Here is a 122,564-nt window from a genome sequence, read left to right on the forward strand (position 1 = left end):
TTTTGCTATGTTGGTAAGGTTGCTCTTGAACTCCTGACCTCAAATGATCCGCCTACCTCGGCATCCCAAAGTGCTGGGATTCCAGGCATGAGCCACTGCGCCTGGCCTATATGCCACATTTTTTAATCCATTAATTCACTGATGAGCACTTAGGTTGATCCCATATTTTGGCTATTGTGAATAGTGCTGCAGATATCTCTTCGACATACTGATTTCATTTCCTTTGGATAAATATCCTGTAGTGGGATTGTTGGATCATTTTTAATTTTTTGAGGCACCTCCATATTGTTTTCCATAGTGACTGAACTAATTTACATCTCCACCAACAGTGTTTAAGAGTTCCCACTTTTCTACATCCATGCCAAGGCAGCATTTTTTTTTTCTCTTTTTCATAATAATCATTCTAATAGGCATGAAGTGATAACTCACTGTGGTTTTGATTTGCATTTCCCTCATGATTACTAATGTTGAGCGTTTATGCATATACCTATTCCCATTTGTTTGTCGTCTTTTGAGAGATGCCTATTCAGATCTTTTGTCCATTTTTTAATTGAGTTGTTTGAGTTTCTTATATATTTTGGATATTAACCCCTTCTCAGATGCATAGTTTGTAAGTATTTTCTCCCATTCTGCATGTTGTCTCTTCACTCTTGATTATTTGATTTGCCGTGCAGAAGCTTTTCTGATGTATTCCCACTCGTCTACTTTTGCTTTTGTTGCCTGTGCTCTCAAAGTCTTAACCAAAAAATCATTGCCCAGACCAATATTATGATACATTTCCACTGTGTTTTCTTCTAGTAGTTTTGGACTTACCTTTTAGACTTTAATCCATTTTGAGTTGATTTAAGTATATGGTGAAAGGTGAGGATCTAGTTTCATTGTGCACGTGGATATAAAATTTTCCCAGCACCATTTATTGAGGAGACAGTCCCTTCTCCAATGTGTGTTCTCAGTGCCTTTGTTGAAGATCAGTTGGCTGTAAGTCTGTGGATTTATTTCTGTGTTCTTCATTCTGTTCCATTAGTCTGTGTGTCTATTTTTATGCTACCATGCTGTTTTGGTTACTATAACTTTGTGGTATACTTTGAAATTAGGTAATGTCTTTTTGCTCAAGATTTCTACTATGGGCAGGAGGCCAGTGGGCACATAGATGGAGGCTCAGCATCACTGAACATTAGGGAGATGGGAATCAGAGTCACCACAGATAACTATCCAATCACAAGGTAAACAAGAGACAAAGAAAGGACCAAATAATCTATAAAACAACCAGAAAGGAATAATAGAATGCTAATGCATGGTGGGCTTAATACCTAGGTCATGGGTAGATAGGTGCAGTAAACCACCATGGCACATGTTTACCTATGTAACAAACCTGCACATCCTGCACATGAACCCCAGAACTTAGAAAATAAAAATAATAGAATGTCAGGACTAAATCCTCATCTATCAATAATAACCCTGAATGTAAATATATTAAGTTCTCCAATTAAAAGATATAGAGTGCTAAATTGATTTTTTAAAGAATGACCTAACTTTATGCTTCCTGCAAGTACTTCGCCTGTAAGAGAAGCACTTCACCTGTAAGAGAAGCACTTCACCTGTAAGGACACAACAGACTGGAAGTAAAAGGATGAAAATGATATCCCAAGTAGAGACCAAATGAAGACAGGAGCAGCTGTATTTGTATCAGTTAACTAGGCTATAATTGAAAAACTCTAAAAAGAGACAAAAATGGTCATTATGTAATTATAAAGAGGTCAATTCAGCAAGAGGATATAACAATTATATAAATACAGCTGGCCCTCTGCATTCATGAGTTCTACATCCATAGACTCAACCAACTACAGAACGAAAATATTTTTTAAAAAATATCCAATCTGTACTGAATATATATAGAGTTTTTATTATTGTCATTATTCCCTAAACAATAAAGTATACCAAATATTTTACATTGTATTATGTTTATAAGTAATCTAGAAATGATTTAATGCATACAGAAGGATGTACATAAGTTTATACAAATTCTATGCCATTTTATATCAGGTACTTGAGCATCAATGAATTTTGGTAGATGCAAGTAAGAGGTGAAGCCAGCTGGACATCCTGGGTGGAGTGGGGACTTGGAGAACTTTTCTGTCTGCCTAAAGGTTTGTAAATGCACCAATCAGTGCTCTGTGTCTAGCTAAAGATTTGTAAACGCACCAATCAGCACTCTGTAAAAACACACCAATCAGTGCTCTGTGTCTACCTAAATATTTGTAAACACACCAATCAGCACTCTGTAAAAACGCATCAATCAGCGCTCTGTCTGGCTAAAGGTTTGTAAACGCACCAATTGGCACTCTGTAAAAATGCATCAATCAGCTCTCTGTGTCTAGCTAAAGGTTTGTAAATGCACCAATCAGCACTCTGTAAAAACACACCAATCAGCGCTCTGTGTCTAGCTAAAGGTTGGAAATGCACCAATCAGCACTCTGTAAAAACGGACCAATCAGCACTCTGTAAAATGGACCAATCAGTGCTCTGTAAAATGGACCAATTAGCAGGACATGGGCAGGGCCAAATAGGGAATAAAAGCTTGCCATCATAGCCAGCAGCAGCAACCAGCTCAGGTACCCTTCCACGCTGTGGAAGATTTGTTCTTTCGCTCTTCACGATAAATCTTGCTGCTGCTCACTCTTTGGCTCCACATTACCTTTATGAGCTGCGAAGGTCTGCGGCTTGACTCCTGAAGTCAGCAAGACCACGAACCCACCGGGAGCAACAAACAACTCTGGACGGGCCACCTTTAAGAGCTATAACACTAACTGCGAAGTTCTGTGGTTTCAATCCTGAAGTCAAGCGAGACCACGAACCCACTAGAAGGAAGAAACTCCAGACACATCTGAACATCTGAAGGAACAAACTCCTGACAGACCATCTTTAAGAACTGTTACACTCACCACGAGGGTCCACGGCTTCATTCTTGAAGTCAGCGAGACCAAGAACCCACTGGAAGGTACCAATTCTGGACACATAAGGATTTCTGGAAACAATTCCCCAGTGATACTGAGAAACAACTATATATATGCACTCAACAGTGGAACACCTAAATATATAAAGCAAATATTATTAGATCCAAAGGGAGAGATAGACTGTAATACAATAATAGTAGCAGACTTCAACATCCCACTTCCTAAAACGGACAGATCATCCACGCAGAAAATCAACCAAAATAAACCCATCAGGTTTAAACTGTACTCTAGATCAAATGGACCTAACAGATATTTACAAAACAGTCCAACCAACAGCTGCAGAATACACATTCTTCTCATTAGCACTTGGAACTTTCTCCAGGATGTATTATATGTTAGAACACAAAACAGGTCTCAACAATTTCTTTTAAATATCAAAATCATATCAAGTGTCTTTTCTGACCATAATAGAATAAAAGTAGAAATCAGTAACAGGAGGAACTTGAAGAACAAATGGGTCAATAAATATATTTAAAAGGAAATTAAAAATATAGTGAGACAAACAAAAATGGAAACACAATATATTAAAACCTATGGGATACAATAAAAGGAGTTCTAAGAAGGAAATTTATAGCCTACATCAAAAAATTAGATCTCAAATAAACCAAACATTGCACCTCAAGGAATCAGAATAAACAAGAACTAAATCCAAAATTAAAAGGAACAACATATAAAGATCAAAAAAATGTGGCACATACACACCATGGAATACTATGCAGCCATAAAAAAGAATAGTTCATGTCCATTGCAGGGGCATGGATGAAGCTAGAAACCATCATTCTCAGCAAACTGACACAGGAACAGAAAACCAAATATTCCATGTTCTCACTCATAAGTGGGAGTTGAACAATGAGAATACATGGACCTAGGGAGGGGAACATCACACACTGGGGCCTGTTGCGGGGTGGAGGGCAAGGGGAGGGAGAGCTTTAGGACAAATACCTAATGCACACAGGGCTTAAAACCTAGATGATGGGCTGATGGGTGCAGGAAAGCACCATGGCACACGTATACCTATGAAACAAACCTGCACGTTCTGCATATGTATCCCAGAACTTCATACTTTTTTTAAAAAAAGAAACATAAACATTAAAGCAGAAATGAAAAAATAGAGACTAAAAAATACAAAAGATCAACAAAACAAAGTGTTAGTTTTCTGAAAAGATAAAATGAACAAACCTTTTGCTAGACTAAGAAAAAAGAGAAGATCGAAATGAATAAAATCAAAGATGAAAATGAAACATTACCACTGCGTATTTTTTAATCCATTTTTGATGCTTCAACCTTTCCTGTTTCATGCTGAGATGAGATCATCACCACATCCTACTCTATTCAAATAAGAAAATCTAATCTTGAGTTACAAATTTATTAAAATTCTTTAATGATAGAATTTCATTCCTATGGACACTGAAAAACTCTTCTCTACTGCTATATACCAAATATTTATGTCCCCCAAAAATTCATTTGTTGAAACCTTATCCCCAGTGTGATGCTATTTGGAGATAGAGACTTTGGGAGGTGATTAGGTCATGGGGCTCGTGCCCTCATGAATGGGATTAGTGTCCTTATAAAAGAGATTCTAGGGAGCTCCCTTGCCTCTTCCTCCACTAGAGAACACAGCAAAGATGGGCATATGTGAAGCACAAAGCAGGTCCTCACCAGGTACTGAATTTGTTAGCACTTTGATCTTGGACTTCCCAGCCTCCAGAATTGTAAGAAATAAATTTCTGTTGTTCATAAGCTACCCAGTTTATGGTATTTTGTTATAGCATCCCAAACAGACTAAAACAACTATGTACCAAGAAACTGATATTTTAGTTCCCAGGACCATGCCATGGGTATAATTCATTCATTCATCAAATATTTATTTAGTAACTACTGAGGAAAAGACCCTTTAATGCACTGTGGATACAACATATAAAAAACAAAGATCAATTTTAAGGTCTAGTAGAACACATAGATTAGTGGATGAGACAGAACAAAACTTTAAAATACGTGAAGCAAAAAAAAAAAAAAAACAGATAAGTAGACAAGTAAAACTAATATTTAAACATTTAAAAACCATTCTTTCAATAATTGATAATTAGACCAAAAAATCATTAGGACAATAGAAGATCTGAACAAAGCTACCAATCACCTTCACCCAATTGACATTTATAGAACACTCCATTCCAATAGAGCAAAACACACATTGTTTTCAAGTATATATGGAACATTTATCATGATGGGACCATATACGAGGACATATAACAAGTATTACATATTTTAAAGTACTAAAATAATATAGTATATTTTCTGGCCACACAGAAATTAAATTAGAAATCAGTAACAAAACTGTATCTGGAAAATCCTGAAATATTTGGAAATTAAGCAACTTTTTTTTTTTTTTTTTTGAGACAGAGTCTTGCTCTGTTGTCCAGCTATTTTTTTGTATTTTAGTAGAGACGGGGTTTCACCATGTTGGCCAGGCTGGTCTCCAACTCCTGGCCTCAAGTGTTCCACCAACCTCGGCCTCCCAAAGTGCTGGGATTACAGGTGTGAGCCACTGCACCCCACCTAAACAACATACTTTTAAGACATGAGCCAAAAACAATTACCTAACAAAATTTGTGGTACGCAGGAAAATAGCACTTGAAGGGAAATTTATAGCTTCAAATAGTTATATGTGAAAAGAGGCTTTCACTTATGAAGTCAAGATAATAAAAGCAGTTAAACTCAAAATAAGTAGAAAAGGTTAATAAAATGGATATAAATCTCTAGCTAGACTGATCAAGGAAGACAAATAAATACAACAATATCAGAAAAGAAAGAATATAACTACAGGTCTTGCAGACAGTAAATACATAGATAATAAAGGAGTATTATTGTTATGGGTTGAACTATGTCCTCCAAAAATATATGTTTAAATCATAACCCCCATACTTGTGAACGTGACCTTATTTGGTAACAGGGTTGTTTTGCAGATGTAATCATGTTAACATGAGATCATTAGGGTGGGCCCTAATCCAATATGACTAGTGTCCTTATTAAAAGAGAAAACCACATGTGAAGGCAGAGATACGCAGGGAGAAATTCATGTGATGACAGAGTCAGAAATTGAGGAAGAAGCTGAAAGTGCAGTAACACCAGGTACTGACAGCCACCACTGGATGCTAGGAAGAGGCAAGGAAAATTCCATCCAGAGTCTCAGAAAGAGAGTGGTCCTGTTAACACCTTAATTTTGGACTCCTGGCCTCCAGAACAGTGAGAGAATAAATCTCTGTTGTTTTAAGCCACCAAATTTCTGGTACTTTGTTACAGTAGCCCTAGGAAACTAATATGACTATGAAGAACAATATGCCAATAAATTTGACAATGTAGACAAATGAAACAAGTTTCTTAAAAGACAAAGATTAACAAAATTGACAGAAGAGACAGAATGTCTAAATGGCCCTGTCTGTTAAAGAAATAGTATTCCTAATTAAATACATTCTCCCAGAGAAAAGCTCAGGCCTAGATTATTTCACTGGTAAATTAGATCAAACATATAAGGAAAGAAAAATACAAATTCTGAAAAAAAAAACTTTCAAAAATAGAAGCATATTCAAAAATATCCCAAATGAATATATAAGACCATGTCTTCCCTATACTGTAAACATTAAAATTTTTTTAAAAAATAGGCCAATATCTGGGGCTAGGCGCGGTGGCTCACGCCTGTAATCCCAGCATTTTGGGAGGCCGAGGCGGGCAGATCACCTGAGGTCGGGAGTTCGAGACCAGCCTGACCAACATGGAGAAACCCTGTCTCTATGAAAAATACAAAAAACTTAGCTGGGCATGGTGGTGCATGCCTGTAATCCCAGCTACTCGGGAGGCTGGGCAGGAGAATTGCTTGAACCCAGGAGGTGGAGGTTGCGGTGAGCCAAGATTGCGCCATTGCACTCCAGCCTGGGCAACAAGAGTGAAACTCGGTCTCAAAAAAAAAAAAAAAAAAAAATGACCAATATCTTTTATGAATATAAACACAAAAGTCCTTAAAAAATTACCCAATTAAGTCCAGCAACATATAAGGAATATAATATACTGCAACCACATGAGATTTATCCGAGAAGTGCAAGTTTTGTTTAACACGCAGAAATCAATCAATGCAATTCACCATATTAAGTGACAAAATGAGAAAGGCTATGTAATTATCTCGATATAGAAAAAATGTATAAAAAATCAACTCCCATTCATGATAAAACTGTTAATATATTAAGAATAGAAGAAAACTGCCTCAAAATGATCTAGAGAATCTGTGAAAAACCAACAGCTGACCTCACACATCACAGTGAAAAACTAAATGCTTTTCTCTGTAAGATTGGGAACAAGGAACGAATGCCTACTAGAATCAGTTCTCTTTAACATGGTCCTGGAGGTCCTAGCCAGTACAATGAAACAAGAGAAAGAAAAGAACGAAAGGAAAAGTAAAACTTTCCATATTCTTATAGGACATGATTGTGAACATAGAAAACTCTTAAGGAATCTACAAAAAAAAAAATTGCTAGAAATAAGAAGTACACTTAGCAAAGTGATAAGATATGAGGTTAATTTACAAACTCAATTTTATTTCTATAAACTAACAACAAATACTTTGAAAAATATTTTAAATTCCATTTAAAATATGATCAAAAAATAAATTTTACAAAATATGTGTAATATATTCTAGCCAGGTGCGGTGGCTGACACCTGTAATCCCAGCACTTTGGGAGGCCAAGGCAAGTAGATCACAGGAGGTCAGGAGTTCGAGACCACCCTGGCCAACATGGTGAAACTCCACCTCTACTAAAAATACAAAAAAAAAATTTAGCTGGGCATGGTGGTGCATGCCTGTAATCCCAACTACTCGGGAGGCTGAGGCAGGAGAATCACTTGAACCTGAGAGGTGGAGGTTGCAGTGAGACGAAATGGTGCCACTCTACTCCAGCCTGGGTGACAGAGTAAGACTCCATCTCAAAAAGACAAAAAATAACTGGGTAATATATTCCAAAAAAGTACCACAATGCTCAGAGAAATTAAAGAAATGAGAACTAAATGAGAGATAAATCATGTTCATTAATTCTAGCACTCAATATTATTAAGACGTCAATTCTCTCAGATTAATCTATAGAGTCAACGTAATCCCGGCGAAAATCCCATTAGGCATTTTTGAAGAAATTTTGAGAAAATGCAAGAACCTGGAATAGCCAGTATACTTTTAAAAGAGAATGGATTTGGAGAATTGGAACATTTGATTTCAAGGGCTACTATAAAGCTACAGTAATTGAGACATTATGGTACTATTACAAGAATAGGCATATAGAATGCTGAGACTGAATAATCCAGAAATTGACCCACACAGGTAGGTCAATTAATTTTCTACAAAGGCATCAAAGTAGTCCAATGAAGAAAAGGAAAGTCTTTTTAACAGCTAGTGCAAAAACACCTGGATATCCACATGGAATAATAGTGAACCTCAACTTTTTCTCATTTATATAGGAAAATTAACTTGAAATGGATAGAAGCTAAACATAAAACTATCAAGCTTCTAGAAGCAATTATAGGCAAAGATTTCTTAGCTCTGTGCTCCTAATAAAGGCAAAGATTTCTTAGCTAGAAATTAAGAAGCATGAATAAGGAAAAAATGATGTTAGGCTTCATTAAATTTTTATGTATTTATTTTTCCATAAGTTATTGGGGAACAGGTGGTGTTTGGTTACATGAGTAGGTTCTTTAGTGATGATTTGTGAGGTTTTGGTGCAACCATCTCCTGAGCTAAAATTTTAACACTTCTGCTTCTTGAAAGACACCATTAAGAAAATGAAAAGGCAAGACATAGCCTGGGAGAAAATATTCACATTATCTACATCTAACAAAGGATTTGTATCCAAATTATATAAGGAACTCTTACAACTGTATTATCAGAAGACAGATGAACCCAATTTTTTTAAGTGGGCATATGAATGTTTTACAAATATACATATGGCCAATAAACCCATAAAAAGATGCTCAGTATCATTAGTCTTCAAGGAAATGCAAATTAAAAATGACAATGAGATACCACTAGACAGCTACTATAATGGCTACAATTAAGAAGACACAATATCAAGTGTTGAAAATGATGAGGAGCAAATGTAATCTTCATATGTTGCAACTGAGAGAGTAAAATGATGCAACCACGTTGGAAAATAGTTTAGAAGTTTAGAAGTTTTTTTATAAAAGTAGGCCAGGTAAGGTGTCTTATGCCTGTAATGACAACACTTTGGGAGGCCAAGGTTAGAGTATTGCTTGAGGCCAGGAGTTTGAGACCAGCCTGGGCAACATAGAGAAACCCCATTTATAAATAAATAAATAAATAAAAGTAAACATACACTTACCAGAGGGCCCAGCAATCAGACTCCCAGGTATTTACTAAAAAGAAATTAAAACCTGTCCACACAGATACTTGCACACAAATGTTCATGGCACCTTTATTCACAATAGCCAAAAACTGGAAAAACATCAAATGTCCACAGGTGAATGAAGAAATAAATTGTGGTATATCTGTACAATAGAATACTACCTAGTAGGAAAAAGAACGAAATGCTGATACACAAAACCATAGATATAATTCAAAAACATGCTGCGTAAAAATAAGCCAGATACAGAAGAGTACATGATGCATTAAATTCTAGACTAGGGTAAACTAATTTGCAGATAGAAAGCACATCACTGGTTGCCTGGGGCAAAGTGGGTGGCGAAGGGCAGAAAGGAACTTTTAGAGATGATGAAAATATTCTATATCTTGATTTCATACTGTGTAAGGTATATATATATATATGTGTGTGTGTGTGTGTATATATATATGTTAAAACCCATATTCCTCATGACTTAAAGTGAGTGCATTTTATTGCATGAAAAGTATAACTCAATAAAGTTAATTTTTAAAATGTCAAGGTCAAGAAAAAGCCTAAAGAACTGTTTCAGATTAAAGAAGACTAAAGAGACATTACAAACAAATGCATTGAATTATCCTGAACATGGATTTTTAAGAAATACATATAAATGGCATTATTGGGACAACTGACAAAATTTGAACATGGATTACAGATTAGATCATAGTACTGTACTAATGCTAAATTTCCTGAGTTTGATAATTGCACTGTGATTATATAAAACAAAGCCCTTGATCTTGGAAAATATTTAGACAAAGGGACATGAAGTCCTCAATTTATTATTAAGTGGAAGATAGAAAGAGAGAAATATAAAGCAGAGCAAAATATAAACAACTAGTAAGTATGAGTAAAGGTTATATAGAAGTTCCTTGTACTATGCTTGCAACTTTCAATAAGTTTGAAGTTATATTTTGTAGCAAAACAAATGTTTTAAAAGATGAGGTAACTTCTAGATGGGAAGAAAAAAATAACTACATTCTAGTTCACAACTGCTTTCAAAACCAGAAGATGCTGGAATGATTTATCCTATTGATAAGAAAAAAGACCCAGGATATAATATCAGAGTTCTCTAACTGGTTGTATAGGTAGTTCTGAGAATTAGAAAGAATGAATAATTCCTCAGGGACATTAAAGGAAGGAACAACCACTCTCAAAAGAGAAAATCTCCTCTTCTCCAGGAAGAAAGATGGCATCTGATCTTTAAAGTCATAGTCCAAAATAATTTTCTTTTTCTTCCTGTTCATCTTTATCTTTTGAAGAATTAACTAAGTCCCACAGTTAAAAGCAATGATTTATAATCAGAAATTATTATGGGAAACAAAAAAAGAAAACATTCCATTTTCACCTTTTCTTCTTGGCGCACACTGAATCAGAGAAAATAGAGTCTATTCTCTTCCCACAGATACAATTGTACGTTTGAATGCAATCAATAGTTGCCATTCTTGTTGAGGTCAAAAATGCACATTCTCCTCTCCCAGAAGAAAAACGCATTATTGTAGAATTACTGTAGAACAGAAAACATATGTAGTCAACTGTTTAATTCCAAAGCTTACAATTACATAAACCATGATTTTAAAAAAATTCTGCTGCCTAAATGTCTAGAATATGGAAATGCTTATCATAACTTCATCACTAAAATATTTTCTTTTGCTCTTAGTCCATTAAATAGAATCATGACCTCTTAATCACACCCACAATCTCCCATTTTATTCCACACTGACAATTTTTGGTCAGAAGGCAAAAGTACCTTGCAATATTGCAATGAAATTATGATATATTGCTTTCTTGTGCTAATTTTTTTTCAATAAAAGTGAGAGATTAAAAAAGAAGGATAGTGGCCAGGTACAGTGGCTCACACCTGTAGCCCCAGCACTTTGGAAGGCTGAAGAGGGCTGATCACTGGAGCCCAGGAGTTCAAGACTAGCCTGGGCAACATAGTGAGATCCTATCTCTACCAAAAAATACAAAAATTACCAGATTATCAGGGTGTGGTGGCACACGCCTGTAGTCCCAGCTACTCAGGAGACTGAGGCAGGAGGATCACTTGAGCCCGGGAGGTTGGGGCTACAGTGAGCTGAGATCATGCCACTGCACTCCAGCCTGGTGACAAAGTGAAATCCTGCCTCTAAAACAATTAAAAAAAAGAGAGAGAGAGAGGAATTGAATACTTGTAACATAGATAACCAGGGCTCATGTATATATATTGTAAGAAGAAAAGGGAAGAATTGGAATATAGTCAGAGATGAGATTGTTCGATCGTGTTTTCTCTCCTTTCCTCCCCCACCCTATAGCTAAGAGTTATTAGCTAATGACAATTCTTTGAAAAATATCTAAAGCATGACTTCTATTTTAGCAAAATGGTTAAGTGCCAGAACTACCTTCCTATTAAAAACAATTTAAAATACTGAATAAAAAATATGTTAAGCCTTCTTGACTAACTTCATAAACTGTTAAGAAGCAGATTCATACTCAGGCTGAATATTAAGTAAAGGTGGGACTGCAGAAGGGCAAGTGAAGCACTGAAGATCGTTTTTCCCTTAATGGATGTAGTAGGCTGAAATGAATTCCACTCAAGATGGAGATTCTAAGTAGAAGATAAGCTACGTAGGACTGAGAACCCAAAGGGATATACATTCAGTATAAACCACCTAGAATTGTCTTGAACCTTGGATCTAAGCAGAAAAGCCCCCACTTAAGAACTCAAAATCAAAAAGCATCCGTCATATGTTTGCATTTGCTGTATTACTTAAGAAAGTTCAAATCTGCTACAGGAAAATAAAGAAACAGGTAAGGAAGATAAATGAAACCAAGTAGTTTGTGAGGCATAGGTAGAACTCACAAGATGTGTTAGATGTGAACAGGTAAAATTAGTAACATATGAGATGTTAGATATAGATACGTAAGTAAAGTATGTGAGCACCGAACATAGACAAAAAAAGAAGGGACCAAATAGACACTAAACGTACACAAAATAAACATGAGGCTCATACAAACTCAACATTCTTGAGGTCTTAAATTCACCACCCATTGGTGATACCCATTCTGGCCTCTGCCCAAGAAACACAAATTAAATCCACAGCTGCTCATCAGGGTAACTGGAAACTTACAGCTGTGGCCAGGCTTACACATTCCTGTAAGAGAGAATCTTCCCTGTAGACAAACATGTGTGTGCTGGCCACAAAAACTTTGTGTCTGTTGGGACCCCTTACTCACACGACAAGATGGCCCCATATCATCATCAGGAGAGGATTATGCAGCAGAGAGAGTTAGGTCGTATGAAGACTGCATAACCCAAGATTCAGGGTTATGCATAACCCAAGATTCAGGGTGATCCCTTCACCCTGCACCTTATCCCAAGTGCAACAACTTATCCTATCTCTTTCCCTTTGAACTGTGCTATGGGTTTTACATTGGTTTAACCAACTGTGATTTGATCATCTTAATTTGGCCTGTGAGCCTTTCTGTTCTCTGACCTCTGGAATAGTTTGCCTGGGAGTGTGCTTGAAGGATATGATTACATCAAGGTAATTCCCTCTGTGTGACATCTTTTGCAGGTCTGCAGCCCAGAACTACAATACTTGCAGAACCCACACTTAAAATTATAATAATTAGGATTTTTTAAAAGTCAATGAATAGTTTAACCAGAACTAAATGTAAACCCAAGAGTTTACTAATAATGTACTTCAAAATAGAAGGTCTATAGTGAAGGGGTGTGTGTGTGTGTGTATGTATATATAAAATACATGTTTTATGTGCTATGTATGTATAAACTAATTATATAAAGTAACTCAAAATAAATTTTTTGGATACTCAGAATACTCATTTGTGGTTGTGGGAGGGATCATTATGGCTGACTTAGGATGGTCCAATCACTTCATACCACCCACCTTCCTTTATGATTTTATTTCATTTTATGTACCTCATAATACATATTTCTGAGCACGTATTTAGCATGATACTTTTAAAATTATTATTAACTCTTTATGGCTCATCTCTTCCTTTTCTACCTATACTTCCTAAAACACTCTTACCCATTTTTCTAATTGTTACTAAAGACTCCTGCTTAAAAATGAGTTAAACTGTGTGAAATGAGAAAAGATTCTCTTTAGACACAATCATTTCACCCCCGCCCCCCCACCAATGTTACAGTTTGAATGCTTTCCAGACACTTACATTCCAGGAGATGTGCCATTATCAATCCATTTCCACTTACTTTCCCTTTCATCATATGATAATCCAATCCAGTAATTATTTTCATAAATCTGAGATTGAATGAAGGCCTATAATAGAAACAAAACATATTAGGTGACTAAATTCCCATCTGTTCGATGAGTGAGAACAAGGACAGGTCAAGGGGCCGACTGTTTCTATGGCCAGTACTCTGCTACTCTCCACATCATCCTTCATCCCTTTTCCCTAGAAAAACCTCTCTTCCCTAGATCCCTGCCTTTCCATTTCCCAAAGTAATTTCCCCCTCGTATTAATATAGTATTCATTTATGTTAAAAAATGGCTGTCAGTATCACTGACTATTTAAAACATGGAAAAGTTTAATATCCAAATATCTACCAATAGGAAAGTTGTTAAATATTTTATAATGCTTTATGAAACTATCCAAAATCATGCTCCAGAAGAATATTTAGGATGTAGAAAATTGATCATCACTTAATCTTCAGTGAAAAAAGGAATCCTCAAAACAAATCTATTAAAATAAAAAGGTGTGTGTATGATAGGGGCGCAGTAAAATCTTAAGCCCCATAAGAGGAAGCCTTGCTATAGTTCCATAGTTGGAATGGGTGAAGTATTTGGAAGTATTTACTATGTCTAAAATGTAGTATATCAAAGTGACATATTACATAATGTCTGATTAAGTGACTAAATATATTTTAAAATACAGGTTTAAATTAACTGTTTTACGGTATCATATGAAATTATTTCATAACTTGATATCATGAATTCTTTTATGCTATGATTTTTTAAACATTCATTAGATTTGCATATACATTTTGTGTTGTTTTCCTAAACAATAAATAAAAGTTTCAGGCTAATCTTTGCAAACCTATCTCTATAAAAACATATTTTGAGTATTTGGATAACTTTCATTAGTAACAGTTTTTAAAAATTTTAAACATAATTGTTTTAAAATTCAATATTGTTATATTCAATATTGTTATCATTATTATTCCGTATTGTTACACTATATCACTATATTTTCTCTTTTTACAATTCTGTTTTAAAGATACACATCTTGAGATAATATATAAGAATGTTAAAAAAAAGAAAAAGATCTCAAAAAAAAAAGAATGTTAAGTGAATATTACCTATGAATGCAATGAAAATCACTATTGAGGCTAATTTGTAAAGCTGTTATCACTTTTATGTTCCTCATTATTATCTCCATTTTGAAGATAGGCTCAGAGAGGTTAAATAAATACTAGAGGTCATCCATCTCCCTTTCTAAGGAGTCTGCAGTATAACCACTGACAGGGAGATGATTTGCAAAGACCCAAACAGCATCCTTAATAATAATGGTCATCATAATAGATAACGTATTGAATATTTAGTAAGTAGTAGAATTATATGACCATTAGCAGGCATTGTTTCCTGGGAGCCTCTTAACTATATCATTTTTGCTCACACGACAGACACATACAAAGAATAGTTGAAGTCTCTCACTCTGGACTCCAGCTTGTCTTCAATATCTTAGGTCCAACATTGAGAAACAGAGTCCAAGAGAATAAAAGTGAATGTAAAATACGAGTTCATCTTTGTCATCTATCTTCAAAAGGGATGATCTACAATGTTGACAAGTCTGTTTACATCCCTTCCAGTCTTTCTTCTGCATGGTAAAATAATAACAGTTTACTCCACAACAGGACCCGTGGTCTTCAGAGAATTTGCCTACAGTATATAAGGTGAATCATCAAACTTCTTGTCATCTGGTATTCTGTTAACCAGAGGAATATGTTTATCAGCCCATCATAACTAAATAAAATCCCAATAGCAATCAATAATTATAATACAAAGTTCATCAAGATTCTGGAATACAAGAGATACCTTCACTCCCGTGTCCAATGCAGCATTATTCACAATAGCCAAGCTATGGAAACAACCTAAATGTCCACTGATGACGAATGGCTAAAGAAAATGTGTTATATACACAGAATGGAATATTATTCAGCTTCCAAAAGAAGTATACTGCTATATATGACAACATGGATGAACCTTGAGGACATAATGCTCAGTGAAATAAGCCAGTCACAGAAGAACAAATACTTTATTATTCCAATTATATGAGGGATCTAAAATAGTTAAACTCACAGAAGCATAGAATGGTGGTTGCCCAGGATTGGAGGGAAGTTCAATGGTATAAAGTTTCAGTCATGCAAGATAACTAGGTTCTAGAGATCTGCTGTACAGCATAGTGCCAATAGTTAATGATACTGTATTGTACACTTAAAAACTTATTAAGAGGGTAGATCTCGTGTTGTTACCGCAAATACATAAATAAATGAAAGGACATGAGGAAACTTTTGGAGATGATGGATATATCTATTACTCTGATCGTGGTGATGGTTTCATTTCTGTCCAAATTCGTCAAATTGAAAACATTAAAAATATGCATTTTTGTATATCAATAATACCTCAATAAAATTGTCTAAAAATAATAAAATTGAATTAAGTTTTTAAAAAAGATTCTAGAATGTTTTCTAAATAAAAGAAAAATTTTAAAACTTTTCCTTTTCCTCCTATATTTTATACTATATTAAACTTTTAAAATACTACTCAGCCTTTAAAAATAGAGATGGTAAATTTCTACTAATTATCATACCTAAATGAGATTAAATATACAAAAATTCTTTGTAAACTCTAAATCCTAAACAAGTATTTAGTAGTTGTTGATTAACCAGGTCAATTAATTCCATCATTATGCAAGATAATAGAGTTTACTGTATGAGATTTAATATTTTTATATCTTAAGTGCTTTCAATGGTATCATTGCACAGAGTCGCACAAACATTAACACTATGGCAAATCTTGCAGATGTGCTACAGGGAGTACATACTGGTCACAAATAGACCAAATATGTGAAATCAAGGCAGAATGGAAACACACAGATGTGCATGACACACACAATTATCTTTATAACAGCATCCAAATAAAAGCCCTTGTGCCCATTTTAGCACAAATATATTTTTACTGAAAACCTCCATCCATATTCTATGTCAGCAAAAAGTGGAAGTCTTTAATTTGCTCACAGGACCAAAATGATCAGAATTTTCAGGGGAGTTTACATACTAGTTCATCTTTTGGGAGCATTAATAATGTAAGATGTGCCAATGAATTTTGGGAACTGTAGGCTTTTACTAATCTAAACATGGATCCTGGGGTCCCAATCCCATATTTGAAACAAGCAAAACCTCCAAGATACCCACACTACATCTAAGAGGCACAGATTAAAAGTTGCCCAGTAGACCTCAGAGGTCGCTAATACTATCATAAGCCTGTTTATTAGGCTTCAAGGATTATGGAGGGGAAGAAATAATGCAAAATCATGCAATCTTTCATTCAAGATTTCCTTTGTACCTGTATTTTGCAAAACTTTAAAAACGATCTCATTTTCTCTATGACATCTGTTCTTTTGTATAAGGCGTGAATCCAGTTCCTTTTTCTGCTGAAAGCTATTTTTGAGAACGTCATATTTTAAAGTCTTATTTGTCAAAATCTGCTCTTTTAAGTAGTTGTCATTTTGCATGATGTACTTTTCACTACAGTTTCTTAGAATTTCCTGCCGTTGATGTTTTTCTTGAATACACTGAAAGACTAAAATTAATGGCATAGATATAATACAAATAAGTACTCATAATAATTAAATATTGAAATTTAAGACAAAAGAAAAAATTTCACTCTGACAACCATTAATCATTACTTTAATTAGTCATTACTTTGATTAGTAATTTGACATTTAGAAAGTAACACCTCAACGAACTGACCATAAAAAGGGAAACATAAATTTCTCACCATTAGCAACTTAAGTGTAGGATAAATAACATATCTGAATAAAATTATGAAGGTGACACCTTACTTCTCAGTTTAGTTTATTTTTAATAACTCATCATTTACAAATAAGCACTAAAGTAAAAGTCAGTTTGCCAACATTTAACCACATATCTTCTGCATATGAAAATCTGAACTAAGAAACATGAAGTGATAGCACAATTATTATTGGGGCAGATAGACTATCCGCAGCAGAAAAGAGAGTAAGATCCAGATATGTAATTTTATCTGAATATAAAATATCAGTGATTTTTTTCAAAAGATATGAAGGAATTCAAACAAAAGGTAAAGCTTGAATTTAATATTATATAACTGCATGTGTAGATTCTTTCTTTTACTAAACCATTTCGTCATTACATACTTTGAGAAATGTCAAGAGAAAGCCATAATTTCTTTTGAACAGTTGTCTCTCAAAGAATGTTTATCTCAGATTCACAATAATCAAACCCAAATAGAAGAATACATGTATTACTAAATCCTCTATGAGAAGGAATATTACCATGTATTATACACAGTGAGACAGCTCATCACAGATTCAGAGTCAAGGTTAAGTAAATTAAAAATGACACTGTCATATGCCCAGAAAAAAATTACCAACAAAGGCCAGAGCCACCTGGGACATTCTCTGATTACAGACGGGGAACAATGGACGGAGCATGGTTAATATCTGCACAATCAGTGGTTACTGCTGCTACTTGGACGAGAAAGCTGTATTTTATTACTCACTATTTGTCACCAACACTGTGACTATCATCAGAAGAAGTAAACAGAGGATCCCAAGAGTCACTGCAATGAGGCGCCAGGGCACTGAAAATTCTTTAAATACAAAAATAAGGAAAATAATCACCAGGGGAAGAGCTCGGCTCACTACTAACCTTGACCTGAGAAACCATTTGAAACAAAGAGACAATATCCTCTAAAACTCTGACAAAAATATATCACACAAGTATATTTAAATTTGTAATCTGGAAATTACATGCATGCATTGTAGAAATCCCGCACACAGGAATAGTTCTATAGGATTTAAAAAGTCCATCCCACATAAAAGCACCAATAGCAGTAGACACAAAACATGTAGCAAAATCTAAGCTAACGTGTGTGTTCCTTCCTGTGATCACAACTAATCATGAAGAGAAAGGAAAAAGCACTCAATAATGCTAAGAAATTAGTAGTCAATAGTGGATATTCTGAAGCTGCAAATGTGGATGGGTCCATCTTTGAGGGAGTTTCTAGAAATCAACTTTTCTTTCTTTTTCATCAATTCTATTTTTCTCTAAACAATGCTATATTTATCCTTTAGCTTTTGAGATCCTCAGTGTCTGAAAGTTGTATCTCTGATTATCTCTATATTAAAGCAGCAAAAGTTATTCTCAATGCATAGTTTAACAATGACCACATTTGAAGGGAGAGAGAGAGAGCATAGAAAAATTAGAATGCCCCTTTTGATTCAAACATTGTTACTGCATCATTGCCATTAAGATGTGGTAAATACTTAAGGCACATAAAATATCTGCTATCTGCATAAAAATGTTGTTTTTAACATAGATTTTTCATTTCTTACACTTCCTCTCATACTTTTATTTCTCTAGGAAATGTCATGTTTTATTCAGATCTAGTCTGTCCTTTGTTATCAAGGCCTCACAAATTCTTCTTGACCACATTTAAATAAAAACATTCTACTAGTTTCTCAAATTTAAAAGAATTCACTCATTTCTCCATTCTCACAACTTAAAACAAAAATACTTCTACTACTCTACCCCATTATAGTTTCTTATCACCAGCCAAGAACAAGAAGTACAGATAGGAATCTTTTTTCAAATGTCAAAAGTTTGACAATCCATAAGAAACAGGTGAATGTAAATGCTTAAAACGCATACCTTTGTCATCAGTTTTCCCAGGCCTTTGAGTATCATCAGGCCTTAATCTATTCTGTGACTCTGAAGGAGACTGCAAAAATCTCAGGGTTGAATAAATCTCTCCCTGATCATTCATCTTTAGAGTAAGAAGGTAAGTTTTGCATTCAAATCCTGAAATAGGATGGTTTCTGTTGAAAGAAAAATTAAAATGTCAGCCAATAAGAACACACCAGGATTTGATGCTGAGAGATGTATGTGTGCCTGTCTGTGTGTCTATTGGTGTGTGTTTATTAACTAAGTGCCTAAAGCATTTAGAGTGAGCCTCATTTATAGAAGAAATGAAAAATCTTTCAATACTTTTGTTAAAGTCATTTATACTTCTAGTGATCACAGCCATGATAATGAGAAAATACAGAAATGATGAGAAAAAAATCTACCAATAGATTATTGTTCTATTCACCCAGCCAATTTTGCTCAAAATATTCAACATACATATACAAATGTTAGGTAAAATTGATACCACTGTAAATCACTGAAACACTTTATGAGTTCAACAAACAAAAAATCTAATAAATTCTGGAAAAATAAAAATATCTTGGCTTTTAAAAACTTACATGTATTCTAATATACATGTAAATATAACAAAGTTCTTGCATTCTTTCCAACTATACTTGACTCTATCAGAGTGCTTTCCAAAATGTATTGCATATACCTTCTACAAAAGAATTATTTGAGGGTTAATATTGCAAATTGGTTAACATGCCAGACTCAGTGCCTTTTGCAAGATGTACTAAATAAAAATCACTTCGGTTGGAGCCCAGATAAATGTATTTTAAATCTCAAATGATTCCATGTACGTTAAAATTTTAGAAATAATCTTCCGGTATATTGCCAGAGAAGCCTATGTGAAAATAACAGTTGTCAACAGGCAGTCATTAGTGTCCATAAAAGATTCAATTGATTAATGAATGTCAATATAGAAAAGAATAATTAAATAGTAAATACCTAAAATTTACTTCTTATGTTAGTCAGTATAAAAAGATGATATCCAAGAAATGAGAAATATGAAAAAACAAATTGCACATGTAACCATATTCTTTTCTAATTTTTTTAATTTACAAAATTTTCTAACCTAGTCACATTTTCCTAAGAAAAAGAAGTATTTTCTATTATAGAGTCGTTCAAGATGGATAAAATATGTAAATCATTAGACTTAAGTAAAAAGTAATTAACCCCTCAAATCTCTATTCTTTATTTTGATAACACAAAGCAAAAATCACAGCATACTGAGAAAGAGAAAATAACTTTTTGTTAATACTGGACTACAATTTCCTTCAAAGTAGTGCAGCACTAATACAATCAGTAGCGAATGCTTTCCTATCATTTCTGTTATAATGCTAAGTCATTTGTAATTAAATGCTGTATTTCTAGAATTAGTAAGACTAAGGATAATCTGGTAGAAAGATCTGAGAAAATAAAAGTGGATATTACCTGTATCTGTGCTATGCAGTGGTGCAGGTGGAGAAAACTGATTTCAAAATGAGGGAGAAGCTGGCCTTTCGGGTCCTGGATCCCTTAGGGGCTATAACATGAAAGGCAGAAATAAATTGTCTTCGAATGATACTGTAACTCAAAATTTTCTGCCCCACCTCTTGACCAAAGTGATAAGAGGAAATTGTATCATGAAAGCTGGTACTGACGGGAAAGGAAAGATGGTCAAAAACTGCATATTCCTCTATCTCAACTAACCAACCACTTAGTACTCTTTGCAAAATAATGTTCAAAATCAATATTTGAGGGCTGAAAAGATAAAATTTTGTACACATCTTTGGAGAAAATAAAACTAATATCATTAACAAAAAACTAACATACTTTAGAGAAACTGCTGGTAAAAGACACTACTAAAATGTCTACGTATAAAAATATAGACATATAAAAGAAGTGTAATGATTGAACTACTTAGCTCTTAGTTTAAATAACAGTCTCTCTGTTGGAAATGTTCTCCTATATGTCATTATTTTTTAAAAGTTCCTTTTTCTATCTGTTTATTTCAAGTAAATGTATTTTTAAAATTACTTTAAAAGATCCGTAATTCCACTATAAAATTGTGGCATATATTCTTCCAGTTTTTTTTCTCTGTATGTTGTGCTTACTATCAAGGTTGGTATCATTCCCTACACAGTATTTTTGATTTATTATTTTCTAATAAATAATATGTATTCCATTATTTCGAAGAAATTCATCTGAAATGTTATTTTAAAAATATTACTCACAGGGATAAACCATCATTTATTTAGGCAATCCCCTACTGTTGGATACTTAAATTGTTTTCAATTTTTTCTATTGTAAAATATATTTGGTCTGTACTTTTCAGTATTTTTTTAGGGAAACTTTTTAAGCATAAAATTATATGTCAAAGGCTTTATGTATTTAAAGAACTCTAATATATATCACCAAACGCCCTCCAGAAGAGATGTTCCCTTTGATGTTCCATCAGTCGTGTGTGAAAATGTGCACATTTGATTTTTTAAGAAAAAGATACTGGCAAATTATTTCTCTACTTGAGTTTTCCCACGAAATCTCACTTCATAAAATCTATCCCTAAAACCTTCCAGCAAGGCCTCACATTTTCACCTATATCGAAGACTTGAAAAAATTCATTTTTGTCACTCCACCATGAGGCAGACCCTGCCAGAATGTACTCAGATCTCTCACTGACTTCCACTTTTATTGGATTCAGTCTTTTTCAATCTTCTGATTACAGTTCTAGGAAACCAATTTAAATTGTTCAAATCAGGTGATAGTGGTTAATAAGGAGTGTGGGATAGAGAGGCACAGAACAGCAGGCGAAATTGCTGATACAGGGACATGTAGTCCCTGAAGTCGGCCACATCATCATGTGCAGGCCATCAGATGAAACATCTCCCAGAGGCTAATTTTACTCAATAATGTAGGCAAAGTTTCATGCATGGAGTTTGGACGCTTCAGGAATACTTGCTGCTGGGCATTTTCTTCTTTCCCTCCATCCTGGATTGGCTTTGTCAATCCCAAATCAGAGTAAAGATGGTCCGTATCCCTTTATCTCAATGCCAAAATAATAAATAAAGGAAGTTAGTTCTGTGAGAGAAGATAGGAAGTGGGTGACGGGGGCAGGGGCTGGGGTGTAGTAATAGCGGATGTTGAAAAGGTGACAGAGATACTGTCATGTATTGGAGTACCTCTTGTGCATATAACCATATTAAAACCTCCCAACATTGACAAGTATTTATTTTCATCTCCATTTTACAAATGAGGAAACTAAAGTGAAGAAGTTCATTGACTTGCATGAGGAAACATTATTGCTAATTCTTCATTCCTGTTTAAAATCTGGCCTGACTGAAGACAGAGCACAATGGACCGTGAATTCAGAAGGACCCGGGCTTCCAACAAGGCTCTTGCCACAAAGCATGAATCCTGGAACCAGGCAAATCTGGCTTGAAATGCTAGCCCCTAGCTCCCATGTGTGACTTCAGGCAAGTTACTTCATTTCTCTAAGTCTTGTATTCACCACAGTAAAATAGTAATATTTTTTGCCATCCAAGGTTGCTATGAGGGTTAAATGAGGTAAGATCCATCTCAAAGTGCCTAACTACAACCTGGCATATATATGGTGGGCTCTCATAAAATGTTAAAAATTGTTACTTGAAGTCCAAGATTCAAATTGTTCTTATCTATAAAAATTTGAACAAGTCAACCAAATCCTCAAGCCTCACTTTTCTCATAGGTTCAATAAAAGTATCACACGCTTCATAGGCTAGGACTAATGAAATTTAGCACTACAGACAGGATTTCTTACACTTCAAAATAAGTAACTGTTTTCTTGTTTGTTTTTCTTCCCCTAAGGTTCTAATAGGGGAAACACCAGGACTGCAGTGCAGAAATCCTGACGTATTATACTGAGCCAGGTTCTCTATCCTGCCATGAGGCTTGGAGTGCTAGTGCCACCATCACTCTAGAGAAACCATTCCGTGGCTGCATATCTTACTGCCCCATTCAGATAGATACTGGTTATGTTGAGGCATGTTTCTGTTTTGATTTACATCCATATAGCTGGGGAGAAGGTGAATAGTTCTCAGGATGGAGACTAGACAAGTGCAGAGCACAATTTTTTATACTTTTTACATATTGTCTCCTCTATCATAATATAAAGTCCACAAGTCTGTCTTATTCATTATTGAAACTGCAGCACATGTAAGAGGCATGATGCCTACAAGTGCACCTGATGAACAAAGTGGATCAAGTTAAAAGGAACTGACTATAAAATCTAGATTTCTTCAAAGTTTTGAAAAGAGGCAGAATGAAACTGACGATGCGAAAGCCAAATTTTCTAGCTGCTCCCCTGTTTTCTCTTTATTACCAAGCTCTGAATTGCTGGAAAAGGCAAATTTCTCCTTTAAAGGAAAACACAATCAGCACCAGAAGATAACAGTAACTTCAAATGAGATTGAAACTCCCTACCTGGCCTTTTGATTAAAGAGGCATAAAGTTGGAAGTATTAAACTTTATCACATCCAGTTAATAAAACAGAAGAGAAATATAAAGAGTTTTGAATGTTCTGGTACTTTGTCTTCCAAATTCACTTTTGTGCAAAACATGCACATAACACACAAATATGAATATATGAAGTATTAATTTGCTTATCTTCTGGCTCCTTTCCTGCAAAAGCCCTTTTTATTTAGGAAACCACATATTTTACTCATTCCTTTCTGACCATACTGTTAGCTAGAAGCTTAGAACAGCTTCTAGTCACACCTTCAAACCTTCGGGTCACACTGTCAAACCTCAATGGTTTATCATTTCACAGCAGCACAGTGTTCTTCCTGCCCCAGACTAAAATGAAGGATGTCTGGAAAAACCCCTAGCATGCAGGGAAGATGGTCTGAATCACTTCACTGGGAGGACTAACCTCACCCAGACAAATTGCCATCTCCTTATTTGTTCTAATGCCTAACTTTTATCCCACTGCATGACACTGAATTTCCTGGCTCTTATAGTAAAGAAAAAGATAAAACGAGGCCGAAGCAGGCACAAGGTCAGGAGATAGAGACCATCCTGGCTAACACGGTGAAACTCCGTCTCTACTAAAAAAATACAAAAAATTAGCCAGGCGTGGTGGCGGGTGTCTGTAGTCCCAGCTACTCCGGAGGCTGAGGCAGGGAAATGGCATGAACCCCGGAGGCGGAGCTTGCAGTGAGCCGAGATCGCGCCACTGCACTCCAGCCTGGGTGACAGAGGGAGACTCCGTCTTAAAGAAAAAAAAAAAAAAAATCTCTAGCTTGAGATTTTCTGTTTCCCTAATCACCCTTTTTGTCTTTCTTGTCTTAACAATAAAATACATTCAAATGCTCTAAGTTTAACATACATTGTCCCAACTGAACCTCTAGTAATTGCTCAAACAGCAACCATCCTTCCTCTTATTTCTGAGAAACCAAACAAGAGGGCCACCTCAGGAACTAAGTTAACTATGATGACATAACGGCAAAAAAAGGATTCCCGATGGCAATTTAAGAGAAAATAGTTAAGCTGATCTGTAATTAAGACTTCTGATTCTTAAATTAGTATTCTCTCCACCACATCACACAGTTCAAATTAGGACAAGGTAGATGCCAGAGATTTTGAGTGGTAGTTATCCAACTTTACTGATCATCATACGGAAGTCAGCCAAGGCAGATTCTGAACTCACCCTCAAATCCTTCATTTACCTTTGTTGTTTACTAAATTTTAAAAATTTTCTATTCTACTTCATTATCCATTCATGCTAGGAATCCAGTTATTAATTAAAGGGGTCAGTGGTTAAACTTACAGCACAGTCCATGCTCATAGGTTCACACATTTCAAATCAAAACGAAGTAGTCTAACAACAGAATATATAAATCATCTCAGTTACATTAATATTTACATTAAAAATATCCATACAAATAGACTCAGCCTGATACCAATGAAATACCAAAGATAAATAATCTAAAGGCAAATAATCTAAGGACAGAGCAAGACAGCAACTAATTCAACAAAGTTAAAAAACACCTACTATATGGAAAAGACTGTGCTAGGGTTCTGCACTATCTCATGAATGGGGAAGAGGTGGGATGAGGTGCAGACAGTACTTGGAAAAAGTCTGATTATTTCAAGTGGTCTCTTTATTAAGGAAGGAGGTAAAAGGAACATAACCTGAGTGCAATAAAAATCTAGTTCCATATAAAACTAGTACTATACAAAATTCAGTTTCTAATGATCACTGTCCATCAGCAACTTACAATCAAATAAAAGACAGATCAAAGTATAAGAAAATTGTAGACGGTAATATTTTCCTAATGACCTAGTCTCCCATCTTGGTTTAAATATGAGAAATTCTAGTAGATAGTGGGGACAGAGCTAAATAAATGAAAACGTAAGGAAGTTAGAGAATGGGGACAAAGACTTAAAGACTTTTCAACGTAAGCACTATTTCTCCTCAACCTTGTTCAGTTTTTAATGGATCATCTTATTCAACAGGAGCCACAACCCGTTTTGAGGAACAACCAACAACTGTGGGCCTACTGGAAGTTCAAAAGACGATTGTTCCTGTTTCTGTTTGAGGTTGACATCTAAATGCAAGAAAATTACAATACGATTTCATACTGCACAATCATCAAGGTCTACAACTGGAACAGAAACATTTTACATACAAAAGACCTGAAGATGATAGCGTACTTGCATAATGAAGTGGAAATCATTTGACTTTCCATGGCAAACCTGAAGACAATGGGCATGCATTTTGAGGAGTGAAAAGGACCATCTAGTGCTCCATGGCAAACAGGTTACCAAGCCATGCTCTAGAGCTATACTGTCCAAAGGGTAGCCACTAGACACACGTGGCTACCTAAATTTAATCAAAATTAAATAGCACTACAAAAAAAGTAGTTTATTGGCACCAATTACACCAGTTAAGTGGAAAACCAAGATTTATTATAATAGAGATATTACAGTAAAAAAGATGTTAAGTATAGAATCTAGGTAGGCATATAGGTGTTCACTTTATAGTTCTCAAGAGTTTTTTATGTTTTATCCTTTTCACGTTAGAAAAAAATTGTTTAAATAGCACCATAAATTCAGTTATACAAGGCACACCTCAAGTAATCAATAGGCCTCATTTGGCCAGTTGCTACCCTATTGGACTGCACATAGAACGTTTCCATTATTGCAAAAAAGTTATTGGACTGCCCGACTCTAGAGCCTACCTGCTCAGGAGTCCTGGCAAGCCTTCAGAAACTAATTATTCCACCCAAAATTCAGTGCTAACTTGTTCCTAGGGCAAGTGGATTATAACTACTGGAACAGTGCAACTTTTTAAGAGTGGGGCTTCAGATGGAAGAATAAAAGGAAACAAGGAACATGGTTACTAAAAGTAATGAAAGAGGAAATCTATCAGAAAGAGGTTGAAAGGAACTGGGAAACTGAAGTGAGACTCGTGGTCAATAGGAGTTAAAAATATTTATGTACACTCATACATACATATATGTTTGTCTAAATGTTTAACAATTTATAAAGCTGAAAACTCATTTAGTTCTCCCCCCTCCCCTACAGACCAAATACATCGTGAAATAAGGAATAAGGACATAATCAAAGATATGCCTAACATGGGGTAGACTGTACTCTTGTAACACTTTAGGACCTCACTGCTTATAACTGAAAATATTTAAATGTGAATAATCCCTGAGGGGTTTGTCATAACTGTAAAAAAAACTAGACCTTGTATAAGCCCCCCAAAATTAAATCTAATCATGTATGAAGGAAATAAGGGACAATCTACACTTGCCTTTCATGGATGGGAATCTGGCTACATATTTCCACCTAAAGTATCTTCTGTCACAGGATATATCTACCAGAACAATTTCTTATTATCTCTAAAGTGAATTAGAGACATAGCCTCCTGGAAAAAACAAAAAACTACTCTGCAATCAGGATTTGGTATGTTTTATTAGAGCAAATTTTTAACAAAAGGTGGCTTTTATTTACAGAATTTAATGTGTGTGGGGACTGTCCAACCCATGTGGACTCAAGTAAGGATAACCATTAAGCTTGCTAATGTATTTTCTTATTTTCAGTTTACATACAAATTTTTTTTGTTTGCTTCACATTCATAAAAACCCCAATACTGTAAATGACAAATAACCCCTCCCATCCCTTAATTAAATATACAAACAGCCTGAAAACATACAATTTAAATTGGTTTAATCTTGAAGTGTAATCCAATAAGACTGAAAACTAAACATTTCAAGTCTTGTACCAAATAGTAAAATACTCGAAGGCCTTCAGGATCCCTAAAATTTAAAAAGGTAAAAGTTACTTTTTCTTCCTAGGATAAAACAATTCTTTAAACTCCTAAAACAAAACAAATCAAAATCTCATAACAATTAAGTTAACAAAATTTAGGAGAAAGGAAGGATTTTGCTGACAACTAAAATGAACATACAATTAATATCTTTTCTATACGAAAAAATAGTTTCTTCATCAGTATTCATTTTAGTATTTAAAGAGTTCATATCCTTATGATTGTAATAACCACATCATAAAAATGTCTAATAAAGCAGAAAAAATAATACTGTAATGCTACCATTTCATAGAATAACCATAAACATTTTGATGTTTCTCTATTTTTTGATAACTAAAATTATTCCTTGTGCCCTTTTTTACATTACTTTCCCCACGGCATTAAAAAAAAAAATTCCCTAGTAATTTTTAATTAATTTAATAATTCTCTCCTTGTTAGACACTGGGGTTAATTTCCTATTATAAATAATACTTCAATGAGCATCTTCATGCATAATAAAGCTTTTCCAATATTTAGGAATAGTTCCATAGAAGAGATGCTCAGAAATGAAATTACTAGGCCAAAGGTGAATGAAAAATGTCAACAGTTTTTGATGCATATTACCAAACTGCTTTCCAAAAACCACTACCAATTTATAATCCCAGTAGGGTATCAATGCCACACCCTTACCAAATGTAGGAAAAGAAATTTGATAGTTTAAAAGCATTTGGATGGTCTTTGTGAACACAGATTTTGCGTCCAATAGTTATCATGCATTCATTCCTTTCTCCTTTCCGGTAACAAATATTTATTGAAAGCATCTATTATGTGCAGGGCACTATGCTAACTCTGTGGATACAGCAAGGTTCTCAAGGAGCTTACATTCAAACCAGTAAAGCAGACAAATAGGTTATTAGAATTCAGGGTGACAGAAAAAAGTAAGAGCACTATGGGGACACTTTGAGGGGAATGGGCACAAATAAAAATAAGTGGCTAGGATCAGACCAAGAAAATGGGATGTGCTACAAAACCCTGGGGCAGAGGAGAGACAGATCTTGGGAAGACATCGATAGCTAAAGGATACTTAGGCCATAATGGATTTTTTCCATCTTTTTCCCAAGTATTGAGCCCAAGAAGGAAAGTGAGATGATATAGGCCTAATGAGGCTGCTATAATCCAATAAGGATTTCTTTCCTTTGGATTTGCTGATACCGTATCCACATTTTTATACAAAGTAGCTAATACAACTTGGGCATTATTATATACAGCTGTTGGATTAAAAGTTTTTGGACAATCAATGAAATACCCTGCTAACTTCTACTGAGAGACAAGATAATGAGCCTTTAATGACATAAAAATCAGAATTACATCTGCATAATAAACTGATAGGATGCCACTGAAATTATCTTGGCTAACAAACTGACTATAGTTCTAAAATGAGCCTCTGTAATAATGAAAACTTCGCCAAAATGCTTTAACATACTTACTTTGACTGATTTACATCAATAAGAGAACCTATTTTTGATGTGGTAAAAGATATGTGCTCATCTCCAATTACAATTTCAAGCTCCTAAAAAATATAGCAGAAAAATGTAGTTAATATAAAAATCTATCCCAGAGGTATCTGTATTCTTGCTACAAGCAGATCCCAATTTTAGTTGCAAGTTTTCTAGCAGCCAACAGAGGGAGTGGGGGGCAAGGGGGAAAGAAACATGGTTTCTTAGATATAAACTATATCCTTAAAATAAAGACTGCTCACGAGCACTACCCCCAAGTTTAGGACCAACAAAGAATTGCTTTCCAGAGACATAAAGAAGACACTATGAAACAAAATGACAAAGAAATATTTCTTACAATGTCAGTAAAAACTAAAGACATCACTTTGAAGCACATGTTGTAAAATTGATAGGAGTATAAGACCATTTTTAATATGATAAATACACATTTTTTCTTTCTGGAAGATTCTACAAATAAAATGTGTAATATTAATAACCACCACCACTTTAGCACCTACTGTATGTCAGGCCCTAGTGGTAGGGACTTTGTACTCTCTGTAATCTTGAAAATAACCTTATTAACCTATTTTACAAATGTGTAATCCAAAACTCATAAAGCAGAAGAAAACACTTGTTGATATTTATAACCACTAATAATGATGGTACTTATATTTGATCCCAAGATGGTAAGACTTCAAAACTAATACTCCACAAAATAACTAAAATTAAGAACCAGTAAAAACAAAACAAAACAAAACAAAACAACCTAATGTAGATGTTCCTAGTGTGCTGTAATTACTGTATAGATTTTCCCTATATTGTTCATCTGCAGGCCTAAAACCAATAATTAAAAAGCTATATCTGTAACGAATCTTCAAGTTAACAGACACTATTGAAGACAATCCTAGCTATTTATTTAATCAGAGGCCTAATTATGCAGTTTATAACACACACAGAATGGAGAATTAGCTAAGATGCTCTAACAGCCATAAAACCTTTGACTTGATACAAAAGGCAATTTCTGAAGCATGCCTACTCCTCCCCACTAACCAAAACCCATGAACACATCCTTAAGTGAACAGATAAAATACTAGGCTCTCCCTGAGTCTAAATGATATAAAAGGTTAGCTGCTGTGGTTTGCTTTTTAGTACATATGTGTATCTGCATAAAACAAACTGAGGCCTAAATTTACTTTTTAAAAGTGATACGATGCTTAAAATAAATACTGTTAACTATTACCTTTGCTTTTCTAAATAATGCTTCTTTAAGCAGAAGACTTAAGTTACTCCTACAGTGTCAGCATGTGTTAGATTTCTCCACATTTTCTTCTATTCAAAGAAGGTGATATAAAGTACAATCCTCAGGGATATACAAAAGTGAAATTAAATGTTTCTTCCTTCCAGGGGTTGTTGAAGGAATTTCTCCAGGAGTTGAAAAGACCCAATTCAGAAACCAAACTTTCTTTTTACAGAGTGAAATTAGGCCTTCAGAGTTCTTCAGAAGCCTGAGAAACATCATTTATTCTGAAGGAATATGAGAGGGAAATGCAATCATCAGTTTTAACAAAGAAACCACCAATCAAGTTTCTCTCTGGGGTATAGGGATGCACATAAGAATTTTAGAAGTTATGATTTGGCGAAAATAAATTTTACATAGTCATATTCTTAATAAAAGTGATTAACACACAACAGAAATTATTCATAACACTGCATTGTGAAAACATCCTAACGTTGGCTGGGGTGACTACAGAGAAAGATGTCTAAATTTAGAGCTATGCACTGACTCCTTCACTACTAGGAGGTAGCACAGAAAAACGGAACTAAGAGATAAAATTAAAGAGAATTTACCAGATGCCTATTAAATAGCCAGAGAATCAACTTAGACTCATTCCAAATAAATAACTGGAAACAAAATAGTATTATCAATTTTTAATATTTATACACTTAAAGAATCACTAAATACAAACCTGTCGGCCAACCCTATCAGGGGGAGGCCACAAAGCATCATCTTCTTTTGTAATTTCACTGTCATCAATAATTCTCTTCAGTTCTTCCATTACACTCTTGTGCACATAAGCCTAAAAATTAATCATAATAAAATGTGATAATGCCCACCTATGTCACCCCTCAACTCAGAAAGAAATGAGTTACAAACCCTGAATATCCAAATAGAGGAATATAGAAAAATTTAATTGATTCCAAAAGTAGAGGAGACAGAATCACTTATCCTTGATACATTGCTTTTCTTCATCTCTTGCCCTTTCCTTTCACATACATTTTTCCCCTCTTCTCATCATTACCTGTCTTTCAAACACTGTATTCTGCCTTTGCAACACTGAGATCCAAATACCCACAAGTGGTTAACTTGTGTCATCACAAGATCTATAAGGTGAACTGTAATAAATGCAAGTATACTGAGGCAGGAGAATCGCTTGAGCCTGGGAGGCAGAGGTTGCAGTGAGCTGAGATCAAGCCACTGCACTCCAGCTTGGGTAACACAGTGAGACTCTGTCCCTAAATCAATAAATCAACAAATGCAAGTGTAGTTCATGTCAAGGTTAGTTCTCTGAACTTTCTCATTCCTATGGATGCAAACATTGTATCTAATTTAAATGGAAACTTTCAATCTATAAATTGCCTTCTTCTTTACAATATAGCCTTAGATGTACTTTTTAAAATTCAACACAGACTTGAAGAAAATGGGCTAAATGCAAAAAAAAAAAAAAAAAAAAAAAAAAGACATTCACATAGAACTTACCTCTTTTCTGATCATGACATCATTTTTGTAATTGCTGTTGTTGGCATATCTAAGCTTTCCTGTGGGAAGTGGAAAAAAATCAATTTATAATAGCAAAAACTGCTAAAAAAATTAACATCATATACAATTTTGAAGGTAAAGACCATTTTATACTACTATTTTTATTAATATTTCTTCCCTCCTTGTGTAAGATCATTGCTAGACATGTAGACAATAAATGTTTGCTGGTTAAGTTTGCTGAAGTTGAAGCTAGCCAAATATTTAAACAGCCCATGCCTACAATATATATTGGGTCATTTTTAAGGCCTATTTTCTTAAGCTACATCATGAACTAGAAAGAGAATCTGCAAAAGGCACTAAGATTCCTTTAAAGTTTGTTATATGTCTGTATCGGTGCTAAGTGCCTCACCCAGAGCATTTAATCTCATCTGTAAAACAATCCCAAAAATCGGGTTTTATTCTCTCACCTATTCATAGGAGAGAAAACAAAGTTAAGTAACTTAACTAGGGTCACACAAGATTCAGATCTAGATCTACTTTCTTTCAATACTCAGGCTTTCCCCACTACACCAAAATGTTCTCTTTTAAAAATTTTTTTCCTTCAAATGTATGCATGCAATTATAATGCAGACATTTTAGAATTATGACTAGGAAGCATACAAACGATGCTTCTGGATCAAAGTTGATGAGTTTGTTAGCTAGTTTATATCTAATTTTAATCCATCATGATTGTTGTATTATCTGATGTATGCTTCCCCTTATGGCTAGTCAGTTGCCCAGACACAGCTATAATGTGCAACAGGTACTCTAAAATGATAGAAATGCCAGTCTTTGATGGCTTGGCGCCAGGCACAGTGGCTCATGCCTGTAATCCCAGCAATTTGGGAGGCTGAGATGGGTGGATCACCTGAGGTCAGCAGTTAGAGACCAGCCTGGCCAACATGGAGAAACCCCGTCTCTACTAAAAATACGAAAAAATAGCCAGGCATGGTGGCCCATGCCTGCAATCCCAGCTACTCGGGAGGATGAGGCAGGAGAATCGCTTCAATCCACGAGGCGGAGGTTGCAGTGAGCCGAGATCGCACCACTGCACTGCAGCCTGGACGACAGAGCAAGACTCTGTCTCAAAAAAAAAAAAAAAAAAAAAAAGAAAAGAAAAGAAACGCGTCTTCGGGAGGCTCAATATTACCAATGGAAGTATGTGTTAACAGTGTAGTGGCAGATACATTGATTAGAACCACTGTTCTAGCATAAAACTTCCCTGATAATATTCAGGTACTTAATTCACGTGACCTGCTAAAAGTGATAGGGACAAGCTTGATGGTGTTCGCAGGCAGAGGAACTGAAAATAATACTACATAAAGAATAGATGAATTCAGGTAAATTTAGCTGAATTTATGGGGAGGGTAAGGTTAAATACAGTGATTAAGGTTTCTAAATAATTGCAGGGCTGGCCCGGTGGCTCATGCTTGTAATCCCAGGACTGTGGGTGGCTGACGCTGGTGGATCCCTTGACCTCAGGGGTTTGAAGCCAGCCTGGGCAACATGGGGAAACCCATCTCTACAAAAAAATAACATAACATAACATAACATAACATAACATAACATAACATAACATAACATAATTAGCTGGGTGAGGTGGCGCGGGCCTGTATTCCCAGCACCTCGGCAGGCTGAGGTGAGGGATCACTTGCACTAGGGAGGCGGAGGTTGCAGTGAGCTGAGATCGTGCCACTGCACTCAGATCTGGGTGACAGAGTGAGACCTTGTTTCAAAATAATAATAATAATAATAATTGCAGGACTGTAGTTAACGTGAGTTCTGCCTGAAATGCTTGATACTCTTCTCCTTTCCTAATATACGTTCCTTCTCTAATTTTTTATTCTTGCTCTCACAGAACATTGTCCAAAGCCTGCTTATAGGACTTAATATGCATACTGCTTTATAGTTAAATGTCTGTGCCTCCCACCAAGACAAATCTGCTTTAGTTAAATTTGTCTTACTCATTACTGTACCTTAAAATTTTGTATTTGCTTGTTGTCCAGCACAAAACGCGCATTCAAAAAAACCCAAAAAATATATATCCAAATGAACTTTCTTGTTGCAGGTAGGCAAGATCAATGTAACATTCTCTAAGGATAGCGCTGTCAGAAAACACACTGTTGCACACTACTTGGGTAGCAGTTTCACCTCATCCTCTGCTCATACTGCTCTGGAAGTCTGTTTTTTTTCTCTCAAAGGACAAGTCTCTCATTTCGAGACTCATCTCAAGAGTGCCGTCCTCTAAGAAGATCTTCCTGACTCCCTCCTGTGGAACTTTACCTCTCCCCTCTTGCTTGGTACTCTTCATGCGTCCTATGGTGAACAATTACACGTAAACACCTAAAACATATTATTATTCTCATTTGTTAACACGTTGGGCTCCTCCCCTTCAAAGAAAACACACAGCCTAAATGAAGAAAAGGTACTGGTCACCACGAGATTTTATTCATCCACTGGACCACCCGCTGGTGGGGGTGTTTTCAAAAAAGTGCTAGCATTTTCAACCAGGGCGACAATCTAGAGTCCCTTCTGGTGCACTGTTACAGAATTCTGATTACTGTAGGTTCAGCTTTTCAGTTTGTGACAGGATTAGCTTTAATTTATTGCAATTAATTCTCTTTCATTTATAAAACCAACTTACGCCTCCTCTATTCTTAAACTCCTATTTCCTTCGAGGGAAGCAGTGGCCTCCGCCGCCTGTACCCTCCACACCACCCGGCCTCGCTCCCCTTTCCCAGCACCGCGTGCCGTGGGCCTCTTCTCACCGTCCGGCCGAAATTCGAACTCCAGAAACTCGTGCCCAAACTTGCCCTTGTGCCCTACGTAGTAGCGCAGGTAGAAATCGCTAGCCATAGCCATTTTTGTACCCGGGAAGCCCGCCGAAAACGCAGCCAACGTGTCCCCCGGCGCCTTGCAGTGACGTCATCGCGCGGAATAAGTGCGTCACCACAGGCGCTTCTCTTCCGCCTGCCGTGCAGCCCTAGACTAAATCGTGAAAGCCGAGTATCGCGTGAGAGTCCGGAGGCGCTGAAGGGAGGATCGCAGCGCCGTGACTTTCGCTTTCCTAGGAATGGAGGCACATTGTTTTCAAAATAAAGATTACATTATACTAGCAAAGATTAGAAATGTGAGCATATGATAGTCTTTTTTATGGACTTAGAGCTAAAGGTTTGCAAGTCACTTTTACTTTTCTGGTCTCCCAATCCTTGCGGCGTTTGTGAGGTGGATGTGGCTCTATGCCCCCTTTAACTGTGAGCTAAATAAAGATAAAGCTTAGAATCGAAATGGCAGACCGGGAATATAAACCATTTTTCTTACTTAATTTCTAACAGGGTGCTTTCCCTTTGGATAGCGATTGGTACTTACCCGGGACCTATAAGCCTATAATAATAGAGACAAAGTCAAAGGAATCCAAGTCTTAAAACACTCACACCCCCCACCCCAACACCTGAAAAACCCTGACAGTCACCGTGCTTTTTTTAACAGCAAAACTTCTAAGGCTCTTAATTCATTCAATAAGGGTTAACTTTTAGTAGCCTGTGAAGTTTTGGCAATTTGACTTAAGATACAATAATGGTTTAGCCCATTATTGTTTCTCGCCAGATAGAATTAAATTGGGGGAATGAAAGAATGCTCCAGTGTGGCGTAGTTTTTAAGGTAAGGGAAAGACTTTTACACAAAGTTTCCTTTTCAAATATTATTGATCACCCTTTTGTTATCAACACACAGAGTAATCCTATCTGTCGGCTGACAACCTTCAGTGATTTTTAGTAGAAAGTGGTGGTGAGAAGACCTGGGATTCAATCCCAACACTTAACAGCTAACTAACCTCGGGCAAGTGACTATCTCTAAGCCTGTTTGTTCATCAGCCTAATGCACATACAGCAATCTACATTGCCAAGCTCACAGAATTCTTGAGAGATCCAATGAGATAATATGTAAAATAAGCTTTAAATTTTATAAAACATTAGTTTTAACAAACATTTCCTATGTGACAGTTTGAAACTAGAAATAAGCCATTTGATCTGGTAGTCTAGAAAAGAAAGCAAACATGTAAGGCAAATACCAGCACAAGGGAACAATTGCTATAATTAAGAATATATGTACCATCCTGGCCAACATGGTGAAACCCCGCCTCTATTAAAAATACAAAAAAATTAGCTGGGCGTGGTGGCGCGTGCCTGTAGTACCAGATACGCGGGAGGCTGAGGCAGGAGAATTGCTTGAACCCGGGAGGCAGAGGTTTCAGTGAGCTGAGATCGTGCCACTGCATTCCAGCCTGGGCAACAAGAGCGAAACTCTGTCTCAAAAAAAAGAAAAGAAAAGAAAAGAAAGCATATATGTGGCCCGGCGCAGTGGCTCATGCCTGTAATCCCAGCACTTTGGGAGGCCAAAGGGGGCAAATCACCCGAGGTCAGGAGTTCAAGACCAGCCTGGCCAACATGGCAAAACCTTGTCTTTACTAAAAATACAAAAATTAGCCAGGTTTGGTGGCACGCGCCTGTAATCCTAGCTACTCAGGAGGCTGAGGCAGGAGAATCGCTTGAACCCGGGAGGCGGAGATCGCGCAGTTGCACTCCAGCCTGGGTGACAAGAGCGAAACTTCGTCTAAAAAAAAAAAAGTGTGTAAAACATGCCGGTAGTACAGCAGAGGAAGCGACAGCATTCTATTGCAGAGTAGGGAAATTTGAAAAAAGAGTATTGGAAAAGGCTTGTCAACGGAAGTGTTTGAATTGGACCTTGAGAAGTAAGTTCTGTGTATGTTCAGTGGGATGAAAAAGCATTCCAGGCAGAAAATGACCCGAGCAAAGACAGTGGTGTGAAAATTCATGTTTGGGGAACACTAAGAAATTCGGTATAGCTAGAGCATAAGGTTCGAGTAGAATGACTAAAAAGGCAAATTGGGCCACGTTTCCTTGAGTCCATATTAGTAGTTATATAACTATTAATATAGAAAAATGAATCAGTCCCTACAATAGGCCACCATTTTGGAAAGTACGTAAGAAACAGGAAGCACCATGTTTTATCACTAGGGTGACTAGGCGTTCCAGTTTGACCAGGACTGTGGAGTTTCCTGGGAAATGGGACTTTCCATACCTGGAAACACCCAGGCAAACTGAGATGGGTTGGTCACCACACTTACCACAAGAATAATTCACAGAAATTTGAGCACTCTATTCCGTAGTATCTCTGGAAATATCAGCTGTAATCCATTTTGTTGAATTATATGGAAAGCCTCATTCAATATCTTAGATTCCCTAATGTCTCTCCTTCAGGTTTTTGGCACATGTGCCAATGTTCATCTTCATGTTTACCTAAATAGAACTATGGATACCAGAATGTGTAACTATATAAACAGAGGTTACAGAATGCACAAAGTATTAACATCTTTGTTAAGTGGGCCAGTTACTGTCTTGATCTCCAAAAATGACATAGGGGTTCAAGACTATAATCCTACCTGTTTGTAAGATAAAATATGAAACTATATTTACTTAACTCTTTGTATTTTAAGCCAAAATTTGAACCTTTTGTATTGAAGCAAGAATTACAAAGTGATAAAGCATCTGCGTTGTGTTGTATTCTTGGATGGTACACAACAGTGATGTGGAAATGTTCTTCTGTATGGCTGCTGAGCACTTGAAATGTGACTACTGTGACTTCGAACTGAATTCTTAATTGTGATTAATTTAGATTAACATTTAAATAAACATGTGGCTAGAAGCTACTGTGTTGGTCAGCACAGTTAGAATCTTTTCATACACTTTTAGTTGGGCTAGAAATAGCAAAAAAAAAATTGTGAACATTTTCAAATTGCTTGTTGTAGGCTCCAAATTAGGACGTACTTACTGATATCAACACAGTTTACTTATGAAAATAAATGTTTGAGCTGCTTAAGTGAAGCCAAAATACTGTTTCCACCTTTGCTAACACAGAGGTAAATTTCAAAGCACAAAGTGAAGTAGGTAAGAAATAAACGTTTTATTTCCATCTGAAATTAGGGCTTAATGATCAAATCATTCTGACTTCCAATTTTCAGAAACATGTTCCATGTTTATTGTGATAAGCACTAGATATTATAGTCTCATGTTTTTAATTTATGAATAACGTCTGATTCATTTGATTTTGTATTTACAGAACAAAAGATGTCAGGGCTATCTCATTCAGTTATTAATAAATGGATCAGAGTAGTAAGTCAAGAATAAGTGCATAATGTGGCTTAAATTTTAAAAAATACTCAGAATGAGGTAATATTTTAATTTTTAATTCATCCACCCACCTTGCTCTTCTCTTTTCCATAATAGACTTCCCTGTGGACGTTAGCCTTATCTGTCTTTTTACCACTTAGTGGTATTAACTTTTTAAGTAAGAGAATCACGATCATGCAGAAACACCAAACTTTCCACACCATTCGTTATCACATATGTTCATATATGGCGAGAACTTGGAGCTACTTCTAGATTACCATGGCATGACATATTTAATTCAATTGTTCAATCTAAATTTTTTTTCCAGCAAATGACAATATTATATGCTTCAAACACATAGCATAATCTCTAACTCTTTTCCCCAAAACGGGTAAACACAGTATGCTAAATTGAGGGTAATACGATATCTTCCAGTCTTCCACTGTATTTGCTACTTATTTATTTCAATAAGAGTGTTAAAGCAAAATTTAAAAAAATTATTGCAACAAAGTTAAGATTAAGAAATCTTAATTAACTGACTTTTTTGTTTTAAAATGCTAAAAAAAAAAAACCCCACTACTATTATTTGATTTTAATAACAGAATACCTAAGTCTGGCATAAAAAAACATAGTGTGCTCCATAAGCATAATTTAAGAACTACTGGTTCAGACTATTCTATTTTAAATGACGTTGCCAAGTTTCCCTTAGACACTGTATCTAGGTGGGTGTTTGCGTTGTTCCTAAGTGTTGGAGTTTTTTTTTTTTTTAACAATAAAGCATAGATTGGAAAAACAAGACTGGAAGAGAAGGCAATCAAAACAATACAACAAAATCTATCTAGAGTCAACCCGATTAAATGATAAATATTTTGATTCTTTTTTTCATTCATTAGCTTGGAAACACCTAGTTTGGCTGAAAGGTCAATGATGCCAGAAATATCATCCTCCTCCTGGAAGAAGCCTGGCCAAGTGAGAGAAAGACCCAGTTTTCTTAGAGTAAAAATTACTGTATCCAGTTTTCCAGGCCAGAAAAACAAATAAAATTGGGGGTAAAAAACTTAAATATCAATTGTCTGCTTCTTTCCCTCCTACTAAAAGAAATAAGACAGTACAACAAAGCAACCTTCCATTTCACTGTGTTCCACTTTCCCTTAGCTCACCGTGCTGCAACCCATATGCTTTCTTGCAGTTCCTTGCCTCAGAATTTTCACACACACATGTCCTCCTCCTGGGAGACTCTTCTTACTCGGCCTGGGTTACTTACCCATCCCTAAGGTCTCAGTTTATAGCCCATTTCTGTTCAGGGAAGTGTTCCTTTTAAACTCCCTTCTACTACCCTATGCTTTTTCTTCATAGCACTTAACACTTTGCACTTAACAGATACCCACACAAATAAATGTATAATGTGTCTCACCTTCTAGACTGTAATCAAAAGCTCCCTATTTCTTTTATCCTACACCTAGCCAAGTGTCTGGCACAGCAAGCCTTAACACTCAATATTTTTAAGTGATCAGATAAATAAGTAAATATTTGTAATTTTGACTTAAATGAACAGCTGAGAGGCAACAATGGGATTCCATAGGACTTTGTAATTTTGTGTGAAGCCACTCTTCTGCCCTTCTCCCTACTGCAACTTGCTACCCATTTAAATCCTGACTAGTCATTGTGGTATTCTTACAGCGGCAAGAATCATTATTCCCTTAGCTGACTCATTATGATTCCATCAGGATTCCAACTTCTACAACATTTTTAGCTGCCAGTCATTTTTCTTATGGCAGCCTTAGATGTCCCTTCCAGGGTACCCAAAGTGTTTTTTAAAATTGCAGACCACCATGTTCAACAGAATTGCCCTCATGATGATGTTTTCAATATTTTGTAATAGTAGGAGTCCACTATCATCATCCAAAAGCGTACGAAAATGATGACTTCATCATTGCACATGTATAATATCACTACTTGTGCCATATCATCATCTTTAGGCACGTCCTGCCTTGCAGTGTTACCGACTGAGTTTCTCTTCTTGGTCACAGTAGATTTTAAATGAAAAATATATGAAAGGTCCTGGGTTAGGAAGGGCAAAAGAAAAGGAGAAACACGTTTATTGAGCACATATGTGCCAGATAGTGTACAAATACATACTCAAAACGTATCAATCCTCAGAACAACCTTGTGAAATAGGTATTATCCCCATTTACACATAAAGAATCCCTTTTCTGACATTGTACATTATCTCTTGAATTTTTCTATTGACATTAACTTTCACTTATTTACTTTTATCCTCCCTATGATATTTTTAGTAGTTATAAACCAGAAAAGTATATTTCCATTTAATAAATATTAATTTAATAAAATAAGTTTCACAGTATATCAACAGATGATTGAAAATTAGAAGCTGCTATCCTTCCATATCAGATTACATTCTTTTCTAGCCCTTGTTAAAGACTGAGCTACTAAGGCTTCTTGCTTGGTTTCTACATTTCCTATTTATTGTGCACACACACACACACACACACAGAATTTTCACTGTTCTAACATTGACTCTCTAGGCTTAGTCTCCTTAGTCTAATTGGAATCAGGAAGCTAGCTTAATGAACAATACATGTTGAATGTTCTTAATCATGAAATGACTCCTCCACCTTCTAATTAAACGTAGTAACAAACAGAATTTACCTGTCTCAGAATCAGATAAAAGCGGACCATCTTTCTTTTATCTATACCTAAGGTGAAACTCAGAGGTTTTTCCGTTATAGTTCTCCTCCAACCCCACATGTAGGGCTCAGGACTGAAGAACTTTGTGTCCTACCACCTTTTCTTGAAGGAGGTGTTGGTCCATATCTGTAATCCTGAGCAAGAAGAACCTTAAATTTTCTTTCCCTTCAACTCTTTTATTGGATTTCTATTCCTTCATTTCATTCCAAATTTTCATCTAGATAAAAATGTGGTTCCAGAGGAAACTAGCCTAGGATGGGAGGGATGAGCTTATTTGTGCCATGCCCCAACAAATACTGCAGAGTTCTAAAACCTCCTTGGCACAGGTCCACCACTTCTACCCAGGATTTCTAGGACTGGGACAGCAGAAGTGAGACTGACAGTATGTCTTAGCTCAGGATGTGTAGAGTCTCATCCAGCATCATTTCAGATTTCCCGAGAAATGTGTAAAGGAAGATCAAGAATCCATGTCCCATTTCTTCCGTTGTGTCCCTTGGAAAGACCATTCTCTGTTCTTAGAGGAATTGATTCCAAGAACATATACTCATGCATGAATGTTTCTTGCCCGAGACTCTTCAAAGCATGCTATAGTTGTAGAAGAGGCTCTCCACTCTGATGCCGGCCACAGCTGCATACAGTTCAGGTACCACCAACTCTGGTACTTGTAACACAGCCTCGTCATCTGCAGCTTTAATGGCAGCTTCTAGGCGCAAGCGCAGCTCTCTAGGTGAGGGGCGGTCAGCCTCACGCCAGCGCCAGCAGGACTTCATAATACTGTACCTGAGAGGGAAACAAGAGAAACTGACTTCCTTGACAAGGCAAATGTATGGGGAGCATGTCTCCTCTCCTCACAAACTTTAACAAACCACTCTGCAATTCTTTAATTGTCTTCTGTTTGCCCTGTTACTCATATTCTTCCCAGAGAGTGATATTCCTTCTCAATCTTTTTATATCAAGTCTCTTAATAGCACTTTCTCAACAAGTGCTCTTGTATAATAGGAATGACTTAACATTTTCCAAACTAGGGTATGACAGGACAGTTTTATCACTACATATTGTTTGCTGTAACATTGTAAGCATTGTGCGGTAAAGTAACAGGGCTGGGTAGAAATGAACACATGTCATTTTTACTCTGATATGAGACGGAGCTTTTAATCATGTATACTGCTGCATACTTTAGGTTGATTTTCATGTTTCAGATATCTCCTCATCAAAATGTTATGTTCTTTAATACTTGTGCCTAGAAGCTGCTGCTAGAATTGCAGATGACAAGGCTGTGTTACAAGTACCAGAGGTTGTGGTACCAGGTCAGGTATTTTGTCAGTTAGGTGTCTTTCCCAGTATTAACACCAGCCTTTAACACATAGAAATGTTTGTCATCAATTTTTTTCTATTGTACCTAGCTCCATCACTATATTCTGTGCGTGTGTGTGTATGTGTATACTCATATATAATTAAGATACTTAAATTTAATCTGCTTGATGCAGTAATTATTTATCATAAGGAAAACCAAGTGCTGTAAATTTACCCATTCAATGATAAAAAACTTACAAAATAGCAACAATTCTAATAAAAACATTAATATATTCTCTGCTGCCTTCTTATACACAATTTAACCTTTTCTTACATTCTACAGCAGTTCCTTTTTGAACTTCATTGGTAATAACAGTCTATGTAATTTTTTATTTTTCCATTTCCTGCCTCTAGGTTGGTTCACTAACTGTCCCAATCTGCTGACAACATTGGATCCTCCTTCTGCCTTTCTAATTTCTTCTTATCTCCCCTTCCTCTGGTTGGCTTCTATCACACTGAGAGTTGGAAAAACAGGGAGACAGTCATTTAAAAGTTAAATACTAAATAAGAACTGGTATACTCTGAATGAGTAACTCTAGTGCAATGGCTTTTATGACAGATGTCTGAACTGTGGCTGGCAGAAGACTGACATTTAGACTAAACACAACTATACTTGCACTGGGTTTAGTTTACTTGTTACCTATTTTAGAAGCTTCCCATGGAACTAAACTATAATAAAATTAGATTCCTAATATAGTTCTCAGTGTGTGGTGGGGGTATGTGTGTGTATGTGTGTGAGTATGTGTGAGTGTGTGTATGTATATGTATATATAATGTATATGCATATATAATATATGAGATAGGTATATTTTACTGCATGGGTTTGGTTAAAGGCTGTACATGGGTACATATACACAGGTGAGGATCATCTGAGCACTTTGAAAAGGGCACGATTGATAGAGGGCTAAACAACATTTGGAATGAAAGAAGAGCAGGCCTTTAAAAACCACTTACATGGTATGTGTGCAGCTACTGGGTCTCTTCATGATTTTCCTTCTTTGGAGATGCTCTAGGATGCTGGTAGGAGGGACTTCAGGATACGGTGGTGCTCCTGTCATTATGAAAATAATGAGAACTTTAGGGTCCTCTAAAATATGAACTGTAACTAACACTATGCTTCATCCACTTGGGTTGGTTGCTTGCAAAAGATATAGCCATAGGAAAAATACTACATACAATTCAGTTGCTCCCTGGTGATCAAATATGGATATAATTTAGTGAATTGGGGGGAAAGGTGTTTTGGAGAAAAAAACCTGATAAGTTAGGAGAATCTTGAATCTCTAAGAAAGTGATCAAATAAGACAAGGTAAGACATAAGACCTGTCCTCCACTCTCCATACATGGGAAAGTGTGCAGTTTCTCAGTCAAATGAATTAATAAGTCTGGAGTAAACATTTTTATGTTTATGCAAGACCACTCTGGGAATTATCCTTGGGATTTGAAAACATCCCTTGGATTTGGTAATATTTTGGGGAAAATAAAGAGGAAGAGAGCAAAAGAAAGGTAAAAAAAGGACAAGGAAGAAGGGACTGGGGCAAGGAGAAAATAATCACTTTATATGACTATCACGGGAATCAGGCTTAGATAACATGTCAGTCCATTTCTAGCTTCAGCACTGTACTGAAACCCTTTCAGAAAGCATACATCATCCACCCCTTAAATAAACACGCTTGCATATTTGCATACAGGTACACACTATTTGGGGGCTCATCCTTACCTAGAGTCACCATCTCATAGAGCAGGATCCCAAAAGACCAGCTGTAAAAGAAACAAAGCCATCTATTTAATTTCTATTTCTGTTTTTCTAAAGAGAGCTCATTTAAGTGTCAGAAGCCTTTAATAAGAGCCCCATGAAAAAGGCAATGAAGGAGAATCAAGGATGAGTGTCTGAAAAACAAAATAACAGCCATTAGAAAGCATTTCTGCTCAATTTCCATAGGTTCGAATCTCTTTTAAGATTGAAATTATATCTCTATTTACTCTCCTGTGTTTTAAATTAATAGATGTTTGTTATTATTTGCAAATGTGTGTGCATGTAACCACACAAACACATTTACCTCAATCACAAAAGCACATTTACCTAAAAATATTCCCTCTGTGTCTCTTTCTTCCTTTCCATCCCTCTCTGCTGAAATTCTTGCCTTTATTCTTAGCACAAATTCAACCAAGTTTTATCATTTAGTCACTATTTTCTCAGTAGATTTAATTGCCCAAACCTAGGAAAAATATTAACAGGGCAAGCTTTATATATAGTTGAAATAGGTATTTGCCTAAGCAATATGACTTGAGAGGTGTATAGTTCACTATTCTGTAATATCATTATTGAATGATTAATATTTTACAGTTAAGTTTATTACCCCCAGATGTCTATTGAAAAGCAGATGTCAGTGAAGCAACAATGGTAATCTCATAACTGACTCATCATATTAACTGATATTCTAAATTTCCTCTGCTGCTCATGGCATTCATGGCTAGCAGGATATTCTACATTACATCAATGCACTTCTCCAAGCAATTGAGTTATACGGCTACCAAAAGTCAATTGTGATTCTTTATGATCCTGTTAATGCCAATTTTACATGTAATTGCAATTATATGTAGTTATATAATCAATTAGGTATTTTATATATGGATTAAATGCAAAAAAGTGTTATCTTCCTTCAAACAAAGTTTGAAGGAAGTTGAATGTTTTGAAAACTAAGTTGAATGTTTTGAAAATTATTTATAAAAATAAACTGCTGAAAAAGAAAGTCTTGTCAAATTGTGTGAGGGAGACAACTTAGAAAATTGGGAAAAGTAACATCAAAAGTCTGCAGTCAAACAATTTCACAATTATTGTCAGGTTTCTCATGCTACCTAAAATCATTCTGAACTGGAACTCAAAAATAAATCATTTTTATTTACACTAAAAGATACTATTTACACTAAAAGAACAACGTGTAACTTCATTTGGGAAACTCATCCTTATAAAAAGAAGCCTTGCCCCTCCTTGAAAAAAACAGATAATGTACATTTATAAGTTTTATGTTAAAATAAGTTATTGAAGGTATGTATATTTCTTTTTATTTTAACAATGTATGGGTTAACTGGCCTTTTGGTTATTCCTTCAGATAAAACAGACTTTACTAGATTAAGTCCTCAGATATTGATGTGAATAATCTTTTCACTTTTTTTTTTTCTAATTAAGGCTGCTAATCTAATACAGAAGAAATACTTGAGGCTGGGCATGGTTGCTCATGCCTGTAATCCCAGCACTTTGGGAGGCGAAGGTGAGAGGGTCACTTGAGCCCAGAACTTCTAGACCAGCCTAGGCAACATGGTGAACCTTGTCTCTAAAAAAAAAAGAAAAAAAAATTAGCCAAGCAGGGTGGTGCATGCCTGTAGTGCTAGCTTCTAGGGAGGCTGAGGTGGGAGGATCGCTTGAGCCTGGGTGGTGGAGGCTGCAGTGAGCTGTGATCATGCCACTTCACTTCAGCCTGGGCAACACAGTGAGATCCTGTCTTAGAAAAGAAAAGAAGAAAAGAAAAGAAAAAGTTGAAAAAGTACCAAAAAGGATTGCAGACAGATGACAAACATGAACTCTGTCACATAACATTTCTGCTTGAGAGTATGTCTGATTTCTAAGTAGAGATTATATTCATATACAGAATTGGCAACAGATCAAATCATATTCAGGGACAACACCCAAGTCATGAAGAAAGTAAACTCAGAGTCCAGGAATAAACCGTACACATCTGCTCTGATGCTAGCAGGTCTCAGGAGAAGCCGTTCTGGGGCAAGCCACTTGAGAGGTATGGTTTGAGTAGAGGAGATGGCCCCTCGGGTGTAAACTTCATAAGCCAGGCCTAATCCACAGAGCTTAGCAGTGAGATCACTTTGCATCAGGATATTCCTGGCTGCCACATCCCCATGGAACAAATGCTTATCCTGCAGGAATTCCTGTCAAGATAAAATCAAATATGATCAGCTGTCTGAGATCACAGCTTGGGTCACAGACAAGGAGAGACAGTCCTAGGAATCTTCAAAAACACAAGGACATTTTCTACTCTGAACAAGTCTCACTAATAATGATATGTCACTTCCAAAGCATGCTAATGAACTGCACATTTCTGCATTGTGTTTAGGATTACCAAATTGAGCAAATAATTCAAATGACATTAATACTGGATTTTGAAAATATAATCACCTCTGTGTCAAACACTGACCCCTGCCTGATTTTCGTTTCCCATGAGAAAGGACCCAGCTAGACACTGGAAAAGGGAGTAGAATCCAAGTTTCTTTCTTTTTTTTTTTTTTTGTTTGTTTGTTTGTTTGAGACAGAGCCTCGCTCTGTCACCCAGGCTGGAGTGCAGTGGCAGGATCTCGGCTCACTGCAAGCTCCGCCTCCTGGGTTCATGCCATTCTTCTGCCTCAGCCTCCCAAGTAGCTGGGACTACAGGCACCCGCCACCACGCCTGGCTAATTTTTTGTATTTTTAGTAGAGACGGGGTTTCACCGTGTTAGCCAGGATGGTCTCGATTTCCTGACCTCGTGATCTGCCCTCCTCGGCCTCCCAAAGTGCTGGGATTACAGGCATGAGCCACCGCACCCGGCCTGATTCCAAGTTTCTAGCAGTAGTCCTCAAAACAATGTAATACGTACCAAAATTGAGTATCATAATGAAAAATTTATATACATATCTCACTTTTTCCCCTAAAATAACTGCATGGGTTGAATTCAGAAATTTTCTTTTAGATAAATCTAAATGATTACAAAAGGCCACAGAGTTATTAAGCAGTAGTGACCAGAACCAGGTATTATAATTCATAGGATGTACTATATAAACTCTACTAAAAATTTTCAAGTCAGTCTGCATATTGGAATTGCCTGAGAGCTTTTTAAACATAAGATTTTCACCCCAGATTTACTAAACCAAAATGTAGGAAGAAAGACCTGGTAACCTACATTTTTAAGAAGTATCAAATTCTAGTACAGCCAACAGAGCATCGGAGAGCCATGGCACCCTATGATAATTGATTTTTGGAGTAATTTCCAATGGCATCAAACTATTCAAGGCATAAGAAGAAAGTTGCAAAACTATACATGACTGAAGACCTAGATATTGAGGGCTGTGATTACTAAAAAAGGATGGTATAGAAAATTAAAAGGTAAAGGTGATAATTTCCAATCACTGATGACAAAGAAAACTAGCAGTTTTCTGTGCCTGGTGAAGCTTTAAAATAAGAAATTATACGGCCATGATAAGAATTAAAGAATGTAACTGACTTTGAGCTTGTTAAAAGTAAGAAAAAAATAGCATGATATTGCCTTGTAACAGGTAGCATAGGGTCCTGATGAATGCACCAATTTGACCAATTCATCCCTGTACGGCGCCTCTGCAATTGTGGTTCTGAATACAGGGTAGGCTGTATCCTGACACTCTTTATCAAGGGAACATATCAACGAGGCCATCCAAACACCATAGACAATATTCATGTATATGATGTGTACTCTCCCTTGTCCCATGGGAGCTTCAACCATAACTATTACTCTTTACCCACCTTAATCCTTTTTTTCTAACCTTTTCCTGATTCCACTTAGATCCCTATATTTCACACCTCAAAGTAGCAAGATATATCAAATACTTAAAACAGTAGCTTCACAGAACCCCGATTTTCCATAGCAAATGTTAATTTTAAACACAACCATTTAAATAATTTCATAGAAATAGACATATAAACTTCCCGGGTAATTCTGGTAAAGGTAAATTTTTTATCTTAAACCCTGAGTTCTTTCTCTTATCTCGTTATTTAAGTTGTTTTAGGCCGGGCACGGTGGCTCATGCCTGTAATCCCAGCACTTTGGGAGGCCGAGGCGGGCGGATCACGAGGTCAGGAGATTGAGACCATCCTGGCTAACACAGTGAAACGCCGTCTCTACTAAAAATACAAAAAAATTAGCCGGGCGTGGTGGTGGGCGCCTGTGGTCCCAGCTACTCGGGAGGCTAAGGCAGGAGAATGGCGTGAACCTGGGAGGCGGAGCTTCCTGGGAGGCGGAGCTTCCAGTGAGCCGAGATCGTGCCACTGCACTCCAGCCTGGGCAACTGAGCAAGACTCCATCTCAAAAAATAAATAAATAAATAAACAAATATTTAAGTTGTTTTAAAATAAAGGAATTATCCAACTGTTGCTCTTCTCATTCATCCTTTTCCACTTGTTCCTTAATCTTTTATAATTATATGTACTCCCTGTCACATTCAGTATCAAAGCAAGTCTCCAACCAAACATGTTCTGAACTAGTTTTCTTGTTTCTCAGGTATAAAATTACATACTTCCTTCTGGTTCTGTCGCCTTTCACCCATTCAGTTTCTCTTTCCGTATCTTCTCCCTACTTGCTTCCCTATCTGTCTCTTTTAATTCTATTATTAGTACCAATGGGGATGTAAAATTATCAAGTAAATGGGTGTATACCTCTTGGCCCTGGTTGTTGACTTTTAAGACTGAAAAATCTTTCAAATCCTTCCTGTTCCTTGTATAAACCCTAAGTTGACTACTTTCTTCCTGAAATTACCAATAGTGTGGTAAATTATCTAGATAAATCCCTAAGGAAGGGACTAAAAACAATTTATCCATGCTTGAGTTTCTGCCCCCTAACTTCTATCTAATTTTCTTTAAAACATACACACCACTTGAGAATATTAATATGAGAAATATGGCATCAAAAACAAGGCTAACAAGGAAACGTCACACCATCAGTTGTCATGTTGCCTCGTCTTACCAGCGCCAAAAGGACCTGCTCTCCGATGTGATATACTTGTTTTTCTGTGAGATCATAGAGAAGACCATCCATAGTCATCACATCCTAAAGAGACAGGGAAAAAAAGCCATTATATCAAAATAGCACTCACAGATTTGGAAAAGAAATAAAGTTGGGCAGAGATACTCTGAAATGCAGTTATCAAAGCTATGAAAAATATAAGGACTAGTGTTCAAAGTGAGGCTGTGGGAGATTTTCAGATAGGCAGAGACATAAAATGATCCATTGGACTGGAAAAACAATGACAGACATAGATGAATAGCAGATAAGACAAGTATAAATAAGACTATCCACTGAATAAAGCAGCAATTTTTCTAGGGCTCTGTGTGTGTGCTTGTGTGTGTATGCACATGTGAGCACACATGTGTTCATGATTAATTTAGCACATAAACTGAATGCATCTTTATTGAATGCCTGAAATGTCCCTTATTCCATGTTAGGAACTTGGAATACAAGCATGAGTAAAATAGCATGGCTGCTGCCTTCTGGAGCTTATTGGGTGACAGGCACATGTGAATCAGAATCAAATAATCATACATAAATCCATGGTTACATATCTGTAAGTGCCATAAAGGAAATGTACAAAGTGCTAAGAGAGCATATGATGGTGGGCAGAAGAGAGTTGATTGAGTTGCAGGGACAGGGAAATTGATGAGATCTGAAGGATGAGTGGACATTAACTATGAAAAGAAGAGAAGAGAGAAGTTTGGTGGAACAAGAAAAACATATAAAGATAATCTGAAATAGAGACGCATGGTATTTTTTAAAAATGGAAAGAAGCTAGTGCAGTTAGAGGACAAAACAAGTTTTAGATGAGTGACCTCTTTAAAAAGTTTAAAATGCCTAAATACTTGCAATTGTCCTATTGACAATACAGGATGGAAGACAATAACAGGGTCCCTTTCTCATACACATTCAGTTGTACAATAATCAGCATATGAAGGAGGCTCAAAGAATATTGAACTTGCTCACTAGCAAGTGAGAAACTAGGGAAACAGGTAGCACTTCTGAAAGAGGAATATAGAACAAGGGAAATTTTAAGGAAAAGGACATCCATTTGAGGCTAAAAATTTCTGAATGCTTTAATTTTAAAAAAGGTGAGTTTGAGCTACAAAAGCTTTACAAGCTAAATTTCTCCCTGAGTTTGCCCACCATATTATAGTGATGTTACAGAATGGAAAATACACTTAATAACTGCAACAAAATTCTAATCATTACCAAAAATACTCATATAAAGATAATTGTTATATATAAACAATATAAAGATAATTGTTATATAATTATCTTTATAACCGCTACCATTTTGAGTGCTTACTCTGTACCAACCATGGCCATGTTTTCACATACATAATTTCTTGTATTTTTTGTAATAATTATTACTCCCATTTTACAGATTCAGAAAACTCAGGATCAGAAAGGTGACTGGCTCACAGTCACATAACTAGTAGGAGGTGAAGCCTAAAGTCCATGCTCTAAACTTGCACTGTCCACGCTCTGCTCATTAGCCACCTGTGGCTATTTAAACTTATATTACTTAAAATTAAATAAAATGTAAAATTTAGTTTCTCCAACACATCAGCCACACTTCAAGTGTCTAGAAGCCATCTGTGATTAGTGGCTTATCATACTGGATGGAGCAGTTATAGAACATTTCTATAATTACAAAAAGTTCTATTATATGGTCATACTCCATTATTCTGTCATGCTATTATAGTGTCTCTGCATTTTCTCATTTGTCACACTAACTGACATGTGAAAAGCTAGTCAACAAGGTCAAGCCTTAACCTCCTAATACCTCTGCCCTACTGCTCACCCGCCGACAGGTCCAGAGAAAGCTGAGCAGGTCCCCGTGGGCCACATCCTCCAACACCATATAGAGTGGCAGCTTTTCAGTGCAGCAGCCTTCCAGCTGCACCAGGTTCTTGTGTTTCCCCAGGTATTGATGGAATTGGATTCGCCCTAAGAAATCTTGTACCTCATGGAGCCCAGCTGGTTCTGTAGAGGACGAAAGAGCCAGGCAGTGAGCAGTCAGAGCATCCTCGATGAGTGGGAGGCAGGGAGCAGGAGGCAACTTAAGATGGTAATTCTCAAGGCCCCACATGGGAGTGAATGAAGGCAAAAAAAAAACACAAAGGGGACTAATTAGATGAAGATGATGCTTAATGTCACTGATCTTTTATCAAAGGTAACACAGAATCATAATTATTAGAACTGAATAGGCTTTCATCTGCCTAAATAGAGAGATAGTCTGTTTGCATTAAAAAGTTATCACTGTCTAGTCCTTTGGATTAATATCCTTGCTTGTCTTATCCTTGTTCTATGTATCCACCATTACTGGCCCATATCATGAAGAGGAGAGAGAGAGAGAGAGAGAGAGAAATATAATGTAAGCTGGGCATGATGGCTCACACCTGTAATCCCAGCACTTTGGGAGGTTGAGGCTGGTGGATCACCTGAGGTCAGGAGTTCGAGACTGGCCTGGCCAATATGGTGAAACCCCATTTCTACTAATAATACAAAAATTAGCTGGCCATGGTGGCACACGGCTGTAATCCCAGCTACTTGGGAGGCTGAGGCAGGAGAATCACTTAAACCTGGGAGGCGGAGGTTGCAGGGAGCCCAGATGGCACCATTGCACTCTAGCCTGGTGACAAGAGCAACACTCTGTCTCAAAAAAAAAAAAAAAAAAAAAAAAAGAAATATAATATCAGGAAGGGGTATCAAAGAATAAAGTAAAATGAGGAAACAACCTCAGAATCCTAGTACAAGTAACATCCATTGTGAAAAAATCTGTTTTAACAGCCTCAATAGGCAAAGATGAGCTAGGGAACCTAGGATGCAAAGAAGAGCTAGGGAATCTAGGATGCAAAGATGTTTTAACATATGCAAATCAATTCTGTGATACCGCATTAACAGAATAAAGGATAAACATCATATGATCATTTCAATCAATGCAGAAAAGGCATCTGATAAAATCCAATATCCTTTCATGATAAAAACACTACACAAAGTACAGAAGGAATGTACCTCAACACAATAAAGACTGTGTAAAAACCCACAGCTAACATCTTACTCATCATAACATTATACTTATTTGTAGTAGTCATTTTAGTTATTATTTGGAGATTGGGTAAGGATTCACAAATAAACAATTTGTGTAATTAAAAAAAAAGACACCAAGAAAAACATTTCTGCCTCAAGTTTCCACTCTATTACCTTCTTCGGTACACAGTTGTGATCACAACTATCTGTTAGTTAACATCTCAATGTTCGCAAAGCCTGTTAATATGTACTGTTAGGGGAAGGGGAGTCAAACGCTTCTTGTTTTACCTTTTAAAGCCTTGAGAATAACACTCTTGGGCTTAGAAGGGTCCCCAGTGTTCATATTGGCTCGAAAGATGGGCCCACAGCTACCACTGCAAATCTGCTCCAGAACTTCAGAGAGTTGCTCCCGCGGCACCTGCAGCTTAGCCAGGGCAGGTGTGGTAGCTCCCAGAAAGTTTTCCACGGATGTCTCCTTAAGTGGCAAAGCCACATTTCCTCCATGCCCTGCTTCCCAGCTTAGGTTCCTAGGTGGAGGAACAGGGGCAATGCCTAGAACAGAGAGATGATGTCAACCAGTTTTTCCCCGCCCTGGGGATTCCCGGAAAGCAGACCCTGAAACAAATTGGCAAGGAGGTTCCTTCAGCAGTTTTCTCTTTGGCCAATGTGGAGTTGTCTGCTGATGCTTCTCTATAAACCAGCATCAATGCCAAGTTTGTAGAACCTTTATAATAATCCCCATTAGTTCTTAGGACAACTCAAGAAGGACCCCAGGAAATCGGTCATGACACTTCCTTTCTGCCTTCCTTCCTCTGGGTTACAATTGAGTACTTCCCATGAGTGTGGTATGGAGACAATTAGGGAAGTTACTGAATAGGTATCCAAACCACAGATGCCTAAAGGTGGAGGTAACTGCCAATGAGAACTGTCATTTAAATCAGACAAATGGCTTTCAAAGTTGGAGGAAAGGTATGGATAATTAATCAGCTTTAAGCTATGGTTATTCTTCCCCCTTCGAGTTACCCCAAAAGTCAAGTTATTTCATATTTCCTTGAGTCTTGGTCAAAAAAGTCTTCTGGTACTCTCTCCTTCCCTTGGCCAGCAAAAAAGAGAGGTTCATCCTTCTTATTAAATCTACATTTATTCATTTATTCAACAAATAGCACCTATTACATGCCAGGTACTGTTCTAAGTGCTGGGAACAGGAAAAGTCCAGATTCACCTGAAGATTACTTTCTACTTGTAGGGGAGAGGAAGCAGGTAATAATATATCAAGCAATTAATGTTGTGGAGGAAAATAAAAGATGGAGAAAAAGCTGAGTGTGGTGCCATGAGCCTATAATCCCAGCTATTGGGGATGCCAAAGCAGGAGGATCTCCTGAGCCCAGGAGATCCTGGGCTGAATTAACATTCAGCCTAAGCAACATAGCGAGACTCCATCTCTTTAAAAAAAAAAAAAAAAAAAAAGGTGGTGGGGAGAAGAAGCATCAGTGAATCAGTCACCTGTGTTATATATGAAGGTCAAAAAGGCCTTTCTGATGAGATAACATTTGAGAAAGGCCTGGAAGCAACTAGGGAGCAAACCATGCTGGTGTCAGGGAGAGTATTGTAGGCAAAGAAAGCAAAAATTGCAAAAGCATTAAGCAGGGAGCATAGCTGGAATAGTTGAGAAATAGCAAGGAAGCCAGTGTAGCTGGAGCCAAGTGGGATCATTGGAGAGTAGTAGGAGATAAGGCCAGGGAGGCCCAGATCACGTAAGGCCATGGAAAAAATTTTGTCATTTTTCATTCTGAGCAAGGTGGGAGGCTACTGCATGTGTGTGTGTGGAAGAGAGATTTCAAGCAGATAACTAACAGGACTGACTGTATTAAAAGACTCATTCGGGCATTTCTATAAAGGAGTAGGGGCAGAAGCAGGGAATGTTAAGAGTGTGTTGCAGTGATCAGTGAGATGTGAGAGTAACTTGGGTTTATTTTGAAAATAGGGTAACAGTGTTTGCTTATGGATTGGATACAGACTGTGAGAGAAAGAAAGGAGTTATCTTCAAGGTTTGAGACTGAAAACACAGTCTCAAACTGTGTTTCAAGGTTTGAGACTGATATCTTCAAGGTTTGAGACTAAAAACACAGAAGACAGGACTTGCCATTTACTAAGATAGGCAAGACTATTTGCGGAGGACATTTATGAGAGAATTTCAGGACCTTTGTTTTGGTCATATTACATATGAGATTTGTATTCTATTGAAACTGTGCAGTAGGTGGTTTAATATGAGAATCGAGTTCAAGGGACTATCATTGGAATAGAAAATGTATTTGAATCCATAAGACTAAAAATTATAGCATTTAGGAAGTGGCTTTAGTTTTTTCAAGTATTTCAAGAAAGAGAAAGTTTAAAATTGTTTCAAATGCTTTTGACAGATCAAGTAAGACGAAGACTAAGAATTGATCATTGGACTTTTCAATGCAGCTGTCATTGATGACCTTGGAAAGACTTGTTTTGGCGAAGTGGTAGAGATGAAAACCTTATTTTAGTGTGTTCAAAAGAGAATGTGATGAGTAGAAGTAGTAGGAGTGAGTTTAGACAACTTGTTTGAGAAGTTTTCTATAAAAGTGAAGTATAAGACTATTGGGATAAAATTTAAAGAAAAACTAAGGATTAGCCACTATAGAGTTTCATATCATTATGAGAGTTTTCTTTTTCCTTCTTTTTACCCTGAGTTTCATCTATGAATTGATTCCCTTTTATTACATGCTCAATGGAACTCCAGAACAGACTGTTATTATGTACTTAGCACTTCAAAGACTATTATAATATAAAGGCCCCTCCTTTCCATCACATATCCTGGAGGCAAAGATTAGGAATGGAACGTATCATAGGGTGATATGTCATCCTCCTAGGATGTTCATAAAGCCTTGGACTTTACCCCCTTAGGTCTTTCTCCTAGGTCCTTAGGCACTCATATAGTCAAAGTTTTGATAGTCCAACAGGAATAGAAACAGGTTATATGAGGTTTTTCTTGCACACTCTTTTTTCAGTCAGTAAGCACGTGTTGAATTCAACTCGGGAATTCCTAGAAAAGAGAACATCCCCCTCTCAACTCCATGGGAGGGAACCCATGCCTCTCTCATTGCAGGTACCTAGACTTCTAGACATGGGCTCACTGAAACTTAGACCATACTTTTTCCTAATCTCCATCTTCTTTAAGCCCCTGCCCAGGCCCAAAGTTTGAGCTTTACCTTGAGGTCCAGAACGCTGCTGTTGAGTTCTTTGTTCTCTGATAAAAAGCCACAGGATGACCCCAAGAAGGATGAGGAAGATAGTAACCAACAAAGTTGGGACGATAATCACTTCATACTGCTTCTCCTGGATGACTGGGTAGGCGATCACACAGGAAGAGAAGAGAATGAAGAAGAAGCCTAACCTGGTGTTCATGCAATTTCCCCTACCCGCCAGCTCTCAGCTCATCATACATGAAAAGGTCATCTCTTCTACCATCTCCTCTACTTCCATTCAACAGAAACACTGCTGGGAGCAACTCTCTAATCAGAAACCCCAGTGACTCTGTTTCTTAGCCCATCAAATGTGCATGACGTTGCTTCTGGCAGTTTCTTACCAAGATTGAAGATGCAGCATCTGGATCACTGATTAGCACTTACCCTCTCCCCAAAAAGACAATGGCCTCTAGTCCCCATCCTTTTATCACCACTGTCTTCATTTCTACTGGAAATCAAATCATCCTCCTTCTAGAATCTACCCAGACCTTAGCCTTCATAATTCTAAAATCAGAGGATAGACATCTGTGGAATCCATACTTACCACACAACTTGTCACTGAGACTGCATTCCAGGAGCATCCGTGTCATGCCCATTGCCACAGGGCTGTCCCCTTCCCTGCTAGGCCCACAGAGAATGCACACAGCACAGCTGTGAGTAATTCCTAAGGATTGAGTGGTTTTTGAAAAAAATAAAATAAAATGAATGAAAAAAATAAATGAAGTACACACAGAATTTTAAACCGCCTCTACAGATCACTAGTTAAGTAAATGGCTACCTCTCTGAGTCATCCGTTTATCTCTATCTACCTAGCTGATATTCAGGTTGGAAGAACCCTCCCAACCTTCTCTTCCTCTCAGCGTTTCTCTTTTCTCTATTATACAGCAAAGAGCTCTGATCTGCTCTTGTCCTTTCATTCAACTGTTACTGAAATTATTTTAAAGTCTCCCCTCCCACCCGAGACTTCTGCTCCCATGTTCAAGTACAGATTCAAAACATCCATCTGAACTGTGATCCATGGGTTATGTGGGCATGATCTACCTCCCCTACAGTATTAAGCATGTCTAATATATTTTTTTTAGCTGTGCATCACATTTTTTAAGCAAAACATTTTTTGAAGTTGGGATCTTGCTCTGTAGCCAGGCTTGAGTGCAGTGGTGTGATCATGCACGGCTCATTTAAATCTCAAACTCTTGGGCTCAATTAATCCTCCTGCCTCAACCCCCTGAGTCTCTGGAATTACAGGCATGAGCTACAATTTCTAGCTCTAAAGAAAACATTTAATTTCATTTTTACACACAGTTAATTCAGATAATGAATAAAAAATTGACAGATGTCGAAGGATATGAGTTACACATTTGCTTTGTTTCTCTGAAATATCCACACCCTCACAAGCAGTGAACAGACAGCATTTATCAATAAAAACTATTTAATTCCTCATCCCTCAGAGCTTCAAGGTGCTTCCTCTGCTCATATCAGATATAGACACGGACACTCATTGCTACAAGGATATAAAGGAAGTATCAGTACCAAGCCACCTTCTCTTTCTCTTTTAAATAAAAAGAAAATACATTCATATGATTCAAAAAATAGTAGTGTAAAATTGTATAGCATAAAAATCTTCCTCCCACCCCATTCTTCTCCATTTATCCAGATCTTAACTCTCCTCCAGTCTCCTCCAAGTAGACTCTAGTTATTAGTTTCTTGTTTGTCTGGCAAGGGATTCTTTATGTGTATCACTGTTAAGTCTATATAATGTAATCAGTACATATTTCAAATAACAGCCCCAGAAACTTGGTTCTTTCTTTCCAAAGAGAACTCATGTTTACCACTGTCCCATACCTCTCCTAAATTTATATTTTGCCTTTGCTTGACAAGACACTCCCATGGTTCTATAGTCAACAAAGCCTACTTCTTTAATTCTGATTAACTTGAAAGAAAATATGATTTTCTGCTAAATAAGTCTAAATATGTGATCCAGTTTTGTAGTGACTTGATGAAAACATAAAACAAAAATCAGAAGTATAGCTTATATAATATGCTACTATGTTGTACAGGTGTTACATTAGCCATATTATGCTGTCCTCTATCATTACATTATGCATTGTTTTTAATACTGATACTAATAACCACAGTGTTACTTACTGAGGCAGAATTTCTCAGTGCCTGAAAGACCTATGTAAAGAAGCCTCCCAGATTCTGCCTTATCTGTTTTCCACTTCCTGGAGCACCATGAACTTGTATATGGGTTTAATAGTTAAACAATTCCCTTACAACTCAAGAGAAACAAAACTGTGCGGTTGGTTGACAGAAGCTCAGGTAAACAGCCAAGTAGCCAGCGGGCGGAAAATTGGCACAGAAGAGGGAACTTCTTATCCTTATTCTTATTCTTAGAATGGGATCTAAGTAGTTGATGAATAGTTAGATAGCAAAGTCCACTGTATCCAGTGTGTAAACCAAAATGGCAAGGAGAAATGTGGCTGAGAAAGCTTCCACAATTCATGAGGCCACATGGAAGGACTAGCACTAGTGATGAAACTTTCAAAAAACAGACCTTAAGAGAGTGGCACAAAGGAGAAGTTCTGAAAAATAAAACGTTGGATCAGCACGGTGAACTCAGGAAGGCTATTAGAAAAGTTATCACTGCTATTATCATTCTTATTTTCCTTTCCTTTGCTTCCTTTTTAGTGGATTATCAGAAGTAATTGTTTTCATTCAGGGAGCAGCCAGTTTAACCAGTTTGGCTTTCTGAGGAGGAGGTTGTCAGCACACTCTCTCTTACCACAGCACAGGTGGAAAAAAGGGTCAGTCAGCAGCTAGCTCAGACTCATGAGCTCGGCCCAGAAAACAAACTACACACCCACTAATACATACTGAAGGGAGTCGTTTAAAGCCATGTGTATGTGTACCCCCACATGGGCACAGTGAACTGCTCACGGAGGGCCATCCATACTCAACTATAGGCACCTGGCCAAACACACAAATCCCTGATAACTCAAACTCATGCTTATATCCTTACACTAACTATCACACCTATTACAGAGCACTCACCTTTGGATGCAATATGGCCTGCTACTGCATTTCCTGAGCCAGGTTCTCACCATCACTTTTATTTGTACATAAGTAGTTTAAAGAGGCAAGGCTTATTGATATCTTGCAGCCCAGTGAAATTGGATGCTAGAGCAAGGAGATAAATGTATAGAATGATGAGGTCCACCCAATGAAATTGCTTTCCATATGTGTATACAATAAACCCTTTCTAATGGTTACAGTTTATTTAGGTAGAGGCATATGGGGTGTACCAGATGAGTCTAGGATTTTTTTTTTTTTTTTGAGACGGGGTCTCACTCTGTCGCCCAGGCTGGAGTGCAGTGGCGTGATCTCTGCTCACTGCAAGCTCCACCTCCCAGGTTCATGCCATTCTCCTGCCTCAGCCTCCCAAGTAGCTGGGACTACAGGCACCCACCACCACGCACGCCCTGCTAATTTTCTGTATTTTTAGTAGAGAGGGGGTTTCACTGTGTTAGCCAGGATGGTCTCGATCTCCTGACCTCGTGATCCACCTGCCTTGGCCTCCCAAAGTGCTGGGATTACAGGCATGAGCCACTGCACCTGGCTGAGTCTAGGATTTTTAAGGCATACACACTGGGCATACCCACATATCCATGAAAGCTAATGTGGGAAACCTCACCACACAGAGGCCACCAAAGCTCATACATCAGAGGATGCTTATATTTACTTGTAACAGCAATATTCCTCTCTAGATCACTTTTTAGCTTGAAATTCATACTCAGAAACCACATGGCTTTGCCTGTCCACTCTGTCAAGCTGAGAAAAGGCATGCCTTAATGCCAAAAACCTCTAGGATGACTCTTCCCATGGGTTCAACTCTGGCCCACCTGACTACTAGAAGGATACTTCTGGCCAAGATTCCTGTTCAATCTGACCAATACTCCACTCCCTTTCATTATCTCTAAATACTTTTCCCACTATGTCAAAAAATATATGTAGGCTACTGCTTCTTCTCTTAGCTGAACTGTAAAGCATTATCCACAGTTCTCTATTTAATGTTATGAATAATGAAATCCATGGCATTGGAATCAAGGGTCTAGTGAAATTGTAATATATTTCATTCTGATAAATATGTTTGATAGTTGTCAAATATGTTTGTATATACTTTGCCTCTAGTTTACATAATCCTATATCTACAGAGCCAAATCTCTTCAGGCAGGGTTCTAGTTAGAACCATAATATTGCCTCACTTGTAGTTATCATTCCTTAATTTCTCTTATCAGTTGCTTCAGACTTTCTCTTAGCATGTTAAAGGTTTAACTCCCCTCTTTCATTGAGAATCCTGAGAAGAAACAGTGCAATGAAGGAGATACAAAAGGGAGGAGAATGAAAGTGAAATGAGGAGTAAAGTCCATGCTAAATCTTTACAAGACTATAGTCTGAAGACCATAAAAGCTCATGAATATAACTATAATGAAATTGAACTAAATAGTAATATTAATTCTCTAAACTTTTACACATACAATACAAGCATAGTGTCACACTGCATTTAGGCATCTATTTTAATTCACACTATATTCTATTTGCAACCATAACACAACTCTTAATAAGTGGCATTTCTTTTCAGTTAGCACGATACAGTCTCCCGGACACAATCTGCAATTTACCCATGACTTTCCAGAGTAAACTTTTCTTACCAAAATATACCTAGATATAAGACTTCTAAAATCAGATTTCCTGCACTCTGCCTGCTTATGTGTGATGAAAAATTCCATGATTGAACTCAGTATAACATCTGGCCCTGTTCCAGTAAGGTACAGTTAAATCTGTTGTGCCAGCCTCACCTTCAACCTTACTGCTTGCTTATCAACACATGCGGATCTTCCAGCCATGTTCTTTTCAGATAGACAAGTGATCCACCCTCCCAGGTGGCTGCCATATGGATCAAGGAAGTTATTAATGGCTTTGGGCTATGGGGCAGAGGACTCAAAGACTAAAAGTGAGGAGGGTAAAATATATGGAGGTAGCAGCCCCTAGCCTGAAACAGTCTGCCTTCTTGTACAGTTAGCGTTTCATCCTTACCCTTGAGCTATCTGGAAAAAAAAACAAAAACAAAAAACAAAACCAAAACAAACAAAAAACATGTTTAATGAGCTGAATATATTAATTTGGAAGTGAGATAGAGAACAATGCTCAGATCTAGAGAATCTGAGAATTACTTGTTACCAACATCCTATGAAACAAGCTTCCGGTTTTCAGATCTAATAAACCTGTGTTTAGCAACTACAGTCAGTGTGCCAGGTATTGTGCTAGGCACTTTCATACGAAGAAGGCAAGGCAGAAACTGAGGGATTAAGTTATGAATTAGTGATTAAGTTATAAATTGGCCACTTTTTTTTTTTTCTGATGGAGTCTTGCTGTTGTGGGCCCAGGCTGGAGTGCAATGGCGTGATCTCAGCTCACTGCAACCTCCGTCTCCCAGGTTCCAGCAATTCTCCTGCCTCAGCCTCCCAAATAGCTGGGATTACAGGTGCATGCCACCACACCCAGCTAATTTTTGTATATTTAGTAGAGATGGGTTTCATCATGTTGGCCAGGCTGGTCTCGAACTCCTGACCTCAGGTTATCCACCTGACTTGGCCTCCCAAAGTACTGGGATTACAGGCGTGAGCCACCGTACCCCACCAAATTAGCCACTTTTTAAAAAAAAATGGCAAAGCAAGGTTGCACACCCAGGTCTTTTACTTACAAACCCAATGTTCTTTATACTACTTTGTTGTGCATATATTACTTGTCTTTCAAATGAGAAAGACCAACAAGGTCAAGAAGGAATTACATTGGAATCCAAAAGAATCATGGAAACCAGAAGGCTGAAACCAAATTTTACTAACATACACTCAATTTGGAAAGAATGGATGAATTGAATCTGCCTGTAAGGGTGTCCATATAGGAACCTCATAGGGACATAGATGACATCTGCATGTCTGTCTTTAAAGTATATTCTGAAAATAGAAGTAGAATCAGAATTTTTTTCCTAGTATTCACCAGATTATGTCATCTTGGGTTGTTTCTTTTGTTCATTTTCCTGGGTCTGATCCCCAATCCTATTTCTATCTTCTGCTTTTTGAGTAAAAAGTCCCGGTTCTTAGGACTAGCCATCTTTCACTGTGAGCATGAGGGTCAGAAAGAGGCCAGAAATTGCAGGGGACAGGGCACTGGCTTAGGAATTAGGGTCTTCATGCTGTCTCTCTCAGTGCCCCAGGCTCTACCTTTCTAGGGAAACAAACCAGTGAGAGGACACAGAGTGCATGGAAGGGCACACTGGAGAGGTGATTCTTTTTACATCCAGAGAAGCGTATTTGTGTAGGTAACTTGCCTTATGCCCTGTGATATCTCCTAGTGTGGGTGAGGCAGGGAGGAGGTTATCTAAGAGAGGTTATCTCGTCCTCTCACTCTTCTCAGATATTGAGAAATTGTGCTTATTTCTGATCTTTGCCCTCCCCCATTTCCTAGAGACCCAGGGATCGAAATGAACACTAGAGAAAGTGTTTCAAATGGGTTCTCAAAGGGGAACCCCTTTCCACCATGGTGTCTAGGAGTCCTGTGCCTGTTTCAACAGATCTTTTGACTCACTGGTATTCACCAGATTATGAAATCTGAGGGCTATCAGTTTTTCTTGCTTCTATTTTTACCTGTCTCCAGAGATTCCTGAAACATATGTGATATACAGTTGAGATGAGGAAGCTTAATCTATATCCTGGTACCTCACAAAAGTTTACTTTGTAGAGGAGCAAAGTGATTGCAAGACAGGCCCCATAACATCTAGGTAAGAAATGCAGTGCTCACAGATGCTTACAAACAGCATCAAATTTTAAATATGGTTTCGCAGATAAACACATTTTATTTCCTTTGAGGTATTATACAAATTCAAAACAGTTTATTTTTATTATAATTATCTTGCTATTTTGTATGTACCCAATTCCATAATCCTTCATCTACCAGTTTCAAAGAAAAGCCCAGAAACAGCATATCTTAAATTAAATATTCTCCTGCTGATTACGTTCTCTTCCTGAGATTCCTAATCAATAACAATTTTCCCAGCTCCTCAGTTTCCCCAGCTCAGAATAAGGGCTATCAGTGACAAGGAAAAGCTGAGAACTCACAACGCCATCCCCACTCAGCACAGGATTATCTCTAATCCATCCGTGTCTCCTTTTCCTACCTGATTAATGCACCAGAAGATGGGTTGGGGCTGCTTTCAAATACCTTGTTCCTACTGTTGTCAGTGACCTTGCATTTCCAAGGATCAGTCCTCTTCTTTTGTATTCAGCCTGCTGGGTTTTTTCTTCTAAGAAAGATTTTGGGTTCTCTAAAACTCTCTTGGAAGTCTCCCCCCATAAGTGAGGAGATCTGTTTTGTTTTCTGGCCACTCTTCCAGCCTGTCTAACACACTGCCCTCTGGCAGAGAGGAGGGCCCAAGCTGAGGAGGACTGAAGGAAGACAGGCTACAACAGGCTGTAGGGGCACATATATACATACACACACTTTCTCATTCTCTGATAAATGAGTCCCAGGCCCAGGCAGAGAGATGTGGACATGAGGTTTCACCATCAGAAAGCTAACTCAGCTCCTGTTTACCTCAGTGCTGTGCCATACAGTGTGTCACTATAAAAGTTCTATATGTAGAATGTAATTCCAGGTAAACAATAACAAACTCCTGGCGAGAGGAAAAAGACACCTCTGGGAACACATAACCTCCTGCCTCATTCTGTACAGCCAGGATCCAAGGGCAGTTTCCCCTCCCTAGGGAGTGGGTCAGCATGGTTCAGAGCTGAGCAGTCCAGGAATTAAGGGAAGTGGAGTCAGCCCTGACTTAGTGCTGTAATAACAGAGTGAGAGATTGGAAGTTCTAGTTCTGGTTTGGTGGGTGATTCATTCAGCATCCGGAAGCATGTCACCTGACCTTGCCATTCCTTGCCTTCCTAGTTTAGTGAGCAGGAAACGTGCATGTCTCCTAAGGGTAATAAAGAACTGCAGAGAGCAGTAGGAAGTTTATCAACTGGAAAACGGGCATGCCAATCAATAAGTACCCTCAGCCAGTTATGCTACCTCTCCTTGTCCCTGCAAGAGCTCCCAAATTTTGGAGGCTTCCTTTCATCCGCATCTTCCTACCCATATCATGGCAGCCCTGGAATCTGATGGGTATCTATTCCTACACTTACCCTGCATAGAATTTCCTGTGCTATAATGGTAAGACTTTGGAGTTTGGCTTCCATTTGAATCTCATTCCTATCATTCATGATGACTTTGTATAAGGTATTTTAACTTTGTGAAGGTGTTTTCCCATATGTAAAGTGCTGCTGATGATAACTACCTACCAGGGTTGTTGAGAGCTATGCAGCATAATTTCTGTAAAATGCCTAGAACATTACCAGAGCCATTGCGATCATCAATATGTGTTAGTCTCCCCCTTCCTCCCTTCCTTCTTCATCTGCCTTTCCAGTTGGGAAATAGTCACATAGCTGTATCAATCAGGTAAACATGTATAACCAAAAATAACAAAATGAAACAAAAAATCTTTTATCTAAATATTTATAATATTTGTGGATGTAAGTATACTCTATGTACAGAGAGGGAGTTGAAGTAATCAAAAAGTTAATGCAGGATTTAAAACTTCTTATACTTCAACTAGGTGTCATTTGATAGCAGAAATAGTACAGCTGCCAGTAGATATCTGAATTTAACAATCATGTTGAGAAAGAGAGATTTAAACCAGATAAATCAAATAGCATAATGCTGTAAAGTAAGGTACAGAAATGGAAAGAATGCTAGATAGTGGTATGGTATTCATCAGGGAAAATATATCAGCACCTGCCTGATTTCTTCTGTCTCTAAATTTTTCAGCTCCTTGTACTGGTTCCGCTGATATCACTTATATGCTGGCTAATTTCCACCCAGATCCTGAACCAATTCTGACGGGGGCATTACGGAGATCAGCAGTCTCAGTCCTCTTCATCCTATTTATCTTACATACTCTCCAATTTGGGGAAGATGTAGCCTTTATCCACTTCCTCAAATCTGCCCACTTACTCATGCCTATTAACAAAACCCTCTCAAATCTGGAGCCGTCACCTGAATGCCACACAAGTCGATGGGGCCGTGTTGTCCTCTCTTTGCCTAAATCAATCCTAAGTGAGATTGAAATTTTACTTTATACTCTGATTACTGAGCTCTTGCTACTAATATAAAAGCCTCCCAGATAAATGCAACCACAATGGTTGAATGCCTCTTTACTGACCATCATCCTGCTCCACTCTACTTCATTCCTATTTCATTCACACCCCTGAACCCATTGCCTTTATGTTCTGCTGGCCACACTGAAAACCTGAGTTGCTAATTCTTGCCTGAATTTTGCTCTGTAACTGAACTGTCCATTCAAGACAGCTCTACTTCTTCCACTTCTACAATCTAGTTAGTTTATCTCACATCATTCCTTGGGGGGCCAGCCTTATTCCAAGTCATTCACTCAGATGTTAAATAATTAATCATAAAAATTATTAAATATGTTTTGCTATGAAGGAGAAGTTTAGGGTGCTATAAAAACGGGGCAATAGGAAGGAAGTCAAAAAAAGTTTCTTTAAGTAAACAATATTTAAGCAAATGATAAGTAGGAGCTGACTAGATAAAGGTGGGCACAGGCACAAGGCAAGAGAGGAGGAATATGCAGGCCTTGGATGGGAACAGAGCTTGATACATTCTCATAACTGGAAGGTCAGTGGGCCTGGACAGTAACAAGAGAGGAGAAAACACGAAGAGATGGCACTGTGCAGGTAGGCGAGAGGCAGATCATAATGAGCCTTTAGGCCATGCTAAACATTGCTTGTTTTATTCTAAGTATCACTGAAGTGCTTTAAGTAGAGTGACATGGTCCATTTTGTATTTTAGAAAAAAAAAATTATTTGGAATACTACTTAGCAATAAGAAGGAACAAATTATTCCTACATGCAACACTTAGATGGAACTCAAGGACTTTATGCTGAGTGGAAAAAGCCAGTCTCAAAAGGTTACATGCTGTATGGTTCCATCTGTATAATATTTCCAAAATGGCAAAATTAGAGAGACAGAAAATAGATCAGTGTTTACCAGTAGGAACAGGGAGAAGGTGTGACTTTGAAGGGGTAGCATGAGGGAGTTTCTTTATGGTGACAGACAATTCTGTATCTTGACTGTGGTGAAAATTACATGAGTCTATACATGTGATAAAATATCAAAGAACTATGCACAGAGAGGAAAAAGATAATGTGTGAATGCAAAAACTGAAATCCCAGGAAATTCTACATTCTAGTTCATTATACTGTGCCATTGTCAGTTTCATAATTTGGATAATTTGCTACAGTTATTTAGATGTTCCCATTGGGAAAATTGGTAATTGTTACATTGGATTCTATACTATTTTTGCAACTACTTGTGAACCTTTAATCATTTCAAATTGAAAAGTAAAAATGAGTATTAGTTTTGCAGCAATTGAGTAATAAATTGCAGGTGATAATAAATACATATGAGAATATCAATTGTGAAACTAATAATTTCATAATCATTTTTTTGGATTACAGTAGTGACAGTAAAAAAAAGAAAAATAATGGATTGGAAACCTTGAGGAGATAGAACCAACAGGACACAGTGGTTGTAGAAGGTAAGAAGGAGAAGGAGAAATCAAAGAAGAGGAGATGATGAGTTGTTCTGGACATTTTGATTTAAGATGCCAGTGTGACTTTTAAGTAGAATATTAGAAAAAAGCATTTGGTTGTACAGTTCTTAAGATTCATAAGGGAAGTCTGGACCAGAGATAAATATTTGGGAGTCATTAGATAATATTGAAAGCTTGAAAGTGAATAAGAGAGAAAGAGGAAAAAATGAACAAAAAGGAAAAAGAGAAGAGAGGAAAAGAGGGCCTAGGAAAGAATCCATGGAGTTCCAATGGATAAGGGCTACATGAAGGAAGAGGAATTGGGGTCCAGGGGGAAACTCAAAGAGGGCCTAAGAAGGAAAAACTAGAGAAGTAAAAGGGGAACCAAGAGTTTGTGCTGTTGTGGAAGCAAAGGAGAGGGGCATGGACAACAGCTGGGCTAAAATCTGATGAGAGGTCAGGAAAACAATAAGTAGCAGATACAGGCAACATGGAGGTCACCCATCATAGGAAGAATAGCTATAGTGCAGTGGCCAGAGAGCAGGATGTTTCTGGGAATGAATAGGTGGTGAGGATGTGGAGAAAATGTGTTTAGGGGGCTCTTCTATGATCTTCGAGACCTATATGAATGAGAGGACTGAAAAGAGGAGTTCAGAGAGAGATTTTATAGTTGATTTCTTTGGAAACTTAGGGCTCCAGCAAGATAAGAAAGGGAACTGGTAATACCGCAACATGCAGTAATCTCTCATTCTAAAAAAAACAAAGCAAAGTTTGGTATGGAGAGGCCTGTATCAGGCATAAATGTTTTACAAAGCCTAAACACACACACCCACACACACTGAAAAACAGAGATAGATTAATAGAACACATAAATATCCCAGAAAAAGAGACACGTATTTAGGACTGTAATATAAAGAAGTCAGCAAGAATCAAAATAAGCAGATCAGTGGTTCTCAAACCAGAGAGCACATTCGAATCTCCTAGGAGGCATTTTTAAAAAATATCAATCCTGGTGTTCATTTCCCACTTGATATGGTTTGGCTGTGTCTCTACCCAAATCTCATCTTGAATTCCCATATGTTGTCGGAGGGACTTAGTGGGAGGTAATTGAATCATAGGGCCAGGTCTTTCCCATGCTGTTCTCATGATAATGAATAAGTCTCACAAGATCTGATGGCTTTATAAGGGGGAGTTTCCTTGCACAAGTTCTCTCTCTTTGCCTGCCACCATCCACGTAAGATGTGACTTGTTGCTCCTTGCCTTCCACCATGATTGGGAGGCCTCCCTAGTCACTTGGAACCGTAAGTCCATTAAACCTCTTTCTTTTGTAAATTGCCCAGTTTCATGTATGTCTTTATCAGCAGCGTGAAAATGGATTAATACACTAAATTGATACCAGGAGTGGGGTGCTACTGAAAAGACAGCCAAAAATGTGGAAGTGATTTTGGAACTGGGTAACAGGGAGAAGTTGGAACAGTTTGGAGGGCTCAGAAGAAGACAGGAAACTGTGGGAAAGTTTGAAATTCCCTAGAGACTTGTTGGATGACTTTGACCAAAAAGCTGATAATGATATGAACAATGAAATCCAGGCTGAAGTGGTCTCAGATGGAGATGAGAAACTTGTTGGGAACCAGAGCAAAAGTGACTCTTGTTATGTTTTAGCAAACAGACTGGTGGCATTTGCCCCTGCCCTAGAGATCTGTAGAACTTTGAACTTGAGGGAGATGATTTAGGGTATCTGACAAAGAAATTTCTCAGAAGCAAAGCATTCAAGAGGTGACTTGGGTGCTATTAAAGGCATTCAGTTTTATAAGGGAAACAGAGCACAAAAGTTTGGAAAATTTGCAGCCTGACAATGTGATAGAATAGAAAATCCCATTTTCTGAGGAGAAATTCAAGCCAGCTGCAGAAATTTGCATAAGTAACAAGGAGCCAAATGTTAAACACCAAGACAATGAGGAAAATGTCTCCAGGGCATGTCAGAGACCTTTGAGGCAGCCCCTCCGATCACAGGCCCAGAGGTTTAGGAGGATAAAATGGTTTCATGGGCTGGGCCCAGGGTCCCTCTGCTATGTGCAATCTAGGGACTTGGTGCCCTGTGTCCCAGCTGCTCCAGCTGTGACTAAAAGGGCCAAGGTACAGCTTGGGCTGTTGCTTCAGAGAGTGAAAGCCCCAAGCCTTGGCAGCTTCCATGTGGTGTTGAGCCTGTGGGTACACAGAAGTCAAGAATTAAGGCTTGGGAACCTCTGCCTAGATTTCAGAGGATGTATGGAAATGCCCAGATGCCTATGCAAAAGTTTCCTGCAGGGGCGGGGCCCTCATGGAGAACCTTTGCTAGGGCAGTGCAGAAGGGAAATGTGGGGTCGAGCCCCCACACAATGTCCCTACTGGGGCACCACCTAGTGGAGCTATGAGAAGAGGGTTACCGTCCTCCAAAACCCAGAATGGTAGATCCACCAACAGCTTGCACCATGTGCCTGGGCAAGCTGCAGACACTCAACACCAGCCCATGAAAGCAGCCAGGAGTGGGGCTATACCCTGTCAAGCCTCAGCAGCAGAGCTGCCCAAGACCATGGGAACCCCCCTCTGGAATCACCATGACCTGGATGTGAGACATAGAGTCAAAGATCATTTTGGAGCTTTAAGATTTGACTGCTCTGCTGGATTTCAGACTTGCATGGGGCCTGTATCCCCTTTGTTTTGGCCAATTTCTCCCTGTGGAACAGCTGTATTTACCCAATGTCTATATCCCCATTGTATCTAAGAAATAACTAACTTGCTTTTGATTTTACAGGCTTATAGGTGGAAGTGACTTGCTTTGTCTCAGATGAGATGTTGAACTGTGGACTTTTGAGTTAATGCTGAAATGAGTTAAGATTTTGGGGGACGGTTGGGAAGGCAATATTGGTTTTGAAATGTGAAGACATGAGATTCGGGAAGGGCCAGGAGTAAAATGATATGTTTTGGCTGTGTCCCCACCCAAATCTTATCTTGAATTCCCATGTGTTGTGGGAGGGACAAAGTGGGAGGTAATTGAAACATGGGGGCAGGTCTTTCCTGTGCTTGTGAGAGTGAATAAGTCTCACGAGATCTGATGGTTTTATAAAGGGGAGTTTCCCTGCACAAGAGAGTTCTCTCTCTTTGCCTGCCATCATTCACATAAGATGTGACTTGCTCTTCCTTGTCTTCTGCCATGATTGTAAGGCCTCCCCAGCCACTCAGAACTGTAAGTCCATTAAACCTCTTTCTTTAGTAAATTGCCCAGTCTCAGGTATGTCTTTATCAGCAGCATAAAAACGGACTAATACACCACTCCTCTTAGAGATTATGATGATTATAAACCCCATAGATTATGACTTCAGATATCAGCTTCAATCAAGGAAATGCTTCCCAGGAGATACTAACGTACAGCTGGGGTTGAGAAGTACTAAGATAGATTATTCATCAAATGGAATTTAGGCAATGGACTACTTGTTTGATAACAAAAATTATATTTTTGATTCACCTGTACACAAAATAAATTTTGGGAAAAAAGCTAGATGCTTTAAGAGACATAAAAAACTTAACATTATAAATTATATTGGGTTTGTGATAACTTCCTAAGCTTAAACAAAAAACTTTCTTCCAACAGAAAAAAAAATCACAATGGAAACATCAATCAATAAACAAATAAAAACATAGTACTTTTACAGTAATGAGAAAACCACTAATATGCCAATAAATAAATAGTCAAAAATGTGAAAAACAAAAGTAAATGAGTTCATTGCAACAAAATGTTTAACAAATATGGAAGCATGGTGAACTAAGATGAAAGATTTTTATCTTAACTAGTAATTTTAAAAATACTTTAAAATAAAACAAGATACATTTTTTGCCAATCCATTTAAGACAAAATATTATTTATTTATTTATTTATTTTAAATTTTTTGAGCTGGGGCCTCACTCTGTTGTCCAGGCTAGAGTGCAGTGATGTGATCTTGGCTCACTGCAGCCTTGATCTCCCGGGTGGCTAATTTTTAATTTTTTTGTAAAGATGGGGCCTTGCCATGTTGCCCAGGCTGATGTAAAATTCCTGGCTTTGAGTGATCCTCCCACCCTCAGCCTCCCAAAGTGCTGAGGTTATAAGTGTGAGCCACCACACCCAGCAGAAAAGAAGATTTGAAAACTAATGTTTATTCCCTAAATAGTTTTATTTAAAAATGACTCTTGTAAGACTGACAAGGAATCTAAATGTCTACATTTATGAAAAATAACTTGGCACTATGAAAATTGAGAGCCTGAATGGCATTCATAATTTTGACTCTGTAATTTCTCTCCCAAATGTCAATTATATGTATGTTTTTTAAAAATGGAAGATGTTTCTGAACACACAAGAAAATCTGTGACCCTTATTTAATTTTTTTGAAAATATAAATAGGGATTTGCTTCAAAATATAATTCATGGACTTGAAGGAGGAGAAATAGGTGGAGATGTAAATAAAAAAAAATCAACCATGTGTTCAAAATTGCCAAATTCAGGGGATATACATGGGAAGTCATTGTACTATTTTTGCTGCTTTTGTACATATTTGAAATTTTCTGGAAAAAAATTAAAAATAGAAAAAATAACTAATTTTCATCAAAAGGAGGGATGTTTCAAATTATTTTTATACAGTTGGACCATGGAATACTACACATTTATTAAATTTACGTTCACAAAAATGTTTAATAAACGGCAATTTGTAATGTTAGTGGGTTAAGTAAAAAGGCACATTTTAATGAGGTATATATGGTAAGAGTACAATGAAATTGACTGGGAAAAACACCTGTGTAGGGGAAGCCCAAAGAAAAATATATTAGAATGTTACAGCAACAGTGATGATGGTTACTATTAATAATTTTTTCCTCTATTTTCTATTTTCCAAATGGAATGAATTAAGCCTTAGTTATTTTATAATAAGAACATGCAAAGGAAGAAAGGCTACAAGGCAGAAAAGTTTGATAGCAGAAATACAAAAGAAAATTGGCTGATGGTAACAAAAAGAGACCAAGAGGGAAAACAATCTTCCTAAAGAACTAGTGTTTAGAATTAAAGACAAAGTACAACCGTTAAATCAAGATTAATGGCTTCAGGCCGGGAGCAGTGGTTCACGCCGGTAATCCCAGCACTTTGGGAGGTCGAGGCGGGCAGATCGCGAGGTCAGGAGATCGAGACCATCCTGGCTAACATGGTGAAACCCCGTCTCTACTAAAAAATACAAAAAAATTAGCCAGGCGTGGTGGTGGGCGCCTGTAGTCCCAGCTACTCGGGAGGCGGAGGCAGGAGAATGGCGTCAACCCGAGGCGGAGCTTGCAGTGAGCCGAGATCGCACCACTGCACTCCAGCCTGGGCAACTGAGGGAGAGAGAGAGACTCTGTCTCAAAAAAAAAAAAAAAAAAAAAAAAAAAAAAAAAAAAAAAAAAAAAAAAAAAAATCTTGAGTTTAACAAGCTTCATTGTTGCTTGCTAAAGGCATTATCTTGCCGACCTGGGAGAAAGCCAAGTTGGGACTCCCAGGAACAAAGTTAATGTATCATCTCCATCTAACTGTAGTAAAGGAGAAAGAATAAAAGAACCAGTGTCAGAGTTAGGGGTGGATTTATCTTAATCTATTGAAGCCTTGGTTTACTAACCTATACAGCTGAGATAATTCTGCCTGCTTACATCAGAGGATTCTAGTGAGAATTAATAAGAAAGTAAAATTGTTCTTCAGTGATAGTAGCTAAAAGTGCCTCTTCTAGCAAGAATTTATTTGTATAACATAATTACTTTTCAGATCAGTGGTTCCAACTTTGTGCTCCTGATCAAGCTTCCCTTTTTGATTACTACTGCCCCACCCCAGTGGTCTGAAGAGAGTGTGGCTTTCCTTCAACGCATTAGCATAAATGTAGCTAAAATTTCTTTCTTCTTAGCACAGACACAATAAAATGAGAGTTGCCCAAAGACTTGCTAAACGTTAAGTAAATTTGGGAAACCAATTCAGTGAACAGAAAGTGCAGGAGCAGGGCCGGGCGCAGTGGCTCACCCCTGTAATTCCAGTACTTTGGGAGGCGGAGGCAGGCAGATGACCTGAGGTTAGGAGTTCGAGACCAGCCTGGCCAACATGGCGGAACCCCGTCTCTACTAAAAAAAAATACAAAAATTAGCCGGGCGTGGTGGCACGCACCTGTAGTCTCAGCTACTCAGGAGGCTGAGGCAGGAGAATCACTTGAACCCGGGAGGCGGAGGTTGCAGTGAGCCAAGATCGTGCCACTGCACTCCAGCCTGGGTGACAGAGCGAGACTCCTTCTCAAAAAAAAAAAAAAAAAAAGTGGGAGCAGTGTGTGTGCAAGTGTGGTTTTGGGTGTGTGAGGTGTGTATGCAGGGGTGTGTATTTTCCTAAGTTGAAGTTTGCAATTCTACTGCAGCTAGCTTGTTATCTTAAGAGGACCACGCTGGAGCCCAACAGCCTCCTGCCTTGGTCCTGCACGTTTCCTGCTCTAAACTTGTATGCATGAGCAAAATGCTGGGCTCACTCACTTCTTTCCTTATGGTCTTTTATATCTGCCATGATAAAGGCATATTTATTATTCAGACTCCTAGGTTTCAGCTCAGTTTCCAGTTTTCTTACAAGTCTCAGAAGCATAGCCCAGCCCGTTTCTGAAATCCAGTATACCCATCTCTCCTACTGTTATAATTAGTTTTGTACTCTTAAGCAAATTACTTAATCTCTCCTAATGCTCAGTTTTCTCATCTGTAAATTGGGTTTGCAATATTATCTAACACAAAGAGCCATTGTAATAATTAAACAATTTTACATGATAATACACTTAGAACAACACCTAGTACATAGTAAGCAGTAGCTGTTACTAATTATTCCTATGATAGCTATAATAATAAGAATATTCCTATAATAATTACTATATCATTATTATTATTCCTCAAATTATGACATTGTTGAACGACCTCACCTTGTGGGTAAGAACTTCATTCTATGTAACATCAATATGATAACATAATACCACTCACATTTCTGTATATTCCACAGGAATAAGATAATTATTTCCTGACACCTGACTTTACAGAAAATCTTACTTATGCTTCAGTACAGTTTTCTTACCATCCTTCTGCAATGTATCTACTTTTTTAAATCTTAAATTGTCAATTGTTCTATTCTTTTTTTTGTAAATTGCTTCATAGTTTTCAAATTTAAAAGGTCATAGGCATATTAAAGTGGATGCAGCAGATTTTGTACTATTCTTTTCCTAGGCTCTAACAACCAAGACTTAAGCCAGTGGTTCTACTTGAGGAGCTTTTTAAAAATCCCATTGTCTGAGATGTATCTCAAACCAATTAAATCAGAATCAGACTCTGGGAATAGGAACCAGGTATTGAGATTTATGTAAAACTCCTAAGATAATTCCAATATGCAGCCAAGTTTGGGAACCCCACCTTAAACTCTTGTTATCTCCTTTTCTTAATTAATCCAGAGAAAATTCACCAGACTCTAATTTATTAGATAAGATTCTACATTGGCAGCCACTATTCTAGTTCTCTCTCTCTCTCTCTCTCACATTCTTTCTCTCCCCCTCCTCCCTTCATCCATTTCTCCCTCATTTGTATGTAATCTTCAGCAAGTTAGATCACTTCCCTGGGTTTTAATTCCTAATCTGTAAAATAACGGGTCATAGTCTTGTGCAATGTAATCAGAGATGTTTTGACAGCACAAATGAGATAAAACATATGAAAGTACTTTAAAGTTTTAGAATACAAATATTTCAGAAATCCAAGGTAGAATTATCATATTCCCCACATCCTTCCCTCTCCTGTCATGTAGACAGGCGCAAGGCCATCTCTTCTGAAGTACCCTTGCTTCCTGAAGTAAAGCTTTTCTATGGTGAATAACTTGAGGATCTGTTAAATCCTTCAGGCTTTGGTATTTCTTTCACAGACTTTCAAGCCAACTTTACTCAAGGCTGTATCATTTGTTGACCACACTTTTTATCTTGTCTTAGATCACTACTTATAGTTCTTAGAAAGAAGAAGGGTTAACGAGTCTAAGGAGAGGTAATATGAGATGCACTCTGGAAAAAATCTAAGATAAATGAACTTTAAAATAATGCTATATTTGCACCAATATAGTCTCCAGTACGATGAGGTCCTGACAGTAATCTTCACTTTGGCTTCAACTTCCCTCTGCTCTGAAATTCATCTTGTTTTCCTCACCTAAATTATTTCTCAATGGAAAGTTCTAGGAGAAATGCTTGGTGAAAAGGAAGAAACTTCTCCTGAAATAGGGAAAGGAGTCAGGAGATCTCAATTATGACACTGGGTCAATGACTGCCTGTGTGACCTTTGGCAAGTCAATTAACATATCTTTTCTTTCTTTTTTTTTTTGTGAGACGGAGTCTCACTCTGTTGCCCAGGCTGGAGTGCAGTGGCGTGATATCGGCTCACTGCAAGCTCCGCCTCCTGGGTTCACGCCATTCTCCTGCCTCAGCCTCCCGAGTAGCTGGGACTACAGGTGCCCACCACCATGCCCAGCTAATTTTTTTTTGTATTTTTTAGTAGGGACGGGGTTTCACCATGTTAGCCAGGATGGTCTCGACCTTGGCCTCCCAAAGTGCTGGGATTACAGGCGTGATCCACCATGCCTGGCCCAATTAACATACCTTTTCTAGAGAGTTGCATGTAAAGTATTTGAGATGTATAACAATCAGTACAAATACAAGATCTTATGATTATTTATTGATACCTCATGAGGAGTACCCAAGAAAGTAGAACTATAATGAAACTAAGATATATAAAATATATTTACATATGAGAATTCAGAAGTGTAAAACCTGAGAAAAGGTGGATAAGAGTTTTTCTCTATCATTTTAAGCAAGAAATTTAATACCTTATATCATTTCCTCAAAATCCAGTCCTTCCAGTCCCTTTAGTACAATCTGTACATCCTGTATGTTGACAGAAAGAGTCAGAGCTACAGGAACATCAAGAAGTGTAGATGTGCTCCGACTGATACAGAAAGCAGTTTAAAGCAAAGGTATATGAATATTGCTAGCAATACCTGCTACCCTCATGGATTCTTGACTTGTCCTGGGAACAAAAATGTGGCACTGCATTAATGTTTAAAGACTGGCCTTGTTGGAGGCATTTGAACCAGAGCAGCTCCATCTTGAACAGGGGCTTGGTAAAACAAGGTTGAGATCTACTAGGTTGCATTCCCAGGAGGTTAGGCATTCTTAGTTATAGGATGAAAGAGGAGGTCAACACAAGATACAGGTCACAATGGCCTTGTTGATAAAACAGAATGAAGTAAAGAAGCCAGCCAAAACCCACCTAAACCAAGATGGCCATGAAAGTGACCTCTGGTCATCCTCACTGCTCATTATACACTAATTATAATGCATTAGCATGCTAAGAGACACTCCCACCAGTGTCCTGACAGTTTACAGAAACATCTGTAAGTTACCCTATGTGGTCTAAAAAGGGGTAGAACCTTCACTTCCCACCCCTTTCCCAGAAAACTCATGAATAATCTACCCCTTGTTTAGCATATAATCAAGAAATAACTAAGTATACTCAGTCAAGTAGCCCACACCGCTGCTCTGCCTGTGGAGTAGCCATTCCTTTTTTCCTTTACTTTCTTAGTAAATGTGCTTTCACTTTACTCTATGGAGTCACCCTGAATTATTTCTTTAGCAGTGTCCAAGAACCCTCTCTTGGGGTCTGGATTGGGACCCCTTTCCAATAACATCTTCCTGGAAACCATGAAGGGACTATACTGAGGAGAATCCTATGGACCCAAAGGAAATAGACCACAGCACTGCCAATTGGCCGACTTTAGGTAAGGGGTGGGGTATGTTTTGCCCAGGTAAAGGATCAGATTGGGTTAGAGGTCCAACTTAGGAGAGTCTCTCCTAAGACAGAGAGGGTTAAGGCCCCTCCTAATAAAAGGCAAGGATGCTTAATGAAACTTGAGTTTGAGGCCCAATTTAGAAAGGTTAGAGTCCTTCCTAAGATTTAGGGATTAGAGGCCTCTCTCAGTAAAGTCCTTCTTGGTTAAAAGTGGATTTGACACTATGGGATGTTAACTGCTATTCTCTTTGGATTAATCTGCCTTGCACTCTTTGCTGACAGCTATGGATGACAGGAATAGGCATGTACAGGATCACCAGACACGGGGAGCTTTTTTCTCCCCAAAGTGGGAAACTTGAGAGCTGACTGGACTGCTAGAAAAGATCCTTCACTACCTAGTCTCTCTGAGCTCCTTGCCTTCCCCACCCCACTGTAGGCAACACTTTTATCCCTTCCCTTTCCTCTCTCTCTGTACTAACCAGTTGTAGGAATGGTAGAAATCACTATCTCTTGCAATGTTTTGATTAATGGATAAAAGGATTCATGAGGCTAGTCTTAATGCTGTAGTGAATCTGGTGTATTTTGTGCTTTGAATTTGTCTTTCCGTGTTATTCTGTCATAAAGGGGAGGTACCTTGGGATAGAACACAGGCTTGGGACTCCAGAAGCTAGATAGGGTTTCTTTCTCATCTTGTTTTATATCCTTGGGAGCTTGACCTTGTAACCATGTGGCAGTACTTTCTCTTAGTTTCTGCCATCCAGAGGACAGCAATTTTGGAGTTTATGACATAGTTAGCTCTAAAAATTGTTTTGAGCAGTTAAAAGCCTTCATTGGCTCAAAATTATCTGCTCCAGGCTGTTTCTGAGAAGGCAATGGAAACTTCCCAATGCTGTAGCTTAGTAGCTAAGGCTTTGCCTTTTCACAATGGCATCCCTGGTTCAGGGTTCAATTTCTGGTTTAGGGAATGAGTACTTTCAGGTTGATATTGGTGTGATCTTTGCCATTTGTTGATTTTATCCCCTCCCCCCATGCACAACTTCTATCTTCCCTTCTTGAATCTTCCTTTCTCTGAGGCACCTTGTAGACTCTAAATCTTGTAAAAACTGCTAATCATCTCTTTTAAAATACTGGTACGCTTGTGGTTAAGTCATAATCTTAGTGAAAGCTTACTGGTTTCATCTGGGAGGTTACCTTTGGTAAAGCTTAAAAGCCAGAAAAATGGATTGTGTGGCCTGGCTGAAGTCAGGTAATAAGAGATTTAAAAGGATTTTTGAAGTGCTATGGTTAAAAGTCAGCTTTAATTAAAAGAAGATATATGAGCTATACGTATATTTAAAAGGTTTTTATGTTTTTTCTCTTCTTGGATCTTATTTCTCTGAGGAAAAAGTCTTTTTCTTCTCAGTTGACTAAATTGTTGATAGGGTTTGGCTATGTCCCCACCCAAATCTCATCTTGTAGCTCCCATAATTCCCATGTGTTGTGGAAGGTACACAGTGGGAAATAACTGAATTATGGGGGCAGATCTTCACCATGCCGTTCTTGTGATACTGAATAAGTCTCGTGAGACCTGATAGTTTTAAAAGTGGGAGTTTCCCTGCACAAGCTCTCCCTCTTTGCCTGTCGCCCACAGGCAAAAGACATGGCTTGCTCCTCCTCTTTGCCTCCCACAATGATTGTGAGGCCTCCCCAGCCATGTGGAATTGTAAGTCCATTAAAGCTTTTCTTTTGTAAATTGTCCAGTCTCAGGTATGTCTTTATCAGCAGCATGAAAATGGATGAATACAGGGCTGAGTGCGGTGGCTCACGCCTGTAATCCCAGCACTTTGGGAGGCTGAGGCAGGTGGATCACGAGGTCAGGAGATAGAGACCATCCTGGCTAATATGGTGAAACCCTGTCTCCACTAAAATACAAAAATTTAGCTGGGCGTGGTGGTGGGCACCTGTAGTACCAGCTACTTGGGAGGCTGAGGCAGGAGAATGGCATGAACCTGGGAGGCGGAGCTTGCAGTGAGCCGAGATCACGTCACTGCACTCCAGCCTGGGCGATAGAGTGAGACTCCATCTCAAAAAAGAAAAAAAAAACAAAAAAACAAAGGATTAATACAATTGTTTTTCTCCGTTTTGTCTTCTTGCCACTCTTGATACACATGAGGGGATCTAAGATAATTTCTAACAGCCTGAGACTCCTTGGGAAAAACAGAGGAGTTGCCACAGATCCTGTTTTGGAAAAAAGCCTCTGTTTTCCTTATGAAACCACTAGAATTGAAAGGGGATAAATAAATCCCTCTCAAAATCTAATGCTTTGTTTCATTTTGTATTGTGTTATCTGACAGTTTTGACTTTTGTGGGTATCAGAAATTACTTCTTATGATGAGAGAGCTTTGGTTTGTAATAACTAGGTAGGAAATATACTTTTAGGGATGGCTAATGGAAGTTATGGGGGATACTCAACTCTTTGCATGTTTGGATCAGAGAAGCATACTCTTGACCACCTGGAAGATATGGAAGTGTCCCCATTGCCACACTGAGAGATAAGAGTCCCATAGGAGGTGGGCTGATTTCCTCTTTTTTGGGATCCAAGATCTGGTATAAAAATGGGACCCTTAATTTTTTGAAATCTGTTTTGCCTTCCAGCTGTGCCTGCCTATTAGGCTCTAGAAATTGCATGCTTTCCTGGCCCTGTTCCTCAAAGGGCTCCTCCCTGAAGCCAGTAATTCAATTAAGAAACTTAAAAATTGGCAAATGAAAAATCTTACAACTACTGGATCTTCTGTCTGTTGGGTATTCGTATGTGTTGTATGTGTAACATTTATATATGAAAGAGCTCTGATTAATTGGTTTAAAAATAATAAGCACTTAAATATTTTATCAGAAAAATAAAAACTGTAATGCTTTTTAGTTCATGTGACTTTAGGAAGCTTTGGGAAATAAAGACAGTTTTAAAGATTATTGGTAAAATAAAAATGTCTTCCAAATTTAGACATTTGGTCTAAATTAGGCAGATCAGATATTAGATTTGCTAAATACTTTAAGGTCATAAACTGCTTATTTGACTTTTGAAAATTGTTTGGTATACCTGCTTTAGAGCCATTAGATTCTAGATAAGTCCTGGGGATATGTAGAATTAGACATGCCCCCGGCAATGCTGGAAAGAATCAGACCTTATCTTGTACTTCTCTCTGGTGTCCTAGGCTTCACACGTAGTACCTAATTAAAATCACTTACCAGGTTTTTCACCAAAAATAAAAGTTGCTAAGAGTTAACATTGTAACATATAATTGAGACTACTGGAAAAACAGTTTTAACATGCAAGGTGTGTAAGGAAAGTGAAATGTGTTTTTGGTAAAAGATTATAAGAAGGCATGGGAATGTGAATTTTTTTTAGCCTAGTTTAGAAGGCTAAGGGGTTCTAAGTTAAGTTATCCTCACTTAAAAGTTAGGATGAAGCTGAAAGTTTGAGCAAATTGTGGAAGATTTGTGAAAAATTAATCTTGTGAAGGAAATTCTGTGTGAACATATCGGCTAGAGTTAAAGGGGTCTTATTCAGTTTTTCTGTACATTGAACATTGGAATAAAAGCACAACAGGGTGTTCTTAGAGCAGTGATCTGCTCCTTAACAAAAATTTGTAAAGAGTTTAAAAAGGTTTATGGGAATCTTACCTCTTGGTCTAACTGCTTACGATTGAATAGATTTGTCTATAATGTTTTATTAAGAATTGGGATTGACATTAACAGTACACTGTCAAATCTGGCTTTCTCTCTTGAATAAGATTTTTGTGTAATATTTTTAAAAACGAAATTTTGTTTGCCTTTTGAATAAACTATAAGAAAAAGAAAGGAAGGAAAAGAGACATTGTGTGGAAAGCTGTCTTCCCTCTATTAATGAGTAAAGTTTTTTGTCTTTTTAAAATTTTTGAGTTATCGTTTTGGCTAAATGAATGACTTACGGTGACCTGCGATTCTATGTTTGTAATAATCAAGTGGTTAAACCTTCAATATTTGACAAACTTTCCAAAATCACATGGTAAATTATGTCCTTTTCTGACCTAATTAATCTTTTCATATTAGGCCCCCTAAAGTCCAGAAGAGACATATTTGGCTTAATGTGGTATAAACATCTGTAGAAATCATACGGGAAGCATTATAAAATATAAAATTGTGTTTGGCTTTCTTTGGGCTGTATTTGAATAAATATGTTCTTGGTTATGTGTCCCAAAATTATGGGAAACTCCTATAATTCTAATATGACTTAGTATGTTATTAGTAATTATAATTGTTACATAATATTATTGTGTGCCACAGAGGTAACCGTATTTCCTTGTCAATCATGTCTGACTGTGGCTGCCCTAAGACTTTCTGTCATTCACAGACAACTGTTGTCTTGTTTTGATCCTCTTTTAAAGGTGCCTTATAGTCAGTAATAGGATTTGACAGGTGCTCTTGAATGCAGGTTTCTGATAACTTTGGAGATTGTGACATTAGGATAGAGGCGAAAACTTTCATGATTCTCACGGAGAGCTGGAATGTTCATGAATATCAAACAGAACAGGAGTTAACTGCATGGACTGAACTAATGAAAGACTGAAATAATCCTTTTATGACTTTTTGCTTAAAACACTGCTAATTCTTTGCTTTGTTTTTCAGAGTCAAGAACATTTTTGAGTTATCTGTAGCTTGTGGCAATACTCCTGTAAACAAAATTTTAGAGCATATTTCTCTCTATCTGATTTCTCCAGAATTTGGAAACTATTTGTGAGTATGCTTAACTTACGGCAATATAGTTATTTGCATAAGTGCAAAAAGAATGCTTTCTTTTGCAACAGGACACAATTGGATAAACTGTTTTTATTACCAAGTCTTTGACTGAAATAGAGTGCTTTCCTTTGAGGAATCAAACCTGACTTACAGAGTCAATAAAAGCTCCTTAGGAAAACTGGCCTCATACCTTGTCTATGTAGTCCCTGTACAGGGTTCCTGTAAGTGAAGAATGTCATTTTCTGATGGGCCCAGGAGCCCCAAGTTATCTTGGGACCTCAAGAGGAGGGGAATTTATCCAACTCCTAGGTATTTTATGGTACAAAACCATGGCTGAGCTCAAGGAGTTTTTTAAAAGTCTTATCTGAAATTACTTATGGAATAAAGTTTCATCAGAGCTAATTTAAAAAGAACCTATGTGAAAAATAATTATTCTTGCTGAACTTCATATAAATAATCAGGCCAAGTATAATAGTAAAGCTTATTTTTGCAAACAAATCAGTTCTATTATGATTTGTCTTTAGTAAAAATGAGGAGATAGAAAAATTTTGTTTCAAGAACTATGGTACACCTGTTGTTAGATTCTAGTCCCATCAGTTTTTAGTTTTTTTCTGCAATTTAGACTGACCCTGCTTATTCCTGTAAATCAACCAGTGATCTCTGACTGCAGCTCAGAAGAAACAAGATGGATGGGTAATATAAAAATCTGGATCAGTATTCTAATTCTGGGCAAGTACTGGAATCAGTTAGTGACCCCATATCATCTTGGTTCTAACAGTTGCCCACTTCACAAAAAGCCTTGTTAGTTTACTTAGGATAGTTTTGCTTATTTTGCTCTACTCTTGCAGAATATATTGCTTTGTACCCTTTGTGTAGGAATGCAGTATAAGCTTACTGAATGTTTTCTTAAATTGAACACTTATTAATCTTCCAGATATTACCTTTTGTGGGAAATCAAGAGTTATGAATGGCCCTCTCCATACTGATACTTTCTGACCAAGCTTCTCTCTACCCTGAATACAAAAGACACTAATAGTTAGGTATCAATATCATTGCCATTATTCAGCTAGAAGAAGTTACAGAAGATGGATCGTCATCCCTCTACAACCCTTAGGATTAAGGGTCCCCTTGTAAAGGGGAGGAGGGAAATATGTTAGAGGCATTTGAACCAAAGCAGCTCCATCTTGAATAGCAACTGGGTAAAATGAGGCTGAGACCTACTGGGCTGCATTCCCAGGAGGTTAGGCATTCTTAGTTACAGAGTGAGATGGGAGGTCAGCCCAAGATACAGGTCACAGTGACATTTCTGATAAAACAGAATGTGGCAAAGAAGCAAGCCAAAACCCACCTAAACCAAGATGGCCACAAAAGTGACCTCTGGTCGTCCTCATTGCTCATTATACACTAATTATAATGTATTAGCATGCTAAGAGACACTGCCACCAGTGTCATGACAGTTTACAAATGCCATGGCAACATCAGGAAGTTACCCTATATGGTCTAAAAAGAGGAGAAACCCTCCGTTCTGGGATTTGCCCATCTCTTTCCCCGAAAACTCATGAACAGTCCACTGCTTGTTTAGCATATAATCAATAAATAACTATAAATATACTCAGTCAAGTAGCCCACACCGCTGCTCTGCCTATGGAGAGCATTCCTTTATTCCTTTCTTAGTAAGCTTACTTTCACTCTACTCTATGGACTAGCCCTGAATTCTTTCTTGAGTGAAGTCCAAGAACCCTCTGCTGGGGGTCTGAATTGGGACCCCTTTCTGGTAACAGTCTGACCTTTACTTTTTGAAATGAAATAATAAAAACGTCTCAAGAAAAAAGTAATCTTCAAATCAGAACAGGAGGAGAAACATCATGAGTTTATGACCAAAATTCCAGAGGAAAATCCTGAAAAGTTTTTGCCTAATTTTTATTTACATTAAACAACAAATATATATTAAGTGCTGTTAACCATTCCTTGCTACTCCTCCATACATATTTTTGGACCTTTTCCCAGGACCCAAGTAAGATGGCAAAATTTAGATGTTATATTCTCGATCCGTATCATCTCTTCCTCCTCTTGCACAAAACCCAGACTCTTCACACGTCGGCATGGAGCACAGTCCAGCCAATAAACCAAGTAAAGCAATCTGCTTTGAAATCCACCCTGCTCTGCTCTTCCTTAACTGATGTTTGTCTTTAACACAAACTTCCTTGATACTGGTTTTGATTCCCACTATTATCTAGTACAGTTTATGGCACCGGTTATAACAGCAAACATTTATATAGTGGTAGTCATGTGTTAGGCACTCTTCCAAGCACTTCACAAATATTTAATCATTTAATTCTACCAGATGAAGAAACTGGGGCACAGAGAGTGGTTAAGTAAGTTGCTCCAGATCACACAGCTAGTAAGCAGTGAAGATGGGTTCCAACCCAGATCATTTGGCTTAAAAATCTGCCCTATACTGTTTGTCCAGTAAATTCTCAAAAACTAGTATTTTTTTGCAAAATTAGAATCACCTTTAATATTACTTGTGTTTTTTAAATTGAGATATAATTCATATACCATAAAATTTACCTTTTTAAAGTGTGCAATTTAGTGGTTTTATTATAGTCACAAAAGTATGCAACCATCACCACTATCTTATTTTAGAATATTTCCATCACCCCAGAAAGAAACCCCTACCCAATAGCAGTCATTCCCTACTCTGCTCCCTTCCCCAGCCCCTGGCAATCATGAATTATTTTCTGTCTTTATGGATTCGCCTATTCAGGACATTTCATATAAATTGACTCATACAGTATGTGGACTTTTGTATCTGGCTGGCTTCTTTTACTTGCAAATGTTTTCAAGGATTATCCATGTTGTAGCATGAATGAGAACTTCGTTCCTTTTTGAGGCTAAATAATATTGCATTGTATGGATATATACAGAGATTCTGTTTTAGCCATTTATCAGTGGGTGGGCATTTGGATAGTTTTCACTTTTTCACATTTATAAAAAATGCTGCTGTGGACATTCACATACAAGTTTCTGTGTGGACATGTTTACTTTTTCCTTGGTATATATGTAGGAGTGAAATTGCTGATATGGTAACTCTATGTTTAAATTTTGAGGAACTGACAACTGTGTTTTAAAGTGAGTGCATCACTTTATACTCCCACCAGTAATTTATAAGGAATCCAGTGTCTCCACATCCTTGACAAACACTTCTTGCTTTTCGTCTTTTTTACTGTAGCCCAACTAGTTGGTGTGAAATGATATCTCACTGTGGTTTTGATTTGCATTTCCCTGATGATAAATAATGCTGAACATCTTTTCATGTGCTCATTGGCCATTTGTGTATCTTCTTTGAAGAAATGTACATTCAAATCCTTTACCATTTTTTTTTTGATTGGGCAATTTGTCTTTTTACTGTGTAAGTACCCAGTATATAGTCCAGAAACTAAACCCTTATTGATATATCATATGCAATATTTTCTTCCATTCTGTATGTTGTCTTTTCACTTTTGATAATGTCCTTTGAAGCATAATAGTTTCTAATTTTGACAGTTTTGTGTTTGATTGCTAGTGCTTTTGATGTGTGTCTAAGAAACGATTGCCAAACCAATATCACAAAGATTTACACTTACGTTTTTCCTAAGAATTTCATAGTTTTAGTTCTTATATTCAGGCCTTTGGTTCATTTTGAATTAGAGGTAAATGTCCAACTTCATTCTTTTGTATGTGAATATCCAATTGTCCCAGCATAATTTGTTAAAGACAATCTTTTTCTGCTCTTTATTATGATTAAAGATAGTCTTTTCAGCCTTATTATTATTAGAGATAATGTCTCACTTTGTGACCCAGGCTGGAGTGCAATGGTGTGATCAGAGCTCATTGCAGCCTCAAGCTCTGGACTCAAGGGATCCCCCTGCCTCAGCCTCCCAAGTAGCTGGGATTATAGGCACGTGCCACAGCACGCAGCCCACACAATCTTGACTACTGTAGATTTGTAGTAAGTTTTAAAATCATTAAAACTTACAGGCGCGGTGGCTCACGCCTGTAATCCCAGCACTTTGGGAGGCCGAGGTGGGAGGATCATGAGGTCGGGAGATCGAGATCACAGGGAAACCCATCTCTACTAAAAATACAAAAAATTAGCCAGGCGCGGTGACAGGCGCCTGTAGTCCCAGCTACTCGGGAGGCTGAGGCAGGAGAATGGCGTGAACCTGGGAGGCGGAGCTTGCAGTGAGCCGAGATGGCGCCACTGCACTCCAGCCTGGGCGACAGAATGAGACTCCGTCTCAAAAAAAAAAAAAAAAAAAAAAAAAAAAAAATCATTAAGTGTGATTCCTCCAACTTTGTTCTTTTTCAAGACTGTTTTGGCTATTCTGACTCCCTTGTGTTCTCATAAATTTTAGAATCACTTTGACCATTTCGGAAAAAAAAAAAAAAAAGGCTGGAATTTTGATAGGGATTATGTTGAGTATGTAGATCAATTTGGGGCTTACCACTAACTTAACAATATTAAGTCATCCCATTTAAGAAAACAATATGTCTTTCCATTCATTTAGGTCTTCTTTAGCTTCTTTCAAGGATACTTGGGATGTTTTGTAGTTTTTGGTGTACAAGTAACATTTGTTGATAATAAACTTTATAGTTCCATGGCCTTTAAAGGTTAAACCAGAATTTGTGTGTGATTTGGTGAGACCACAGAATGTTCTGTCTCCGAAAGAATCTGTCCTAGAACAGGTCGGGCAACAAATGCCTCCCAGTCCCAGAGACTAGCCAGAAATGCATTCTATGTGAAGCAGCATGGTGTAATACAAGGCCACTGTTGATCCTTCTCATACCTGGATAAGTAGACAGAATATAGGGCACTATGTTCTGTAGTTGTCTTGGTGTCAGAACCCAGCTCATTTTCCCCTGATAGACCACAAGGGATGATCTAAATTTCTCAGGTTGTCATGAATTGCAGGGACAAGAGAGTGTGTCCAAAGAATCCACATCCCTAACTTCCTATTAATATAAATACTTCTATTTATCCATCCTCCTACAGAGACCACTGCTCCCTAGGCACCCAAAATATGTCTGACTGAGATTCTAGTAAAAGCCCACAAAGATGCAGCCCCCAATATCACCTCTAAACCCTAAACTCAGGTGTAAAGATGCTAGTACATCTAGCACAGAACAGAGAGTTCTATGCCAAGGATCAATGAACTTCTTTTTGTGAGCAATCGATCTCACACACTATCTGAATATTTATAAACCCACAACCTGTCACTAGTTATGTCTTGCTGATACTGCCAAATCTTTATTGGCCGTCTGTTTGTAGATATCCTAAGGTCATACTTTTATGACCTTAGTTCAAGTGAGCCTGTCTCTATTTCCTAGTAAATGTTAACTCAGCAAATTAAGAATAATTTGTTTTAATGTTAGCCCCCAAAAAAGCAGACTTAGAAAAATGATTTTGGTGTGGGAGGGGAGATTATAATTGTAGTTATAAATCACATTAGGTTTACCTACACTCCTTTTTTTCTAATGCTGCAAAACTGGAATATTTTTCAAAATTATCCCCATTTTTGTAATAGGAAATCATTTCATAATAATTCATGGCTATTTTACCAACTTCATATTGCATGTGGAAACCAAGTTTAAGTGAAAAGGTGACATGCATAAGTCAGAAAATGAATCAGAGATCTAATCAGATGTGGGACCTTCCAATCATGAATCCATTAATTAGACTGTCCCTAAGTATGAAACATGGGTGAGGAAAAGAGACAGAGAGTTAAATCAAGGTCACTTAGGGTTATGGGAGCTGCTTGGGCTTCAAGAAAGAATGCAAACACAGCAGGTTCAACTCTCAGTGTCAGAAAGCCATGCCGTTCACACGCTGTAAATGAGGTAACCATCCCATGCCTTCTGTACCACTATGATCACACCTCCCTGTTACAGAAACAAAAAACATAAGAACAGCAACCCTGCTGTCTATTTCTTGATCTCTTTGACAAATACACTATGAAACGCAGCGCATGCTTCACAAATGCCGTAGAATGCCCTGTGTGTACAAGGGTGCTTTGAAAGCAACAACAAAAACCTAACTTCCAAATTTACTGGTGGGGGAACTAAGGCACAGAGTTCAGACACCTCCCAGCAGTTAATTAGCAGCTAAGCATTGTGTGTTCAATCTCCATCTGATGCTCTTCCCACTACACTTTCCCACCCTTCATAAGGCTGACTGGATAGTCCATCTATTTTTTTCAGTTGAGTTTTGTAGGGATGAGAACGAGGAAGAAGATCCTGGCCCTTGCAATTCACAATGTGCATACACTGTCACAGTTTCTTCTGGGACTTTGGGATGCACATGTGTCCAGACTAGCCTCTGCCAATCTCTACCAGATACATGAAGGCTACAATATTTATATCCCAGCTGTGTTTTCATTGATGGAGCTTTAAGAATATTCTAATTAATACTCTGCTTCTTTTTTCTTCCTCAGCCAGAACTCACTCTGACTTATACTAAGATACCAGCCCCAAGGTAAGTTAAAGGAGTCAGGCCTTGAGCCCTGTGAGGAAAGACCACAGAAGTAGGAGTCAGGGAAGCCACGTGGTTTCACATCAGATGGGCTGGATTTGTGGAATCTGCGAATAAGTCTTATAGAATAAATCTGACCACAGGGAAGTCAGGATCAATTTTCAGCATTCCGCTTGCCTCTCTCCTCCTTCCTTAAGCCAAACCTGTTAATTCTACCACTAAACAAGTCCTTTCTTGCTGTTATAGCTTCTAACTGGCCAGAAGTGGTATAAATTTAGGCCCAGGCTGAAGAGGTGTCAAAGAGCATGTAGGTGAGGGTCAACCAGGAGCTTTTCCTGTCTAAGTGAAGCCAGCCTGATCTGACTTAACAGAGACTTTGGAGAAGTTGATTTTAAGCCTTTTTTCACTGACACAAACTAGGGGTGACTTGACATACAATTGGTCCTGATAGCTGACTATTGTCAGAAAAAATAAGTACTTGAGATCAACTTCTCTAAACACCAAATTAGCACCTTTGGCAAATATTTTTCACCACTTATTTGGTAGCATAATATGAATATAACATAATCCTGTCTCCTAAAGTTGTCCAACACAAACCCTGCACTCATCTCCCACAACACAGTACATCTGGTTAAATCATTCAATGTCTGAGTGTACAACTAAAACCAATCATTTCAAGGCTTTTTCCAGAAAGGCACCTGACTTCATATGTGGATATTACATGTTTATATGATTTGGCTCTGTGTCCCCACCCAGATCTCATCTCAAATTGTAATCCCCGTAATCCCGCCATGTCGAGGGAGGGACCGGGTGGGCGGTGATTGGATCATGGAGGCGGTTTCCACCATGCTGTTCTCGTGATAGGAATAAGTTCTCACGAGATCTGATGGTTTTATAAGGGGCTCTTCCCCCTTTGCTGCCTTCACACGCTTTCTCTCACCTCCACCATGTAAGACGTGCCTGCTTCCTCTTCTGCCATGGTTATAAGTTTCTTGAGGCCTCCCTAGGCAGAGGAACTATAAGTCAATTAAACCTCTTTTCTTTATAAATTACCCAGTCTTGGACAGTTCTTTATAGCAGTGTGAGAAAGGACTAGTACACATGTGTATTACTGAGATTTTTCTATAACCACAATGCATAGTTTGAAACATGTTTTTTCCCTTAAACCTTTGGCATCTACTACTGTGTCTTACTAGAATTCTAACTTAGCCTAGAATTATATACATAATTTTAATTTAGATCAATATTCTAAAAATACCATATTCCTATATATTGTTATCTAACAATTTTTAAAAATACCCTTAAATGTATAAAGACGGAGCTAGTTATTGAGGTTATAAAGGTTAACAGCTACAGAGGAAAAAACTAAAACAGGTTTCCTTTTCATTTTTTATTTTAGCCAGTAATTTAAAGCATAAAAATATAAATTTGGGGTCATAAAAGTTAAAACACTACCTTCGATTTGCTCTGACCATGGCAATTGTTAAGAATTAGCTGTCAGCTGACCTCCGTGGCTGACTTCTGTAATCCCAGCACTTTGGAAGATGAAGGCATGAGGATCACTTGAGGCCAGGAGTTCCAGGCCAGCCTGGTTAGCCAGGGTCTTCAGCAAGACCCTGTCTCTTTAAAAAAAAAAAAATACAAAAATTAGCTGAACGTGGTGGTGCACGCCTGTAGTCCCAGCTACTGGGGAGGTTGAGATGGGAGGATCACTTGAGCCTGAGAGGTCAAGGCTGCAGCAAGCTGTGATCATCCCACTGCACTCCAGCCTGAGCAACAGAGTAAGACTCCATCTCAAAAAACAAAACAAAACAAATTAACTGTTGATATTCCTTGTTGTCACTATGCCAAGAAGGGTTATTATGAATGAGAAATATGAGAAAACCGATTGAGATGGCTTTCAGGGAAGCACATAATGCTCAGAAGCTTGGATACGACTTAGACTGCTGGGGGCTAAGGAAAGAGTGGGCATCAGGAAATGTTTGTGTTTCCTGAAGACTCACCCTTAGGAGGTAGTATTCACAATATGATAGGGCTGAACTCTAACTGCCCAATTCAGCAGAAGGTATAGGGAGGAAAAGCTAGTGAAGAAGGACACCTGGGCTGAGGAGGTGAGAACAACTGCAGGAAAGGAGGCTTTAAGCCAACGGATGGATAGAAACCCCTTACTCCATCCCCATTATCCTTTCTGTATCCAGAGGTGACTGTCTCTTCTAAACTCTAAACTATCTTATTATTATTCTAGTTAGAAATCTCAAAGAAATTCTGAGAAGTTCAACAATAAAATACTTTTTTTTTTAACCTGGAAGAATCTCCAGCAATTTCCCAGTCAACCTCTACCCTTCATTTTTCAAAAGGAATAAAAATAATAATAAAACAACTAAGGACCCCTGAGGTAGGTGCCTTGTTGTTTGCTCACAAAGAGAGAACCAGAGCTTAAAACGGATTTCAGGTCCCCCGGACTGAGAGAGGACTCTGTCCACTCTACACTGTCTGTCTGTGTAATTTGCTGCTGCTGCTGCTGTTTTTTCCTCTACGTCTTCTTTTTTTTCTTAGACAGAGTTTCACTCTTGTTGCCTAGGCTGGAGTGCAGTGGTACGATCTTGGCTCACTGCAACCTCCGCCTCCCAGGTTCAAGCTAATCTCCTGCCTCAGCCTCCCGAGTAGCTGGGATTATAGGCACCTGCCACCACACCTGGCTTTTTTTTTTTTTTTTTTTTTTTGTATATTTACTAGAGATGGGGTTTCACCATGTTGGCAAAGCTGCTCTCGAACTCCTGACCTCAGGTGATCCGCCCGCCTCAGCCTCCCAAAGTGTTGGGATTACAGGTGTGAGCCACTGCACCCAGCCGTAATTAGCTTCTTTACCTTTGTGCACATTCATTCCCTTCTACTTTCACTTTCTCCAGTTAGAAACTATGCCAAGACATGATATCTAATACCCAACCTACTTATTCAGTACTTAACCAGTTTGCCTATTATTATCTGTTTCTTCCCAACAAGACTGTAATTTCCTGGAGAGCACAGTCAGCTTCTTTAGGTCCCTCATTAACCCAGCCCAGAAGTAGGCACAGAACAGTAGCCACATCTAAATTCATAAAGCATGTTGGAGAACTAGAGACTGGCTGAGCCTGGGCTGGTGGGGAGGACAAAAATGAAGTGGCAAAGGAAGAAGAAAAAGCATGAAACCTTCATGAGAATAAAAGTTTAGGGACCAGCTATTTGGTTCATTGCTGTATCCCTAGCACCAAGAGCAGTGTCTGGCATATATCAGAATTCATATGATTGTTGAATAAATAAGTAGCTAATTCATCTATGAAAATAGCATTGGATCTGCAAGAAATTTTTATAGAAAAATAACCTATAGAAACTAATGGGGCATAAAGGATTAAGCTATAATACTAAAAGTACAAGGGGGAATGGGGAGTACTTTTTAACAGTGTATATAGCAAGTACATGGTACCCAGGTTTCTGTTCAATAGGGACACATTTTTTGTTCCATCATTAAGCAGGTTGTTTTTCTTCAGAAAAAAGATTTAAAGTTCTTTGCTTTCTATACACAGCAGGCAAAACATTGAGCCTTCAGAATAAAAATAAGATAATATACTCAATAAAGAACACCATGTACAAAAATCAACTCAAAATGGATTAAAGACTTAAATGTAAGATCTGACACTGTGAAAGTACTAGAAGAGAACATAGAGAAAAGGTCCATCATATTAGGCTAGGCAATGTTTTTTTCGACATAAACCCAAAAGCACAGGCAACAAAAGCAAAAATAGACAAATGGGGTTACATCAAACTAAAAAATTTCTGCACAACCAAGGAAAAAATCAACAGAGTGAAGAGATGACCCATGGAATGGTAGAAATATCTGAGAAGTGATTAATATCTGGTAAGTCATTAATATCCAAAATACATAGGGAACTAAAACAATAGGGGGAAAACAAATAACTGTATTAAAAATGAACAAAGGACCTGAATAGACATTTCTCAAAAGAAGACACACAAACGACCAACACATATGTGAAAAAATATTCAACGTCACTGATCATCAGGGAAAATGCAAGTTAAAACCAAAATGAGCTATTACCTCATACCTGTTAGAATAGCTATTATCGAAAAGATGAAAAATAAGTGTTGGAGAGGATATAGAGAAAGGGGGATGCTTGCACACTGTTGGTGGGAATGTAAATTAGTACAACCATTAGGGAAACAGTATGAAAGTTCCTCAAAAAATTAAAAGTAAACTACTACATGATCCAGCAATCCCACTATTGGGTATACATCCAATAGTGATCTGACTTTTGTATATAATGTTCTTTATTGAATATATTATCTTACTTTTATTCTGAAGGCTCAATGTTTTGCCTTCTGTGTATAGATAGCAAGAAAATGAAATCAGTGTGTCTGATTTCAGACATACTGCTATCTGCACGCCATGTTTATTGCAGCATTGTTCACAATACCCAAGAGATGGAATCAATGTAAATGTCCATCAACGGATAAATGAATAAAGTATAAATACATACAGTATAAACACAATGAACTATTATTCAGCCTTTTGAAAAATGGAAATTGACAACATGAATGAACCCAGAGATATTATGTTAAGTGAAATAAGCTAGGCACGAAAAGAAAAATATCATAGGAACTCACATATATGTAGAGTCTAAAAAAGTTGAACTCATAAAAGTAGAGAATAGAAAGATGGTTACCAGAGGTTGGGGGAATTCGAGGGGTTAGAAAGATGTCAACGGATATGAAAGGGTATGACCTTATTCCACCTTGTTAGGAGGAATAAGGTCAAGAGTTCTATTGTACAACATGGTGGCTATAGTTAATAACTATGTATTGTATTCTTGAAAATTGCCAAGACAGTAGATGTTAAGTGTTCTCATCACAAAAATATGTGAAATAATACTATATTAATTAGCTTAATTTAACCATTCCACAATATATACATATTTCAAAACAACATGTATATGATAAATATATATATAATTTTTAATTTTTTAAAATTAAACATAAATTTTAAATATACATATAATAAAAATAAAGAATACCCAGTTGGGAAAGCTCAGGTACGGTAGGCAGAATAATGGCTTCCCAAAGATGTCCATGTACTAATCTCCAGAACCTATGAATATATTGGTTTTTTTTTGAGACAGAGTCTGGCTCTGTCGCCCAGGCTGGAGTGCAGTGGCGCAATCTCAGCTCACTGCAAGCTCTGCCTCCTGGATTCACGCCATTCTCCTGCCTCAGCCTCTGAGTAGCTGGGACTACAGGCGCCCGCCACCACGCCCAGCTAATTTTTTGTATTTTTAGTAGAGATGGGGTTTCACTTTGTTAGCCAGGATGGTCTTGATCTCCTGACCTCGTGATCCGCCCACCTCAGCCTCCCAAAGTGCTGGGATTAGCAGGCGTGAGCCACCACGCCTGGCCATGTTGATTTTTAATAGCGTTGAAATAGCGAAGGGGAATTAAGGTTACAGATGGAATGAATCAACTGACCTTAAAATAGAAAGATTACCCTGGAATACTCAGTGAGTCCAGTGCAATTACAAGAATCCTTAAGTGTGAGAAAGGCAAAAGTGAGCGTCAGCATGAGAAGACATGAGAAACACTTGACTGGCCATTCCTGGCTTTGAAGATGGAGGAAGGGTTCATGAGCCAAGGACTGTAGCAGCCTCTAGAGACTGAAGGAGGCAAGGAAATTGATTCTCCCTTAGAGCCTCCAAAAAGAACCATCCATTTGGAAACCTGCCCATCCATTTTTATTTCTGACCCCAAGAACTGTAAGATAAAACTTTATGTTGTTTAAAGCCACCACCATTGTGGTAATTTGTTACAGTGGCAACAGGAAATGTACACACTCAGGTTAAAAGAAAACAGAGCTGCAGAATCACATAACTCCTGGCAGATCTTCGGAGCACGTGTTGGTTGGGACTGGTCGTGAGGGTTTGGGAAAGGTGGGAAATAGTTTCTGCCAGAGAAAACTGAAATACATGCAATGCTGAACTAACTTGTGCATAATTAAAGACATTAGTTGTTAAAGGGTTGAACTGTACACCCTCTCAAAATTAATATGCCGACATTCTAACCCCCAGTAACTCATAATGTAACTTTATTGGGAGATGATAGTGCAGAGATAATCAATTAAAATGAGGTAATTAGGATGGACCCTAATCCAATAAGACTAGTGTCCTTATAAAAAGGGGAAATTCAGAGACATATATACAGGGAGAACACCATATAAACATCAAGACAGCCATCTACAAGCCAAAGAAAGAGGCCTGGAATAGATGCAGGCTTCATAACACCTTAGTTTTGGATAGCCAGCCTACTGAACTGTGAGACAATCATTTTGTTGTTTAAGCCAGAACGTCACCAACACCCGGGGAGCCGACTGGTACGGGGTGCACAGCAGGAAATCAGAGGCAGGTGAGCCTGCAAAGCTTCATCTGTATTTACAGCCACTCCCCATCGCTGTCATTGCCTCCTGAGCTCCTCCTCCTGTCAGATAAGCCACGACATTAGATTTTCTTTCTTTTTCCTCTTGTATTTTTGGTAGAGATGGGTTTCGCCAAGTTGCCCAGGCTGGTCTCAAACTCCTGAACTCAGGGCGATCCACCCACCAACTCCTCCTAAAGTGGTGTGATTACAGGTGTGAGCCACCGTGCCCACAAGCATTAGATTGTCATAGGAGCGTGAACCCTATTGTGAACTGCTCATGTGAGGGATATAGGTTGCGAACTCCTTATGAGACTCTAATGCCTGATGACGTAAGGTGTAACAGTTTCATTCTGAAACCATCTCCCACCAACCTCATCCGCATCTGTGAATAAAATTGTCTTCCACAAAATCAGTCCCTGGTGCCTGGTGCCAAAAGCCATGCAGTTTGTGGTAGCTTGTTACAGCAGCCCTAGCAAACTTACACAGTAATGGAGGCACTGAACGAAAAAGTATATGATTTTCATTGAAGCAAATACTTCATGATGTCTCATTGAAAGACCTAGCTGTCCCCTAGCTAGCTGTCAGTGGAGATTCCGGTGCATTGAGGGGGAAAAACCAGGTAGACAGCACAGAGTTCTGTTTCCAGGTGTATTTCAGTTGAGCTGTGCTGCACATTACAGTAACTCGACTCCTTTATTGCCACAACTACTTCCCACCCAGTGGGAAGGAAGTGTGGTCTCATAGGTATAAGAAACTCCAATGTGGAGAGGACCCATTACAGAAGGAAGCAACAATCGCATAAATGAAAGAAAGAAAGGGGGGATGAAGGGTTGATAGAGAAAAATGAAAGAGGAAAAAAGACATTGAAAAGAAAACAGAGGCTAAAATGGTGAAACCCCGTCTCTACTAAAAATACAAAAAAATAAATAGCCGGCCGTGGTGGTGGGAGCCTGTAATCCCAGCTACCTGGGAGGCTGAGGCAGGAGAATCGCTTGAACCTGGGAGGCGGAGGTTGCAGTGAGCCGAGATCGCGCCATTGCACTCCAGCCTGGGCGACAGAGCGAGACTCCCTCCCCTACTCCCCACCCCAAATAAAAAGAAAGAAAGAAAACAGATTCAGTCAACAAAGGATAGCACATCACGCTGTACACTTTTAAAGCATGGTTATTGATATCTTATTTAAATATCGCCACAACCCTGGAAAATAATTACCGTATTTATGCTTTGCAGATGAGGAAGCCGAAGCTGAAAGCAATGATTCCATGGTCTGAAAGGCTATGCAGTCCTCTGACAAGTAATTCCTGTAACCTCATTCTTTCCCGTCCCCCTCTCCTGATGGCCCCCTCTCCAGGAATAAACAGAGGTCCCCCATTCCTGGGTTTTCTCATGCTTCTCCCTGCACCAAATCTGCTGAGGCAGGTTTAGTCCCTTATCATATAGAAACACAGAAGCCAAACCCCACAAGATGCTTGTTCCGAAGAAACACAGGTTAATTCACTTGGTGATTTCTGTTTGTTCACATAAACACCCGTTCCGCTCCCAGCCTCTTCCCTTTTTCTCCCTCCCCAACTGCAAAGTCCTCCCCCAGCTGCCTCGCTGCCATTCCCTTCCCACCTTCTTTACCCTCCCCGCCGCGCCCGCCCCCCATACCCCGTTCACTACCGTGTCCCTCCTCTGGTCACTCCGGTTTCCGATGGCACCGGCCCAGTCGGAGGGGAAATAATGACCGGGTTGGGTAGGGCAAGGTGTGCCAGCCTCAAGGAAATGCTTTTCAGTCCCTCCTTCCCACTGCGGGGCGTGGCTGCCGGCAAAGGATGGAGTTCGGGCGGGCTCCCGCGAAGGGAAGTCTGCGGGCTCCGAGGTTTCCGGGACTCGCCACACTCGAGCCACAGGAAACCTCTGCTGCAACTGTAAAGGCTGGACTTGTTGCTGATCTATACTCATTTCCTACTCTAGTGATTGCTAGATGTCAGGTATCACGGTGACTCCAGTCCAGGTGAAAACGGAGTCACGATACAGGGCAACAGCGCCACCTCACGGCCGGCCCCGTAGCAGCGGCCTCCATTGGCGCCTAAAAATGGTCAGGATTCACATTCAGGTGGATTATTCCGCGCCAGGAACATTCTCCACCTGAAGGCTTTGCCGGGATGTTACAAGATAATACTGAAGGGACAGGAGTGGGGGCTTACGCCTGTAATCCCAGAACTTTGAGAGGCCAAGGCGGGTGGATCACCTGAGGTCAGCAGTTCGAGACCAGCCTGGCCAACGTGGCGAAACCCCGTCTCTACTAAAAATACAAAAATTAGTCAGGCGTGATGGCGGGCGCCTATAATCCCAGCTACTCAGGAGGCTGAAGCAGGAGAATCTCTTGAACCCAGGAGGCAGAGATCGCATAGGGCCGAGATTGTGCCACTGCATTGCAGCCTGGGCGACAGAGCAAGACTCCATCTCAAAAAAAAAAAAAAAAAGAAAAGAAAAAAAAAGAAAAAGAAAAAGAAAAGTACTGACCACTGCGGAGACGTGGGGGAACCTATAAGGAATTAATGAGAATTAAAATCCCAAGATTACGTAATAGATCATTCATTTAGAGCGTGCGCGCGCACACACACACACACACACACACACACATCCCATTATGTCCTGGGTTCTCCTCTGGGGAAACAGTGAACAAGGTAGTCATGTTACCCGTCCACATGGAAACTAAAATAATAGAAAATACTTAAGACAATAGATAGCTGAAGGAATTCTGTTAGATATTAACACCTAATACAAACTCAATTAAAGAAATAAGAGTCATAGGTAACTTGAATATGTGACCAATTTATTCAGCATTGAACGCATACCAAACACAAACTGACAGTCATTAGAGCAAAAAGAACTTGAGTCAATGTAATGTGGCATATTTAGAGACTGAGGTATGTCAGTTCTCTAGAGCTTTCTCTATTGGCATTTTCACTTCCTTCAGGGCTTTTTAAAAACAGGATGAATTGTACTTAATGCCAGTGAACTGTTCATTTTTAAATGGCTAATGGTTGATTTTATGTTATGTGAATTTTACCTCAAAAGGAGAAAGGAAGACATCTCATCAGTTAGTTGTTCTTTAGATTCTTTATGTCATAAGTGATACATCAAATCCAAATGAACTGATTGGAACTTCATATTATGTAATTTTCTACTCTACCTCCCCAAGCATGCTCCTCCATGACAGATAAAGTGGTTTACTCATTTTTAAAATTTCTGCAATGTATTGCTAGATACTCATTCTGATGCACAGAATTTTGTCTAAAATCTAGTTACTATTATAGAAATAGAAGTTAAAAAAGAAACCAAAATACAATCCAGAAAGGGGAGGCAAAATTTTTCTCTCCAATTTTTTTGAGCAAATCACATAAATTATACATTACAAACATTTTGAGTTAGAGAAAACACTGGAAACGATAATGCCCACACACAGAAACAACTAAGTACCAAATAGTCTGAGTTACACAGCAGACATTCACCAGGAGGTATATATGTATAGCTAGTCCCACACATTATACTCATTAATAAGATGGTTAGAATATCCATTATTTCTCTTTTTTCTTCAAGTTTTCATTCCCTTGTAATTTCAATTATTACCTCCATCTCAAATTTATAAGCCTCCAACTCATTGTCAACAATGCTTTGGCCCCAGTGTTTCTACCAGATCGTTATTTCTGCCTCATTATTAATTCCATAGGAATTTGTTGAATGCCCATTATCTCTCTGTCCAGATTAAGTACTGAACGGTAGTGGGAAGTCACACTGAAATATACACTGGAGATCTCTTCCTTCTCCAGTTTAGCCTACATGAATCCTAACTGCCAGATCCTGCGCTCCTCTACACTGTTAAAGCCGTCCATCCATGTGTTACTTAGTATATTCCCTCTTGTATGATTCTGCAGTTGTGAGGAAGGAATCTACTGGTTTAGTGGGGTGGAATCTATTTACGGAAGGCATGGAGGAATTCCTGGAAAGTCACTCATTATAAGAAAAAAGAAAATCAAAGCACAAAGGTATTTTCTACTAACAAGAATAGCTTGGGGTTCAGCACTGGGTCTGCATCTCAATGTCCTTTGGCCAAGCCCTTATGCAATAACAGAGTCCTAGTGAGAGGGGACTCTTAAGTACAACTGGTAGAGTTATTTCACAGAAAAATACAACAGCAACAACAAAACCGTATGAGACCTTGTGTACACAAGGTAGCTTTGCTTTGGAACTGTTTTCAAGGGAGTATAACACAAAAGCGGGGCAGGTGAATTCTTCCAACTTTATCTGGAAATGCAGTTCAACTTTCACAAAAGGGCAAGCAGTGGCTACCAGTAGGAGGTAGCTCCACATGGGCCTGAGGCTTACCTGAAAGGCTTGCACTGGCACAGAGGATCAGAGTCACTTTGATGAAAGTTATAAACAAAGTCAGCAGTAGAGTCACTGCTGCAGCAATGCCTGGCATGTAAATGGAGTTCCCAGGCATTTAGAGAACGGTAGACATCACCAGAGGAAACCTAAGACAAGGAAAAGAGTGGATTCTACGTAGCAGCTAGGGTTTGGGATTGTGAAAATTTATGAGGTCCTCTACTATCTTGAGGATCTTCAGGGACAGTTGGGGAAAAGATCTTTTAAGAAAAAACAGAGGTTCTGCAACCAACTAAAGGCGGCGACAGAGTATGGGAAACTACTATTCATATGACCTCATGTTTAACCCTGGTTGGTATACCCTAGAGAATATTGATCATTGGTAAGCTTCCATGTACATGTTGTTTCTTTTTACCTTATATATTAGTTTTCCATTGCTAACATAACACATTACCACACACTTAGTGGCCTAAACAACATAAATGTTTTATTTTACAGTTCTGTAAGTCAGAAGTCAACAAAATTCTATGTGGATTAAAATCAAGGTATTAGCAGGCCTGTATTCTTTTCTAGAGGTTCCTGGGAAGAATTTGTTTTCTTGCCTTTCCCAGCTTATAAAGGTCTCCCATATTCTTTGGTTGATAGCCTTTTTGATCCCCCCGTCTTCAGAGCCAACAGTGGCTGGTTGAGTCCTCTCACATCAGGTTTGTGTTTCTGTGACCCTTCTGTCATTGCTGTGTGTCCTGCTCTCTCTGACCACAGATCGGAAAGTTTCTCCACCTTTAAGGACTCACATGATGAGTAGATTGGGCCCACAGGATAATCTACTTCTGTGAAGCTCCATTCACATCTACAACATCACTGTTGCCATTAAAGGTAGCGTAATTGTTACCGGTGGAGAGTGTCCAGGTTCTTGGCGTTTTGAACAAAGAATTGGATGGACAAAAGGCACAAACAAAGCAATGAAAGAAAATCACAGATTTATTAAAATAAAAATACACTCCACAGACTGAGCAGGTTCGAGCAAGTGGCTCAAGAGCCTGGTTACAGAATTTTCTGGGGTTCAAATACTCTCTAGAGGTTTCCTGTTTGTTACTTGGTTTAAACCCTATGTAAATGAAGTAGTGGCCAGCAACCAGTCTGACTGGTGGTGCAAAATGACCAATTGGAGGCTGAAGTGAAGTTACAAATTTACACATGAAGACTTGGCCTGCAACCAGTCTGATTGGTTGCAGGAGGAGACCAATTGGAGGTCCTTTCATTTTTCATCTGCAACGGCAGAAAAGGGTGGAGGGGGGAGTTGCAAAGGAAGTAACCTCTGATAGTTTTGTTACTTGGGTGTGGAGAGGTGGGGTTTTCCTTTTGATTCAGTTCTAGGAAGTCAGAGCCAATCGGTCTTAGGTTCCCTGCCTTCAGACCCTATTCTCCTGCCTCATAATCACAGGTTCTGAGGATTACGGTGTGGACACCTTTGGGGACCATTATTCTGCCCACCACATATTGCTTGGAAGAGCTTGCAGTGTAAGGTCCATGTCTTACACCTCTTTGTAGTCTCTGTTTCCTGTAAATACTAAAAGATCAATAAATAAGTAAAATAAAATAAAAAAAAAACTTTAAAAAATGTTGTTGACCATAAAAAACATATACCACTTGCCAACTACTTTTATTCTCCTCAAGAACATTCGTTCTCCCTATGGATTAAAAAAATTTGATAATTAAGGATATTATGTCAACCATTTGGGGTCACTCATTTTTTTCTTCTCGTTTTCCTTCTTTCCTCAGGATTCTCATAGAATCATTCAGTTTAGCATGACTGTTAGCGATCACTGACCTACAGCTAGATTCCAGAGCTTGCATCAGCTTGAGCAAGTTGACCTTTCTGGGCCTCAGTTTTCTCACTTGTAAAATGAAAAGGTTAGACTACATTAGCCTCAGGTTCTTGTCAGGGTTCATATTCTATGATCCTCTAATCATTGAATGCAAAATCTCATCTCCCCCTAACTCCCTCCTGCTAGAGCTATTGCACACTGTGGAACATCTCTAGCAGGTAGACATCCAGCTTTGTCTACAGTTCTTCAGTGCTGAGGACCGGCCAACAAGCAGCTTATTCCATTCATAACGCCTGGTTATCAGAAAGTTTGTTCTCACACTTAACCTCTCTAACCCCCAATTTGTTTACATGTAAAATGAAACAAAAAAGTCCCAACTCACAGAGTTGTTGAAAGTTCAAATAAAAAAAAATACTTGAAAAATACTTCCTGAAAATCAAAAGCAGTACATAAGTGTTAATTGCCATATTATTATTACCTAATATTGCCAATAATAAATTAGGTTTCTATTAATCTATACTTATGCAACCTATGGTGGATTGTACCTCTATCTTTTAAACACTTTATCTTGTTCATCTCAGTCCCCTTCAGGTAAAACATTAAAAATAATTCTGAATCAAAATTCTGACATTATCCCTTTCTAGCTATATTACTGAGATATTTTCAACTATATACTTGATTTTTTTTAAAAAAGCACCCTTTTTATATTATTTCTACCTACTTCATTGATAAAGGTAAAAAGAACAGAGTTTTTACAATACCACTAAGTAATTATCTAAAGGTTGGTACTAATTATTCAATAAGCAGTCTTTAAATATGATTTTCCAAATAGCTACTGCCCTCCCTAATGGACTATAAGCTTCAAGAATACTGTATCCACTGGGCTGCTCAAATCAGGAAGCTGGGAAATGCCACATGGATGCTGTTCAATCTTTTTGCCTCCATTTCACATAATCAAATATCAATAACAGTCGTACCTTCTAAATCTCTCTTTATCTTGTCTCTTTTCTCTCTTCTGTTATCTGAATTCACCCCTCTTCTTTTCCTGCCTGAATTTCTGTAAGATTCTTCCAACTGGCCTTCACTCCTCAATATCACCTTCTAATTTTTCATTTTATTGCCAGCATATTTTTTCCAATGAGTATGTCTTACCATGCAATACCTATACCCATTTAAAATCTTTACAAAATAAAATTTCTTAATGAAGATTTCTTACATCATTACAAAATAAAATTTCTTGATGATGAATCTCCCTTAACCCTCACCTTATCTATACTTCCTAATATCCACCAATCATACTACATATTCATTTTTTCCCACAAAAACCAAAGAAACAAGTACTAAATCCTCTCAACTGACAAGCATTTGCACAGTCTGTTCCCTATGCTTGTAATGCCCTTCCCCTCCTAACTTACCTAATAATTCCTCCTAGTTCTTTAGGATGCAGCTCACCTCTGAGAAGTAAATGGTCCCTCAACTTTACTCTGAATCCTCTCCTATGCAGACTATCCTTCTTTCTTCTCGGTACCAGAGTGTTTCTCATTTGTAGTTTCCTTGTCTGTTTCTTCTAATAGGCTATATTCTCCCTAAGGACAGAGACCCCAATTTGTCAGTATTTATAGACCCTTGCAAAGTGCCAGGGTGTGTTTGTCAAACATGGGACGATCAGAAAAGTGATGGTCTTACAATGAAGTCTCAAACTACTTTCAGATTTATCATTTTGTTAGAGCTCTATAAAACCTTAGTGAGGCAGAGAGGACAGCTATTGTAAAAAAACATGTAATTTTTATTGAGATTCAGTGATTGTGTTTCATCTGTAGTCACACAGAAAGTCAGCTGCAAAGTCAATATTTGCCAAATTAAATGCTTTATTAAATACATATTTGTACCCAAATACATAAAAATTGCTAGTAAAATCAACTTAAAAAAATAACCATATGCTAAAGCCTCTAAGAGGTAATTAAGAAATGTATTGAGATCAGGAAGCCCAAATCTCTTCAAGGATTCATTTACATCATAATAATGCCGTGGTCTGAATAGAGTCCAGAAAAAAAAAAAAAAAAACCCAGAGCGAATGTTGTATTCAACATTGCCAAGCAGAAATATGCTTTTATCACAGGATGTGAACACTTTGTGTAGCATAAGGTTGCTATTACTACATAACGCAAGATCCCCAGTACTTCCTTCCCCAGGTCTCCCCAAGGACACTGTGTCTCCTTGGCTTCTCAGTATCTTTCAAAAACTCTAAACATATTCCCGGAGCAATGCACTTGTGATTTATTGTTCCTAGAACACTCTGGATTTCTCCTCAACTACCCACCACCATCACTTCCTTCAGGTAACTGATCAAATGTAATCTTATCAGTAAGGCCTTTCCTGACCACCCAACCCCACTCCATCTTGGCACATATAGTCATCCTTGCCATTATTTTCCCTTCAGTGCTTATCATCCCCAAACATACTATACAATTACTTCTTTATTTATCATCTTTCTTCCTTAACTTTGTAAAGACAGGGTCTTGTTTGGTCCACAGAAGTATCTTCAAAACCTAAAACAGTATCTGGTACACGATAGCCCCTTAATAAATATTTATTAAATGGATGAGTGAATGAGTCAATGATCCATGGGATATATTTCCTTTTGGGTTAAGTAAGAGGTGTAGTTGCACGTTTTGGAAGCAAATTATTTGACTCTTTTTGTAGATGCATTTCACCTTATAGCTACTTGTATTTCTTAGAAGTATATTTGTTACAAAATATCAGAACCAAATTTATGACCCACTCTATTATGTATAGGATTCATGGCTAACATATTGTGCTCTACCTCAGTTTTAACTTCAACCTATTTGCACTTTACTTCATTATCTTACCAATTTACTTATTTTATCTTTTGGTGTCATATATATGTATATATATTATATATATATAATAAAAACTTAAGATGCTTTACTGTATGTAATATATAGTAAATATCACATATATTAAATATAAATATAGCATACAGTAAATATATAGTATATAGTATATAGTATAGTAAATATGGTCTATAGTATATACTATATATAGTATACTATATTATATATGCTATAGTAAATTTAATTATGTATACTATATAAATATAGTATATATATTTACTATATATACTGTAATAAATTTCAGTATACTATGTATAAAGTATATATAGTGTATCGTATACTGTATAGAGAGAGTAAAGCATCTTCACTTGTTCTAGACTAGGAAGGAGAAAAATTCAATAAACCCAAGAAGTTTTTTAAAGTTATTAAAATGTCATTTATTATAAATGATTTTTGCAAACATAGTATTAAACAATCCTTGGGGAACTAAAAATTAGTAAAGTTTATGAACAGGCAAAGCTAAAGACAGATCTCATTTTCATCAAGCTGTGCCCCTACGAAGTGCAGCATGAAGAGGCAGTTAGTCTTTTCGTGGGTTCTTCCTTTTGCCTTGCACTGACAATGTGGCATGAAGAGAAAAGCATGGATATTGTAATCAGAAAGACCATGGTTGAAACCTAAATCCACCTCCAAACAGTTCATGCTTTGGAACTGTGGCAGAGATTGTGGTAGGTTCTGCCCACCTCACCTATTTCTTCCCTCTAGGTGCACCTTCCCAGCACCCTTTCATCTGGATAGGACCATGTAACTAGCTCTTGTCCAGAGACCATAAGCATTAGTGATGTGTCACTTCCAGTCTGAAGCCCAGGGACTCCCTCATTTCCCTACCTACTGGCTGGATGACCGCAGAACAGGCTGAAACCACATGTTAAAGGTGATAGAGCCACTGTATAAAGGAGACTTCATTCTTAAGTAGCTACTGGAAGGAGAAATGCCCGGAGAGAGCCACCAAACCAAACAAACAAGAAAAAAATATATTAAGCCCCTGGAATTGAAGATTGTTGATTACAGCAGCTAGCATTAATTATCTTGAGGAATGCAAACATATTAGGATGCAAGAGCCACTGTTTTCCACATCAGTAAAAGGGAAATAGTATGTCTTTCAGTAAAGGTAAAAGATAGTATATTTACAATGCTTGATATTGTGGTGACTATGGTAGGTAATATGCAAACCAGGAGGAAAAAATAAATATTTGCTTGTATTTTTGTCTTGAAATATATGAAAATAAGCTTTTGCTAAAATTTACTAATATTTTATATCATGAAATGACAGTGGCACCCTCACTGGGTCTGTATGTCAGAGGGTTGTGTATCATGTATGGAAGATGAGCTATTCATCTAGTATCCTGGTGAGTAGGACAGCAATACGTGAATGAAGGGGTTGCTAATGTGCAAGATGCATTTCTTCGTACCTGTTTAACATAATGTAGCCTATGATGATATCAGTGTGGTTTAGTTTATAAAATAAAACCAATAAATAGTATGATCCTAGCAATACCATAAAATGACAGGAGTAATAATTATAATTACTTGTTTTTACTGCTATGATCTGTCAAAATACTCAAGAGTTATCACATTCAAAATACTATTCATTTTTCCCTTTACACAAAGTCAAGTTTCCCACTTTGCTGTTTATTCTTTGATAAGTACTGGCAGGAGTATGCTACCTAGCAAACAATTTTGTAAAAATAAACACCTTCAAGGTAAACATGATGTTTTCACAATGGGTAAAAGGAAACTTTTTTGGAAAGAACACCTGTTATGGGGTTTTAAGACGGGTTTTTGAAAATATTACCATTTATTATTTATTTATTTATTTATTTATTTATTTATTTATTTATTTATGTATTTTGAGACGGAGTCTTGCTCTGTTGCCAGGCTGGAGTGCAGTGGTGCAAACTTGGCTCACTGCAACCTCTGCCTCCCGGGTTCAAGCAATTCTCCTGCCTCAGCCTCCCGAGTAGCTGGGACTACAGGTGCGCGCCACCACACCCAGCTAATTTTGCTTTTGCTGAGGCGGATGGATCACGATGTCAGCCACCGTGCCCGGCCATTACCATTAATTTTAAATGTTTTGGTTGCTGAAATAAATTAGTCATTTATGAATTCTCTCATATTTACATACTTATAAAATTTAAAAGAAATTTCTAACCTCTTTAAATATTATACTTAAAATGACTACTTCCCATTTATTCTGAAAGCAATTTTTATGTAAAAATTTCTAGTTTACAGAAACTGATTTATACCAGGGTAGATGGAAATGTTCTATGGACATTTTAACAAAAACATTTAAATAATTGGGCAATGGGATGTGCGTATATATGTATGTGTATTTATATATGTATGTATATATATAATAAATGATTTTTGCATATGTGTATACAAAAAATACGTGTAAGTGTACATAATAGTATGTACACACATACACATATATACACACATATATATACACATATGTATGTATATATGGATATTACACACATATATGTAACTAGCTCTTATATGTGTGTATATATTACATGTGTGTATATATACACATATATACATGTAATATGTATATACACACATACGTGTATATATGTATATGTGTGTATCTGTGTGTGTATGTATATATTTTATACACGTAAAAGTGCTTTTTTTTCTATTTGGACCAGAATTTTTTTTTTAGCTATTACAGTCATTGAAATCAAATACTATATCAAACTGAGCAAAGAAACAGATTTTCAAAACACATATCACAAAGTATTAAGACAATACCTTTTTATAAATAATGAAACATTTTAAATCACATTATGATTAAAATATCTGAGTATGAAGAAGTTTGTTACATTAACAAACATCTTCTGAAAATATTTGATCTTTATTTTTTGTGTGCTTTATAACATGTGCTATGAGTGTAGTCATACATATATGGAGATTATATATTAAAATGTCTATTGGGGTGTGTTTCCATTTTTAAATTTTTTAAAAAATTGGAACAAATAATTAAAAGATCTGTCTATCAATCGATCTATCCGTGGAGAGAGAAAGAAGTGGGGGTATTATGAGGAATCGGCTCACATGATTATGGAGGCTGGCAACTCCCACAATCTGTCATCTGTGAGATGGAGACCTGGGAAAGCCAGGGGTATAATTCAGTCCAAGTTCGGAGGTCTGAGACTCGGAGGACCCTATGGTATAAATTCCAGTCCCAGGCCAGAGAAGATGAGATGAGATGCCCCAGTTCAAACAGCGAGGCAGGGAAAATGGGGCAAATTCCTCCTTCCTCTGCCTTTTGCTCTATTCAGTCCCTCGGTGAATTAGATGATGCCCACACACACTGAGGAGGGCAATCTACCTTACTGAGTTCACACGATCAAACGCTAACGTCTTCCAAAACACTCTCACAAACACATTCAGAAATAATGTTTAATCTGTGCGCCCTGTCGCCAGTCAAGCTGACATATAAAATTAACCATCTCAAGTCTACACCGTGCCAACTTGGCACCCATACACATCTTCTAAACCATACTTTAATCTCCAAATAAAGAAAACAACAATGTCCTAATTCCACCTAACATGATACAGTTACCCTGCATAAAACAAAAATTGGCAATTACCCTTTTCCCAAAAAAGGAGGTAAAGTCCTTGAGCAGTGTGTACTCTTCTCCTTGATATCCCTTGACTTAAATATTATGATATAAAATAAATACCAATCCTCTATATATGTGAGTTTCAAATTCACAGATTCAACCAATTGCAGATTGAAAGTATTCATTAAACAATGGATGATTGCATCTTTACTGAACATGTACAGACTTTTTCCCTGTCATTACTCCCTAAACAATAGGGGATACCAATTGTTTATATAGCATTTACATAGTATTAGGTGTTATAAGTAACCTAGAGATGATTTAAAGTATATGGGATGATGTACATAGGTCATATGCAAATACTATACCACTTTATATAAGGGACTTGAGCATCTGTGAATTTTGGTATCAGCAGGAGGTCCTGGAAGCAATCCTCCATGGATACCAAGGAACAACTGTACTTAAACACTATGGCTATACAATGAATATATCTTATGCTACATGATAAGGGAGTAAGAGAGGAAAGAAAACAAAGATGCACACAAACACAAATGTATTCATGGCAAAATAAGGAGGAAGTACTCATGATGATTACAGTCCTTATTTCTGTAAGCAGCCACGTGGTTGTAGCTGGTATTTGTAATACTGTCTTTCACTGCCTATTCCGTGTTCCCTTTGCTTTTAGCAACACCTCAGCTGGTCATGATTCTTTATCAGGCGATGTGACCAAAACCTTCATTTCTGAAGGATCTGCTCCCTTAGTCCTCCTCCCTAGGCTGGGTTGTAACAGTTTCATTGAACTTAAACACAGAGCATGTAATCTAAGAGATGCCCTAAAGAATCTCCTGTATTCCACACGTTTTCTTCCTTATTTCCATTGCAAAGCAGTTGTCCCATTTTGCCTTAGGAGTCAGGATTTTCCCCTGCTAAGGTCAGTATTCACATGGGACACAGGAGAGGTCTATACATATAGCTCTTCTGCAAATATTTTTTGCCACCAATTTTTCAATCATGTTCCTGTCAAATCCCTGAGCATCCAGTGAAACCATTGGCCACAGCCCATAAATCAGTATATAACCACATGTTTAGCCATTTTCTGTTACAAGCAAAGTAAACAAGCAGGTGCACTTCTCAAAGTTCAGCCCACTGGGGGATTTCCCTTTACCACCGTCCTTCAGGGATGTTCCATAGTGGGGCTTTAGGGCTGCAGCTGTCTAATTTCAGGTAGTGCCTGCATATAGTGCAGAATCATCTGTAAACCAGACCTAAGTATTCTCTTCCTCTGACCATTGATCACAGGGAGCTCCCAGTGAGGCTGTAAGTGTAGGCTGGGAGAGAGAAGGCAGTATAGCTGGAGTGGGCATTTGGGCCACTTTTCATGTAACCTACCTGTGCCTTTAGGCCTGCTCAGGCCTGATCATGTATATACCACTTCCATTTGATGATGGAGTATTGCTGGCATACCCAATTTTATGGTTTGGGGAGCCAGATAACACCCAGTTCATGGTGGGTGGCTCAGGTCCAGTTAAATTAGTGACCCACAATTAAGTAGTCAGTCTCTACTAGGCCCAGTAGCACACCAAGAGTTGTTTATCATAAGAATAGTAGTTATTTGTGGATGATGGGGCAGGGCCTTGCTCCAAAATCCTAAAGACTTGTCCTATGATTCACCTAAGGGAACCTGCCAAAGGCTCCAAACAGCATCCTTATCTGCCACTAATACTTCAAGCTCCATATGGCCCAAGTACCAGAGCAGCTTGCACAGCAGCCTGGACCTGTTGCAGAGCCTTGTCTTGTTCTGGGCTACACTCAAAACCAGCAACTTTTCAGTTCACTTGTAAATGGGCCAGAGTAACACACCCAAATAAGTAATATGTTCCTTCAAAATCCAAAGAGATCTACTAGGCATTGTGCCTCTCTCAGGGGCCAGATGCAACAACATATCCTTCACCTTAGAAGAGATATCTCAACATGACCCAAATCACTGCATCCTAGAAGTTTCACCAAGGGAGAAGATCCCTGAATTTCCATCAGATTTATTTCCCACCCTCTGACATATAAATTTCTTACCAATAAGTCCAGAATATTTGCCACTTCATGCTCATGAGGTCCAATCAGCATAAGTCATCAATGTAATGAACCACTGTGGTATCTTGAAGAAGAGAAAGTCAGTCAAGATCACTGAGAACTAAATTATAACATAGGTCTGGCAAGTTGACCCACTGATATGGTTTGGCTCTGTGTCCCCACCCAAATCTCATCTCAAATCGTAATCCCCACAAGTCAAGGGAGGGACCTGATGGGAGGTGATTGGATCATAGGGGCAGTTTCCCCCATGCTATTCTCATTATAGTAAGGTAGTTCTCATGAGATCTGATGGTTTAAAAGTGGTGCACTTCTCCCTGCCCCTTACTGCCATTTTAAGATGTGACTTGCTTCCCCTTTGCCTTCCACCATGATTGTAAGTTTCCTGAGGCCTCCCCAACCATGCAGAACTAATAAAATTTGGCTGTGTCTCCTCCCAAATCTCAACTTGTAGTTCCCATAATCCCCACATGTCATGGGAGGTAATTGAATCATGGGGTTGGTTACCCCCATGTTACTGTTCTTGTGAGTTTTCATGAGATCTGATGGTTTTATAAGGGGCTTTTCCCCCTTTTGGTTGGCACTTCTCTTTCCTGCCACCATGTGAAGAAGGGCATGTTTGCTTCCCCTTCCTCCATGATTGTAAGTTTCCTGAGGCCTCCTCAGCTATGCTGAACTGTGAGTCAATTAAACCTCTTTCCTTTATAAATTACTCAGTCTCAGGTATGTCTTTATTGGCAGCATAAGAAAAGACTAATACAGGAACTGAGTCAAGTAAACCTCTTTTCTTTGTAAATTACACACTCTCAGTAGTTCTTTATAGCAGTGTGAAAATTGACTACTACAGAAAATTGATAGGGGCAATTTGGGGCACTGCTATAAAGATACTTGAAAATGTGGAAGTGACTTTGGAACTCAGTAACAGGCAGAACTTGGAACAGTTTGTAGGGCTCAGAAGAAGATAGAAAGACAGGGGAAAGTTTAGAACTTCCTAGTAATTTGTTGAATGGCTTTGACCAAAATGCAGACCAAAAACTTCTTTCCTTTATAAGTTACCCAGCCTCAGGTAGTTCTTTATAGCAGTTGAAAATGGATTAATACACCTACCTTTTAGTTAGGACAGTGAAAGTGCATTAATGGCATTGCCAGGTGAAAGCAAACTGCTTCTGGTGAATCTTATGAACAGGTATGGAGGAAAAGGGATTTGATAGATCAATAGATGTATACCAAGTACCAGAAGATGAGTTAATTTGCTTAAGCAATGAAACTATATCTGATACTGCAGCTGCAACTGTAAGCATCACCTGGTTAAGCCTGTGATAATCCTCCGTCATTCTCCAAGATCTATCTGTCTTCTGGACAGGCCAAATACAAGAGTTGAATGGGGATGTTGGGGGAATCAGCATCCCTGCATCCTTCAAGTTCTTGATGGTGGCGTGAATCTTGGCAATCCCTCAGGGAATGCAGTATTGTTTTTATTTACTATTTTCCTAGGTAGAGGCAGTTCTAATGGCTTCAACTTGGCCTTTTGCACCATAGTAACCCTCAATCCACAGGTCAGGGAACCAATGTGGGATTCTTTCAGCTACTAATGGCATATGTCTATTCCAGTTACGCATCTGGAACTGGGAAGCAGACCACCGGATGGATCTGGGGACCCACTGGACCCACTGTGAGATGACCCTGAGCTAAAACTCCATTGATCACCTGGTTTCCATAAGCCCCTACTCAGACTGGTAGGTCAAAGTGATATTTTGGGACTCCCAGAATCAGTGTAACTTCAAAACCAGTGTCCAGTAATTCCCTAAATGCGTGATTATTTTCCCCAGTGATTTTTACCCCAGTAAAAGGCAGTAGGTTTCTTTGTGGAGGGCTTGGAGAAAGATTAACAGTATACATTTTTGATAGGGTACGTGGCTCCTCCCTCAAAAGGACCTCGACTCCCTTTCATTTAAGGGGCTCTGGGTCTGTAAATTGGCTCAAGTCTGGTAATTGATTAAGGAGCCATGACTCTCTGTTTTTATGATTCAGGTTAGACTTTTGTTCACTTGACCTAGAACTTTTCTGCTTAAACAGGTAAAAAATGTAGTAGACTTTCTATTTGTTTCCCTTCTAAGAGCACTATAAACAATTAGCTAATGCCACAGGCCTACACAAATCAGACTACTCTGATTACTGCTTTGACTCTGATGCCCTCTAATGTAACTACGCCCAACTTGCCTTGGCCTCTGCTACCCCAAGATCCGATTACTCCTACTGCATTTAGGTTTCCCAATTCAGTGACTGCAGTTCCCACTATGAAGTCTGGCCTATGGAGAGTAGAGCCATCAGAGAACTCTTCAAAGATGCCAGAACTTACCTCACAAATTTATTTCTTCCAGTATTGCTGAAACATATGTCTTCTGGACTTCTCAGTGTGAGAATGTCTTAAATGACTAATTCACTCTAACATTCTAATATCCCTATGCCTTTGGATCTCTTCCTCTACATTAAACCAAGGCATTTTTGGTATTTCCAATTCACTCATGGTGAACCACCTTTTGATTAATGTTTTAGCCAAACAATCAAATTAATTGTTAGAGCTCATTCTAACTCCTTGAGTTGAGCTGCAACATTAAATGCAGAAACTCTGCTTAGTGAGCCCATGTCAATAAATTCAGCTTGATCCAATTTTATGTTCCTTCCATTATCACCCTATACTCTTAGTATCCATTCCCACACATATCCCCTGGATTTCTGTGTGTATGAATTAGAAAACTCAAGTAGCTCATTTGGAGTGTAGTGCACCTCCTCATGGGTCATACTTTCTACCTCACCCTTAGGGGCCTGCTGGGACTTGAGTCTAGTTGTAGGTCTAGAAGAAAATAAGGGTGTTGAGGGTGGGTCCTGAGAATCAGTATTGTTTCACTGGGCCACTGTCTCAGGGAAGGCAATTACTATTTTCTCAGGCAATTCAGGGTTAATACCACTGGGGGTGAGGATGCCACTGTATTGAGCATGGGGAGGCTGCTGCTTCTGGAGTTAAGGGGACCACTTCTGTGGGGGCTAGGAAGACCTCTTCTACTTGTAAAGAATGCTATAAGAATGAGGGACTCAATGTCCCCAGCTTCATCAGGGTCTTGCCACACAGCCACATCCCAATGTATAGGATCCCATGCTTCTTCATTTAATGCCCTCACTTCAATACAACATACCATGCAAAGCTGGGAATTCAACTTGCAGTTTACTCAGCCAGTCACAGGATGAGGTTCTGCCTTCGATTTTCAGCAATTTCAGCCGTACAGCTATAGGAGGTAAGAGTCTCCTTCAGGTCAAACATAGAAGCTCTTGAGACAGTTATGTAGTGCTTAAGCTGAGATTTCATATCCCTGAGCTCATCCTTTTCTTTCACTACTCTGTCTAGAAACATAGGAACAACCAACTAACATCATTATTTTCCTTAGTTTTCCAAAAATGATTGAAAGTATCATATACATAGTCACTTAGCTCCTTGCTTCCTTGTAAGTGGTGGACTAGGAGTACCCAGTGGAGAAATTGTGCATATCTCCATAAACAGTTCATGCCATACACTATCAATGCTTTATTTACTACTGGAAGTAGTCATTAGCATCTTTAAATCTAATCAGATTAGAGAGTCAATTCTGGGAACTCCAGAAGGAATTCTGAAAACTCATCCTTAAAATTCTATTCCTCTAGAAACACTCTCACTACCAAAATCTCTATTAGTTGGGGTTCTCCAGAGAATCAGAACCAGTAGCATATATATATATGAGATATATACACATATATATATATATCTCACATATATGATGTATATAGGATATATATATGTGTATATATATGATGTGTGTGTATATGATGTATATATATGATGTATAAAAAGATTAAGGAATTGGCTCATTATAGAGGCTGAGAACTGCTTGCTGTCTGTAAGCTGGAGTTCCAGAGATGCCAGTGGTTTAATTCAGTCTGAGTCCAAAGGCCTGAGAGTCAGAGGAGCCAATGGTGTAAATACCAGTCTCAGGCAAGAGAAGATGAGACGACATGTTCCAGTTCAAGTGGTGAGGCATGGAAAAAGGGGCAAATTCCTCCTTCATCTGCCTTTTGCTCTATTCATGGCTTCAATGGATTAGGTGATGCCCACACACACTGTGAAGGACAATCACTTTACTGAATCCACAGGTTCAAATGCTAATCTCTTCTGGAAACACTCTCACAGGCACACCTCAAAATAATGTTTAATCTGGGTACCCTGTGGCCAGTCAAGTTGACACACAAAATTAACCATCAAAACCTTCCCAACTACAACGAACTTCATAAAGGAAGGCCTCAATACCTACCAAATGCTGCTTGTTGGGGATGATGGAAATGATTAACAATTGCACACGCCATCAGTAGTCATTTAACCTTAAAACTTAACCTTAAAAAGAAAAAGGAGGACTAAGCAGAAAAAGTAGGAGGAAAGGGTCTGAAAGTTCTGAGTCTGTCAAGAAAATGACTTCAGGAATAAGAATAATAAGGAAAGCCATTATCAGCACACTTTACTTTCACAACATCATCAGGGTTATCTCAAACTGTACTTGTCAAAAACGATCTAATACCACAGTTTAAATACACTTTTCTAAATAGAAACTAAGTGACCAGAACGAGCAAGGTATTTGATCTTTGTTTAGCTTCTCTCTTACCTATTTTGGTTGGCTATACTTATGATACAATGTCATTGGCACACACTTGGATTACTCTACATGGGCCGAGACCTCCACTATCCTTTGTCCTGCAATTATGTAGAGGTATAGATTACATGTCTCAGGCAGTGAAACATAATCCCTAGATGAGACCAGGACAGAGCCATCCACAAAAAGACAATGGCATATTCTACTTGAGGGAGAGCTGGGATAATCTGAAATGTCTTCCCCTTTACCTTTAGTTGAAAACTACATTTTTCCTTTCAAATATGTTGAAACCACGTTCTGGAGTGAGCAGCCTGAGGTTATAGATGATGAGGGCTTTAGACCTGAACCTAGATATTATAACTCCCGAGCTTGTTCTCCATCTAGCCTACTTTCTGTGAATTTCAGTCTTATAATACATTTGTGTAACCAGCATCCACAATGTTCACATTTCCTAAATGGCAACAAAAGTGACTAGCAAGGATTGTTGTGGAGGCCTAAAACAGTGTTGAGAACATTGGTATTTAATGTGTTGTTCATTTATGCAAGAGACTTTAAAGATAACTTCATACCATGCTTCTCAACATTTTTCACAAAATTTTTATAATCTTTCACTTTGCCCCACCCAATTTATCTGACTTCTGGAGTAGTCAAGACAGGTTTTGGTTAGATCTACTTGAGTCCGCAAGGCAAGTTTCAAAATGGGGGAGGTGCTTTAATTGGCTGGTTCAAACCAGTTCTTTTGGCAACCTCAGCCAGCATATGGCCCCAGGTTCCCTTGTCTCTCCCAAAACTCAGCAGTTATCATGTTCACAGAGCAGAAACTACATGATTAGATGGTCTTTCTATTGGTGCAAGGATAAAGAATAATATCACCAAAACCACTAAACAATAGCAGAATTATTTTTTAGAGCCCATGGAACATTCACTAAGACAGACCATATCCTGGACCGTAAACCAAATAAACCTCAACAAATTAAAATAATCAAAATGATACAGTGTGTGTTCCCTGATTATGATGAAATAAAACTAGAAATTAACACCAGAATAACAGAAAAACCAACAAGCATTTGAAATTAAACACCATACTTCTTAATGGGTCAATGAAGACGTTTCAAGATAAATTTTAAAATACATTAAACTGTATGAAAATATGAATACAACATTTGAAATCTGTGGGCACAACTAATGCCACGCTGAGAAGGAAATTTATAGCATAAGTGTTTATATTAGAATAGGAAAGAAGTCAAAAATAAATAATCTGAGCTCCAATCTTAAGAATCAGAAAAAGGACAAAATAAACCTAAAACAAGCAGGAAAAAAGAAATAATAAAGAGCAGATGTCAATAAAGTGCAAAACAGAAAACCAGAGAAAAATCAATAAAACAAAAAGCTGGTTCTTTGAAAATTTTGATGAAATTGAAAACCTCTTGTGAGACTGACAAAGAAAAAAATGATGCAAATTACAAATATCAGTAGTGAAACAGAGATTTTACTACCATCCCCAAAGACTTAAAAAGAAAACCTAAAAAATCATTATAACTCTTCATACACAAATGTGGTAATAATTTAGAGACAATGAATTCCTTAAAAAGCATAAACTACCAAAACTCACCCAATATAAAATAGATAATTTGAATAGACCTATAATTGTTAAATTTGTAGTTTAAAAATTCTCAGAAAAAATCCTCTATGCTCAGATGCTACCAAACATTTAAAGAAAATTTAACATCAATTATACATCATCTCTTCCAAAAAACAGAAAAGGAACACTTTCCATCTCATTTTATAAGGCTAATGCTAACTGTGATACCAAAACCAGACAAAGACGGTACAGAAAAAAGAAAAACTACACACCAATATCCCTCATGCACAGAGGAGGACAAAACTTCAATAAAATATTAGCAAGTTAAATCCAATAATATATTTAACATTATACAACATGACTAAGTGCATTTATTCAGGGAATGCTAGGCTGGTTCAATATTTAAAAATCAATATAACCCACCATATTAACAAGCTAAAGAGGAAAAATCATACGATCATATCAACTGAAGCAGGAAAAGCATTTGCCAAAATCCAATATTTATCCATGATAAAAACTCTCAGCAAACTGGAAAACAGAGAGGATCTTCCTGAACCTGATAAAGATCTACAAAAATAGCTACAGCTAACGTGATACTTAATGGTGAAAGGCTGAATGCTTTCTCCCTAATATTGGGAAAAAGGCAAGAATATCCACTCTACCATTCTCAGTTAATATAACACTGAATGTCCTCACCAGTCAGCACAATAAGAACAGAAAATAGGCCCGGCGCGGTGGCTCACGCCTGTAATCCCAGCACTTTGGGAGGCCGAGGCGGGCGGATCACAAGGTCAGGAGATTGAGACCATCCTGGCTAACACGGTGAAACCCTGTCTCTACTAAAAATACAAATAACTAGCCGGGCGTGGTGGCGGGCGCCGGTAGTCCCAGCTATTCGGGAGGCTGAGGCAGGAGAATGGCGTGAATCCGTGAGGCGGAGCTTGCAGTGAGCCGAGATCGCGCCACTGCACCCCAGCCCGGGTGACAGAGCAAGAATCCGTCTCAAAATAAATAAATAAATAAATAAATAAATAAATAAATAAAATAAAGAACAGAAAATAAATGAATAAATGGCATACAGATTAGAATGGAAAAAATAAAACTGTGCCTACTTGCAGATAACATAATCTACCAAAACATTTCTTAAAACTGTAAGTTCAGTGAATTTGTATCATAAAAGGTCAACATATACAAATCCATTCTATTTCTATACACTAGTTATGAACAGTGAAAGCTTATAGTACCACTTGCAATCACTAAAAATGAAATACTTGGGTATAAGTCTAATTAAATATGTACAGAACTTATATGCTGAAAAGTAAAATGCAGATGAAAGAAATCAAAGATTTGAATAAATAGAGAGATGTACGTGTTCATGGATTGGAAGACTCAACCTCAATTCTCTCCAGACTAATCAAGGGCTTAACACATTCTGTATTAAAATCCGAGCAAGGTTTTTTTTTTAGAAACAGATTAGCTTATTCTAGAATGTACACAGGAAGGCAGAAGAACTAGAATAGCTAAAACAATTGTGAAAAAGAATAAAGTGGGAAGAATTACTCTACCTGATATTAAGATTTATGTAATTATGGCAATGTGTTATTGGCAGAGAGATAACAAACAAGACCAGTGGAATAGATTAGAGACCCTAGAAAAAGACCCACACAAGCAGAGCCAACTGGATTTTGGCAATGGTATAGAAAAGCTATTCAACTAAGACAGTCTTTTCAACAAATGGTGCTGGGACAACTAGACAGACACAGGTGAAAACAACTTAAACTTCCTATCTTAGACACAAAGATGGAGAAAAACATGGAAGAATATCTTTAAGACCGAGGCTAGGTAAAGAGTTCTTAGACATAAATAACACCAAAAGCACAATCAATGAAGGAAAAAAACAAAACAAAACAAAAAACAAAAAAAACACAATAAACTGGAGTTCACCAAAATTCAAAACGTTTGTTCTGCACAAGACACTGTTAAAAGGGTAAAGACGGCCAGGCATGGTTCTCACACCTGTAATCCCCGGCACTTTGGGTGGCCAAGGTGGGTGGATCACAAGTTCAAGAGAGAGAGACAATCCGGGCCAATATGGTGAAACCCGGTCTCTACTAAAAATACAAAAATTAGCCAGGTGTGGTGGCATGTGCCTGTAATCCCAGCTATGGGAGGCTGAGGCAGAAGAATCGCTTGAACCTGGGAGGTGGAGGCTGCAGTGAGCCAAGATTGCGCCACTGTACTCCAGCCTGGCGACAAAGTGAGACTCTGTCTCAGAAAGAAAAAAAAAAAAAAAAAAAGTCAAGACAAGCTACAAACTGGGAGAAAAATGTTTACAAACCACATCCTTGACAAAGAACTCATATCTAGATTACACAAAGAACTCCCAAAATTCAAACAGTAACAAAAACCAAACAGCCCAATAAGAAAATTGATAAAAGACATGAAAAGACATTTCACCAATGATATAGAGATGGTAAATAAGCACATGAAAATATATTCAATGTCATTAGCTATTAGGGAAATGCAAATTAAAGCCACAATAAGTATCACCTCACCTATAAAAGTTAAACAAATAACGGTAACAATACCAAATGCTGATGAAGATGTTAAGAAATCAGGTCTTATACGCTGCTGCCATGAACATAAAGTGACATAGCCTCTGTAGTAGTTTGCTAGGGCTGCCGTAACAAAATACCACAGATTAGTGGCTTACACAACAGAAATTCCTTTTCTCAGGTCTGGAGGTTGGAAGTCCAAGATCAAGGTGCTGGCAGGTTTGGTTCACTGAGGCCTCTCAGTGGCTTGCAGATGCCCTTCCTCTTGCAACTTCTTCACATGGCCACCCCCCTGTGCATGCATGCCTCTGGTGTTGCTTCTCACAAGAATGCCAGTCATATTGGATTAGACCTCACCCTAAAATGGACTTATTTTAAACTCATCTATCACCCCTTAAAACAACTTATCTCCCAATATGGTTACATTCTGAGGTATTGGAGGTTAGGACTTCAACATTTGAGTTTTAGGGGGACACAATTTGGCCCTTAACAGCCATTCTGGAAAACATCTTAGGAACTTTTTACAACAACAACAACACACACACACACACACACACACACACACACACACACACACTTCTTCCCACAATTTTTATTACTCGGGAAATTCTGTTCTCAACTGATAAGAGGGAGTTTTCACCAGTGGTGCCAAGTCCATGTGACAGGCACAGGCGTTGCCTGGAACCCCTTATGTGCAAGCCTTCATGAATTTGACAATGAGATCAATGCATAAAAGAACAATACTATGGCAATAACAAAGTGGTGATTTCTAGTCTCTTTTATCAGATGCCTCTATTCTATACCCCTTTTACTAGAATACTGTCCAAACTAGAGGCATAGGGAGGGATCTGCAAACTAAGCTCCCCGTGTTATTTGACCAGTGTGGATCATTCATGAGAGCTTACCATCCCCATTCTGAAAGCCTGGGTGATTCTGGAGCTAGCTCATCAGTTAAAATGAAATGCTTTCACAAAGCATTTTGGGAAAATCACAAAGCTGATGAATTCTTCTTTCTGCTACTGCACAAGATCACATTTCCAGAGATTTATATCAGCACCTGTATCCTTTCTAGACTTTTTCTTATTAAACAAAATGCTTATGCCATAATATACAAAATCAATCTTGAGATTCTTTTCCATTTTTTAACTGAAACTAGCTTCAATCTAATTTAGCTCTAAAATTTTTCTTTAAAATCTCAAAACATTAGTCTTTATAAACACATTTATCCACTCCACTAAGAGCAAAAAGCTTTCAAAACTTGCATCTTTGCAATAAACACAAGAGCCCTTATAACAGTTACAGCTGACTTACTTGTGATCTGAAAGCACCCATCACTCTTGACACATAGTAGGAGGCAAATACTGATTTGCGTAATGCTATTTTCTGATAGGTGCAGTGCCATCAAATATGAACAACCACAGAGTTAAGTTGTGACTGCCGTATGACAGATAGCCTTCTAGTTAATTTCTGGCTGTGGTCTCACCCCGGTAGCCTGGATTTCTTGATAAAGCAATCCAAGGTCCCTCACCAGTAAAATAACATACTTTTGGCCCATCCTCACATCACATCCAATTTGTGTTATTTCTGTACTTACAACCAGTGTGTTTTCCCCAACTCTGCATTCATCATTCCATTTTATTTTATTTTTTCCCAGAAATAGAATAGCTACCATCCTGAAACAGATGACAGTATTTAGAAGTAAGGATGTTGGGATTATATCAGGCAAAATGTTTGCAATGGCAATTAAGATACCCTCAATATCCCATGATAGAAGGCTAGTACAATTATGGATAGCTATGTAATGGAATGTTATATAGTCAGTACAAATGATGAGAGGACTCTATAGGAAAAATATTAGGTGAAAAAGAAAATCAGTGCCAAAAAGTATATGGTACACTTTAAAAACATTTTAAAAAGTATGTTTGAAATATTCTATACTAGAATAGCTTTAAAGTGAGCAGGAAGAGAGAAGGGGAAGTTAGGAAGTGGGCTTCATCCCTGGGATGCAAGGCTGGTTCAATATACGCAAATCAATAAATGTAATCCAGCATATAAACAGAGCCAAAGACAAAAACCACATGATTATCTCAATAGATGCAGAAAAGGCCTTTGACAAAATTCAACAACTCTTCATGCTAAAAGCTCTCAATAAATTAGGTATTGATGGGACGTATTTCAAAATAATAAGAGCTATCTATGACAAACCCACAGCCAATATCATACTGAATGGGCAAAAACTGGAAGCATTCCCTTTGAAAACTGGCACAAGACAGGGATGCCCTCTCTCACCACTCCTATTCAACATAGTGTTGGAAGTTCTGGCCAGGGCAATTAGGCACGAGAAGGAAATAAAGGGTATTCAATTAGGAAAAGAGGAAGTCAAATTGTCCCTCTTTGCAGATGACATGATTGTATATCTAGAAAACCCCATTGTCTCAGCCCAAAATCTCCTTAAGCTGATAAGCAACTTCAGCAAAGTCTCAGGATACAAAATCAATGTACAAAAATCACAAGCATTCTTATACACCAACAACAGACAAACAGAGAGCCAAATCATGAGTGAACTCCCATTCACAATTGCTTCAAAGAGAATAAAATACCTAGGAATCCAACTTACAAGGGATGTGAAGGACCTCTTCAAGGAGAACTACAAACCACTGCTCAAGGAAATAAAAGAGGATACAAACAAATGGAAGAACATTCCATGATCATGGGTAGGAAGAATCAATATCGTGAAAATGGCCATACTGCCCAAGGTAATTTACAGATTCAATGCCATCCCCATCAAGCTACCAATGCCTTTCTTCACAGAATTGGAAAAAACTACTTTAAAGTTCATATGGAACCAAAAAACAGCCCGCATCACCAAGTCAGTCCTAAGCCAAAAGAACAAAGCTGGAGGCATCATGCTACCTGACTTCAAACTATACTACAAGGCTACAGTAACCAAAACAGCATGGTACTGGTACAAAAACAGAGATATAGATCAATGGAACAGAACAGAGCCCTCAGAAATAACGCCGCATATCTACAACTATCTGATCTTTGACAAACCTCAGAAAAACAAGCAATGGGGAAAGGATTCCCTATTTAATAAATGGTGCTGGCAAAACTGGCTAGCCATATGTAGAAAGCTGAAACTGGATCCCTTCCTTACACCTTATACAAAAATTAATTCAAGATGGATTAAAGACTTAAATGTTAGACCTAAAACCATAAAAACCCTAGAAGAAAACCTGGGCAATACCATTCAGGACATAGGCATGGGCAAGGACTTCATGTCTAAAACACCAAAAGCAATGGCAACAAAAGACAAAACTGACAAATGGGATCTAATTAAACTAAAGAGCTTCTGTACAGCAAAAGAAATTACCATCAGAGTGAACAGGCAACCTACAAAATGGGAGAAAATTTTTGCAACCTACTCATCTGACAAAGGGCTAATATCCAGAATCTACAATGAACTCAAACAAATTTACAAGAAAAAAACAAACAACCCCATCAAAAAGTGGGCAAAGGACATGAACAGACACTTCTCAAAAGAAGACATTTATGCAGCCAAAAAACACATGAAAAAATGCTCATCATCACTGGCCATCAGAGAAATGCAAATCAAAACCACAATGAGATACCATCTCACGCCAGTTAGAATGGCAATCATTAAAAAGTCAGGAAACAACAGGTGCTGGAAAGGATGTGGAGAAATAGGAACACTTTTACACTGTTGGTGGGACTGTAAACTAGTTCAACCATTGTGGAAGTCAGTGTGGCGATTCCTCAGGGATCTAGAACTAGAAATACCATTTGACCCAGCCATCCCATTACTGGGTATATACCCAAAGGACTATAAATCATGCTGCTATAAAGACACATGCACATGTATGTTTATTGTGGCATTATTCACAATAGCAAAGACTTGGAACTAACCCAAATGTCCAACGATAGACTGGATTAAGAAAATGTGGCACATATATACCATGGAATACTATGCAGCCATAAAAAATGATGAGTTCATGTCCTTTGTAGGGACATGGATGAAATTGGAAATCATCATTCTCAGTAAACTATCGCAAGAACAAAAAACCAAACACTGCATATTCTCACTCATAGGTGGGAATTGAACAATGAGAACACATGGACACAGGAAGGGGAACATCACACTCTGGGGACTGTTGTGGGGTGGGGGGAGGGGGGAGGGATAGCACTGGGAGATATACCTAATGCTAGGTGATGAGTTAGTGGGTGCAGCACACCAGCGTGGCACATGTATACGTATGTAACTAACCTGCACAATGTGCACATGTACCATAAAACTTAAAGTATAATAATAAAAGAAAAAAAAAAAGAAAATGTGGCACATATACGCCATGGAATACTATGCAGCCATAAAAAAGGATGAGTTCATGTCCTTTGCAGGGACATGGATGAAGCTGGACACCATCATTCTCAGCAAACTATCACAAGATCAGAAAACCAAACACTGTGTGTTCTCACTTGTTAAGTGGGAGTTGAACAATGAGAGCACATGGACACAGGGAGGGGAACATCACACGCTGGGGCCTGCTGGGGGTTGGGGGTGCTAAGGGAGGGATAGCATTAAGAGAAATACCTAATGTAGGTGATGGGTTGTTGAGTGCAGCAAACCACCACGGCACATGTATACCTATGTAACAAACCTGCATGTCCTGCACATGTATCCCAGAACTTAAAGTATAATAATAATAAAAAAGGAAATATAAAAAAGAAAAAGAATTGTCATCAATCTTGAAAAATAAAACAAAATAAAATAAAGTCACTCTTGTCCACACACAAAAAAAAAAAAAAAAAAAAAAGAAGGGGAAGTTAGGAAAAAGAAGACTGGCTGAATAGTATAGTTGAACTATTCATAGAATTTTAAACATGGATATGTCTAATGATTGTTTTTAAGTTGTTAACGTAAGCACAATTTAAGCTCATTTCCTCTTCTCAAATTTGCATTAGTCGGCCAATCACACACACACACACACACACAGACTCACACACATGAAATATGTGAAATGGGTCTATTTTTAAGATATGCTAACTGGTTGCCTGGAGGAAACTGGAACCAAGATGGGAGCCTTTTTTAATAGAATAAAATAGTTGATTTTTTTTTGCCTTGGCCTATTACCAATTTTTACCAACCCTTTTAACTTGCAAGATAATACAAGGTTCTTGAACAGTTCACGTTCACCTGCTTGCCATTTATTAGGCCAAGAATGCTCCCTCCACCTGCAGTGCTCTTCCCTGCAGATACTCAAATGTTTAATGACCCCTCACCTTAGGACTCCATTTAAATAGGAGACCCTCCCCACTATTTAAAATCAACATATCCCCTATGAT

At 38.0% G+C, this 122,564-nt stretch overlaps 3 protein-coding genes across 11 annotated transcripts; all 3 read right to left on the bottom strand.

Moving 5' to 3' along the window:
- Positions 1-1,882: 1,882 nt before the first annotated feature.
- On the bottom strand, positions 1,883-27,201 carry LOC100988778 (killer cell lectin-like receptor 2). 2 transcript variants are annotated; one of them, XR_010108812.1, is made up of 7 exons: positions 20,850-27,201; positions 19,380-19,546; positions 18,229-18,318; positions 17,032-17,268; positions 15,121-15,283; positions 13,619-13,725; positions 1,883-10,949 (listed from the first exon to the last, which is right to left on the bottom strand). XR_010108812.1 is itself a non-coding variant. In XM_063593005.1 (5 exons), exons 2-5 carry the CDS (start codon positions 19,492-19,494, stop codon positions 15,261-15,263), a joined length of 465 nt encoding a protein of 154 aa, XP_063449075.1. In that variant the 5' UTR covers positions 19,495-19,546; positions 20,850-27,201; the 3' UTR covers positions 13,414-15,260. The 2 variants fall into 2 exon arrangements, 1 of the variants encoding a protein (XP_063449075.1); XM_063593005.1 differs by lacking the exon at positions 1,883-10,949 and having other exon boundaries at positions 13,414-15,283.
- A 133-nt stretch (positions 27,202-27,334) lies between these two features.
- Positions 27,335-34,923, bottom strand: MAGOHB (mago homolog B, exon junction complex subunit). Of its 4 annotated transcripts, none has more exons than XM_034935356.2 (5): positions 34,749-34,923; positions 31,942-32,000; positions 31,151-31,261; positions 29,175-29,257; positions 27,335-27,697 (listed from the first exon to the last, which is right to left on the bottom strand). In XM_034935356.2, the coding sequence occupies exons 1-5, from the start codon at positions 34,840-34,842 to the stop codon at positions 27,598-27,600; spliced, it is 447 nt and encodes a 148-aa protein (XP_034791247.1). In that variant the 5' UTR covers positions 34,843-34,923; the 3' UTR covers positions 27,335-27,597. The 4 variants fall into 4 exon arrangements, with proteins under 4 accessions (XP_034791247.1, XP_034791248.1, XP_034791250.1 ...); XM_034935357.3 differs by having other exon boundaries at positions 34,851-34,903; XM_034935359.3 differs by lacking the exon at positions 34,749-34,923 and adding an exon at positions 34,625-34,734.
- A 5,311-nt stretch (positions 34,924-40,234) lies between these two features.
- STYK1 (serine/threonine/tyrosine kinase 1) lies at positions 40,235-96,308 on the bottom strand. 5 transcript variants are annotated; one of them, XM_003829613.4, is made up of 11 exons: positions 95,281-96,308; positions 58,391-58,516; positions 55,884-56,003; positions 55,304-55,438; positions 52,356-52,619; positions 50,839-51,020; positions 48,987-49,070; positions 45,961-46,169; positions 43,948-43,988; positions 43,185-43,281; positions 40,235-41,657 (listed from the first exon to the last, which is right to left on the bottom strand). In XM_003829613.4, the coding sequence occupies exons 3-11, from the start codon at positions 55,933-55,935 to the stop codon at positions 41,453-41,455; spliced, it is 1,269 nt and encodes a 422-aa protein (XP_003829661.1). In that variant the 5' UTR covers positions 55,936-56,003; positions 58,391-58,516; positions 95,281-96,308; the 3' UTR covers positions 40,235-41,452. The 5 variants fall into 5 exon arrangements, with proteins under 5 accessions (XP_003829661.1, XP_008953222.1, XP_008953221.1 ...); XM_008954974.4 differs by lacking the exon at positions 95,281-96,308 and adding an exon at positions 94,831-95,192; XM_008954973.4 differs by lacking the exon at positions 58,391-58,516.
- Between the last annotated feature and the right edge of the window lie 26,256 nt (positions 96,309-122,564).

Source organism: Pan paniscus, chromosome 10 (genome assembly GCF_029289425.2).
Source record: "Pan paniscus chromosome 10, NHGRI_mPanPan1-v2.0_pri, whole genome shotgun sequence".
NCBI lineage: Eukaryota > Metazoa > Chordata > Mammalia > Primates > Hominidae > Pan > Pan paniscus.

Excerpts from the sequence above, each read along its gene's own strand:
- STYK1 (XM_034935361.3), bottom strand. The coding sequence starts at position 94,882 with ATGGAATCATTGCTTTCAGCTTCGGCTTCCTCATCTGCAAAGCATAAA. Across the intron at positions 56,004-94,830 it reads ATCTGCAAAGCATAAATACG|GAATTACTCACAGCTGTGCT; the intron begins GTAATTATTTTC and ends CTCAATCCTTAG. Across the intron at positions 41,658-43,184 it reads AGTAGCTGCACACATACCAT|GTACAGTATTATGAAGTCCT; the intron begins GTAAGTGGTTTT and ends TTTCCCTCTCAG.
- LOC100988778 (XM_063593005.1), bottom strand. The coding sequence starts at position 19,494 with ATGAATGATCAGGGAGAGATTTATTCAACCCTGAGATTTTTGCAGTCT. Across the intron at positions 17,269-18,228 it reads CACAGTGTTGGTGACAAATA|TCTTTCAGTGTATTCAAGAA; the intron begins GTGAGTAATAAA and ends CATTAATTTTAG. Across the intron at positions 15,284-17,031 it reads TAAAGTTTTGCAAAATACAG|AAGAAAGACTGGAAGGGATG; the intron begins GTACAAAGGAAA and ends TTTACCATGCAG.
- MAGOHB (XM_034935356.2), bottom strand. The coding sequence starts at position 34,842 with ATGGCTATGGCTAGCGATTTCTACCTGCGCTACTACGTAGGGCACAAG. Across the intron at positions 32,001-34,748 it reads GTTCGAATTTCGGCCGGACG|GAAAGCTTAGATATGCCAAC; the intron begins GTGAGAAGAGGC and ends CACTTCCCACAG. Across the intron at positions 31,262-31,941 it reads ATGTCATGATCAGAAAAGAG|GCTTATGTGCACAAGAGTGT; the intron begins GTAAGTTCTATG and ends ATTAATTTTTAG.